We start from the raw sequence: 144,179 nt of genomic DNA, 5'->3' as shown, positions 1-144,179 counted from the left end.
ACTTGTATGTGGGAACGTGTTGTTTTATTAGTTTATGTTGTATGGCAAGTTGTTGATGTTTTATTTTTGCTACATTGTCATGTCTTCTGGGGTACTCTGTATTTGCTAGTATTGTACATCCGCTTGTGATGTGATCTACTGTTTCTATTTGTTGTTTGCAAAGTCTGCATTTATCTGTTGTGGTATTGGGATCTTTAATAATATGCTTGATGTAATATCTGGTGTTTATTATTTGATCCTGTATTGCAATCATGAATCCTTCCGTCTCACTGTATATATTGCCTTTTCTTAGCCATGTGTTGGATGCGTCTTGATCTATGTGTGGCTGTGTTAGATAATGCGGGTGCTTGCCATGTAGTGTTTTCTTTTTCCAATTTTCTTTCTTCGTATCTGTTGATGTTATGTGATCTGAAGGGTTGTAGAGGTGGTTATGAAATTTTAGTAGTGTAGCCGATGTATTTAAATGAGTGATTGCTTTGTGTATTTTGCTAGTTTCTGCTCGTTCTATAAAGAATTTTCTTAAATTGTCTACCTGTCCATAATGTAGGTTTTTTATGTCGGTAAATCCCCTTCCTCCTTCCTTTCTGCTTAATGTGAATCTTTCTGTTGCTGAATGTGTGTGATGTATTCTATATTTGTGGCATTGTGATCGTGTAAGTGTATTGAGTACTTGTAGGTCTGTGTTACTCCATTTCACTACTCCAAATGAGTAGGTCAATATTGGTATAGCATCAGTATTTATAGCTTTTGTCTTGTTTCTTGCTGTCAATTCTGTTTTCAGTATTTTTGTTAGTCTTTGTCTATATTTTTCTTTTAGTTCCTCTTTAATATTTGTATTATCTGTTCCTATTTTTTGTCTGTATCCTAGATATTTATAGGCATCTGTTTTTTCCATCGCTTCTATGCAGTCGCTGTGGTTATCCAATATGTAATCTTCTTGTTTAGTGTGTTTTCTCTTGACTATGCTATTTTTCTTACATTTGTCTGTTACAAAAGCCATATTTATATCATTGCTGAATACTTCTGTTATCTTTAGTAATTGGTTGAGTTGTGTATTTGTTGCTGCCAGTAGTTTTACATCATCCATGTATGAGCAAATGTGTGATTTTGTGTTGGTATGTTGCAGTAATATTGTATCCATAATTTGTATTATTTAGCATGTTGGATAATGGGTTCAGAGCAAGGCAGAACCAGAAAGGACTTAATGAGTCTCCTTGGTATATTCCACGCTTAATCTGTATTGGCTGTGATGTGATATTATTTGGATTTGTTTGGATATTAAGTGTGGTTTTCCAATTTTTCATTACTATGTTTAGGAACTGTATCAATTTAGGATCTACTTTGTATATTTCCAATATTTTTAGTAACCATGAGTGGGGTACACTATCACAAGCTTTTCGGTAATCAATGTATGCGTAGTGTAGCGACCTTTGTTTAGTTTTAGCTTGATATGTCACCTCTGCATCTATTATCAGTTGCGCTTTACATCCTCGTGCTCCTTTGCAACAGCCTTTTTGTTGTTCATTTATAATTTTGTTCTGTGTTGTATGTGTCATTAATTTCTGTGTAATGACTGAAGTTAATATTTTGTATATTGTTGGTAGGCATGTTATGGGGCGATATTTAGCTGGGTTTGCTGTGTCTGCTTGATCGTTAGGTTTCAGATAAGTTATTCCTATTGTTATTATTATTATTATTATTTCCGTTGTATAATAAGCAATAGCAGAGTAAAAATATCCCGCCCGCCCGGTTGGCCGTGCGGTCTAACGCACGGCTTTCCGGGCGGGAAGGAGCGCCTGGTCCCCGGCACGAATCCGCCCGGCGGATTTGTGTCAAGGTCCGGTGAACCGGCCAGTCTGTGGATGGTTTTTAGGCGGTTTTCCATCTGCCTCAGCGAATGTGGGCTGGTTTCCCTTATTCCGCCTCAGTTACACTATGTCGGCGATTGCTGCGCAAACGAGTTCTGCACATACGCGTACACCACCAATACTCTACCACACAAACATAGGGGTTACACTCGTATTCTGTGAGACGTTCCCTGGAGGGTCCACCGGGGGCCGAACCGCACAATAACCCTGGGTTCGGTGTGGGGCGGCGGAGGGGTGAAGTGGACTGCGGTAGCCGTCGTGCGGTTGTGGACCATTGCGGCTGCGTCGGGGACGGAGCCTCTCCATCGTTTCTAGGTCCCCGGTTAACATACAAAACAGTATAGGGGCTTCCGCTGTCATTGTGTGTATATGTTGCTTCTGGGGACTGAGAATTGCAGTAACAGAAGGGGACGGCCGTGTGACGTCACAGTCAGGAGAAATGTAATGGCGTATTACATACAATGAAGGTGCGCTCCTGTCCACATTATTCTTGCTGTGGGATATTTTAATACTGCTATCACTTCGACGCTTCTGATTTCAACTCATATTTAGGAACGGAAAGTTTAGAGAGCTGAAATATGTGTGCTGTTAGCTCTACGTACTGTTCATTAAACTTGCAAGTGACCCCCTTTGCCAAATTTTATTTTATTGATTTGTTAAAGAGCTTGCTTATTACTCCGACTTCAAATTAAATTCCTTTTTGCTTGTCATCGTGTGAAATGTGTTTGTATCTTTCGTTTGTCTGTCAAGTACGATTGGATGGTTGAGACACAAGAACGCTGATTACACAATGTTGATATCCTAGATACAAAACGTGTACCAACCAGACAAGATATCAGCTTCTTTGTCCAAATATAGGCGTAAATCGAGAGGAGAAATGAAAATAACGTTTCCAGAAGCGTACTGGTAGCTGTATGGAGCCACTTCAATTGTTTAATCCTTCACCGTACCGTCTTCGTCAGCTCTCAGACGTGAAGGAACGTTAATAGGCATGGAGAGTCACGTGCAGTTTACAGCATGTGCTCCCACAAGGGCAAAACGTGTCTTCATAATTATAAATTCGGAAGAATCATTCGTAGTAACAGCTCTCCAGAAGCTGTGGCAGCGCTGTCAGGAAGACATGTGTTGGTTTCCGACTTTGCCGCGCGGAAGGTGCTCGAGATAACAATAGGTGTGCCAGAGTGAAGTGTGTAGCAATTTGCCCTAATTGCTGGCTGAGTGCTTGCCGTGTGAGGCGTGGCTCTGCTCTCCTGAAGTACGAACGAGTGCAGAGCGGCGCGGCCGTCTCGGATTGCGGCCGTGCGAATAACTTTGCACGCATTAACGAGGCTCCTCACACTCACACGGCACATCTGCATTGGTAATGCTGCACGGCGCGGCGCGGCTTACCTGGCCGGCGTGCGGCGTGTGACGGATGCACCTCCCCTCCCCCACCTCCCCCCCCCGCCCATTCCGTCGGTAATCGGGTACCCCTAACGAGCGCCCTAATTGCAGCGAAGCCCCTAAGCGCTCCGCGGCGCCGAGTTAGGGGGGCGGTGTCTGACGCGATGTGGCTCGCAAGGCGCCGTAGGATCGCTGCGAGAGGTTTGTGCCGTATTCCTAGCGATACAGTGGTTGTTTCTCCTCAACTCGAAACATATAAAAATTGCACCAATATTCGGATGGATTTTTCACAAACTATCAGACCACGACACGAGTCATCATATTCGTCATGTAATTCTTCAGTTTCCCCCGTCGTACTATATGACGAAATAGTTCACGTATGAACGGCTGAATATCAGTGTCCAACGGGTTCGATGTTCCGGCAAGGGACCACCTTGCCATCATGTGCGTTAATGACTTGACCGTCTGGGGGCTGGTGCGGCACTTATCTCTTCTTCCCCCACCTCCTCCCCCACACAGCCGATCTGTCTGCCGTCCACGCCCAGCTTCTCTTCCCCAATCCTGCCGCCGACACACTGCTCAATCCTTGGTTCGCACCCACGTACGAGTGCTGCCGACACCTGCACTGTACTTCCGCCTATATCCGAAGTCAGTTCGTTGTTTGGTATCGTCTTCCTCTTCTTAATCAGACTAATTACAAGTCACCACGCCTTACCCCTATCACGATTGATCAGCGGTTCCCTTAGTCGTATCTTAATAGATTCTTTAAGGAAATAGTTCCAGAAGTTATACGTTGTAACGCCCCAAGGACAGAAAACCCCAATTAAGAAACTTTGTGGAAACTTAAAGTAGGGAAATGAGTCATCTTGACACTGACGGCAACTATTGACAATATAATCTACACTGATAATATTTTGATAACACCTATATTATTCAAATACTGAGAATAGCATACAAAAAGGGGAGATAAAGGGACAGGATTATCATAGATTCTTTATCAAACATCTATAGAATAAATTCAAAATCATATGAATGAAGGTTAAATCCAAGAAAGTAATTCAGTCAAAGATAACATTTACCATGGAAGAGAGTTGTAGCCGCATCGAAAAGGAAGTTCAATGTGACTACAATGCAACTCGGATATGGAAATGTTCAGTTAGTTAGTTAGTTGCTCTTGAGTCGCTTTAAAGTACTTTTGCGATAGTTGCCTGGACGCAAACGCTATTAGATTGTTTCAGTTTTGGAAGTTTGATAATTCGTGAGGTAGAGACTGAAGTATTGCTCAGCCATTCGACTGATGAAAGTTAATCTTTACCACTCTCAACGCGACGGTATAATAAGACGAGTGTTAGACTTCAATTGAGTGATATTGGTTTATCGGACTTAGCCTTGGTACTGATGAACAGTTACAAACCTTGAGAGCAATGGATCAACGACAAAAAAACAATTCGTAGTCTCGAGTAGGACACAATAAAACGAAGACACGAAGAAAGACAAGTACGCTGATTAGTCAAAAGTTGTAGTCAGCCTCACGATTACTGAACTAAAGTTAATATTGAATGACATAGCAGTGTGCGTGTGTTGTAGGGACAAACAATTAATTACAGAAAGAACAACAAAATCTGTATCAAAAGGTTAATCTCACTTGTCGCCTAACTCATTAAACGGACAATACAATGCGTATTAATGCACGTTGAAAGGTCTCTGTTGGATTCCTTTCATGTTAATTTCTTAAATCTGTTGTCATTTACGGCATAAATTCCTCTTCTAAATTTACTGTGGTGTTTCTGACTATCTGGGAGGAGACTGAGCAGTGAAACGTGTTACTTTTACACATAAACAAGAACGATCTGTCACACTACTACACTTTAAAACACAGTTTATATGTAATACATGTCACACAGTCTCATACGGAACCCACATCCGCTTTCTTTTATATACTGTATATGATAAGATACTGTCATCCACCTTCCCTTCTCTGTGAAAGAATGCATGAGCAAATGTATTTCTAGTTGCATGCTTGATGGTAGCAGACAAGCCTGTCTGCTAGAGAACAGTAGGACCAACGTCGGAACAGGTAGCTACGCTTTCTAGAAGCAAAGAGGTTTCTATTCTTACAAGGGAACCTCCCCATCGCACCCCCCTCAGATTTAGTTATAAGTTGGCACAGTGGATAGGCCTTGAAAAACTGAACACAGATCAATCGAGAAAACAGGAAGAAGTTGTGTGGAACTATGAAAAAAAGCAAAATATACAAACTGAGTAGTCCATGTGCAACATAAGCAACATCAAGGATAATTTTAGCGCAGGAGCGCCGTGATGCCGTGGTTAGTGTGAGCACCTGCGGAACGAGAGGTCCTTGGTTCTAGTCTTCCCTCAAGTGAAAATTTTAATTCTTTATTTTCGTAAAGTTATGATCTGTCCGTTCGTTCATTGACGTCTCTGTTCACTGTAATAAGTTTAGTGTCTGTGTTTTTGCGACCGCACCGCAAAACCGTGCGATTAGTAGACGAAAGGACGTGCCTCTCCAATGGGGACCGAAAACATTTGATCGCAAGGTCAGAGGTCAACCGATTCCTCCACAGGAAAACCCGTCTGATATATTCTATACGACACTGGTGACGGCATGTGCTTCACATGACAGGAATATTTTGTCGACCCACCTAACTTGTACACTTGGCGAATGGGTAAAAAGATTCTTCTACCTTGCCCGATTTAGGTTTTCTTGTGGATGTGATAATCACTCCCAAAAAGTGATGAAAACATAAGAGTTTGTCACATAAACTGCAACAAATGAATGCAACAGTTTCACAGTCGCAGTTTTCCCTGTGCTGTGTCAAAACATATGTTTTTAACGTTTTCAAATTTTTCCGTGTGTAGACCGTCAAATCCTGCATATCTGCAAGGAAATCTGAACATGTCCTGGAATTTTGGAGAGCGAAGGTGATTATGTGTGAGTGACTGAACTTTGATAATTATCTGAAAACAAAAAATTAAACTTTTCACTCGAGGGTAGACTTGTACTAAGTACCTCTCGTTCCGCAGGTGCTCACGCTAACCACGGGACCACGGCGCTCCTAAGCTCACACTATCCTTGATGTTGCCTATCTTGCCATGGACTACTCAGTTTGTATATTTTGATTTTTTTTTTCATAGTTCCACACAACTTCTTCCTGTTTTGTCGATTGATCTGTGTTCAGTTTTTCGAGGCCCATCCACTGTGCCAACTTATAACTAAATCTGAGGTGGGGTGCGATGGGGAGGTTTCCTTGTTTGTATGGTCCTGTCCGTCCCTTGTCATGTTGGTATAGGAAGCTGCCTCTCTGGTCACTTCCGTTTGTATCTGTTAAGCACGCTCGGTAGGAGCCAGGGCGGTCGGTCCGCGGCGAGCGTCTGAAGTGGTAAGATCTCCGGCTAAGCGCGTGTCTGCTAAGTCCGTAGGACAATGGATTTCTTAAGTTCAGCCTAACTGAAAATTTAATCATCTTTATTTCAGGTTGATCTCTAAAATATCTAATGTTATCTTAAATTGCAACGCAGTGTATTTCGAGTGTGAAGTTCAGAATATCTTCCAGTAGTTGCTTTGTCACTACTTTGTGAGTAAAGTGGAACCACGTGTTGATCAGTAACTCTAACTAAGATCATCAATCTTAAATGCGAATGTTCGTGAGATTATAATGTCTCGTCTTGACAATATTTTTCAATATAGCAACTTTTCTTTATGTTCAACCCACGTGGGGTGTACTTTGTGAGATCAGTACCACGTGCTTATACAATTGTTTGACCCATCAGGTCAATAGTAAGACGATGGTAACCAGTTCGAGGTTTTTCTTTTGTAAATTGCTTTTCGATCTAATATATTTTAATCATCAAAATTATTGTGGAGTTACACTCTTTGTGTAAACCAAGTTGACCACGTGAAGCATGTAGTGTAATCATCAAAGTAGCCCTTAGCTATTCTTTTCGGGAAGATTTCACAGAGAGTTAGTACGAATTTAGTATACCAGTGTGTGGTAATTTCATGACGGACAGGATTGCGCTACGAACGTAACTTCTTTGGGTGAAAATTGAATCGGTTGGTTGTGGTTAATTTCCTCTTGCATATGTTTCAACGTTCTTCGTGTGTTATTTTATGAATGCAGTGTTTTATTCAGTCTCCCAATCTTGGCTCCATATTTGATGTGTTCCGTAAGATTACAAACTCACATTTTCACAATCCTAAATAAGCCACCAGTGAAATTTCAATGATCAATGTTAAAATAAATTTCCAAACATAAACTGATTTATTTCTATTTATTTAAATTCTCTTTATATATATATATATATATATATATATATATATATATATATATATATATATATATATATATATATATATATGACCGGTTATCGTATGACTATTAAAAGATTATAATTAATGTTAGTCTGGTTGGGAATTTGGTAAGCTTGATTGGATACCTGATGAAACAGTTGCTCAATAATGCAAAGTTAACTTCCCCAGACAGCTCACAGCTTTTAAACCGCTTTTATTGTCTATCAGCACCGCTTTCAGAGCAAATTAAAGTAACAACATCACAACGTTGATTGAATATTTACACACTTTAAGTGACTAAGTGAATACATGAATAATGGGCAGCAAAGAGTGATTAGTTACAATGTGTATTAATGCAAGTTGATCGAATCTTTAAACATTTTAAATGACAGTGAATACATGAATAATGGACAGTGAAGAGTGATTAGTTTAAATCAATATTACGGCGTATTAAAAAGAAAAACATTTACTCCAACATAAGTTATCTCTGGAGTTACGTCGGACCGTTGTTAATAACTGGACGTAGCAACGGCATAGCAACGGAATAGTAGACAGAAAATTTTCATCCTCGGTATGTATGATGTGAAAAATGACCGTAAGGATGAAATCAAGAATCAAGATTTTATTTCATCACGGAAATAACCGGGCGTAAAAATAAAAATAAACGATTGCAGTTTACCAGTTCGCACAAACTGAGAAGACTGTTGCGGACAGATAACAGAATATTTCTAAACCACGCGAGGAGTTGTGTTTTTACGAGAGTCACAGGTACTGTTCCACGTCACACCGACAGCGAGGAACATCGTTACGAGTCGCGTCTCCTCCCGGCGAGTGAAGAAGGAGGGAAGGGACGTCACAACGTCTGTTGTAATTGTCCTGAATAAAAATAAATAATATGTTGACTTAAATATTGCGAACTCTACTGAACTGAACTGGTTTCCTATCTTTAACTTCATGTGTGTCTGAACGCTGTAAGTGGAGTAACTACGACACACTATCTGATGAAATGAGTCGCCACACTATCTAAATCTGCATACCTATATTTGAATAAACTGAGGAGCTACTTAATTGAGAAGTAGCGGCTCCGATCTCGGAAACTGACTTACGGCAGGGAGAGCAGCGGTGTGCTGACCACATGCCCCTCCATATCCGCATCCAGTGACGCCTGTGGGCTGAGGATGACACGGCGGCCGGTCGGTACCGTTAGACCTTCATGGCCTGTCCGGGAGGAGTTTAGGTTTTTTTTTTGTTCTACGTAATATCGTTATCCCAATACTCAGCTATCCAGAATGCCTTTTACTTCTAGTAGCCCGTTTAGAACGTTCCAATGGAAAGCTAGTCTCAAAGATCATGATAAATGTGTTAAGCAAAGCATTATATTTGTCATGTATGTTATTGGCGTTATAAACATCCTGACACTCTTGTTCCTTAATGAGGCTTAAAAAAACACTGTTGCCGTTGGATTAGCTTTCCTACATAGTTTGTAATTATATTATTTGTTTGAGTACAGAAGCCTTTTAGTGTTAAAATTTGTGCATCATGGTCTGAAGGGCCAGTCATCCTTTTACTAGCAACATGCCCATTTAGTAATGAAGAACGAAAAAAATATTGTCTATGGCTGTGTTACTGTTCCCCTGAACCCTGGTTGGAAAAAACACAATCTGCATCAGATATTATGAATTTAGGAGATCTACCCAAAATTCTTTTTCTTGCACAATCATCTACAAAATTAATATTGAAGTCACCACAAATAACTAATTTCTGGTACTTCCTATGAAGTGAACCAAGAACCCTCTCTTGCTCGAGCAGAAATGCTCTGAGGTCAGAGTAAGGGAACGTACAAACAACAACAATTATAAGTTTAGTTTCACTAAATTCAACTGCCCTACACAACATTTGAAGGAGGCCTCTGAATTGTCAAATTATTTAACTGGTGCTCCGATACACCTATTATGCCAGAGTTAACATCTATAAACAGTTCACAAATTTTATCTCTAATACCTCTTATATTTTGATGAACTATACTAATTCGTTCTCTACCTAGATATCTGACCTCCTCTGAAGGTGACTCCTTTGTTAGAGAGACTTCCTTTAAGCAGGTATACCTGTCAGTTGACTTCAGTCTAAAACAGATGCAGCTCTAACAACAACTACCACAGGCATTTTTTCATGAGTGATCGCGCCACCAGCCACTACACTATTACCTATAAGCTTTGCCAGCTCCCCATCTCATACCTAATGATATACAGGCCATGCCAAGTGAAACCTTATTTATTGATGGACTCAACTGTCACCACTGCAATGTGAGCTATGCCCTTCGCCATCAGTGCCTTCCCCAGCCCCATGTTAACACGCCTAACAGCAACATTAATATGAGGTCGATCATGACGCTGAAACAGTTGCACGAAGTGCACATTAGTGCCACCAGTTTGAGTAGCTATCTTTACCAGTCACCACCTGCATCATATTCCCCGTCCCTATCAAGAATATTCCTTGTCCACCCACAATCACTACCTGATCCTCTTTCGTAAAATTCCTACATAACTCCCCCATGCTGTCAGTCACCTGAGCCAACACTGCACTGGGCTTCACAATGCCGCTGAACAGGTACTCACACCACAACACTTCCTGCAACTGCTGGCCCACACTTCTGCCAAGCGAACTACCTAGCAGCAGAATCTTCTTTTTCCTATTAGAATTCGAAACTGACTTAGGCTTCCTAATTGCTGAGGACTGCTGGATGTTTCCTACACCTACAGCTACAAGAGGCTCCTTTCCATTCAGCTCTGACAGTTGGTCAGATCTATTGGTTATACGCAAAGTAAAACTGTCTGAATATCTCCTCCTAGCTGTCTTCTTACCAACTGCCAGTTCCCATTCCCAGCACCTCCTTAGCCTATCTAGTTCCTCCTTTGCATCTTGTGACTGCACCTAAAGGGCAGAGATCTTACGCTTCTGCTCCTCTATCAACTTATTTCTGCTACAGATTCTGCATTCCCAGTAAAGGAATGCCCATTGGCTGCCCCACTGCTTCCACCCCCCACCCCCCCCCACCAATGAAAATACTTTGAACAAATCCCATTCCTTAACCCACTACTTACAAAGCTATGACAAAGCCCAAAAGCCCACACTTCTCACTCATGGTAATATTTTAACAGTTACTGGAAAACCTAGCCTCTACGTTACCTAAGTTCAATTACAGCAGTAGAACTATTTGAAGAACTAACAATAGTGGCGTCGAAATTCTCTCTCTACTAAGAAAGCAACAACTTTTATTAATACGACTAAACCACAACTAATACCAATACCACCAGAACTTCACACAATTTCTGAGCTAAAACAAAAAATTCAAGCGGCTACTGCAAAACTCAACGAAATTGGAACAGTGAATCAGAATTTTTCTGAAATATTTGACCAGAAACAATAAGAAACGTCAGCAGTAAACTACTGCACAAAGTTTACTAAACGACGTCAACGCATAGACAACCCTAAAAAAACACAGTGGGCGAACGTTTCCAAAAGTTTATTAAACCGTTATTTCGCTAAGTGATCGTCCACAGCTTGTGGACTTGCGGTAGCGTTCTCGCTTACCACGCGCGGGCTACCGGGTTCGGTTCCCGTCGGGATCATGGATTTTTCCTGCCTCGAGATGACTGGGTGTTGTGTCGTCTTCATCATCATCATTCATACCCATTACGGTCCGAGGAAGGCAATGGCAAACCACCTCCAGTAAGACCTTACATAGTATAGCGGTGCGGGTCTCCCGCATCGTCGGCTACGCTCCTCGGAGTATGGGACTTCATCATCATCATCTTCAGACTGATGTTTCAGTTGAGAGAAATTGCATGGTATAAGTGCTTCCGTCGTTTTGAGTACAAGACATGAATGCATTATTAAAGGAAGAAATTTCGCCACAATGCTGACAGCGTGAAGAAGATTAACATATTGTTCTTGAACACTTACAAGATTGAGGAAACCTTTCGCCGAAATCATACCCCGTTTAATTTTCAGGACAACGAGCAATAACAACTACAGCAGCAACCAGCTTTTTACCATTTCTAATATGTTCGTGGTTCCTTGCCCTGCAATTAATTTTAATCAGTCCTATGTCTGGTACTCACCTTTAGAATTGGGACCCTGCCTTTATTACGACAGTTGTTGTTGTTGTTGTTGTTGTGGTCTTCAGTCCTGAGACTGGTTTGATGCAGCTCTCCATGCTACTCTATCCTGTGCAAGCTTCTTCATCTCCCAATACTTGCTGCAACCTACACCCTTATGAATGTGCTTAGTGTATTCATCTCTTGGTCCCCCTCTACGATTTTTACTCTTCACGCTGCCCTCCAATGCTAAATTTGTGATCCTTTGATGCCTCAGAACATGCCCTACCAACCGGTCCCTTCTTCTTGTCAAGTTGTGCCACAAACTCCTTTTCTCCCCAATTCTATTCAATACCTCCTCATTAGTTACGTGATCTACCCATCTAATCTTCAGCATTCTTCTATAGCACCACATTTCGAAAGCTTCTATTCTCTTCTTGTCCAAACTATTTATCGTCCATGTTTCACTTCCATACATGGCTACACTCCATACAAATACTTTCAGAAACGACTTCCTGACACTTAAATCTATACTCGATGTTAACAAATTTTTCTTCTTCAGAAACGCTTTCCTTGCCATTGCCAGTCTACATTTTATATCCTCTCTACTTCGACCATCATCAGTTATTTTGGTCCCCAAATAGCAAAACTCATTTACTACTTTAAGTGTCTCATTTCCTAATCTAATTCCCTCAGCATCATCCGACTTAATTCGACTACATTCATTATCCACGTTTTGCTTTTGTTGGTGTTATCTTATATCCTCCTTTCAAGACACTGTCCATTCCGTTCAACTTCTCTTCCAAGTCCTTTGCTGTCTCTGACAGAATTACAATGTCAACAGCGAAGCTCAAAGTTTTTATTTCTTCTCCATGGATTTTAATACCTACTCCGAACTTTTCTTTTGTTTCCTTTACTGCTTGCTCAATATACAGATTGAATAACATCAGGGATAGACTTCAACCCTGTCTCACTCCCTTCCCAACCACTGCTGCCCTTTCATACCCCTCGACTCTTATAACTGCCATCTGCTTTCTGTACAAATTGTAAATAGCCTTTCGCTCCCTGTATTTTACCCCTGCCACCTTCAGAATTTGAAAGAGAGTATTCCAGTCAACATTGTCAAAAGCTTTCTCTACGTCTACAAATGCTAGAAACGTAGGTTTGCCTTTCCTTAATCTTTCTTCTAAGATAAGGCGTAAGGTCAGTATTGCCTCACGTGTTTCAACATTTCTACGGAATCCAAACTGATCTTCCCCGAGGTCGGCTTCTACCAGTTTTTCCATTCGTCTTACGACAGTTAACTAATAATATTTCAGATGCAGGCAGGACAAGATTCCATTAGAGGCCTGGTCGTGATGACTCTGCCAAGTTGCCAACCTGATAGTGATAATGATGATGATGATGAAGCTTCGAGCAGCTATAATTGGAGGAGTAACGTATCTGGTACTGTCTCTTTTAGCAACGGCATCCGCAGCCTCGATCACACTGCCAGCTTCGTACTCTGGTGGTGATAATTGGCTGCGATGGAGCCGGGAGCAGGTAGGCACCCTGCGCGTGCGGTGACGCAGCGTCCAGCCCGCTACGGCCGAGCCGGGGCGGCGGTCGATGTCGGCTGTGCTCGGGCTGTTTACGAGCGCGGCGGCCCCGACTGAGGCGGAGCCGGCGGACCGTGAGATTGCCCTCGCCAGCTCCGGCGCCGAGCAGGGCCGCGCCGCCCTTCCGTTCACGTTCGTCTCCGCGCTTCCGCCGGCCGTTAGCAGCCGGGAAGCTGAGCTGCTCTCCAGGCACGGCAAACGCTGCTCGCCCGAGCGGAAGGAAAAGTACACCGGCCACCAGCCGCTCACACTTTGCGCCCACTAAGACTGCTTTGGACACTACAACGTATCGTAAATCAAAGATGACAAAACTAGTAGAGTGCCAGAATAGTGGGAAACTGCAGAGGGACTTGATGGCGCAGTTTAAAAAGGGCAACAGAGCTCCTCAACTTTTGTAACTAGACATTCTGTCATACAACCGCCACAATGCTGCTGGAATATTTCGTTGATCTGAAACTATTTTCGACAGTGTCATCTTCCGGCCAACCTGCCTATAATGCATACTAAGAGGTACAATTTTACGAATAAACAATCACGGAAAAAAAGTAATTGGACCACCAAGGAGTAGTGCGACATAAACGAAAGTTATGTTATCTACTCAAATTTCGCGACAGTCGCATGAGAGTAGCGCTAGAAATGCCAATATGAACAAACAAATCAAGTTTGCTTTAAATACTCGTTGTAACGATCGTGAGCGTTAAATACAGGGTGTTTCAAAAAGGTGCTGGCCAAAGTTTCAGGAAACGTTCCTCACACACAAAGAAAGAAAATATGTTATTTGGACATGTCCGGAAACGCTTACTTTCCATGTTAGAGCTCATTTTATTACTTCCCTTCAAATCACATTAATCATGGAATGGAAACACACAGCAACAGAACGTACCAGCGTGACTTCAAACATTTTGTTACAGGAAATGTTCAAAATGTCCTCCGTTAGCGAGGATACATGCATCCACCCGCCGTCGCATGGAATCCCTGATGCGCTGATGCAGCCCTGGAGAATGGCGTATTGTATCACAGCCGTCCACAATACGAGCACGGAGAGTCTCTACATTTGGTATCGGGGTTGCGTAGACAAGAGCTTTCAAATGCCCCCATAAATGAAAGTCAAGAAGGTTGAGGTCAGGAAAGCGTGGAAGCCATGGAATTGGTCCGCCTCTACCAATCCATCGGTCACCGAATCTGTTGTTGAGAAGCGTACGAACACTTCGACTGAAATGTGCAGGAGCTTAATGCTAGTACTGTAGAGCAATGAGTCGTATGTCAACACAAGCACCTAAGTCAACATTACCTTCTTTCAATTGCGCCAACTGGCGGTGAATCGTGGAAGTACAGCACATACTGACGAAACTAAAATGAGCTCTAACATGGAAATTAAGCGTTTCAAAAAAATGGTTCAAATGGCTCTCAGCACTATGGGACTTAACATTTGTGGTCATCAGTCCCCTAGATCTTAGAACTACTTAAACCTAACTAACCTAAGGACATCACACACATCCATGCCCGAGGCAGGATTCGAACCTGCGACCGTAGCGGTCACGCGGTTCCGGACTGAAGCGCCTAGAACCGCACGGCCACACCGGCCGGCAATTACGCGTTTCCAGACACATGTCCACATAACATCTTTTCTTTATTTGTGTGTGAGGAATGTTTCCTGAAAGTTTGGCCGTACCTTATTGTAACACCCTGTATACAGGATGGTCCATTGATCGTGACCGGGCCATATATTTCACGAAATAAGCGTCAAACGAAAAAACTACAAAGAACGAAACTTGTCTAGCTTGAAGGGGGAAACCAGATGGCGCTATGGTTGGCCCTCTAGATGGCGCTGTCATAGGTCAAACGGATATCAACTGCGGTTTTTTAAATAGGAACCCCCATTTTTTATTACGTATTCGTGTAGAACGTAAAGAAATATGAATGTTTTAGTTGGACCACTTTTTTCGCTTTGTGACAGATGGCGCTGTAATAGTTACAAACGTATAAGTACGTGGTATAACGTAACATTTCGCCAGTGCGGACGGTATTTGGATCGTGATACATTACCCGTGTTAAAATGGACGTTTACCAATTGCAGAAAAGGTCAATATCGTGTTGATGTATGGCTATTGTGATCAAAATGCCCAACGGGCGTGTGCTATGTATGCTGCTCGGTATCCTGGACGACATCATCCAAGTGTCCGGACCGTTCGCCGGATAGTTACGTTATTTAACGGAAGAGGAAGTGTTCAGCCACATTTGAAACGTCAACCAAGACCTGCAACAAATTATGATGCCCAATTAGCTGGTTTATCTTCTGCCGCGGCAAATCCGCACATCAGTAGCAGACAAATTGCGCGAGAAACGGAAATCTCAAAAACGTCGGTGTTACGAGTGCTACATCAACATCAATTGCAACCGTGCCATATTACTGTGCACCAGGAATTGCATGGCGAAGACTTTGAACGTCGTGTACAGTTATGCCACTGTGCACAAGAGAAATTACGGGACGATGACAGATTTTTTGCACGCGTTCTGTTTAACGACGAAGAGTCATTCACCAACAGCGATAACGTAAAGCGGCATAATAGGCAGTATTGGGCACCGGAAAATCCACGATGGCTGCGACAAGTGGAACATCAGCGACCATGGCGGGTTAATGTGTGGTGCGGTATTATGGGAGGAAGGATAATTGGCCCCCATTTTATCGATGGCAATCTAAATGGTGCAATGTATGCTGATTTCCTACGTAATGTTCTACCGATGTTACTACAAGATGTTTCACTGCATGACAGAATGGCGATGTACTTCCAACATGATGGAAGTCCGGCACATAGCTCGCGTGCGGTTGAAGCGGTATTGAATAACGTATTTCATGACAGGTGGATTGGTCGTCGAAGCACCATAGCATGGCCGGCACGTTCACCGGATCTGACGTTCCCGGATTTCTTTCTGTGGGGAAAGTTGAAGGATATTTGCTATCGTGATCCACCGACAACGCCTGACAACATGCGTCAGTGCATTGTCAATGCATGTGCGAACGTTACCGAAGGTGAACTACTCGCTGTTGAGAGGAATGTCGTTACACGTATTGCATTGAGTTGACGGACATCATTTTGAGCATTTATTGCATTAATGTGGTATTTACAGGTTATCACTCTGTAACAGCATGCGTTCTCAGAAATGATAATTTCACCAAGGTACATGTATCACATTGGAACAACCGAAATAAAATGTTCAAACGTACCTACGTTCTGCATTTTAATTTAAAAACCTACCTGTTACCAACTGTTCGTCTAAAATTGTGAGCCATATGTTTGTGACTATTACAGCGCCATCTATCACAAAGCGCAAATGTGGTACAACTAAAACATTCATATTTCTTTACGTACTACACGAATATGTAATAAAAAATGGGGGTTCCTATTTTTAAAAAAAGCAGTTGATATCCGTTTGACCTATGGCAGCGCCATCTAGCGGGCCAACCATAGCGCCATCTGTTTTCCCCCTTCAAGCTAGACAATTTTCGTTCTTTGTGGTGTTTTCGTTTGACGCTTATTTCGTGAGATATTTGGCCCGGTCACTATCAATGGACCACCCTGTATACGAGGCTGGACGCTGTGAGTTGATGTTAGCCGGTTATGGCCTTAAGGCGTCAAATACGCCATTATCAGCATCTCACTGAGACTGAACGAGGTCTCGCAACAATTCTACGAGAAACGGCTTGTTCCTTCCGCGATACTGCAGAAAGGCTTGGCACGAATAGTGCCACTGTGCACAACTGCCGGCAGCGGTGTTCACGAGAATGTGCGGTCGCAAGAAGACCGAGTTCCGAATAGCCACGTGGCACTACGGAGAGGGAGGTCCATAGTGTTCGGCATTTGGCTCTGGTGCAACATACTGCGTCTGTAGCAGTAATCTGACGAGCAATTGCAAACACAGTAACACAACAAACTGTTACAAATCGTTTACTTCACGGACAGCTCCGAGCCAGACGCCCTGCAGTGTGCATTCTAATGACCCCATGCGGCTTCAGGGGTGTATAGCGATAACTCATTGGAGGGAGGAGTGGAGGTCTGTTGTACACTCCTGGAAATGGAAAAAAGAACACATTGACACCGGTGTGTCAGACCCACTATACTTGCTCCGGACACTGCGAGAGGGCTGTACAAGCAATGATCACACGCACGGCACAGCGGACACACCAGGAACCGCGGTGTTGGCCGTCGAATGGCGCTAGCTGCGCAGCATTTGTGCACCGCCGCCGTCAGTGTCAGCCAGTTTGCCGTGGCATACGGAGCTCCATCGCAGTCTTTAACACTGGTAGCATGCCGCGACAGCGTGGACGTGAACCGTATGTGCAGTTGACGGACTTTGAGCGAGGGCGTATAGTGGGCATGCGGGAGGCCGGGTGGACGTACCGCCGAATTGCTCAACACGTGGGGCGTGAGGTCTCCACAGCACATCGATGTTGTCGCCAGTGGTCGGCGGAAGGTGCACGTGCCCGTCGACCTGGGACCGGACCGCAGCGACGCACGGATGCACGCCAAGACCGTAGGATCCTACGCAGTGCCGTAGGGGACCGCACCGCCACTTCCCAGCAAATTAGGGACACTGTTGCTCCTGGGGTATCGGCGAGGACCATTCGCAACCGTCTCCATGAAGCTGGGCTACGGTCCCGCACACCGTTAGGCCGTCTTCCGCTCACGCCCCAACATCGTGCAGCCCGCCTCCAGTGGTGTCGCGACAGGCGTGAATGGAGGGACGAATGGAGACGTGTCGTCTTCAGCGATGAGAGTCGCTTCTGCCTTGGTGCCAATGATGGTCGTATGCGTGTTTGGCGCCGTGCAGGTGAGCGCCAAAATCAGGACTGCATACGACCGAGGCACACAGGGCCAACACCCGGCATCATGGTGTGGGGAGCGATCTCCTACACTGGCCGTACACCACTGGTGATCGTCGAGGGGACACTGAATAGTGCACGGTACATCCGAACCGTCATCGAACCCATCGTTCTACCATTCCTAGACCGGCAAGAGAACTTGCTGTTCCAACAGGACAATGCACGTCCGCATGTATCCCGTGCCGCCCAACGTGCTCTAGAAGGTGTAAGTCAACTACCCTGGCCAGCAAGATCTCCGGATCTGTCCCCCATTGAGCATGTTTGGGACTGGATGAAGCGTCGTCTCACGCGGTCTGCACGTCCAGCACGAACGCTGGTCCAACTGAGGCGCCAGGTGGAAATGGCATGGCAAGCCGTTCCACAGGACTACATCCAGCATCTCTACGATCGTCTCCATGGGAGAATAGCAGCGTGCATTGCTGCGAAAGGTGGATATACACTGTACTAGTGCCGACATTGTGCATGCTCTGTTGCCTGTGTCTATGTGCCTGTGGTTCTGTCAGTGTGATCATGTGATGTATCTGACCCCAGGAATGTGTCAATAAAGTTTCCCCTTCCTGGGACAATGAATTCACGGTGTTCTTATTTCAATTTCCAGGAGTGTATTTTCTGATGAAAGCTGGTTCCGTCTCTCTGCCAGTGGTGGCCACTTGTTGATTAGAAGGGGCCCAGTTGAGAGCTCGAAACCAGGCTGTCTACGTGCTAGACATACTGGACCTACACCTGGAGCTATCGTCGGGGTGAAATTTCGTATGACAGCAGGAGCATTCTCGTAGTTATTTCATGCACCCTGACTGCCAATCTGTGTGTCAGCCTGTTGATTTGACCTGTTGTGTTGCCATTCATGAACAGCATTCCAGGGGCGCTTTCCAGCAGTATAAAGCTTGCCCACATACTGCCGTTATAGCCCAAAATACTCTACAGAGGTAGACATGGCCGGCCGCTGTGGCCGAGCAGTTCTAGGCGCTTCAGTCAGGAACCGCGCTGCTGCTACGGTCGCAGGTTCGAATGCTGCCTCGGGCATGGACGTGTGCGATGTCCTTAGGTTAGTTAGGTTTAAGAAGTTCTAAGCGTAGGGGACTGATGACCTCAGATGTTAAGTCCCATAGTGCTTAGAGCCATTTGAACTATTTAGGTAGACATGTTGCCTTGGCCTGTTTGATCACCAGGACTGTCTCCAGTCGATGGGACATTATCGTCAATGGGACATTATCGTAAGACAACTCTGGCATCATTCACAAACAGCAGTAACCGTCCCTGTATTGACCGAGCAACTGCAACAGGGATGGAACTCCATCCCACAAACGGATATCCGGTACCTGTACGAGGCTATCCATCACGTCTGGATGCTTATATTCAACAATCTGGCAGTTACACATGGCGTATCTCGCGCTTACACTATGCTGTGATCTCGCTCTGTTCATCACTTAAGTATGCTACCAACACAAATGAATCTTATTATTATTAAGAGATTTCTTTTTAATAGCAGTTACATGGGACTTAATATAACAATACTACATGTGCGCGAGGCTACTTTTACCTTATACTACAACGCTCAGGCACCGCCATCGCTCCAAACGACCGGCCCAGCCAACACGATACACCAGCTACACAGTTCCTACTGCTGCCGACACTGCTCTCTGGCCTGCGGTTCTATTCTAGCTTACATATAGCAGGCAGCGCGTGAGCAATCCATCGAAATTACATCTGCTCAAGAGCGCTAGCAACAAATTCCTTAATCATGGACCTCTTACAAGTGTTCCAGTACTTTATTAAATGTGTGCATTAATAAAGAAATGCAACGTTTCCAAAAACTCTGGGTTTAGCGTGGAGTTTAAATACGTCAGATTCTGCACTGGTAATATCTCTTGAACCTCTTCCAGATAAAACAACGTTCCATGTGACAAATTTAAAGCTGTTTCACCCATAAATGAAGCTGGAAAACGGAAATCTTCCCCCACAATCTCATAAACCGTACCATTTATAATTATTCCACTATCCCGCAGTTGCAACCTCCTTATTTTATCTGCTCTCTGATTGGTATAACAAGTGACCGTCACCGATATCAGCGTAAATACCGAATATAACCAATGCCTCCCTACCTTCTGGAAGTAGGAATGTGTCGTTAACACCTCTTTCTCACAACCTGAGCCATTCGTAATCCCCAGGATCAATCCGACTTCGCATGTACTGTTGTTGTGGTCTTCAGTCCTGAGACTGGTTTGATGCAGCTCTCCATGCTACTCTATCCTGTGCAAGCTTCTTCATCTCCCAGTACCTACTGCAACCTACATCCTTCTGAATCTGCTTAGTGTATTCATCTCTTGGTCTCCCCCTACGATTTTTACCCTCCACGCTGCCCTCCAATACCAAATGGGTGATCCCTTGATGCCTCAGAACATGTCCTACCAACCGATCCCTTCTTCTGGTCAAGTTGTGCCACAAACTTCTCTTCTCCCCAATCCTATTCAATACTTCCTCATTAGTTATGTGATCTACCCATCTAATCTTCAGCATTCTTCTGTAGCACCACATTTCGAAAGCTTCTATTATCTTCTTGTCCAAACTATTTACCGACCATGTTTCACTTCCATACATGGCTACACTCCATACAAATACTTTCAGAAATGACTTCCTGACACTTAAATCTATACTCGATGTTAACAAATTTCTCTTCTTCAGAAACGCTTTCCTTGCCATTGCCAGTCTACATTTTATATCCTCTCTACTTCGACCATCATCAGTTATTTTGCTCTCCAAATAGCAAAACTCATTTACTACTTTAAGTGTCTCATTTCCTAATCTAATTCCCTCAGCATCACCCGACTTAATTAGACTACATTCCATTATCCTCGTTTTGCTTTTGTTGATGTTCATCTTATATCCTCCCTTCAAGATACCATCCATTCCGTTCAACTGCTCTTCCAAGTCCTTTGCTGTCTCTGACAGAATTACAATGTCATCGGCGAACCTCAAAGTTTTTATTTCTTCTCCATGGATTTTAATACCTACTCCGAATTTTTCTTTTGTTTCCTTTACTGCTTGCTGAATATACAGATTGAATAACATTGGGGAGAGGCTAAAACCCTGTCTTACTCCCTTCCCAATCGCTGCTTCCCTTTCATGTCCCTCGACTCTTATAATTGCCATCTGGTTTCTGTACAAATTGTAAATAGCCTTTCGCTCCCTGTATTTTACCCCTGCCACCTTTAGAATTTGAAAGAGAGTATTCCAGTCAACATTGTCAAAAGCTTTCTCTAAGTCTACAAATGCTAGAAACGTAGGTTTGCCTTTCCTTAATCTTTCTTCCAAGATAAGTCGTAAGGTCAGTATTGCCTCACGTGTTTCAGTATTTCTACGGAATCCAAACTGATCTTCCCCGAGGTCGGCTTCTACTAGTTTTTCCATTCGTCTGTAAAGAATTCGTACTATGATCCGTAAAAACTCTTCGATTAGAGCAACAGGGCTGTAGCTACAAGCAGTGAGTCCTAACACTTCGCGAGACTACAGCATGACTTTGCACTGCCGTCCACGACGGGGCGCGCGCTTTTAACTACTCAGGGCGCGCAGGAGTTCACAGAATGCTGGTGAGCCTGCAGTGACGTGGCATGGCGTCATTGGTCGGTAGTCGGTAGGTTGCTATTTTCCGTATGTACGTCAGCTGGTGTTGCTGGGGTTATCCCGGAAGCGGCACAGGGGTGGTCGCACCTGTGCTGTTACGCGGCGGTGGTGCCGCTGCCTATGGGCCCTGAGTTGAACGCCGTCCGATTCCCTGCTGCGAAACACTGTGCGCCATGGTGCGGTCATTGATGATACTGCACAAACGAATTTGCTTAAGCGATGGATGAATATTTCGTTATGTTCCCTAACGAATTGTTACTGACAATTGTAATGCATCGCGACCAGTGCAATTCCTCAAGCAGAAGGGAGAGAGTTAAACATCTGAACTGAAACCGTCGTAGAACGAAAACGGTTAATTTCCTGACGTGGATTCCTATTCAAAATATTGTGTATTCACTCCCCTATACAAGTCCTAGAAGTTTGTAACGCCCTGTATAGAGAGTCAGAATACGTACTTACAAGGGAACCTCCCCATCACACCCCCCCTGAGATTTAGTTATATGTTGGCACAGTGGATAGGCCTTAAAAAACTGAACACAGATCAATGGAGAAAACAGGAAGAAGTTGTGTGGAATTATGAAAAAATAAGCAAAATATACAAACTGAGTAGTGCATGCGCAAGATAGGCAACATCAAGGATTGGGTGAGCTAAGGAGCGCCGTGGTCACGTGGTTACGTGAGCAGCTGCAGAACGAGAGGTCCTTAGTTCAAGTCTTCCCTCGTGTGAAAAGTTTAATTTTTTATTTTCAGACAATTATTATCTGTCCGTCCGTCCGTCCGATGCGAGGTAACTGCGCCGTAGTAAGGGGACGCTTCACCTAAACAAACATCGAAACACACGACGTCAGTCGACTACAGCGCACGGAAGAGAGAGTATTCCTACTAACGAGGCTCCCTGGCTGGCAATTGACTGTTCGCTACTTTGGGCGAGAGTGCGTTAAATAAGTGATATGCAATATGAATCAGGCAAATATAGCTCACGACTTCAATAACAATCGCTCGGTTTTGCGGTGCGGTCGCAAAACACAGACACTAAACTTATTACAGTGAACAGAGACGTCAATGAACGAACGAACAGATCATAACTTCGCGAAAATAAAAAAAGTAAAGTTTTCACTAGAGGGAAGACTTCAACCAAGGACCTCTCGTTCCCCAACTGCTCACGCTAACCACGGGACCACGGCGCTGCTGAGCTCAGACTCTCCTTGATGTTGCCTATCATGCACATGGACTACTCAGTTTATATATTTTGCTTATTTTTTTCATAGTTCCACACAACTTCTTCCTGTTTTCTCTATTGATCTGTGTTCAGTTTTTCAAGGCCTATACATGTGCCACCTTATAATTAAATCTCAGGGGGGGGGGGGCGATAGGGAGGTTCCCTTGTTAGCAGTGCTTGGAAGTGGACACTTAGTTGATAAAGAATGAGCACAGAGAAAAATTTCTCATAGTTTGCCAGTTGATGTGTCTTGGCACTGCAAGTGCAGTAAGCGTAAACGATGGGCACACGTGGCGCCACTTCTCCAAGTGTCAGTTCAGTGACTTAGCCTAACAAATCTGAAACCCCCATCGCTGATTCTTCGCGTAGAGTCTCACGAACAATGTGGCGTACAAAGATATAATATTGCAAATACATTTAGTAGAGCGTGTGGATACGGTCTGCAGAGAGTGTTACGAATACAGTTTGTAGTGAAGCAGTAAGAAATTAAAACGCCTTATCTGATGCTGGCCGGCCAGAGTGGCCGAGCGGTTCTAGGCGCTACAATCTGGAACTGCGCGACCGCTACGGTCGCAGGTTCGAATCCTGCCTCCGGCATGGATGTGTGTGACGTCCTTACGTTAGTTAGGTATAAGTAGTTCTAAGTTCTAGGGGACTGATGACCTCAGAGGTTAAGTCCCATAGTGCTCAGAGCCATTTATCTGATGCCGGAGTTTTAACGCGTGAACAAAGAGAATGTAAGTGACGAGCATTTATCCTTTCATTACTTGGTGGAGGCTGTCAACGAGTTGATTTTGTGGCAAAACTGTAAGTGCTCTTAATCTCGAGTACAGCATGAATATAGTCTGGATTATTTGCCCGCCCTAAGTTACGGTGCTTCCAGACATCCACAGTTTCTAATTTTAATACTTGTCTTATTGTGTTAAACCTTTCACATAATACTATGCCTGTTAATAAGTATATTATGACAGCAGTTTAATTTTTAAATACCGTCAGTAATGATATGAATACTGAGAATCAAATTTTTGTTGCCCTCCCGAAGCCATCAGATAGACAATCTTTAGCTGGGACTATGTTTTAGACGTTTACTAATACAGATTCATGCCGTCCTCTGTGCATAAAAGTGGGAGCCTCGTCGCCAATTTCACGCGCGTCAGTCTCAGTCTATGACAACGATTTTGGAAGCGCTCATCGAATATGTTACAATAACACAGTCTGTTCTGATATAATGTATATCAAAATTGTGTGTAATATTAGCAACAAAAAAGGTCACTGATGACTACTCATTATAATGCTACTATGTTGTTGTTGTTGTTGTGGTCATCAGTCCAGAGACTGTTTTGATGCAGCTCTCCATGCTACTCTATCCTGTGCAAGCTTCTTCATCTCCCAGTACCTACTGCAACCTACATCCTTCTGAATCTGCTTAGTGTATTCATCTCTTGGTCTCCCTCTACGATTTTTACCCTCCACTCTGCCCTCCAATGCTAAATTTGTGATCCCTTGATGCCTCAGAACATGTCCTACCAACCGGTCCCTTCTTCTTGTCAAGTTGTGCCACAAACTCCTCCCCACTCCACATACAACCTACATGAACTACAAATTGGGCATGGAGTCCTACTTCAGTTGTGTTCTGGGCTACGCGATATCTTATAATCCGGTTAAATTGTGACTGAATGTTAGTTTCAGTAGTAATTTATGCGTACCACCAAGTTTCTAGTATACTGCGCTTGTGTTTACAGGACCACCTACGCAGACGGCGCTAAATAGATACAGGGCTCGGACAGAAATATTGGACACCGCGAGAAAAGCACACTTGAGCATAAATGGACATGCTAGCCAAGTCTGCAGGTTGTGCTATTTTATTTGACCATGAAGGACACCTGTGCAATGACCTCAATATGTTGCAAGCGTCAGTGGTGGTCGTAGTTGTGAGTGCATTATATCGGAACTACGTGAAATCGAATGAGAGATCATTGTTGGTGCTCGTGTGGTGGGTCCTTCCATAAACAAGATGAACCTCAACGAAGATTTGCACCACACGCAAGGAAAGCGGAAACATCATCCGCTAATTCACAACGTGGATGAAAGTGTGTGTGCCGGCCGGTGTGACCGTGCGGTTCTAGGCACTTCAGTCTGGAACCGCGTGACCGCTACGGTCGCAGGTTCGAATCCTGCCTCGGGCATGGATGTGTGTGATGTCCTTAGGGCAGTTAGGTTTAAGTAGTTCTAAGTTCTAGGGGACCGATGACCACAGATGTTAAGTCCCATAGTGCTCCGAGCCATTTGAACCATTTTTTTGAAAGTGTGTGTATTGAACGGTAGTGACGGACGGTCATCGAAGATGACTGTGACGACAAATAAGACGATGACAGCTGAAAAAGTTACCACAGAACTGAGTGTCGCACTCGCTACCCTGTCAGCATCAAAGCTACACGAAGGGAGGTCCACAAACGGAATTGCAGGGCGTACTAGAATTCCAAACCCACAGATCAATCAAGCAATTGTCCATAACGGGAAAACGTGGTGCCTGGACTAAGGAGCAATGGAAGAAAGTCATTCGAATGAGTCTTATTTCACACTATTTACAATTTTTGACCAAGCTTACGTCCAAAGAGTGAAACATGGCGAGGATTGAGTGATGACTTCGGCAGCCTGTCGTGAAATTCTATGTACCCCACGATTACTCGGAGAAATGGTGTTACTGACAACGATTATGTGACCATTGTGGCTGATCAGATCCATCCCATGGAACAGCGTTTGTTCTCCAGGGGCGATGCTGCATTCCAAAGCGACAGGGCTCCTGTTCACACAGCTCGCATAGTCGAGGACTGGTTTTGTGACCACGAGGGTGAATTCTGGCATCTCCCCTGGCCATCACAGTCACCACATCTCAGTATTTTTGGAGCTTTTGTGGACTACTGTGTATGGATAGTGCACGATCGTTATTCATCTCAATCGTCATTTCCTGAACTTTCCACTATTATGCAGGGAGAATAGTATAAGATTTCCTAGAAAGCCATAAATGACCTGTTTTATTCCTTCCGAGACTACTGGAAACTGTTCTGAATGTCAATGGTTTTCGTGCACGTGTCAGGCATGTTGGTGTGTTGTGTTTTTGTTGATTCCACATTCCTTACAACCCCTATATCCAACATTTTTTAAAATTTCGGAGATGTGGTATACACCTGCTGCCCTAGTATTAGTCTTAGTCGAAGGAAAGGGAAATTAGGTCAGATTTCAGTGAAAGCGCGGTTGGGCGACGAAATCTGGGGCCACTGACTGAGTGTGGTAACAGTCTACAGCCAGTGGGCCAGGCGAGATAAACATGGCACTCACGGGCGCGGAGCTGCGATGGCAGTATTGCACGCACAATTTCTTTGAAGTGGAGCAACAACGAGGCAGAAAACTGCAGCGTTGCTTTAAGTTATTGCGATGTATGAAGTGGGGCACTAGGCCAGAGCCAAGAATGGCGACTTCTAAGTAGCTGACGTGTGGAAATTTATCCCTGCCATAGTTTCTGACACTACGTCAGAAGCGAGGGAAAAACTGATATAAATAGATAATTTTAGCTTGGGACAGATCAGTTGACCGTTGGGACGGACCTGTGGTAGTCTTCGCTTATAGGGACCAGTCTGGCACCAATGTTAGTATTCTGCATAAACTTGTATTCTGTTTTCTATGTACTTGTTCGGGCTGTATTCCACATCCAGGGACACAACATTGGGGTGGGACGGAACAGCAGCCTGGAACTGGGAGATCGCACTGTCTGCCTGAAAGAGGGCAGTGACAGTGGTCTGCTGCAGGTACAGGAGTGCCTTGGTTACACTCCAGTTGACAGGCCACATACGCTTCCCACCTGGCACACCGGGGTCCGGGCTAGGCGTACGCCAGAGACGAGGGTAGATATTGCCATCCGGCAAGTACCGCTAGTGGCAAGTTGCAGCACAGCATCAAGGGGGGCGCGGGTTCGAGTCCGGTCCACTCCTGGGAGCAGCGGTGGCCTGAGGGCCACGGGTCACCAGTACACCCACCTTCGTCCCATGGTCGGAAAGAGCAGGCCAAACGGGACAGAGGGCGGCGAGGACCAGGGACTGTAGCAGTCTCTGGAATTGCGGGCAGCAGCGCGGCGCAAGTCGCAACGCATCGGCGGGCGGTGACCGGGAGAGTGCGGCCGATTTACAGTGGGGCGGCTTTGATGACAGCAGTGGCGTCGTCATACCAGGAGTGTGCTGAGCGGCTGGACTGGCGGGACAGCACGCGGCCGACACGCCAACACTACGCTTTACCCACCGAGTACTGCAAATTATCTCTGCACTGCCCCTTGATGCTCTTGAACTTGCTCGGCCTCCTGACAAAATACGGCGTGGTGGGTCCGGGCTTCAGCTCTTCCATTTTTAGTCTTGGGTTTGACACACCGACCCCACAACAGTGGTGTCAGATGTGGCGCCAGTTACAACGCCGGTACGGGATTTCCACTCCCACATCTTATGTCGAGCAAGTAGCGTGGAGGTGTGCCTGTGTGCCTGTGTAGAGGCGTAGTTGAGGGGTTTGGTTACGTTCGTCACGGGTGGTCGTGCACTTCATGTTATGTCTTGTCATTTGGGAGGTGCCAGCATAGGGAGGAAAGCAGGACTGTTCACCTGCACACGAGCACAATGTGGATGGGTGAGTGACTATTGATTTATTGTTTATGTGTCATTCTTTCGTGTTTTGAAGGGTTAAGTATGAATTAGGATAGACTTTGTAAAGGTGTAAGGCCAGAGGAGCCTGTAGATTTATCTGGATTCAGGGGAAATGGGGGATATGATAACATAGCGCTTAAGTGATGTAATTTTTGTAACCTGAGAGATCATGGATTACCGTGTACAAAGTAGGTGCCAAAGAGTTGTTTTATTTGTAAGAGAATTGATCATTTCAGAATGTAGATGGGCGATGATTTGCCGTTAGAACTAAGTTTAAGGAGAAGCAGAGTGAAATTAATGGTAACAGTGGAGCTATAAGCAAGAATGGTTGAAACAAGGTCAGCAGCAGAGGCTGCGGCAATGACTACAGTGGAAGCTGTAGCCGCTCTAACGGAGCTAATTCGCGTGTAATCAGAGGCGAGGATAACGGATAAGTAAAAATATGAAGAATTGCCGCACGGGTTTAGCCGAGCGGTCTAAGGCGCTGCAGTCATGGACTGTGCGGCTGGTCCCGGCGGAGGTTCGAGTACTCCCTCGGGCATGGGTGTGTTAGGTTAATTTAGGTTAAGTAGTGTGTAAGCTTGGGGACTGATGACCTTAGCAGTTAAGTCCCATAAGATTTCACACACATTTGAACTTTTTTTTTTTTTTTTGAAGAATTAGCAGGGAGATTTGAGGCATTGCAAGTAGGGGAAGAGATGTCGGGTAAAAGTAAATTACAGGTCATGGAGTGTCATAGACCGTTTGACCCAGCAATTGTGGCATTGATTAACTCATTTCTGGGTAAAGCAACGGAGGATGTGACGGTATTCCTTAATGACATTATCACAATGGCTGAGGCCAATGGGTGGTCAGATGTAATGTTGAGAGTGGCGAAGTTCCGCTTGATAGGGGATGCCAAGTAGTACATATTTTACCATGGAACGTTGAAAAATGTGGGGACGTTTTCAGAGATTGATGTTGGGTTACGCCACAGGTACCAAAAACAGAATAGTACAAGGTTTTTTCGTAAAAAATTAAATGCGTTAGTAATGAGGAGAAATGAGACAGTGGAGGTTTTCTCAGACAGGATTCGAAAACTGAATGTACAAACGTTCAAATTGTCACAGAATGGGGAGACTAGAGTGCTGTTACAAGAGGCGCATAACAGGGCGTTAGATGTGTTTTTGCGGGGAGTACCGCTGGAGATGTCAAGTCGGGTGAGAATGCAGAATCCCAGTGATCTTTCGGCGGTTCTAAGGACTGCTACGTACTTAGAGGAGGTAGATTATACAACGAAGTAAAGGGTGGAGCATAAAGTTCTGGCAACGGAAATTAAGTGTTTTGGTTCTGGCCAGGTAGGGCTTATTAGGAAGAAATGTCAGCGTAAGTTGCGGTGTTACTCATGTGGGAAAATGGGTCACCGGGCAGTGAACTGCAGGAGTAAAAGTAGAGGGGAACCTCGGCGGCAGCAGCCGTTAAACGAGAACGGGATTGCTTCAACCGTCGGAGGGCGGTCCCAGTGAAATCAGGTAATGCGCTTGTAGGTGCACAGACGGAATGCTGCTTATTAGGCTTCGTGAACGGAAGGGAACAGAGGTTTCTGGTTGACACGGGGGCACATGTGTCTATTATTAGTCTAGATCCGGTTAGCAGGAGAAGGCTTGAGCCACCACGTCATAGGTTACATGGGGTGGGAGATAATAAAGTGGAGTTATTGGGTACGACAGTACTTCAATTCGTGATCGCAGGAACTAAGTTTAGTGAGCAGGTAGAGGTGTCGCCATGTGTAGGTGAGGGGTATTCGGTGATTCTCGGACTGGACTTCCTTGACAAGCATCATGCGAGGATATATTTTTGGCAACAAACAATGGAACTCGGTGGAACAATGTTTCGCATGGGGGAAACAGTTGCAAATGGACAAATGTTGCAAGGTGCACTTAACATGAAGGTGACGCCAGCTAAACTGCGAACGGATTCATTAAAGGTTGATGAGCAGGATAATATAACCGCAGGTACAGGGAAGGTAGTTTGGGTTTCAATAGATACGGACTTACCAAAGGAGACGTTGTAGACAGTGGAGCCACTCTCGAGTAATGAGGAGTTGGATAATGCTCACTGTTTTGTGAGGAGGAGTTTAGCTTACGCAAATTATATGGAAGGAGGTTGTAAGTAGGCTGTTTATGTTTTCTTATTGGCAACGTTACGTAGCGCTCTGTATGAAAATCACTGGCTGTGCTGTGTGCAGTCTGTGGCTAGTTTGCATTGTTGTCTGCCATTGTAGTGTTGGGCAGCTGGATGTTAACAGCGCGTTGCGTTGCGCAGTTGGAGGTGAGCCGCTAGCAGTGGTGGATGTGGGGAGAGAAATGGCGGAGTTTTGATGTTTGTAAGAATGGATGTTATGAACTGCTATATATATTATGACTATTAAGGTAAATACAATGTTTGTTCTCTATTAAAATCTTTCATTTGCTAACTATGCCTACTAGTAGTTAGTGCCTTCCGTAGTTTGAATCTTTTATTTAGCTGGCAGTAGTGGCGCTCGCTGTATTGCTGTAGCTTGAGTAACGAAGATTTTTGTGAGGTAAGTGATTTGTGAAAGGTATAGATTAATGTTAGTCAGGGCCATTCTTTTGCAGGGATTTTTGAAAGTCAGATTGCGTTGCGCTAAAAAAAATATTGTGTGTCCGTTTAAGCACAGTCATGTATAATTTTTCAATGGGGACGTTTCAAGGTTACAGGATTCCTGTATGTACAGATAGCTTCGGCAGAGAGGATTTTAGCTTGTCGGAAAGGTTGTTACTGGCCACGTTTGGAGTTTTTGATGAGGATGACCTCGATAGGGGGGATTTAGAAGTGAGCCATAAGCAAAACGTCGATGCAGCGCAATTAAGGAGAAAATTACAGCACTTGCAGGGGGGGCGACAGAGTTGCGTTGGAGGAACTGTTATTGACATTTAGCGATTTATTCGGAGCGGAGGGGAAGTTACCGGCAACACCGATTACGAAGCGTCACATTCCATCTGAGGATAATACACCAGTGTTTAGAAAATCATATAGGATAGCACGTCATATGCAACCGCTACTAGAGGAGTTTATAGAACAACAACTACGGGATGGAATCATAGAGCGTATCGATAGTCCATATTCAAGCAATGTAGTTCTCGTACCTAAGAAGTCGGTGGATGGTACAAGGAAATATAGGTTTTGTTGTGATTATAGGTTTCTGAATGTGGAAACCATTTCGGACGCATATCTGATTCAGAATATCACGGACACATCGGACAATCTGGGACAATAACTATTTTACAACGATGGATTTACAGAGTCGATACCATCAGTTGGAAGTAGCGCCAGAGGATAGGGCAAAGACAGTTTTTACTGTTCCCGGGGGACACTACCAGTATAAACGTGTGCGGTTCGGGTTGAAGAATGCATGGACAACTTTTCAGCGGTTATTAGATGGGATTTTAAGGGGATTGAAACCAAAGACATGTATGGTTTACCTAGATGACATTATAGTATTTTCGAAGAATATGCCACAACATGTATCGCGTTTAAGAGAAGTCTTTAAAAGATTGTGGTTGGCACGGTTAACATTGAGTTTAGAAAAATGTGATTTTGTGCAGACGAAGGTCAAATATTTAGGCCATGTAATCAGTGAACAAGAGGTTCAAACTGTTCCTCGGTCAACAGAGGCAGTTCAAAACTTTCCGCCAGTACGTGCAACGAAGCAATTACAATCGTATATTGGGCTATGTTCATATTATCATAAATTTGTTAAAGATTTTGCTAAAATAGCCGAGCCGTTAAAACAGCTTTTAAAGAAAGGGGTTAAATTTCAATGGATGGAGGAATGTCAGGAAGCTTTCGATAAATTAAAGATGAGATTAGTTTCTGGTCCGATATTGGTGTTTCTGAATTCTGAAGAAGACTTCATCTTATCATGTGACGCTTCAAATGGCGCAGTAGGATGTGTTTTGGGGAAAATGGTGAATGGACAGGAGCATCTGGTGGTGTATGCTTCTAGACAGTTGAATAGGGGAGAGCGGAATTATTCCACAACGGAAACGGAGATGTTGGCTGTAATATATGGAGCAACGTATTTTCGTTGTTACGTTAATGGTAGGAAGTTTAAGGTCATGACGGATCATGCAGCATTGAGATGGTTACTGGGACTCAGGATCCTTCTAGTCACTTAACACAGTGGGCCTTAAAATTAAGTTAATTTGACTTTGAAGTAATTCATAAGTCAGGGAAGAAACACAGGAATGCAGATGTATGAAATCGCAAATTAGATGCATAAGAAGTAATGGGTAAGAGTGTTGCGGAATGGCAAAGGGCACAAGCAGAGGATGAGGAGTGCCAGGGTTTTAGAACTCAATCACATTTCATTGTGGAGAGAAATTTGTTGTGTAGAGTTACCAGTTGCGGACCACAGGTAGTGGTACCAAGGAGTTTGAGAGAGGAAGTCTTAAAGCAGGCCCAGGATCATATGCTTTCGGGGCATGGTGGTCGTCAAGTAACGGAAAGACGAGCAGTAGAACGATTTTGGTGGTGCACTCGGAGAAGGGATGTGGAACAATATGTAGCAAATTGTGTGCCATGTGCGCAGCGAGCAAATGTGGCTCGTGCAAGAATTCCATTGCAATGGTTACCAGAGTCTTCGAAACAATTCGAGTTTATCGGGCTAGACATTTGCGGGCCGTTCAACGAAACACTTACAGGGAATCGTTACGTTTTAACTGTAATTGATCAATTTTCGCGATTTCTAGCCATGTTCACAGGAAAGTATGGTAGCACAGTCTTTAGTCAATAACTGGTTATTGAAGTTCAGGGTGCCTGATACCACGATTACGGATCAGGGAACGAACTTCATGTCCGAATTAATGTCACAGTTATGTTGTCTATTGAGAATTAAAAAATTATGGACTAGTCCATTTCATCTGCAGGCGAATGGAAGAAGGAGCGATTACATAGGACAATTTCGAAAATGCTTAGTTATTATGTGAATGGACGTTTATCTTCCATGTGTGGTATCGAGTTCTAACAGTAAAATACTTTCGGGTGTCATGTAACTCCAGACCATTCAGTAAGTGGTCTGGAGACCGCATGACAAGTGCACACTTTTATGGGCGTGGGCAGGATCTATACAAAATTAATTAGGAATCAAGCTCTCAACACCCTACACCTGTTATCTCTCACAATTCTGCATGAAGGTGGGATGGGTAGTGTTGAGAAGAGCTTGAAACGATTGAACTAAACCGAGTAATGCGTAGATATTTTATCATCCAGATTTAAAACAAAAGTTTCATCTCATGACGGATAGCTCAGTTTTTGGGATGGGGTCAGAATCATTTCAAATGATCGAATATTAAGGGTCATATCATCTGAAAGACCATGATTTCTGCTAGTAGAATGCTTAACATGTAGGAGCAGAAATGTTCAGTGATGGAACTAAAAGCTTTGACAGTATTGTGAGAATTTCATTCCTGACACTTGACAGCTTGGAAGGAAATCTGACATGTTGACTGGACACAAATCATTGGAATTCTTGTTAGTGACAAACCAGCACATGGTGCTCATGGTGCTGTGAGTGTTTACCATTAGGAGGAGACGACAAAAACATGGTTCAAATGGCTCTGAGCGCTATGGGACTTAACATCTATGGTCATCAGTCCCCTAGAAGTTAGAACTACTGAAACCTAACTAACCTAAGGACGTCACACACATCCATACCCGAGGCAGAATTCGAACCTGCGACCGTAGCGGTCGCGCGGTTCCATACTGAAGCGCCTAGAACAGCTCGGCCACTCCGGCCGGCTGTGGCATTTAAGTAGGCATGAGAGGATCCAGTAGAACGGCGAGTTTGTATTCTGGAAGAATCAATAAGAAAAGTGATCTGCATCCTCACAGCTCGTTGTGGACAGAAAAAGTGGTAAGGCCACTTGGAGTGCAGTTGTTTGGTTTTCTCAACATGGCCTCACACGACTTACGTTCCTTAAAAACCGACGAGCCATGTCAGAAGGCAAAAGTAAGGAACGTGGCAAACTGACCTACAATGCACGTCATCTTACAACTGCCACACAGCAACGGCCATGCTTATGTGTTGGTTGTTATGGAAATGTTTTCGAGATATATTAGGTTAACATAAGAGCAAAACTTTTAAAATAGAAGTATCTAGTAAAATGGGATCATGCAAGGAGAATCCTGTTTGATAATGCTTTTCAATATTTGTCAGAGATGAGGTTTGACACATTAAAATAGTGTGAAATTAAATAAATTTATGGTATAAAACATAATCTTTTTTTTTCCAACCCTGCAGAGCGAATGAGAGGGAAGCTGGTCAGCTGATGCGTACTTACGAGCATCCGCAACAAGAGAAGATGACTTCTAGGATTGCTGACTAAGAAGAAGTAAAGAACGATGTGTCACTAAGTCCATACAACATGTGCTATGCGATATTGTATTCACAAGGCAACTGCCAGACCTCCACATGGGTTTGCACAGACTTCCTACAGAGCAGAAGAAAACGACTAGCCGCTATCAGGAAAAAGGCAAGCTAAGAGTGAGTGGAAGGAAGGAAGAAAGGAAGGAAGGAAGGAAGGAAAAGAGGCAAAAGCGAGACGGATTAGTTATAAAAAGTATGGCAAGATAATTGAATTGGGTCAAAGGAGCCAGTCTGGAGTGTTAGCTGCCGAACGTGACCACTGCTGACCAGGTAAAGATATGAGGGATGCTGCCTGGCAGACAGGTCTGATGGAGTCAAGTTCTTTCTCTACCAGTGGAATGTTGCTGGCTGAGACAGACTCCCTTGCTGCCAGCAGTTGGTGGTGGGAGTTAACGACCAGATGGCAGTGGTCGATCCCGCTAGACCTACCAGGGACTACGTCAGACAGATGAATGAAACCACATGACACACCACTAGGTGTGTACATTCTGCAAACAGACAAAGGCAGTGGGATTCTACTGTGTGTTGGGAACAGAGACGCCACCGCTCTCCTTGAGAATGTAAGTGGAGAACAGCAGTCCCACGAACAAGGAGCCAGAGCAGTGGGGTGAACAGTCTTGAGAAAGAGGACAAAAACAGTGCCCTGAACCCTTGTCTAATGTAGCTCTCCTGCAATAGTGTACAGAGCAATTTTAATAACAGAACAGTCAGTGTAAAGCTGAATTAAAGAAAAAAAGTGTTTTTTTTCTATTTACACCCAGATTAGAGACTTCGTTTATATGTAAAAAATAATTCCAGTATATCATTATTTAAGTTGTAGGTATGTTGTAGTCCTCATCGAAAAACCTAAGCAGACTGAAGTTCTGTTATTATAAATAGAAATACAAAACCGGATAACTGTAATGTGTACCTTGATGTTATGTGAAATTATGGTTTTCGCATATTGTAATTGCTTATAGATATTAAGATGTTAAGTAAAGTATTAATAGTGCGTTCAGAGTTAAAAAAAGACAAAATGAGAGTAGTTATAAAGTAGGTTTACAGACGTAATAAGTCAGTCAGCGCTTCTGATTCATGATGAAAACAATTATTATAATCTAAATCGATATTAATATACAGAAGCAGCTCTCTATCTCATGCCATAATAGACAGAACAGCTAAACATGAAAAAGCGTTTCTGAAAGACTGGCGATCAGAAGTTAAGGCAACTAAAGAAATTGCATTGTATGCTTCCAACTCAAACGAAGTTGTATTTTATATGTATTTTTATGTGAATATATTCTAACAAAGAAAAGTAAGGCAAAGCTTATTAGGCTGCCAATAGTTACACTGAAAGTCAGTATGTTGTAAGAACAAACGCTGTTATTGCATTTTAATTTTATGCCAAGATCTGATCTCAGGATCAGAAGTTAGCATTTGTCCCTTCCCATCCCATTCTAAATCAACAAGCAGATAAAAGGCAAACAAAACGTAAACTTTTACCATAGGACTCCGTAAACTTTGAACATAAAAATCCGACTTCGAGAATGTGTTGCAAAATCGGACTGCGAGAAAGTAACTTGAAAGTGTGTATCTCGTTCCCTGTCTCTTTAAAGATTCGTAATGTTACGAATACTGTCTAACTTAAACACTGTCAATCATTAAACTTTTACTCTGCTAAAATGGTCCAGGAGAAACTCAATGTTCCCTTTTTTTATTATTTAATTTTGGTTTACCCGTTGCGCAATGGAAACACCCCTCTCGTTTTGCAACCGCGTCGCATTTGCTGAGCGACAACTCACTACCGAGATGCGCCTGGTGCAATGGGCTCTCTTTCGAGAAAAGACAAACCATACTTGGTTCGTGATAAATCTGAAAAAGTAAAAATGATAACTCATATTTTGGCATGGACTTTTTATGTGGACAATGATTTGGTATAAGTTATGACATCAAATGAAACATGGACAGAGAGACGGGTTGGGAGGTGATGGGCAGAGAGAGGGGAAGAAGGAGAACATGAACAAAGAGAGGAGGTGAGTGAGGTGAACGGCGACAGGGGGGAGAGGAAGATTAGGACGTATATCCAATTCTCATACTGATGTAGCATGTAGATACATGCATAGGTAAGAAAATCGACGGCTTCTTCCGTGATTCTAATACAACTGCCAACAAGATCAGTATAAAATAACTATTTATGGATAGGTTCACCTTTATTTTTGAATTGCATACGACATCCCGTTTACAATCACAAATCGGATTTAAAACTACAGTGTAAGATTTATTTCGAGCTCTGAGGGCCCGCCTTCCAGTCCTTTCCACTTAATGTCAACTTTATGACTGCCTTTAATGCATGGCATGGCAAATGTGATCAATGTGAAGTACTATGGGTAAAGTAATGTTTGATGCACACGAAGAAGACAGTACAAAAATTTTAATATTAGAGTTAAGCTCCCGAAGCTGAGCCTTCAGAACCCGAAACTCTTCGTGCATTTTAATTAAAAAGAAAAACACTATTTGTGACTGAAAGCAGTTGCTTTTCCCTCAATATTTTGCATATGGAGCTCAACACGAACCACGAAGGAAAAAAGACATTTTTGTTTTATCGTTAATTAAAACTAATTTGCCTTAGGTTATCCATATATGTATTTTCATAAAGTTTTTGATCAGTTCCACAAGTTTTGAAATAGCTAATTGTGTTACGACAATAGCGCCTTAACACAACTATTCCAGTGTATTATACCTGCTCAGTTAACATTGTGGTGAGACAGTGTGACGCGGCTAGAGTGGCTACAGGGTGTAGATGCCTCCAGTGCATTACGTACGCGCAAATACAGGAACAAGGAACGTTCATTCAGACAGATTAACAATCAAATACCATACGTGCAAGTCACGCTGTTTTCCCCTCAAAGCTCGAATCGTTTTGCGGTGTTTAATGACGAACAATGGATCGACGCAAAGAAAAAAGAAAAAAAAAAGAGTTCGCATTAAGAATTACGAGGGCTCCACAGAACTTTTCATCTCGTTGTGGACGCGTAATGAACGTGTGCGGCCGCGGGCAGGGATTCCTTAACGCGCTTACGGGACGCGTCATTTCCATACTGCAAACCGCGCGGCGCGCTCGTCGCTTGTTTAAAGCGTTACTCCTTTGTCCCGGCGCGGCCGCCTCACAGAGGCAGTGGAGTGACAATTTTCCGCGCCGGCTTGGCTTGGCTGGCACAATTATGTGACAGGCGGCGGCAGAGGGGCTTCAAGGTCCTCGCGCTCATTTCCAGCCCTCATTCTTGTCACGGGCTGTCTCTCTGAGCCTTCAACAGCCCGAGGTGTGTTATTTCAAGGTTCTGTCTCCAGAGAACAATGTCTAATCCTGAGACGCATATTCAACGATTTTAATTTTCTCTCCCCCTCGGACGCGACTTCGTCTCTGACGAGCGCATCGTGCAGAGAGAAGAAAGGCGCGGAATCTGGGATTTTTGTGTTTTGCCGGAATAATGTAATACAGATGTCTGTGTCAGCACTCTTTTTTAAAGCTAGGGAATTTCTTTTCTGGTTTTTGAGGTAGCAGTCACTTAAAACAGATTTACTGCTTTAGTCCACTTTCACTACTTCCGTCTTGCGGAAATATTTAATTAGCTATTTCGTTACAACTGGAAGATACGAAAAAACGTACGCAGTATATCGCTCTTTGATTTATGGCAATATCGTGATGCATCTGCCTTTTATGTAAGTTACATGTAACACAAAGATTATTTGAAAATAAAAATTAGATACTATTCATGGAGAGTAGATGATTGATTATGTTTCTCCCTTTTTTATATATTTTACGACAACTGTATGTGTATAGCACATTTATATTTTTTACGAAATTAGTTATACGAAATTATAATATTTTACGAAACCATCACATCTGCATTTCCCAATTGCTAAAAATTTAATTTGCAAAAAATTGGCAATAAAGTACGTCGTATTGCTCCAGTGAATTACCCTATAAAATCGGCACAGCTAATCAGGCGTATTTTCTCTGGTCCAAACAAATATTGCTTATCTCGTCTACCACACGATGGCCAGTGTCGACGGAAAGCGTCGGTTTGTTTCGTGTTACAAACAAAATGATTTTTAAAGCGGAATTTTATGTGCCCATTCGATAGAGCAGTCCCAGGTTAGTCTAGTCCAATACTCGTTTCGTCGACATGTATTAACAGCGACACTAAAACTCGAAGAATAACCTTTGAAGTTTCTTGCCACCCTCCTCATCCCCCACCCCAGCTTTACCGCACATCTACATTCATTTGCTTTTTCCTGCCTTAACGTTTAATCAAACATACACAGATATCCCTACCGTCATTTAATCCTGCCCCCCATTCAAATTCCCTACATATATCCACCTCTTCAGCATTCATTTACTTCTCCCCCCACCACACATCCCCTCGGTTTTTAACTCCTGTTGTTAACTTTCGTATTTTTGTTATGAATGGCACTTATTATATTATTATTCTCATTAATTGTCTTTCAATTTTATTTCGTTTTGTTCCTTTTAGACTTTAGTTCCTCATCCAACTTAATCTGGGTTCACTTACAGTTGTTGACGATTTGTTGTTTACATGTTTATTGCAAAGATGATGGTAAACAGTGCCACACCAAAGATAATAATATATAGTTTGAAGATATTTAATATTAATAGTCACATATCTTTGACATTTAGTCATTTTAATATTCAGTTGTTCTATTTGTCACATTCTTTGATTTCACTATCCTTACCACTCAAGGACATCATTTTTATATACCAAAGTAAACCTGTTTTTACTAAATATGACGTGCTCCCACTAGTATTTACTGATCGTTTTACGAGATGGTGATTTTACCTCTGACATTTCGTGGGGAGCCAATATTTCTCTTAATTTAGAGCCCATTTTGTTCTTGATGTCCTGCAATATATGTCAATGCCAAACTGTAAGTACATATTTCGTAAATATCCACTAATTTACATTCATTGTTGAATGAATTTTACGTGGTATTATTGTATGCAATTTTTGCTTCTAGCAGTCACTTGAAAATGGCATAAAAGGCCGTAACCTGTTGTGGCATTCGCTGTGTTATTCAGTGGTTTGGTATTTAACTAATTTGTAAATGCAAATGATAATCTCATTTTATTACATTGAGTAATTACTAAATAATTTTTCTCCCGGCTAAAGATTTGATCAAGTTGTTAAAGAACTCCAAGTTAACGTCATGTTAAAGTGTTGTCTGTAAGTTGCGTAAGTGTCACTAAATCACAGTTCATACAACGGATTCTATGCAACCATGGATTATGATGGAAACAGTTATCTTCAGCAAAATGATCATTAAAACCACCTAATATCAGCCGCGCACAACACTGACGTATGTTACCTGAAATAATATTCTTCGCAACTCGTGCGTAATTAATTTCGGCTCCATACATCAACTAGATAAGTTTGTTATAACGATTGTGCTATGAGCACTGTTTTTAAAGAACCAATCTGTTTCGAATCATTTTCATTAAAATTAGTTCGGAACCACCGGTGCACATTTATTTTTGCACATTTGTATTAACTTCGGCATTTATATCTGCTGAATTGCGTAATTCAAATTTGAATTTTCCGCTGAGATAATTGTTAAGATGGCGGCAGACAATTGATAGAGACTTTCTATTGTTAGAGCAAATAAGTATTTTAAATGCTTATTAAACTTTACAGAAACTCTACTTTCGTATTGTGCACTATTTAGACTTCATCAAGCAAACATTTGATTTGTTTCTAAGGAAAACACAGACAAAAACACGATATGAACCGCTATCATCAATGGCTGCGCTCGTTGCAGCGGAAAGAAATACTTAACACAGATAACGCTTACTGAGAGAGGAATTAAAGTTACAAATAATTATTCACTCATGTTTATAATAATAATAAACTCTATTTTCAAGTAATAATTAACAAATAATTACAATTTCTTAACAGTCCTCAGTTCGATATGCGTCCGCAATCTACAAAAGCCAATCAACAAAAGGTAAAAACAAAGGAAGACAAACGCAGATCGTAAAAGGAATTTACAATTATCATTGTCTTTGTATAATACACATCGATATGTCCAATTATATCATAGAATATTATATAAATAATTAATATTTATAAGTTTTCACTGTCTTTTCATACGTCGAATAGATAATGTTTATAACTATTAGAGGCATAATTTCCTCTCGTCGCACTGTAGCCAAAAATTTATCACGTAGATGTTACAAAATTTTTGCTTCTAGCAATCACTTGAAAATGGCATAAAAGGCCGTAACCTGTCTTGTAATTAATTAAACAATACAGCCAAATGGCGGTGTTTTCGTTTAAAATGCTTCTCATACTACCCTGTTTCATCATTGCTCATTATCACCACCAAGTACTAACCTCTCGGCGTGATCATCACTGTTGAGACACTTGGTAACTATGAGAACACTAGATATGTATCTGAATTCTCACTCTGCTTTCTCCCAGATTCACCATTGTTCATTACCACCACCAGAGTACGATTCTTCCACCGTAAACATCAGTGGCGTTGTAAGATGCCAGTAATGAGAACACCGGAAGTGTGAACTCTTCTTGGCATTCCGCCACGCAGGACTAAATGAGACGACTCGGTAAACAATAGACTACACCAAAAATAAAATAAAATCCAATAATCGACGCTTGAATTGGAAACATTAAAGTCTATACTTAACCTTCGAACAGTTCATTACAATATCCAGGAAACCTACACCTAAAATCTTACACTTTCCGCCGAAGAACATGTATACCACTTGGAAGACAGTATGTGCAATCTTAAATGTCGCATAGACTTCGCTGGCGCTATCTGTACGCAATACTGGTAACCACTTTTGAAGAAAAAATTTATTTGTAAACACAGATAAAATGTTTTGTTTAATGTTATCGTAAATGTAAATGTTGTGCGACTAAGGCCTCCCGTCGGGTAGACCGTTCGCCGGGTGAAAGTCTTTCGATTTGACGCCACTTCGGCGATTTGCGCATCGATGGGGATGAAATGATGTTGATTAGGACAAGACAACACCCAGTCCCTGAGCGGAGAAAAATCTCCGACCGAACCGGGAATCGAACCTTTTTTGTAACCATATATATTTATTTAAATATATTAACAACGACGCATTAAAAACATTTTATTCTATTAACCTATTATATTGATAGTGTTGGTTAATATTACTGTCATTTTATAGGTTTTCGCTTTGCTCTTATTGTTATTCCTTGAACCCTTTTAAGTGGCCATTTGTCGTCTTTTTTGGGTACAACATTGCAGGACAGGCATAATAATTTATATTTAGCATCGACACATTGATTTTGAGTTCATGTTTCTGTATGTCATGCACTTTCGACGCCACAGGCACATTGTGCATTCTGCTTTGATCTCTTCCTCTAGTTTGCACTGTTAGGTGGCACAGTATGAGGGAAACCTCAAGCATGATAGATGGAGCAGAAGTGGAAGAAACATTTTTACATATACTACAGATTATACATAAATTGAAGAAGAGAGAAATTTATGTCATATTATATAAGAGAACCAGAGAGGAAAGTGTGAGGAAACAATATAAACTTTATAGGGCACATTGTAAAGGAAATCATTTAAGAAAAAATTATGAGTAGTTGGCACTTTACACTAAGTAAAGCTTGTATCCTAGAACCCGGGCCCTGAGGATTGACATTCTGTCGCGCTGTCCGCTCAACTACCGGGAGCGGACAAAGTTAGTGCAAAGCACTTAAGTGCATCTCTGGGAGAACTGTGCTCAATGATTCTGTCAGTCCGCTTTATTGTAGGGTGGGATTTAGGGCTGGGACTCGTGCAGATGTGAGGCCCAATTTAACGAGTATTTTACTAACCATCAAAAATTTCAATTAACAGAACAGAAAACAGTTGCAAAAATAATATTTCTCTGTAGTCCGAAAGGACTTAAGGAGGGCTAAACTAACCAAGTGTACTCATGTTCAGACTAAAACAGAACACCTTCAACGAACAGAGACAGGGCGATCACATTCACAGGATACTTACACTGGTATGTTCTGCAGGAATGGTTAGCGTTTGAACTGCTGTGTCGGCCCGCGGATTCAAGGTCAACATCGATATTACGGCGCAACGCCACCCACCGATAAAATGTGCGTGCGACTCTCGTTGTAGCTATAAACCGAAGGTAATGGATCCGTGTGACTTAAACAAACGTGCAGGATGCCTCGCAGACGCATGCGCGAACCGTAACGTCAAATCAGTGAGTTTGACATAGGGTGCATTATCGCCATGAGAGACTGCGATGCATCCATCCCGGAAATAGCTTCTCGTATGAGACAAAGTGTTTCGGCAGTGTAACGGATGTGTGCAGCATGGTTCACGGAAGGATGTAGAACAGGACCAGATGGGTCAGGTGTGACCACCCAGACCGTCCCCCGAGAAGATGGACACCTCATTCGAATCGCATTGCAGGACAGATCTGCGTTCTCCTTGGCTCTGGCCCAACAGTGGAACAATGTAACGCATCGTACACTGTCAGAGGTGACAGTCCATCGTCGTTCATTATGGCATGCGTTACGTGTGCGTCTTCCACTTTTCTGCCTATCTTTGACGAATGTGCAGAAACAGGCTAGACGGCAAAATCGTAAGGAACGACGTCACTAGGGACAGGATTGGCTTCAGACAGTGTTTTCGGACGAATCCACATTCTGTTTGTTTGAAAATGATGGCCGCATTTTGGTTCGCCGCAGGCCGCAGGCGCTAACTCAAAGCATTATGGGGTGGCGTGCTATCGGGTACAGCCACGAATCACATCTGGTGCGTGTCCAGTTGCGCTGTGACCAGTGTCACCTACGTTAATGACACCACACGACCCGTAGCCATGCCCTTTCCACCCAACATTCCAGACGGCATTTTTGAGGAAGACAATGCATGACCACATGTTGCTACACGAACACGTAGTTATCATAGGATATCAGCCTTTTGCCCTGGCCCGCCATATCACCACACTTATCGAAAATGTGTGGGATAATTGTGATACGACGAGCGCAGCGATGTGAACCAGTGCCAGCCAATAAGAATGAATTTTGGAACCAGGTGAATGCAGCATGGATGGTTATATCACAGGACGCCATTCGCGTCTTACACTCGTCGATGCCATCACGCATGTAACATGTTACCAGGGCCCATGGCGGACACTGTGTCTACTAGGCAACAGGACACATGCTGAAACGAGGTGACTGAAATGCTAATTATTTCTGCATTACATTCTAAGGCGCAGTACATATCCTGTGAATATGAACGTCTTATCGCTAGTCATTCAAGACCTTCTGTTTTTTCTAAGCGTGAGTACTTTCTCAGAATTGTTTGCGCAAATTAAGGCCTATGTTTGATACCAGTAGACTTCTCTTGGCCGGAAATGCCATTTTTACCACTTCTCGTCTGCTTTGATGGCCTCCTTGCCCGTCTGTCATGGGTTATTTTGTTGCCTAGATAGCAGAATTCCTTAGTTTCATCTACCTCGTGACCATCAGTCCTGATGCTAAATTTGTTGTTGTTCTCATTACTGCTATTCCTCATTACTTTTGTCTTCCTTCGACTTACTCTCAATCCATATTCTGTACTCATTAGAATGTTCATTCCATTCAGCAGATGCTGTAATGCCACTTCACTTTCACTCAGGATAGCAATTCCTTTCACCTCCAATTGTAATTCCACTCCTGAACGTTTCTTTGAGTTCCGTCATTGCTTCTTCGTTGTACAGATTGAACAGTAGGGGCGAAAGACTACATCCCTGTCATACATCCTTTTCAATCCGAGCACTTCGTTCTTGGTCTTCCCTTCCTTCTTGCCTTTTGTACATATCGTAAATTACCCGTCTTTCCCTATAGCTTACTCCTATTTTCCTCAGAATCTCGGACATCGTGTACCATTTGACATTGTCAGATGCTTTCTCCCGGTCGACAAATCTTATGAAAGCGTCTCGATTTTTCTTTAGTCTTGCTTATATTGTCAACGACAACGTCAGGACTGCCGCTATGGTGTCATTACCTTTCATAAAGCCAAACTGATCGTGATCTAACACATTCTCACTTTTCTTTTCCATTCTTCTGTGTATAATTCTTGTCAGCAGCTTGGCTGCATGAGTTCTTAAGCTCAACTCTGTGAAAAATGAATTGACGAATTAACAATGCTTCCTTTAATTGCTGAAATGTGTCCGGTATACTGTGGACCATACAAAAGGAACATTGTACCAGCGCAGCTGGTTGAGCGATGCGGCAATCTGCGCAAAATTACGAATAAATTTGGTATAATATGTGAGGTTCCCCAGGGCTGACTGGAGATCCTTAATATTACGGGGCGCCGGCAAATCTGTAATAGCAGACAAGTGTGATGTAGTAGAACTAAAAGCCTGTCCGTTAGTTATATGACCTAAGTGTCCATTTCTTCCTGGAACAAGGAATGTTTTCGTTTGTTGCGCTCTAGAACAACCGCAGAAAGATTTTTTTGTAGAAAATAGTTTAAATCTGCTAAATATTTAGCAGGTGTGCGACCGTGACTACAGTATCATCGAAAGAGCTTGTACAAGAAGGGACTGTAGCTGCTACCTGTTCCAGGAACCGTTGAAAAATTACATGAGCTGGAGCACTTCTAAACGATTGTCTTTGAAGCTGGAATAAACCTAGGTGATTGTTTATCGCATAGCATTGCTTAGAGTGCTCGTCCAGTGGTAACTGTAAATATGCCTCATAAACATGCCTCACGAAATCATCTCTGAAAAGTATCTGTCCATTAATTTCTCTGGACGTGGAAGAGGTAAAGAATCCATGATAGTTTGTCAGTTTACTATTGCTTTAAAATCACCACACGGATGTAACCCACCTGAAGGCTTCTTTAAAATAATCAACGGCGATGCCCATTGGCTTGCGGAAATGGTACGACTGGCTTGCGGAAATGGTACGAATAACACCACTGTCTTCCCATCTTTGCAGCGCCTGAGCAACTTTCTCACGTATTGAATAAGGGACAGGTCGTGTACGAAAAAGGCGCTGCTGCGCGTTGTCTTTCACTGTCATGTGCGCTTCAAAGTCTTTAGCCCCTGCTAAACTTGATTCAGACTGTTCATTACACTTACCTCACAAGTCAGAAACATTAGTATGAGACGCTGACACACTGATATGTCACACATTGCCTTGTATCCACAGTTGAACAAATCAAGTAAATCTAACCCAAAAATGTTTGCCCTGTTTCTAGAACTGAGTACATGAAATTAAATGCAGTTTGTCACTCCACGGAAAGTTGAACTACTCACGCCAAGGATTGGAATTCCTGTCCTTTATTAGGCAGGTAAAATAGAAGTGGGATGTTAAAGTGGTGAGCTAAAGTTATTAATGGAATAAACAGAAGCCTCACTGTCCAGTTGTAAGTTAATTATCGTTTGTTCCAGTCATAACCAAATAAAAAGTCTGTTCTCCTGCCTGCTTATTGCAGCAAAAGATTTCTTAAAATGTAGACTTTCACGGCCGGAAATATCATGTCCATTATAATTATCCGGGCTGTTATGCCGTGGTCGGTTGATGAATTCTGTGGTGATTCCCAACGTTTCGTTGACGACGCTGTTAAAACCACATGTGGGCCGTTCGGACTCTTATATAAAGAATTCGACACGTTTCATCAGCAGATTGAATGGCATAGTGGTCCAGCCGGACGACATATTGGTCAGCTTCGATGTGGTATCGCTGTTTACCATGGCTCCACTTAATGATGTATTGGAACAGCTGGATCGAATTTTTCCTGCCGATATTTTAGAACTGTTTAAGTGTTGTTTGACGACCACATACTTCAAGTGGAATGAACAGTTTTATGAGCAAACGGATGGCGTGGCTATGGGAAGCCCCCTAAGTCCCGTAATTGCAAACTTCTTTATGGAGAAATTCGAAGAACAGGCCTTAGGTGCTGCCAGCAAGAAACCAAATGTATGGTTCCGACACGTGGATGACACGTTTGTGCTGTGGAGACATGGTAGGGAGGAACTAAGCCGGTTCCACGAACATCTGAACAGTATAAACTCGAGAATTCAGTTTACAATGGAGAAGGAGGTAGACGGCAAATTACATTTCCTCGATGTGCTTGTTTTTAGAAACGAAAATGGTAGTTTGGGCCACTCAGCGTACCGCAAACCCACGCACACGGACCGTTATTTGCACCGGGATTCGAACCACCACCCACAACAGAAGCGGGGTGTTATCAAGACGTTAGCGGACAGGGCTAGAAATATTTGTGAACCTGAGTTGTTCGACGCTGAGATGGAACACTCCACAATGCACTAATGAAGAACAGATATTCGTCCGCCGAAATAAAAAGTGCGTTGAGGCAGCCACGCAGAATTCATACTGACGTACAGGCTACTGCAAAATCTAAGGTTTTCCTGCCGTTTGTTAAAAATGTAACGGAAAGAATAGGGAGGATCTTGACGAAGCGGAATATTACCGTAATTTACAAGCCCACCAGGAAGATACAGGAATACCTTAAGCCTGCCAAGGACGCTCGCAAACCATTGGAAAAATCTGGAGTGTATAGGATCCCATTCAGCTGTGGTGATGTTTATGTGGGTACCACTAAAAGAACTGTTTCTAAACGTTTGGAAGAGCGCAAGGGAAATTGTAGAAGAGGAGAAACGGAACGATCAGCTGTTGCGGAGCATGCTTTCCAGCCAGGGAACCACAATATTCGTTTCGAGGAGACGCAAGTACTAGCGGCCACGAGCGGATATTACGAAAGGCTCTACAGGGAGGCAATCGAAATCGCTAAACACCCAAATAATTTCAACCGAAAGGAGGAGGGCGTCAAATTAAACGGTATATGGATGCCGGTGTTAAAGAAGATGTGTACCACCCGTCCACTACTGGGTGATGGCAACGGCGATCGACGGCGACGGACAGCGGCCAATTGCACTGACGTTTTCAAAACACGTGACGTCACGCCGCGGCGCGGGGGCGCGCGGACACGGAATTTAGCGGCAGTCAGTAGCGAGGCAGTGTGTGTGTTGGACCTTCCATCGAGCTACGGACCCCCTTGAAGATTTCTCCCACAGTCGGAGACGAAACGTTGGGAATCACCACAGTATTCGTCAACCTACCACGGCATAACAGCCCGGATAATTATAATGGACACATAAGATTTCTTCATTGTTAAAGGTCAAGGAGTGGTTTGCGCTGTTGTTAATGGCTTCGCCATAACCGTACACCGTGGCCACGACCCGTTTACACACAGGGAAGGCTATTTGCTGTATCTGGGTTGCCATCTAAACACTCTGTTTGAATGTGCTGTCCATAATGGTAGGTGGATAGCATTTTGCATGGCAAAAACGGCAAGCTTTCCTATCACGATTCGAAAAGCACTGAGGGCTAGACCCTTTCACAGCATTCTGTGGCACGCGTCGTATACCGTGAGACTGGAAGTTTTTTATTGTATGCTGTCTGTTTATCTGAGCCCTGTTTGTAAGCACTGTAACACAATCATTTACACTGAGTGTTTTTTTGCACTAAGTCTAACAGAAATACATTGAGCCTCAAAAACAACCTCTGCTGAGTACACAGTAGTTTGAGATTCCACAATAGACAGAACTGTTTTTAAATCAGCTTCTGATAGTTTTAGAACTGCAGTGCGAGTTAGTTCATCTGTTACTTTACATTCTGTGTCATTGAATCATGTAACATGACGTCACTACAGCTGATATCACAAGAACACTTAAACTCACAATACCACTTAAACTCACAACGCCTTCTGAGTTTGGGGATACACTGTTTCAGTGTTTGCGCAAGCTGCTGTTTGAGATGAAAAATTTAAACCTTCCTGCTGGATCGTAGACCTGACTATCGAAATGGTCTTTGAGTAGTCTAACAAGTTCGTCGTACTTGACTGATTTGGGACTAGTGTCTGACACTGTTTAACACACAGAGGGTGAACATCAGCGTCTACTGTCGATGGAAAGAAAGCATTATGCTCCAAACCTGTTATGTTGCCTGCAGAAAAATAGGCCTCCAATTGCTACCGATATTCGGACCATTCTTCTTCCTGACAATGGTATGGGCGAAATTTAGGTGCATCAAACTGAGGCGGTGCTGCTTGGCGAGATAGTACTGACGTCAGTTGCTGAACATTCGTCAGCATTCTTTCAATCTGCTGCGCCTGAAAATGAGCAGTTTCGGTTAGACAGATTTCCTGTGCTGGCTCAGACACTATGAAGCACTTGATGTGATACACAAAATTCAAGAACAGGAAGCTGGAAAGTCCAGGAAGTGAAACAATGTGCACACTCATACCAATAACCGTGCAACAGGCAAGGCAAGACTAGTTTAGACTCAGTGTCATACCCATTTGTTGTACCATAAAAAAATACCCTCACCGGCACATCTGTGGGCTCTTTGGTTTTCTCCGGGAGGAGATTGAGAGGAATTATAACATATAAAATATTAGTTCATTTGCTTACAAGACAGATATGAAAATGTAGGTAACTTAGTACAATTCATTTGCACAGGAATGTTCCGAGTGTTTACCACAACTGCCCGGAATATTAAAGTAGCACTTGATAGAGACAAATTTGCAGGACTCTTGACTTGAAGAATGACTGACGTGATGTTCTCATAACGTTCTGCCTAAGGCATTTAATATACTGGTGGCCTATCTAAGACGAAGCTGTGGTCCTGACTGATGACTGTGAATTGGGCCGACTAATGCTCTGCTCAGCCGGATGTAGACAAGCCACTGCGATGGCGCGCAGAAGAACTAGGAGGCATGGCTACGCTGGTGTTTTTTATTCGTCGGTTCAGCGACTCTACTCTTCTGTGGTTTCGGTGCGAGGTTCCGACCTTACTTTAGTACTCCACTCTTTGATTACACTGCAGCTTAATCCTTTGTTCCGTTTCGATACCGCGTTTCGTCCATTCCCGCAATTTTTGGCTATGAGCACTGCTATCACGGTTTTGATTTTTTAACTGTTGCAGGTTCTTGGCTATTTGTTTGACATCAGTGCTTTACGTTGAGGTATATGAGTCGATACTGCATTTCCTTAGTTTGACCGATTTTTGCTTGGTATCTCGTCTTGCCTTTTTGTATTGGTATCAGTTTTTTAAGCTGAGGTGTGTAGTTCCAGTTATGTTTCCAATACTGCGTTCCGTTAGTTTTCACATTCTTGGCTACATTTATTGAAATCGACTTAGGCTTTCTGTTCCGCTATAATATTTTAGTTTTTTGCATTGGCATCGGCATTTTTATTTGAGCTACAAGGCCAAGTATTTTTACGGTATCTATTGGTTGGCTCAAATTGTGTGTTTTTTTGCTTCTTGGAAATAAACAATTATACGTGCAATGTCATTGGTCACCATTTTCAAATTATATTTGTGCTGCATTTTAGGACTTGTCAAAGTTTACGGATGTTGTCGAGCGCTCTGGTTTGTCCCGCATCCTGTAGCTCTGTTAGATTTAACCCCAGCTTGATCATTATTTGTTTCAAGTCAAATAGATAAGAGTATGCACATTTTTTAATATTCAAATGAACATAAAATGCATAGAAATCGCTATTGTCTTTCGACAAGTGTCTCAACTCTGACGGTTCCAGTTCGCAGCCCGACTCGTCACTATTTTTACAATATCACCAAGATCAGTGTCCTGCTGGATTGTACCTCCTGAAGACCAAAAAAATTTTTACGAAACACCATATATGACAGTTGTTATTACTTTCAAGCACACAACCCTTAAAAACTCCTCCATAGCTATTTAATAATCATTCTTCCGTTGTGCTTCCCTTGCTATACTTCTCGTCCACATTAATTTCACATCTTATATTCATTAATATTCCACGTACGTCGTTGCTCAAAATGCTGACTGACTTCCTTCACTAGACTCCAGCGACCTACTAAGTACATAAAAACGCACCTGAGCTCGAATCCAGAAACCCAGTACGGGCAGCACTACTGGGTACAAAGCCAGTCGCACTACTCACGAACTTGGCTGCGTTGTACATGGTACGTCTACAACGTAAAAGGGTTAGAAGTGCAAGAGAGCTATTTTCAAAATAGAATGAGGAAAAACATAGACTATGTCAATATGGTGAATAGAGAAAAAGCTTCACGGTGATATTCTAGCATTTCCACACTATGATGAAGTGAAATAATTAGCACCCGATTATCACGACGACACATTTCTACTAGTAAAATGTACGCTACTTTACAGGGGGTGGAGAAAATATAAAAACCCCACAAGCACAACACTTTAGTATGCCTATTACGATGTAGGAAAACCGTTGGCATTCAGAACAGCCTCCAGTTGCCTCGAAATAGATAAATACAAGTGATGAATGAAACTTCCTGGCAGATTAAAACTGTGTGCCCGACCGAGACTCGAACTCGGGACCTTTGCCTTTCGCGGGCGTGAGTCGTGCTTCGGTAGCTCAGTTGGTAGAGCACTTGCCCGCGAAAGGCAAAGGTCCCGAGTTCGAGTCTCGGTCGGGCACACAGTTTTAATCTGCCAGGAAGTTTCATATCAGCGCACACTCCGCTGCAGAGTGAAAATCTCATTCTGGAAACATCCCCCAGGCTGTGACTAAGCCATGTCTCCGCAATATCCTTTCTTTCAGGAGTGCTGGTTCTGCATGGTTCGCAGGAGAGCTTCTGTAAAGTTTGGGAGGTAGGAGACGAGGTACTGGCAGAAGTAAAGCTGTGAGTACCGGGCGTGAGTCGTGCTTCGGTAGCTCAGTTGGTAGAGCACTTGCCCGCGAAAGGCAAAGGTCCCGAGTTCGAGTCTCGGTCGTGCACACAGTTTTAATCTGCCAGGAAGTTTCATATCAGCGCACACTCCGCTGCAGAGTGAAAATCTCATTCTGGAGACAAGTGATGAATGTTTTTCAAGATGATCTTATACCACGCTTCCTGCAAAATAGTTTCAAGTTCAGACAACGATGATGGAGGTGGACAGCGCTCATATACTCAATTCTCCAAAGTAGACCAGGAAGGTTCAATAATGCGACAATTCATCGAATGGTGTGAGCTGTGCAACTTCCCATTGTTTTCCATTTCGTCGAGCGAATGTAACTGCCAAGTTTGGAGCTGTTATATTAGCGTACTGTGAATGGAACCTGCATTCATGTTTTTCCGTACTTAGTGTTCCCTTAAACGTAACAAGGGAACTACATCCTAAACAAGAATCTTAATACACATATCTTAGCACCACCTCATCCCTACTTCACTGGTGGCACTACACATGTTGACAGATAACGTTATCCAACTCTCGGCAAACCCAAACCGTTCCATCGGATTGCCAAAGGGTACATGGTGATTCATCAGTCAAAAACGCAAGTTTCCAGTTATCCACTGTCCGGTGACTCTTTACTCCAGCTCAAGCATCGCTTAGCTTTGATTGCAGGAGTGTGTGGCTTATGAGGAGCTGCTCTATCACTGTGTCCCATTCCTTTTAGCCCTCTACGTACAGTCGTTATGCTAATTGGATTTTTTGGTAGCACTCTGGGACTAACGAGTGACTCCTTCCACTTATTTCATGCGATTTTTTGCAGCCATCCTCCGCAGTACTCGACAGTCCCTGTCCGTCAATACATGAGGTCTGCCTGATCTTGGTTTGGTTGTGGTTACTTCTTTGCGTTCCTCAAGAGAATTTTATAAATATGTACTTCACCACCGTGTGCTGCATTCTTTACTTTGCACCCAAGTGAGACTTTAATACACTGTCACACGGACTCACATTATACTGTTCAAAACATAGGAAACCCAAAATGTTGCATATGGTTATGAAAATATCTATGTTGAAAGATAACAAATAAGCTTTGCACGTAACTATCGCAGTTATGGAAGCCAATATTTTCAACAACACACATCACAGAAGCAAGGAAATTTGTTGGAGAACCTTGAGTATTAACTGCCTATCACCAAGTTTCAGTTCCTATAGTGAAAAACCATTTAATTACTAGGACACAAAAAAATTTAGTACAAGCTTATGAGACAGAAGAACGACGCAAAAATTTTATACGGCCACAATAAGAATAATTTATGTGACTAAAAATTTAACAATATAGCTTATATTTTCTGACAGTCAGTTTACTGATTTACAATTTACTTGGTATCACAGGATGCTCAACAAAGAAATGAATACTTACTAAAACAATGACGTCAAAATTCACATTCAGTTCTCCAAAAGAACACATACACACTTTATTAAAAAAGAGAGCCAAGACAGGTACAATTTTGCGACAAGAATTTCTTTCTTTCCTTTTTTTGCCCACGTTAGTGTTGATCAAGAGGAAGCGCAACCTGCGACCTCGAAATCCGACGGCAACAACAAGGTAGTCAGCATTACTCAGATGTAAATACTTCTCGGATAATTGAGAAAATTCTGCGCATGGCGCTAGTAACTGCTAATATTACCAGGCAAGAAAAAGGATCTATAAGTTCAACAAATAATTAAATCATTAATGATCTTTAATCGCTTGGTCATGAAACAGAACACAATATGGCTAAGAGCGTAATAGCACACCCATATACCAACAAAGTGGCAGCAACCGATCCCATCAGTAATAATAACAAAAAACAGTAGGGCCTTATTCCTGAACAAATAGCAAAATATCAACAAGGCGATATGAGGATTCACCCGCCAACCGCAATTCAGTTGCAAAACAATGCCCGATGGCTGAAATGGCTCTGAGCACTATCGTAATTAACATCTGAGGTCATCAGTCCCCTAGAACAGAACTACTTAAACCTAACTAAGGACATGGCCCGAGGCAGGATTCGAAGCTGCGACCTTAGCAGTCGCGCGGTTCCGGACTGAAGCGCGTAGGACCGCTCGGCCACCGCGGCCGGCTGCCCGATGGCGTATCAAGGGTCCGCCACGTGGGACGGAAAATCAACAAGATTTGAATGGATGCATACGGTTGGCAAAGGGACTTAGATTAGACCTGAATTTCTCCTGGTGTATACAATTTTCAAACAACTTACGGGAATTCGGCCAGGTAATATGGCTGTCACTGTAAATATTACCTGGCTGAATTCCCGTAAGTTGTTTGAGAACTTCGATTACATTAGCAAACGGTACCTTATGTACTAAGCAATTGGCACGAATCCTTCTCTCCCAGAATTAATAAGTTAACTAGCAAGCATCAAAGCTATTCACAGCAATACATGAGGTAACTTACACGAAAGTGCACAAAGCTATCATGCGAAGAAGGTAAAAACACAATACGTCTTAGTTACAGAAAATCAGATATTTACTGGTGGTACAATAAGCAATTGGTACAAACACGTACAGGACTCTTGAACTCGCACTCAACGTAGTCACGACCGGAGCTCAAGCAAACAGTTCTAATAGCCGTGATGGCGGGTAAGGCACATAACGAGACGGCGACTCACTCACTGGGGATGGCAGTAGAAAGGAACATTTTGCGAACCTGACGCTGTCCCCAAATTCGCTCAACAGAAGTATAAGGTACCTCACCGTAGTTCTAAGACGCGACGCTTCCATGTTAACCAAGGCGTCTCAACCATGGACTTCCGAAGTAGGAATAACTTCGGCCGTCTGGTGTCCTCCGGAACCGCCAGGACGAAAACTTATTCTCGGACACGTGACCCCAGGCGGAATACTAAAGTTCAGTAGTCCTATAGAGAAATCGCTAGGCTCAAACCACAACACGCCGTGCCTGAAGAGCTATTCCTCCTCCGGTGCCTGCCTCCGTCCGCTGCACTTCTCACGCTACCATTTATTTATCTCAAAACGGTTCTCCCTGCGCTAGAGACGTAGATGGCATGCGGACGACGTAGTGAGACCTATCGACAGCTTCCCTCTCGATAGTGTCACGTGGTCGACGAGAGCCTGGTCTTGTTACCGTACCTTCTTGTGACCAACACTGCCAGCAATCATGAATCATGTGCAGTGGCTACATTCCAGCCAAGTCTTTCTGCAGTACCGCAGAAGAAACATCCAGCTTCTCATAGCCCTATTACACGATATTGTTCAAACTCAGTGGAGTGCCGACAAAGGCCTTAAAAGCGTTCTTGACTGACATCATCTCACCATGTCCAATCCCAAAGGGAATTAACGATCACGACCGTGACAGCATGTATTTAAACAAACTTGATTTGCATCCTCATAGTGGCGCGATATTTGAATAGAGGTCATCTTCTTGAAGTAGAAGCACGCCTACTAAGTTTCGTTTACGTCACACATCTGCTCCTTAGTGGTGAGACTTTCTTTCCTCAGTGTAGATACCATTTCGTCAGTGTAGATTCCATGCCCAGAGCGTCTGGTGAAACACGGTCTTCCGCCATGGTGTGAGGTTTCTTGCTCTCTGCTATCTGTAGGCAGCTTTGTGAGATGAAATCTGAGCCTTTTGTAGCAATCGTAGTTTGTTTAGTGAAAATATGTTTTGTTCTGGCGTTTCTCTCAATTTTTTGGAAAAGAACTCTCGTGAGTTTGTTTTGCAAACAACTGTGGTATTCCCCCTAAAATCGAACAGAACTGCAGAAGCTCTCCAACTGTATTGGAATAACACCTCAGCAGCAAACCAAATGGGGGAGTATTGGGGCAAATCAGATTCTGAGCCACTCTGCATTGTTGCCACATGTATCCAAGATGGCGATACCGTAATCCAAGATGGCGGCATGTAGACTTGGCAACAGTGCATGACATCATCCAAGATGGTGGCCATGACATCATTTAAGATGGCGGATTTTGATGGGAAGATAGCTCAATTCAGCAACCACCACTAACCTAATCCCCCTCCCCTTCCCTCCCAAGGGGACGTTACAACGTACTATGGTCGTTCTCCAGTTCCAAGAGTAGAACACGAAAAACTGAAACTAATGTAACTTTCGTACAATTTCCTATATTTTCGTCATTTCATGTCTTTAAAATTTCATGATAGACTTCAAAAATCAAGTTCTGTATTTAGATTTAAAAGTTTTTCCTTGGTAGCACATACGCAAATCACGGAAGTCAAACAACAATTAAAAATGTTCTGCATTCGACAAACCAGACCTTCGCACTCACTGCTACAGAATGAAAACAATTGAGTTTTACTTGCCGGTCGCTAGATATCACTATTAGCGCACGTATTTCCTTGCTCAGAAAACAAATGAATTAAATAATCATTTTTATGAAACCACAATGAAGCCACTATTGTGAAGCTGTAACGCCCCTGAGAGCCACGACGTACAATTTGTAAATCCATGTATTAACAGTAACAAAATTTTCAGTAGCATTACACGTACTGCGAAACAGCATCCGGTCTATTTCCGTGTGAACAGACACGTATCTGAACGCCGTGAATACTTTCCGTTTTGCTTCTCAGTCACTGAACCTTTGTCCTTGATGTTTCTCGGTGAGCACATGGAGTGTGTTGGAAATTATTCCGTGTGTGATGGCGCCAGTATCTATTGCAACTATGCTGGTTTCTTTCGTTAGTCATTGTGAGAAATTACGATTGTAACTTGGTCAAATAAGTGACGTAGGTTTTGTGATTAGTTGAAGATCGCGAGTTTCCAAAACATTCATAATTTTTGATCGATTACCCATTTTGGGTGCGGAAAGCTCTTGTCTCTTGTATTCCTTTCCACGCTGCTTTCACTTTTACTTTATCTCGTTTTTCACAAGCACTGACACGGATTTAATTAATTATCATTTTTATGTATTTTAAATATTTATGAGCCTGCAGCCCAGGGCCACATATGTCAAGACCCATGATGTAAGTAGGGCTACCATTATACTTGGTAAATTTTATTTCACCATGTTAACGAAGTTTGATTGTGAAGAGTTCATTCAAGCTGCAATTTCCCAGATTTCTCCTCCAGAGTCCCCAAGCTGCAATCACACATTACCCTGTGCATATTTTAAACAGAAACATAAATACCTTTCCTGCTTGGCGTCCATAGCGCCGTTAGTAATCACTGCGTATCCCTTTCTCATTGACGACGTGGATTCCTGCCAACGACAACCAACAGAACTAATTCATGTTAGACGAATCACAATTACAGGCACGAATGCCTGCCCGCCGTTGTGAGCTACCGCACGAGAAGAATCGCGAGGCGTCACCCTCTCAGCGAAACTAAACAGGCAGAAGAAAAGAGGACGTTCGGAGCAGCCCGACACTCTTCCCCGTTTATTGGACACTAAAAATTTTTAAGAGACAGTAACGCGAAGCTGCAACGAAGCCAAATATTCGAGAGGCGGGGGAGAAATTCTACGGATTCCGGGCAATGATCGCGTTTTTACGAGAGGCGGGATTTAATTTTGTACCGCGCGCCACGACGACGGTCGACGTAATAAGGCAGGTCCGCGCCGTGTAAATATAAAAAGCGAAAACGGAAACAGAGCGCCGAAACCGACGGCGGAATAAAAAGAACGAAAAAAAAGAGGAAAGGGGAAAGGGGTGGGGCACAAGGCGCAGGCCGCTGGCACCACGTTACAGGAGGCGTTACAGCCCTGTTAAGCAGCGCCAGGCTGTGATTGGCCCGTTCAAAAGCCTCTCACTTTTTTGTTACTTTCTCCCTTATTACGTGCTTCTGTGATGGTCACAGTATTTTTCTAGGAGCAGCGACCGGGTGCTCTGGAATTTCCTTGCAGAAGAAGACTCTTTTATCCCAGCGCCAGTGCAGTGCCTTGCTAAGTCGTGGTCTTCGTGTAAATTCAACTTACATACCTACCTGGAAGAAGTGTGAGGGAAGTAGAGTCTACAGGAAGAGATTGTGAAAGAGACTGGTATGTAATAAATCCATCCAGATAGGGAGCAGAAATTTTATATTTGGTGTTTTAGAATGTGTTCGCGCAAGGGGATTGCACCGATGTCTGACCACTGCAGAGACTCACAATTGAGTGATATCGATATTACCATCGTTGGTATTGAAAAACAAGTAAGACAACTTTAAGCAAAGAATGTACCATGTCCTGTCGGAATTCGAGTTAGATTTTACACTGAAGACGCCACACAATCAATTCCTTTCCTATCTCATATTTATCGCTAGAATCGCTTGCGCAACAAATAGTCCCGTGCGATTGAAATAGAGAGCAGTCGCTCTTTCTTTATAAGATTACAGACGAATATCGCTGGTGCCCATCTGGGGCAGGATCCCAGAGCATATTACTCTGAAGAGCCAAAGAAACCGATACACCTGCGTAATATCGTGTCCGGGAGCACGCAGAAGTGACGTAACACGACGTGGCATAGACTCGACTAATGTCTAAAGTAGTACTGGAGGGAACTGCACTATGAATTGTGCAGAGCTGTCCACAAATCCGTAAGAGTACAAGGGGGTACAGCACACTGCAAAGTCATTCCAGATATATTCAATAATGTTCATGTCTGGGAAGTTTGGTACCCAGCGGAAATGTTTGAACGCGGAAGAGTGCTCCTGGAGCCACTCTGTAGCAATTTTGGACGTTTGTGGTGTCACATTGTCCTGCTGGAATTGTCCAAGTCCTTCGGAATGCACAATGGACATGAATGGATGCACGTGATCAGACAGGATGCTTACGTACGTGTCACCTGTCACAATCGTATCTAGGCGTATCAGAGGTCACACTCCAACTGCAGACGCCCCACACCATTACAGAGCCACCACCAGCTTGAACATTCCCCTGCTGACATGCAGTGTCCATGGATTCACGAGTTGTTCCCATACCTGTGAACGTCCATCCGACCACGCAACGTGTTTCTGGTCATCAACACTCCAATGTCGGTGTTGACGGGTCCAGGCGATGGGTAAAGCTTCGTGTCGTACAACCGTCAAGGGTACACGATTGGGTCTTCGGCTCCGAAAGCCCATATCGATGATGTTTCGTTGAATGGTTCGCACTCTCACATTTGTTAATGTCCCAGCATTGAAATCAGCAGCAATTTGTGGAAGGGTCGCACTTCCGTCACGTTGAACGACCCCTTCACCCGTCGTTGGTCCCATTCTTGCAGGATCTTTTTCCAGCCGCAGCGCCGGCCGGAGTGGCCAGCGGTTCTAGGCGCTTCAGTCTGTAACCGCGCGACCGCTACGGACGCAGGTTCGAATCCTGCCTAGGGCATGGATGTATGTGATGTCCTTAGGTTAGTTAGGTTTAAGTAGTTCTAAGTTCTAGGGGACTGATGACCACAGATGTTAAGTCCCATAGTGCTCAGAGCCATTTGAGCCATCCAGCCGCAGCGATGCCGGAGATTTGATGTTTTACCGGATTCCTGATACTCACAGTACACTCGTGAAATGGTCGTGCGGGAAAATCCCCACTTCATCGCTACCTCGGAGATGCTGTATTCCATCGCTCGTGTGCTGACTATAACACCACGTTCAAACTCGCTTAAATTTTGATAACCTACTTTTAGCAGCAGTAACCGATCTAACACTTGTCTTATATGGGCGTTGTCGACCGTAGCGTCTTATTCTGCCTGTTTACATATCTCTGTATTTGAAAACGCATGAATATCTATACCAGCTTCTGTGGCGCTTCAGTGTATAAGCTCAAACATCACGAAGTTATCCCAAAGAAATAGCGACTATTCGTGTGAAACACATGCTCCCCTGTTGATACATGACATATACGGATTCCCATATGCGCTCAATATTTACTGCGCAACAATGTTGCTCGAAAGTACGAGGCCAAGAATGGCAAAATGTTATTGTGTAATCTTTGTGCCCGGGACACTTTAGTTAGAATTCTGCCTTCGTAGCGAACACGTCGACCCTCGACGATATAGGACTCGTATGTATTGCGACTGAGGTGCTTGTCTTGCAAGACACAAGCAAAAATTATGCAGAGCGGACGAGATATGTCTGAAAAGCTGTCAGAAAAATTTCATTCACTGCATCATAGATTAGCAAAACCACAATAATAACTAATTACAAATTAAACAAATGAATTGTGTAATTTATCGTCTACAAGTGCTGTTTTCTATGTATTTCCATGCTGTGACAAGTGTTGCAAAAACAAATAAAACACTTTTTATAGATTATTGCAAAAAAAGGGACATATAATTATGTGTACTGTACAGCTAACGTGATTTTATTTGCCAATTCTGCAAACTGCTACGAGGAAAATAAACATTTCTGCTTACTGTTCGGTCACAATGACCTACAGCTTCCTCTCCTGTTTCGGACAGCCACGTATCTGCCGTTACGTAACCGGCCAGGAATTTAATTTCTCAGAGTACTACACTAATGCGCGAAAAAAACTGGTATAGGCATGCATATTCAAGTGGAGAGATACGTAAACAGGCAGAATACGGCGCTGCGGTCGGCAACTCCTACACAAGACAACAAGTGTCTGGCGCAGTTGTTAGATCAGTTACTGCTGCTACAGTGGCAGGTTTTCAATATCTAAGTGAGTTTCAACGTGGTGCTATAGTCGGCGCACAAGCAATGGGACACAGCCTCTCCGAGGTAGCGATGAAGTGGGGATTTTCTCTTACGATTATGAAACGTCCCCTTAGAAAAATGTATGAATTACTGTGCTGATAAACCTGTTACGTTATTTGATTTCCAAACAGCTGAGCAAAACTGAACGTACTCAGACATTTCTCTCGTTACTTATTCTGATCATCACTAAACTGACACACAATATTTTTAGCGCAACGCAATCTGAGTTTCAACAATCCCTACAAAAGAATGACACTGACTAACAATAACCTATACCTTTCATGAATCACTTACCTCACAAAAATCTTCGTTACTCGAACTACTGCAATATAGCGAGCGCCAATACTGCCAGCTAAATAAAAGATTCTAACTACTGAAGGCACTAACTACTGATAGGTATAGCTAGTAAATGAACGATTTCGATAGAGAACAAACAATGTATTTACCTTAATAGTGTTCAAAAGTCATAATATATATATCAGTTCATGACATCCAGTCTTATAAAGTTACTCTCTCTGATGAACACACGTCCAGAACATCCGCTCTCAAAACTCCCCCATCTCTCTCCCCACATCCACCAGTGCTGGCGGCTCACCTCCAACTGCGCAACGCTGCGCGCTGTTCGCATCCAACTGCCAAACACTACAATAGCAAAATTTCCAACAATGCAAAGCAGCCACAGACTGCACACAGCACAGTCAGTGATTTTCATACATAACGCTACGTGGCGTTACCGACATAAAGACCTAAACAGCCTACTTACACGACCAGTTCACGAGTGCACCGTGAATGTCAGGAATCTGGTAAAACATCAAATCTCCGACATCGCTGCTTCCGGAAAAAGATCCAGCAACATCTGGACCAAAGACGACTGAAGAGAATCGTTCAACGTGACAGAGGTGCACCCATTCTGCAAATTTCAGTGCTGAGCCATCAAAAAATGTCAACGTGCGAACAATTCAACTGAACATCATCGAATGGGCTTACGTACCCGAAGGCCCACTCGTGTACCCTTGATGACTGCACTATATAAAGCTTTACACCTCGTCTCGGCCCATCAGCATCGACATTGAAGCGTTGATGCCTGGAAACATGTTGCCTGGTCTCGTTTAAAATTGTATCGAGCGAACGGACGTGTACGGGTATGGAGATAATCTCATGAATCAATGGACCTTGCATGTCATCAGGGAACAGTTTAAGCTGGTGGAGGCTCTGTAATGGTGTGAGGCGTGTGCAGTTGGAGTGATATGGGACCCCTGATACGTGTAGGTACGACTCTGGCAAGTGACACGTACGGAAACATCCTGTATGATCACATGCATGTATTCATGCCCATTGTGTACTCCGACGGACTTGGTCAATTCCAGCAGAACAATGCGACCCCCCACACGTCCAGAATTGCTACAGAGTGACTCCGGGAACACACTTCTGAGTTTAAACACTTTCGCTGGTTACCATATCTGGAATGCCTTGCAACGTGTTGTTTAAAAGAGATCTCCACCCCTTCGTACGTATTTATGGACAGCCCAGCAGGATTCATGGTGTCAGTTCCCTCCAGCACTAATCAGACTATGTCGAGTGCACGCCACGTCGTGTTACCGCACTTCTGCGTGCTCGCGAGGGCCGTACACTATATTACGCATGTGTACTAATTTCTTTGACTCTTCAGTGTAGATGGTGCTTTAATATACATCCTCCAGGACACACTGCCACAAATTCGTTCGGAGCGAACTGAATAATTTCTCTCGGTCTCGTCAGGAGCATAATATTCTTACGCTATGCAATATATTCCGCAATATAATGAACCAGCGTCAAAATTTTGAAAGCTCTGCAGTGTCCGTCAGTATATTGCGCAAACCGTCAATAGTGCTCTCTGGCGTTCAACATTATTGCACAATACTCACTACTGCTCAGGAAATATGGTGCGCATGAGAGCCCCTTAAGAAACGGTAGCTGTGGGTAGGTAGGTGGATTGCGTCGATTTCTGTAAGGCTTGAGACCAGGGGTGTCCATCCTCTGAGCTTACCTGGGCCACATTGGAACAAAAATGTTCAAATGTGTGCGAAGTCCTACGGGACCAAACTGCTGAGGTCATCGGTCCCTAGACTTACACACTACTTACACTAACTTGTGCAAAGGACAACACTCAAGCCCATGGCCGAGGGTGGACTCGAACCTCCGGCGGGAGGGGCCGCGCAATCAGTGACATGGCGCCTCTAACCGCGCGACCATTCCGCGCGGCCACATTGGAACAAGAGAGTATTTTTGGACCACATGTAATATACTAAGGCAATCAATAACAGCTGTGAGAAGAAAAGAAAGAAAAGTCAAACATTCGTAATATATAACTAACACATGTAAGTAATTCAGAATTTTTTAAATTTATGGTTGTTTATTCTAAAAAAGCAAGATGAAATTAATGTGACACTTAATACGTAATATTTCATTAACAATTTGATATATATGTAATTACAGTTACACGTAATTACCGTGAATAGCAGACCTATAAGGCGTCATTGAAATTATGGATAACGTCTGACCTTCAGTTAAAGCCTCTCATCTTCAGTCACAGTATCAAACATGCTGGTAATACTGCAGCACTATCTACTGTTAGTCGGTTGACGGTAGTTCCAAGACACCTACCGACAAATACCGACCGGAGACAGGGACCAAGTTGTTTCGAAGAGACAGTACAGTACATGCACACTATAAGGGTCATCGTAATTGCCGTCTGCTTCACGTCTGCTGTGCAGCGAGCTACCTTAATTTAAGTATTAACTGTATTTTTCTTACTTTTCACTTCTTCTTCCGTGTATATTTGCTTTTAGGAAGCTTTAATTGTCGGGTGCTATTAATAGTGTTCCATAGATTTCGTGTTTGTTTTGAATACAGTCAGAGAGAGTCCCTTTAGTCAACCATAGTGCCAGTAGTGCTAGTGTTTGTTTTCAATACAGTCCAGAGACAGGTAGTGCTATTTTCATTGTTTTCTACAAGAAGTGGCTAGCAACCACAGTTTAGTGAATAAACAGCCGCCTTTAGTGAATTAGCAGTCTAGTTAAAGGTTGATTAACTCTCTTCAGTAAATTGATTCCTTAGGACGGATAGGATGTGTGACTGCTGTGTACGGACGCAGGAGGAGCTGGCCACTGTTCGCGAACAGCTGAGCGTGTTGATGGCCGCGGTCAGCCGTCTTCAGGCTGCTGCCTCGGAGTGTAGCGGCAGTGGGGAGTCTGGTGCGTCGCAAGGTACACCCCAGGTGTTACATGCTTCACCCACTGTCCCTGCTGTCGAGACCTTCGCGGGTACTGGGCGCGGTTGGGCCACCCTCTCCCCAAGGGGAGTGGCGGGTTCAGCGGCGTTCGCGGCGCACGAGGCGGAGGGTCAATGTGGAGGCTGGCCGTGTGGCATCGCCCGCTCTGCCTGTGAGTGGGCATGTGGCTGCTCCTTCAGCAAGGTCCGAGCAGGCACACGGGGGTAGGGGTTTATTAGTTATTGGGAGCTCCAACGTTAGGCGGGTGATGGAGCCCCTTAGGGAAATAGCGGGAAGGTCGGGGAAGAAGGCCAGTGTTCACTTTGTCTGCTTGCCGGGGGGACTCATCCGAGATGTGGAGGAGGCCCTACCGGCAGCGATAGAGAGCACTGGGTGCACCCGACTGCAAATTGTTGCTCATGTCGGCACCAATGACTCCTGCCGTCTGGGTTCAGAGGTCATCCTCAGTTCGTACAGGCGGTTGGCGGAATTGGTGAAGGCGGAAAGCCTCGCTCGCGGGGTGAAATCAGAGCTAACTATTTGTAGTATCGTTCCCAGAACCGATCGCGGTCCTCTGGTTTGGAGCCGAGTGGAAGGCTTAAACCAGAGGCTCAGACGATTCTGGGGAGATCTTGGGTGCAAATTTCTCGACCTCCGCTATCGGGTGGAGAAATGTAGGGTCCCCCTGAATAGGTCAGGACTGCACTACACGCCGGAAGCGGCTACAAGGGTAGCGGAGTACGTGTGGAGTGCACATGGGGGTTTTTTAGGTTAGAGAATCCCCTCCCTAGGCCCGACAAGACGCCTCCTGAGACGCGGCAAGGTAGGAGTAGGCAAAATGCAACAGGGAATAACAATATTAATGTGCTAATAGTAAACTGCAGGAGCGTCTACAGAAAGGTCCCAGAACTGCTCTCATTAATAAACGGTCACAACGCCCATATAGTACTAGGGACAGAAAGTTGGCTGAAACCAGACGTAAACAGTAATGAAATCCTAAACTCAGATTGGAATGTATACCGCAGAGACAGGCTGGACAGTGAAGGGGGAGGCGTGTTTATAGCGATAAGAAGTGCAATAGTATCGAAGGAAATTGACGGAGATCCGAAATGTGAAATGATTTGAGTGAAGGTCACGGTTAAAGCAGGCTCAGACATGGTAATTGGATGTCTCTATAGGCCCCCTGGCTCAGCAGCTGTTGTGGCTGAGCACCTGAAGGATAATTTGGAAAATATTTCGAGTAGATTTCCCCACCATGTTATAGTTCTGGGTGGAGATTTTAATTTGCCGGATATAGACTGGGAGACTCAGACATTCATAACGGGTGGCAGGGACAAAGAATCCAGTGAAATTTTTTTAAGTGCTTTATCTGAAAACTACCTTGAGCAGTTAAACAGAGAACCGACTCGTGGCGATAACATATTAGACCTTCTGGTGACAAACAGACCCGAACTGTTTGAAAAAGTTAACGCAGAACAGGGAATCAGCGATCATAAAGCGGTTACGGCATCGATGATTTCAGCCGTAAATAGGAATATTAAAAAGGGTAGGAAGATTTTTCTGTTTAGAAAAAGTGACAAAAAGCAGATTTCAGAGAACCTGTTGGCCCAACACAAAAGTTTTGTCTCAAGTACAGATAGTGTTGAGGATCAGTGGACAAAGTTCAAAACCGTCGTACATAATGTGTTAGATGACTATGTGCCAAGCAAGATCGTAAGAGATGGAAAAGAGCCACCGTGGTACAACAACCGAGTTAGAAAACTGCTGCGGAAGCAAAGGGAACTTCACAGCAAACATAAACATAGCCAAAGCCTTGCAGACAAACAAAAATTACGCGAAGCGAAATGTAGTGTGAGGAGGGCTATGCGAGAGGCGTTCAATGAATTCGAAAGTAAAGTTCTATGTACTGACTTGGCAGAAAATCCTAAGAAATTTTGGTCTTATGTCAAAGCGGTAGGTGGATCAAAACAAAATGTCCAGACACTCTGTGACCAAAATGGTACTGAAACATAGGATGACAGACTAAAGGCCGAAATACTAAATGTCTTTTTCCAAAGTTGTTTCACAGAGGAAGATTGCACTGTAGTTCCTTCTCTAGATTGTCGCACAGATGACAAAATGGTAGATATCGAAATAGACGACAGAGGGATAGAGAAACAATTAAAATCGCTCAAAAGAGGAAAGGCCTCTGGACCTGATGGGATACCAATTCAATTTTACACAGACTACGCGAAGGAACTTGCCCCCCTCATTGCAGCGGTGTACCGTAGGTCTCTAGAAGAGCGTAGCGTTCCAAAGGATTGGAAAAGGGCACAGGTCATCCCCGTTTTCAAGAAGGGACGTCGAACAGACGTGCAGAACTATAGACCTATATCTCTAACGTCGATCAGTTGTAGAATTTTGGAACACGTATTGTGTTCGAGTATAATGACTTTTCTGGAGACTAGAAATCTACTCTGTAGGAATCAGCATGGGTTTCGAAAAAGACGGTCATGTGAAACCCAGCTCGCGCTATTCGTCCACGAGACTCAGAGGGCCATAGACACGGGTTCACAGGTAGATGCCGTGTTTCTTGACTTCCGCAAGGCGTTCGATACAGTTCCCCACAGTCGTTTAATGAACAAAGTAAGAGCATATGGACTATCAGACCAATTGTGTGATTGGATTGAGGAATTCCTAGATAACAGGACGCAGCATGTCATTCTCAATGGAGAGAAGTCCTCCGAAGTAAGAGTGATTTCAGGTGTGCCGCAGGGGAGTGTCATAGGACCGTTGCTATTCACAATATACATAAATGACCTGGTGGATGACATCGGAAGTTCACTGAGGCTTTTTGCAGATGATGCTGTGGTGTATCGAGAGGTTGTAACAATGGAAAATTGTACTGAAATGCAGGAGGATCTGCAGCGAATTGACGCATGGTGCAGGGAATAGCAATTGAATCTCAATGTAGACAAGTGTAATGTGCTGCGAATACACAGAAAGATAGATCCTTTATCATTTAGCTACAAAATAGCAGGTCAGCAACTGGAAGCAGTTAATACCATAAATTATCTGGGAGTACGCATTAGGAGTGATTTAAAATGGAATGATCATATAATGTTGATCGTCGGTAAAGCAGATGCCAGACTGAGATTCATTGGAAGAATCCTAAGGAAATGCAATCCGAAAACAAAGGAAGTAGGTTACAGTACGCTTGTTCGCCCACTGCTTGAATACCGCTCAGCAGTGTGGGATCCGTACCAGATAGGGTTGATAGAAGATATAGAGAAGATCCAACGGAGAGCAGCGCGCTTCGTTACAGGATCATTTAGTAATCGCGAAAGCGTTACGGAGATGATAGATAAACTCCAATGGAAGACTGCAGGAGAGACGCTCAGTAGCTCGGTACGGGCTTTTGTCAAAGTTTCGAGAACATACCTTCACCGAAGAGTCAAGCAGTATATTGCTCCCTCCTACGTATATCTCGCGAAGAGACGATGAGGATAAAATCAGAGAGATTAGAGCCCACACAGAGGCATACCGACAATCCTTCTTTCCACGAACAATACGAGACTGGAATAGAAGGAAGAACCGATAGAGGTACTCAAGGTACCCTCCGCCACACACCGTCAGGTGGCTTGCGGAGTATGGATGTAGATGTAGATGTAGATATAAGAAGCTTTCTCTGCTGTGGGTGGGGTGTGAGGGGAATGAGCGTGATGACCGCCGCTGTGGAACGACGATGGTCAAGGGAAGCAGCTTCCGGTATCACGTGCAGTACCAACACTTTTTGATGTGAACAGATCATCTTCTATGGCAGAAAGAGCCCACGCAATTGAAAAGATTCCGTGAAAGCTCTTTACAGAGACGTTAATGCTAAAATGTGGTTCTTATTTGTAAAAAAGCGTATAATATCAAACTAAACACGTTATAATAGAAGTACGGTACTATCAGACAGCAAACGTTGGCAGTAATAGCAATCCATATGAAGATTTCTAAGTTCTACCGACTTATAGTGATCATAACTAGTGTTAAAAGGTATTTTATCACAATGCTACAGAAATAACTCAGCATTTCCTTATATTTCCATAAATTAATTTGCTTACAGTTCTCTAAACCTCTAGCTTCTCATTTGCAACTGAATTAATTGTTAGATAACAGATCAGCGCCACTGACGGACTGGCCGGTTGAAAGATCGTTCTGCGGGTTTATGTATAACACGAGCGGCAGTGTTAAGAACGGTATGGACTAATGAGAGAACAGAATCGTGTGACGGGAGTTTCAAATCGAAAGTATTCAATTTATCATAATTCCACATAAACGGATTTTTATGGAATTCTTTGCTTTTTACCGATCTTGTGATACATGCTTATTTCTTGGGCCGCATTGATACTTGCCCTGGGTCGCGGGCCGCGAATTGGACATCCCTGCATCGTAGGCTACTAACCAAGATACAGAAATATGGAGTAACTTAGGAAATAGTTGTCTGGCTCGAGGAATATTTGACTAAATGAACCGAGCACGTCATACTGTACGAACTGTTCCACAAACACGGAAGTAACATCGGGTACGCCGTAAGAAAGGTAACAGAGCCTGCAACGTTTTCAATATACATAAACGATTTATCAGCTAGGAACAGCAGGATTATAAATATGTTCTGCATGTTGTTGTGTACAGCGCCGTGCGGGATTAGCCGAGCGGTCTTAGGCGCTTCAGTCATGGCCTATGCGGCTGATCCCGGCAGAGGTGCGAGTCCTCCCTCGGGCATGGGTGTGTGTGTTTGTCCTGTAGCACCCCACCCGTCACTTAGCTGGTTTTGGCGTGTGTTCACCCCAACTAATTGACTAACAGATCAACAGAGAGTGCAAAACTGCCGCAATATCGGATAACGCAAATAAGTAATATGGCCCTGTGGCTCCTGATTGAACTGCGGTGGCAGTGTTGACATTAATTTATTCAGGAATTGATCACTTTTAATTAAAAAGGGATGGACATTGATGTTATATTCAGCTATTGAACACCAGATGCGAATGTTGAACATAAAATTAATTAAGAAAGTGACTTGGGATTTCAACTACTTGATTGAAAACAGATGCAGTCGATTAGCAAAAATTTATTTTAACTCCTGACTTTCAATCATTACATTACAAGACTCTCCTATCAGGCAGTGGTAATAAATTGCGTCTGCGTGGAGTAAAGCGCGATAACTCAAAAGTAATTCCTATCAACTGACCCAGGCGTAATGCGAAGTGCGAGAAGAATTCTACAATACACGGCCCATGAAACCCTCGTGGAAACTTTGCCGACGTGATCCAACAAATTAATCAGTTGCCGGAGCGAGCACAATATCACCGAATACAGCGTGGCGGAGCGTCGTCGTTGTGTGGACGTCGGCCGACCTCGTGGTGCTGCAAGGCTGCGCTCGTCTATTCACTCCTAGCTATCTTGCTCAGCACATAGCTGACCCAAAACTTTCTATCTCCAAGCTCAATCGTTCCATTTGCTAAGTCCTAAACTGCAGAGATGCTCACTCTTTCTCAGGCAAGCTGAGTAAAGAACGCCACGTCCGCACTCTAGGCAAGCTGGGAACGGAAGACCACTACGGAGAGTTCTCACAGTCCGCTCTTCGCCTCGGTTTCCCCTCCAACAAAATCACTTACGCCAATTGCAGTGCAAGTCGCGTTAATTATGCGTCGCTTCCCAGAACCGACCAATGCCTGCTCTGGGAAGTGAACAAATTCCCACAAAATTTCCCTTCCTCTCAACTTCTGTTATTTAGCTCCTAGCAGGCCACCCATCAAGGTTAGCGTGTACACAACACCAAGTTTTCCGGAATTCTGACTCCCAGGAGAGTACTTCAAATTCCTTGGTCCTATGTACCCATCGGAGGCCGGCGTATTTCATTCTGTTGCTCTTCACCTGATTTGCTTCAGACTCTGTGGATTGTGAATTAAGCGTGAAGTTGCTATAGTCACGAACACGCATATTTTGACCTCTGTTGACCGCTCCACCGTAGCTTTCCGCGGCTTTCTTGTATGTTTCACCGAAAACGGGACGACGGACATTTATCAACAGGCGTAGAAGTTCTCCGTCTGTTTGCCGGTACACCAGCATGGAGTCGGGGTCAACCACCCACTCACTGTCACTCATCTTAAAGCGGCTGGAGTCCGTGCCCCCTTACCAGTTTCTCAGAGCTTGAGCCGCCCTAAGCTGCCTATTGTTGCTTCCCTTAGCCGTGGCCACGGTCAACTCTAAATGGTTCCCTGGGGTAAACTAGCATCCAGTAAATAGACTCGTTTCCACAAAGTTTCCATGTCATGTGAATTACTTTAAAACCACCACCCAACATTATTATTCCAATACGTCCATACTATACCCTCTACAAGATGCATTGTGCCTTGTCAGTCATTTTGTTCAGCCCTACTGTTCGCTCAACGTGAGTTAGGTGATCTTTAATGACTTCATGTAAAGGGCATAGTTCTTGCCATCTTACAGTCCTTAGGATAATTTAGGTTAAGTAGTGTGTAAGCTTAGGGACTGATGACCGTAGCAGTTAAGTCCCATAAGATTTCACACACATTTGAACTTTTTTTGTTGTGTACAGCAAAATATCGTCATTGGATAGCCGCATGGAACAGCAGAAAGACTTGCTGTAATGAATGCAGCTCTCTTTGCAATATTAGTGGTGAACATCTTCATCAAGTCACGTGGTAACCTACAAGATTAGGGGTGACTAAAAAGCGATAAAAATAGGCCGCTCACGCAAAACAGGTACTAGGCAAGGCGAGTGGAAGACTTAGATTTGCTGGAAGGGTTCTAGAAAGGCGTGGTTCATCTGCAGAGAAAATCGCACACAAGACGCTAGTGTAATCAACCCCAGAACAGTCCTCTTTAGCTTGGAGTCCTTATCAGGCAGGCGCGACAACAGACATCGGAAAATTGAAGGGCGTGTTCCCGGAATCGTAGAAGATAGTTATGTCCCTGAAATGTAACAGAAAAGCTCGGGGAACCTAAAAAGGGAGTCGTTGGAAGAAAGACTAAGTAGCGCTCTCGAAACCCTTGTAGGTAGTGGGGGAGGGGCGTGGTAATTACGACAGTAAATAATCCCTTGCACTCCCGTCACTTAGTATGAATACTTTTCTTCTCGCAGCGTATACTCAACGCGTGTAGCATAGAGCGCGTACTACAGAGAATTGATCTGGCAATGATACAGTTGTTCTTGCTGCGGTAGGGCAGCGATGTTATTGGGTGCGGGGGGGGAGTGGGAGAGGGAGGGGGGTAGAGCCAGTGGTTCTACGTCACACACCCTGTTTGGGAAATTCTAGGAAGACTGTGCTACTATTATGCTGGCGCCGTCGTGCATCTCACGCAGGGATCAGGATCAAATGATAAAGAGACACGAGCAGAGGTGTAGAGGCAGCTATATCTGCCTTTCTCAATAAGCGGATGTTGTAGTAAAGGAAAATAGTAGTGTTGGTCTTACGTACCCTCCTCCATGCAGCGTCTACAACAACGTAGTGAGAGTTCAAAGTCTAGTTGATTATGTTGGTTATTCCAAACAACTTTTATTAAAAAAAAAAACACACAATAATTCTTAGGTGTAGTCCCTTAAATAAAAGCAAATTAATCTAAATTTATTTCCTAAAAATAAATGGTTCAAATGGCTCTGAGCACTATGGGACTTAACATCCATGGTCATCAGTCCCCTAGAACTTAGAACTACTTAAACCTAACTAACCTAAGGACATCACACAACATCCAGTCATCACGAGGCAGAGAAAATCACTGACCCCGCCGGGAATCGAACCCGGGAACCCGGGCGTCCTAAAAATAAATTTCACTGCCCAGGAACAATGGCCACATAATTCTCCAGTGCAGTGCCTTGAAGAAAGAACATTCTTTTGACATCAGCTACATTACGTATGAATGTACTGTCTATTTGTGACATGAAATTTGTGCTAGTGTAGACTCGAACCCGGATTTTCCACTTTTCGCGAGCGGGCACTTTATGAGCTTCAGCTATCCGTGCACGTTTCCAGTAACGATCCAATCCTCCATATGGCGCAATCTACAGGCCCTTAATGCTGAGACATTGCGTGATTCCCGCGAGAGGAAGATGAGACCACAATGAAACAACGTGGTACCTTCGTTTTGCCCGTCTAGGCATCTAATACTTACTTAACTTACAATGTCTGTTTCTTCAGACATAAGTCTAAATAATTTAGTATAAGTTTATTTACAAGATAAAATTAAAATTAAGTGCCCAGGTAAAGCTGCCACTATATCAAGAATAGCAAAAACAGTAACAAAAGGGGTTATCCCCCGACGGTAAAAAATTTTAACAGCTCTAATTTAAATGATTATACACTCCTGGAAATGGAAAAAAGAACACATTGACACCGGTGTGTCAGACCCACCATACTTGCTCCGGACACTGCGAGAGGGCTGTACAAGCAATGATCACACGCACGGCACAGCGGACACACCAGGAAACGCGGTGTTGGCCGTCGAATGGCGCTAGCTGCGCAGCATTTGTGCACCGCCGCCGTCAGTGTCAGCCAGTTTGCCGTGGCATACGGAGCTCCATCGCAGTCTTTAACACTGGTAGCATGCCGCGACAGCGTGGACGTGAACCGTATGTGCAGTTGACGGACTTTGAGCGAGGGCGTATAGTGGGCATGCAGGAGGCCGGGTGGACGTACCGCCGAATTGCTCAACACGTGGGGCGTGAGGTCTCCACAGTACATCGATGTTGTCGCCAGTGGTCGGCAGAAGGTGCACGTGCCCGTCGACCTGGGACCGGACCGCAGCGACGCACGGATGCACGCCAAGACCGTAGGATCCTACGCAGTGCCGTAGGGGACCGCACCGCCACTTCCCAGCAAATTAGGGACACTGTTGCTTCTGGGGTATCGGCGAGGACCATTCGCAACCGTCTCCATGAAGCTGGGCTACGGTCCCGCACACCGTTAGGCCGTCTTCCGCTCACGCCCCAACATCGTGCAGCCCGCCTCCAGTGGTGTCGCGACAGGCGTGAATGGAGGGACGAATGGAGACGTGTCGTCTTCAGCGATGAGAGTCGCTTCTGCCTTGGTGCCAATGATGGTCGTATGCGTGTTTGGCGCCGTGCAGGTGAGCGCCACAATCAGGACTGCATACGACCGAGGCACACAGGGCCAACACCCGGCATCATGGTGCGGGGAGCGATCTCCTACACTGGCCGTACACCACTGGTGATCGTCGAGGGGACACTGAATAGTGCACGGTACATCCAAACCGTCATCGAACCCATCGTTCTACCATTCCTAGACCGGCAAGGGAACTTGCTGTTCCAACAGGACAATGCACGTCCGCATGTATCCCGTGCCACCCAACGTGCTCTAGAAGGTGTAAGTCAACTACCCTGGCCAACAAGATCTCCGGATCTGTCCTCCATTGAGCATGTTTGGGACTGGATGAAGCGTCGTCTCACGCGGTCTGCAGGTCCAGCACGAACGCTGGTCCAACTGAGGCGCCAGGTGGAAATGGCATGGCAAGCCGTTCCACAGGACTACATCCAGCATCTCTACGATCGTCTCCATGGGAGAATAGCAGCCTGCATTGCTGCGAAAGGTGGATATACACTGTACTAGTGCCGACATTGTGCATGCTCTGTTGCCTGTGTCTATGTGCCTGTGGTTCTGTCAGTGTGATCATGTGATGCATCTGACCCCAAGAATGTGTCAATAAAGTTTCTCCTTCCTGGGACAATGAATTCACGGTGTTCTTATTTCAATTTCCAGGAGAGTAGTTACAAATACGGAGGTTGCCTTCAGCACTTCGTTGACAAGAGAAGGTAGTCTTCTCCAGATTTATTTTGGGCTGTTGACAGTTGCCTCGGGACCCGTGTTGACATGCTGTGCAAAAGAACCCCCCACAGCCGGTAGGAATTCCAAGTGTCAGCGGAGCTGAAACGGTTGCACTGAGTCAGGAGCGATTACGACCGGTCACCTATGCAATGCTGACCATATCGATTCGGCGCCAAAAGTCTTTCTGCCTGCAAGTGCTTTAGCACTCGACAGCGTGTGGTGGTCGCGCGCCTTCTGACGTTCAGGCGGTGCTGGAAGCGGCCGCTGCGAAATTCAGAGTTGCGCAGCTGGCAGCGCAGACGTAGATATAGCTGTCGATGAACCTACACGGTACTGAAAAATTAAGTGTTGTACAACAAAGCAGAGCTCAATGGAGCGTTTCCACTTATGTAATTAAGTGTGCATAGAACGCCACTTCCAGAATAAAACTAACCAATTATCAATTATTAAATTTGTGACTTACACTAACGAGCCAAATCATTATGACCACCTGCTTTTAATAGCTTGTTGGTCCATTTTTGGAACGCAATGCAGCGCCGATTCTGCGTACCACCGATTCTACAATTTGTTGGTATGTTTGTGGAGGTATGTGGCATCAGACATCTACGCACAAGTCAAGTAATTGCCGTAGATGGCCGCTTATTTGTGTACGTTGTGATAGCGCCTGATAGCGACCCAGAACGTTTCCATCGGATTCACAACAGGCGAATTTGGTAGCCAAGACATCAAGGTGATTTCACTATCATGCTCTTCAAACCACTGTAACACGATTCTGGCTTTGAGACATGGACAGTTATACGGCTGAAAGATGACATCGCCATCAGGGAAGGTATCAAGCATGAAGGGATACAGGTATTGTATTCTAATGAATGTTAACCGGGGGCCTAGAAACGATGGAGAGGCTTCGTTCCCACCGCAGCCGCAGTGCTCCACAACCCTACGACGACTACCGTAGTCCACTTCACCCTGCCGCCGCCCCCACCAAACCACTCTTTCAGCGTTATTGCGCTCTTTGGTCCCGGTGGACCCCCCCCCCCCCCCCCCCCAGGGAACTTCTCACACCAGACGAGTGTAACCCCTATGTTTCTGTGGTAGAGTAATGGTGGTGTACGCGTACGTGGAGAACTTGTTTGCGCAGCAATCACCGACGGCTGAGGCGGAATAACGGGAACCAGCCCGCATCCGCCGAACCAGATGGAAAACCGCCTAAAAACCATCCACAGACTGGCTGGCTCACCGGACCTAGAAGCAAGTCCGCCGGGCAGATTCGAGCCGGGGACCAGGCGCTCCTTCCCAATCCAGAACGTCATGCGTTAGACAGCACGGCTAACCGGGCGGGCTGGGATACAGGTGGTCTGCAGCTGAAATCATGTCTTAGATTGCTACCACAGGTCCCATGCAAGCGAAGGAGAATGGTTCCCATAGCACAATACTTCTCCCAACAGCCTGTGACCGTGGCACGGTGTATGTTCGGAGCAACCGCTGGCCTCGATTACGGCTTTTATGGAAACGACCATCGACCTATTGTAGCAAGAACATGATTCATCCTAAGAGTCGATACGTTTCCATCGATCCACGGTAGAATCCCGGCAGTCCCGTGCCCACTGTAGTCGTAATTGTTGGAATCATTAGTTAACAGGGGGTCACGTAAGGGTCGTCTGCTGCGGCGTTCCATGTTCAACAATGCCCCATGAACGGTGTGTGCCTAAACACTTGTGCGTTGCTCAGCATTCTGCTCTTTCGGCACGAACCCCACATATCACCGTCTATCTTATTTTACAGAGCAGACAAGCCTCCGAACCCCGCTCACTGAGAAGGGTCCTGGACGTCTAACCACTTAACGCCTAATGGTAGTTTCACTCTTCTTCTACCACTTTCCGTAGATGCTCATGACAGTACCGCGTGAGCCGGCCCCTGTGGCCGAGCGGTTCTAGGCGCTTCAGTCTGGAACCACGCCGCTGCTACGGTCGCAGGTTCGAATTCTGTCTCGGGAATGGATGTGTGTGATGTCCTTAGGTTAGTTGGGTTTAAGTAATTCTAAGTCTACGGGACTGATGACCTCAGATGTTAAGTCCCATAGTGCTTAGAGCCATTTGAACCATTTAGTACCGCGTGAACATTCGACCAGCTTCACCGTTTTCGAGATACTCGTTCATAGGCTCCGTGTAACAATAATCTGCCCTTTGTCAGAGTCGCTTGTCTCAATATACACTCCTGGAAATTGAAATAAGAACACCGTGAATTCATTGTCCCAGGAAGGGGAAACTTTATTGACACATTCCTGGGGTCAGATACATCACATGATCACAGTGACAGAACCACAGGCACATAGACACAGGCAACAGAGCATGCACAATGTCGGCACTAGTACAGTGTATATCCATCTTTCGCAGCAATGCAGGCTGCTATTCTCCCATGGAGACGATCGTAGAGATGCTGGATGTAGTCCTGTGGAACGGTTTGCCATGCCATTTCCACCTGGCGCCTCAGTTGGACCAGCGTTCGTGCTGGACGTGCAGACCGCGTGAGACGACGCTTCATCCAGTCCCAAACATGCTCAATGGGGGACAGATCCGGAGATCTTGCTGGCCAGGGTAGTTGACTTACACCTTCTAGAGCACGTTGGGTGGCACGGGATACATGCGGACGTGCACTGTCCTGTTGGAACAGCAAGTTCCCTTGCCGGTCTAGGAATGGTAGAACGATGGGTTCGATGACGGTTTGGATGTACCGTGCACTATTCAGTGTGCCCTCGACGATCACCAGTGGTGTACGGCCAGTGTAGGAGATCGCTCCCCACACCATGATGCCGGGTGTTGGCCCTGTGTGCCTCGGTCGTATGCAGTCCTGATTGTGGCGCTCACCTGCACGGCGCCAAACACGCATACGACCATCAATGGCACCAAGGCAGAAGCGACTCTCTTCGCTGAAGACGACACGTCTCCATTCGTCCCTCCATTCACGCCTGTCGCGACACCACTGGAGGCGGGCTGCACGATGTTGGGGCGTGAGCGGAAGACGGCCTAACGGTGTGCGGGACCGTAGCCCAGCTTCATGGAGATGGTTGCGAATGGTCCTCGCCGATACCCCAGGAGCAACAGTGTCCCTAATTTGATGGGAAGTGGCGGTGCGGTCCCCTACGGCACTGCGTAGGATCCTACGGTCTTGGCGAGCATCCGTGCGTCGCTGCGGTCCGGTCCCAGGTCGACGGGCATGTGCACCTTCCGCCGACCACTGGCGACAACATCGATGTACTGTGGAGACCTCACGCCCCACGTGTTGAGCAATTCGGCGGTACGTCCACCCGGCCTCCCGCATGCCCACTATACGCCCTCGCTCAAAGTCCGTCAACTGCACATACGGTTCACGTCCACGCTGTCGCGGCATGCTACCAGTGTTAAAGACTGCGATGGAGCTCCGTATGCCACGGCAAACTGGCTGACACTGACGGCGGCGGTGCACAAATGCTGCGCAGCCAGCGCCATTCGACGGCCAACACCGCGGTTCCTGGTGTGTCCGCTGTGCCGTGCGTGTGATAATTGCTTGTACAGCCCTCTCGCAGTGTCCGGAGCAAGTATGGTGGGTCTGACACACCGGTGTCAATGTGTTCTTTTTTCCATTTCCGGGAGTGTATTTCCCCATTTGCAGCTTATATCTTTGGAAGTGTCATTCTCTATCCGTCTCCGTTCCGCTCACACGCTTCCCTTGCGGCGTCACGTGCCCGTAACGCCATGAGGCGGCACCCAACGTTGCGGTGATCAGTGCTCATAATGTTTTGGTTGTTCAGTGTACCAAAGCTAAAAACGGGGCAGCGAGCAAATGACTTCACAACAAATCATGTCCACGGGTGAGTAACAATTATTGTGTCTTACTTTCATATGTAGTTGACGTGTTCGACCCCTGCCAAGGTATTCCCCTTGAAAGAGAAGCAGTGACTATTTTCTCTACTCGAAATCAGAGGCCAGACGCGCGGCGTGTTGACTACATCCTCTCTGATATTGCTCTTCATAAGACGCAGGCAGAGAAAGCAGCAAAGGCAGTTCTGGCGTCCAGAGCAGTACTATTACCAACAGCATATATGTCGGTTTGGTACCATGTAGATACATTACATTAAAATGTACTGTACACCACAGATTTGGTACACTACAAAATAAAAATAACTGAGATTATTGTGCATTATCTTTGAGAAGGCCGTCTCATGTTCAGTCCTTTTGGATACAATTGGAGGCTTGCAATCAAAGAGGGTTGTTCCTGCATATTCCTAAACGTGAGCCTCCAAGGCATTAACAATGATTGCTACAAAAGAGCACATTCGAAGTGCTACGTAATTGCGGTACGTGTGGGATAGTGAAGCAGTGGTGTTGATCCTTATGGAGAAAGAGCAGATACGAACCTCACTACACGCTGAGAGGCGTTGTTCTGTTGACGTATGGTGCGGGCAGCAGACTGAAGGAAAAAAAGGAAAAAAGGGACGGTTGGAGTTTAACGTTCCATTGACGGGAGTTCATTAGAGCACAGACTTCGGAGGACGAGAAAGGGAGCCGGCCGGACCTTTTCAAAAGAACCATATCGGCGTTCACTTTAAACGACTTAGGGAAATTACAAGAAACCTATATCAGGACACCCGAAGGAGGTTATGAGCTGCCGAGCTCCCTAATATGAATCCAGTATCTCAGTCATTATTTCATCTTGCTTGTTAGTTAAAAACGAAAAAAAATTATTGTGCTATGATTTAACGGCACACGGCTCAGATGAAATTCGGCTCCACTCGGCAGCTGAAGTCAGGGCTGATCAAATGGTTCAAATGGCTCTGAGGACTATGGGACATAACATCTGAGGTCATCAGTCCCCTAGACTTAGAACTACTTAGCCCTAACTAAGCTATGGACATCACACACATCCATGCCCGAGGCAGGATTCAAACCTGCGACCATAGCAGCAGCGCATTCCGGACTGAAGCGCCTTGAACCGCTCGGTCACAACGGCCGGCTAGGGCTGATCACATGTTCCCTCTGTGACGCAGAGCGCTGGAAACATTAGGCAGCGAGCACAGCGCCTCCACCAGGCGAGGAGAAACCACGAGTGGCAGCCGACCGGAGTCTGGCGTGTGACAGAGAAGTGGCCACAACTTGGAGCCAGCGCAGGAGACCGAAGGCAGCAGTTGCAGGACAATACTTTGAAAGTGATGTCGGTACACGGAGGGGCCGCTGTCTAGTGTGTCTTCGTCCCGGAGTGGCTGGTTTGTGGAGTCCGTTGGCGACTAACGGCGGGAAGACGAATCGCGACCAGCAAGCTGAAAACAGAAGCGAGTAGCCCCCTATGCAAGGAGTCCAGCAAGGCGGGAGTTACCGTGTTTTACGGACTGTAAGATTCTACGAACTATAAGACAGTTTTTAAGCAATTTGTTTGAACAAAATTTTTACCATTTTCATTATTATGTTACAAAGCCAGTCTAACTATTTGTTTCTAAAATAGAACCTACCTTTAAAATCCTTGAAAACCGTCATCTGGACTTTCTTCTTCTTCTCTCTCTCCGTTGTCATCGTTTTCCTCTTCATACACAACAAGATGGACTTCACTGCCATCGAGAGCGTTACTTATGCCGCACTTCTTGAAAGATTTAACAATAATGTCTTCTCTCACTCTAGACCACGATTATTTTATCCGTTGACACACTTGTTTGATTGTAGGTCATGTCAGGTTTCATCCGTCATCCATTTGCTTCATTCCTCTCTCATACACACTTTAAATGGTTAATTTATCGAGTCATCAAAAGGTTGCAATTGTAAATTACGTCCTCCGTGTCTCAGTTTCTCTTTCACAGAATTTTTCAAATGACTACTAAACTGATCTAGCACAAGAAGAGAAGTCTTCTTCAATAAAGCACCTTTCCTTCTGTCCCACACTCTGTTAATACATAATTTAATACCCTCCTCGTCCGTCCAACCCTTTTCATGTATATGAACAATACCTGGCTGTATTTCGGAAGGTTTTGGCATTGTTTTGCCTTAAAAATGATCATTGGATTAAATTTAGTACTGTCAGCACAACATGAGAGGAGAACATTGTAGTGCATTTTTTCATGTCCACTTGTTTTAATAGCTACTGTTTTAGCACCTTTCATGGCAACAGTTCTGTTACTCGGCACATCAAATTTCGGAGGAGTCTTGTCTATATTCTCTATTTGGCTTAGTTCCCCAATGGTTTCGATGTTGAAAGTGATGCAAAGATAATATTTTCTCTTCATACTCTTGGGGTATTTTCTGATATATTTCGGTTTTGGTTCGCATACTCAATCCATGACGGTTCATAAACCTGTAGCACCAATTAACTCCACTATAAAAGTCCTCTAAGTTCCATTGTGGCGCTAGCTTATGAGCGTGTGTTTGCATCATTTTTGTATTAATTCCAATGTCATTTTTACGTTGTCCTTCAATCCATTTCAAAGTCGCCTTCTAGTTTTGGCCATTTTGCATCGGTCCTCCTTTTGCACATTTAGTCTTCCACTTTTTTTCAGTTCTTTACCAGACCGCCAATTGCGAATGCTTTTTACTGTTGGTAGAGGGCCGAAATGCCGCTAAGCTCCTCTGTTGCCATATTCTTCTGCATATGCTATTACTTTCAGTGTTTAGACCGCATGATATGAATATCTTATATTTCTTCTATTATGAAACTAATTACTATCAAAAATATTGTATTTTTATCGATGACACAAATCACTTTCAATTCATATTCACTGGCACCGTAGACACCACACCAATTTTTCCCTGCTCCGATTTTGATAATATAAAACTGTACGTTGCCACAAGCTACGCTCAAGTTACCTGTGAAATATGATTAGTAGTTTTGGAAATTAGCGTGTTCAAGCAGACAGACAGATACCACGAGTTTGGATAAAACATTAAATCACGCTGTCTTTTCTACGTGTTCCGATTTTGAAGAAATAAACCCTGTACATTGTCCCAAGCTACATCGAGTTGATGCAAATGCGTCTAGTAGTCTTGGAGCTTAGCGCGTTCAAACAGACAAACATATAGACACGACGGTTTTACACTTCTGTTATTAGTACAGAAATAGATAAATACATTTCACTTTTAATCATTCTATAGTGTTTCATGCGTTCTAGAGTCTTAATCGACCTCGTTACACCGATGAACACAATAGTATCTCTGGTCACATAGCATATATCTACGAAGGCGGAAATGCCATGCAGTTAATCTTAATCTGCTATGATTTTACTCGCTGACTCTAACTGCTGAAGAAAGAAATTATTAACTTCAATTGTCCTTCATCTACTAGTACGAGACGACGTGAACTGTTCTTGTGAGTACACCAGTATTCTATAGCTCGATATTAATAGTAATAAAATGTGATCCGGAATTGGACAGATAAAGAGGGTAGATAAATTAAAATATTTGGGAGAAATTATCCAAGAAAATGGCTTAGAAAAATTCGCTATAGAAGAAAGAGTACATAAAATGAAGAGAGCTTATGGAATAACTACGAATGTCTACAACAGAAGATGTCTGTTTAAAAAATTGCAGATAGAGCACTACAACACAGTAGTAAAAACAGAATGTCTTTATGCAAGTGAATGTTTAGTACTGAGCTACAAATTACAGAAACTTGAAGTCCTAGAAAGAAAAATCATTCGAAAAATTACTTGGACCACCAAAAAATACAGAGGTTTGGAAATTAAGAAGCAATGAAGAAGTTTATCGCAACATAGAAAACATAAATGAAACACTACGAAAGAGGCGACTGCTATTTTTTGGACACTTATACAGAATGAACAGCAACAGGTTAACCAAACAGATTTTTAAATATCTTTGGGACAAGAAGTCGACAATAGCCTGGATTCAAGAAGTTAGGAAAGATTTGGAAACAAACAACGTAAGTGAAAAAGATGCAACAGAAAAAGAGAGTTTCAAGAGTAATGTGTTAAAAATGGAAGGATTCCAAGGCAGGAGGGAGAAGAAGACAGGGTCAAAATGTTCAGAGGAGAGAAAAAGGATACATAATGGAAAGATGAAAGAATACTGGAGGAAAAAGCAAGAACAAGACAGAAGGAAGCATTGAAATTGGTGACCCAAACGAAGAAAGAAAGAAGAAAATATGAGATTCAAAGGTGGGTATCATTACCTCAACTTCTGACATGTTATTTAATATTCTTGGCCATTACTATTAATATGAGTGTGTTGCAGGTGACCTAGGAAGAATCACATTCTAATTTGCTATTCTATTTTAAACCGTTGGGAACTGTAGCGATTTATTTGATCCATTCGCGTTTACCAAAGACAGAATTTCATCCTTGTGTCGGTAACGTATTCAGACAACTGGAACTCATAAAAGGACAGCTGTATTAAGAAATGTTTATTTCAGAAATCTGTACGTAGATATATAGTATGTATGGTGGCCTTATATAGACAAAACTGATAATTCAGTTGCAAAATATTTAAACTGGTAGTGCAAAAAGGAGTTACGTGGTGCAAGCAGATCATGTTTTACACACAATAGTGCACATAAGTACATACGGCCGTGCATTAACACACGTAAAACAGTACCAAATATGAAAGTTCTTCCGCGCAAAATCTCATTAACATTCACGCAAAGCTGGAGTTCAATAATCATCAATGCTATCGCGACAAACATCTAACAAGTTCGTCGCAGAATTTGAAATAAGAAATGTACAAAATTATTAACCTTCGCAGCTGCCTAAATGTGTTTCAATAACATTAAAGATCGCAGTGATGCGAAAGAAAGAATAGCTGAAAGCCGTATTAAAATCTCTAAAACCCGACAGAATTCAGGGCTCACTCCCATGATAGTCTTCTAACACGCGAAATATTATTAAGTTTCCAAGTCGCGACCACTAGAAATTTAGTCACCCGAACGCTATCTTAGGCCACGTGGCGTTCCGGCTTCCTAAATATCACGGCACCCCCGGCTCTGTACGCATCTTTAAGCATTCGGTCACGTGGCCATTACTCGACTCAAAGCATGTCTCTACAAATAACTGTCAATCAAATTTTAAAAATTTGTTTCACATACATTCCGATACTAGAAAATAAACACTCACGGTCAGTTTGCGACCTCGTATAAAACACTTGCACATTATTTTAGAAAATGTGAACAAATTTACGACCATCTCGCCACATCCTCCGCCTCAACACATACTCAAATATTGAACACGTAATTCATTATATGAAGTGAGAGCAGTGATTAGATCGCTATGGTTGGTTCAAGAATAGATTTATGGGGGAATATCGGCTTAGTAATATGATAGAGAGAGAAGAATGAACAACTGAATTCTGCAACAAATATCAGCTAATAATAGCGAATACGGTTCAGAAATCACAAGAAGAAACTATTATTTTCGATTTTATGTTGAGTGTGGACCATGAATAGACTGGCAAGGGTAAGAGCTTAACACGACCCATGGTCAAACCATATGGTTGTTTATAGAGATCCACCAGAAATAGCTCACTAGAATTATTAATCATGAATTACCTTCGAAAACATAACTTTGATTAATAATGTAATTCAATTTTTGGCTAAAAGGGCAGCCAGGATCGCCAATACAGTTAACAAAAGACCTAATCAGTGGAATATATTGAACAAAAGCGAAGATCGTAAATAAGATCATTTACTACAAAAGATATGCTGACGACATTGTTATTCTTTTGAAAGGGGCCACTAATGACTGACACAAGCACTGATGTGGTTGTACATAATACAAATTCCTGCCACTCTGTTATGTACAAGCATGCTTTCTTGCATTCTTTCCAGATAGATTAATCGGACTACCATTGTGAAATGACAGCATTAATGTTAAACTAAAGACGTTGTGGAACATAGATGTACAAAATGGTTATGAACCACTTTCAGTTGAGAGGTTGTATAAGAAGATAACTGAAGTTTAGTGAAAAAAAAAGACTGCAAGGCATGAATTTACACTACAGAAAATAAATGATGGAGAGAAAACTAGGTATGCTCTTTTCCCTTATTTTGGAATTGTTTCAGAGAAAATTATCTGCTTCTAGGCTAGCCACAACTGTGACATTAAATTAGAACATAATATTGAGAAAGAATCCATATATTTTCAATCAGGTGTTTATACGAGGGTTGACTGAAAAGTAATGCCTCCACCTTTGTAACTCGTCAACAATTGGCAGCATTGGTATGCGGTAGGTACTGGCTTGTTCCGTAGCCTCTTCTCTACAGCTCTAGTTGGCGGGAAGCCTTAGCATTGAAAGGTTGTGTTGTTACAGTTTAAAGTACGGAATACTGCGCAGACGGTCGGTCAGTGCGATATAAGCAATCAGCAATCATTGAATTCTTGAGAGCAGAAGGTGTCACCGCAAAGGAGATTCATCAGAGAATGAAAGCAGTTTATGGTGATTGTGTTGTGTGAGTACTGTGCGTCGTTGGGTGAGTAAGTTTAAAGATGTTGAGGCGGGAACATCTGACCTGCGTGACAAACAAAGAGTTGGACGTCCTATGACTGCAACCACCGAGTTTCACAAGCAGAATGTCGACATACTGATTCAGGACGATCGTCGTATCACTCAGAGAGAAATTGCAGGCACAAGCGGCATTTCACAAGAACGTGTGGGTCACATTATTGCTTTGCTTGGCTATTGGAAGAGTTGTACACGATGGGTACCCCGGATGCTGACTCCTTAAATGAAAGCGCGCAGACTTAAAATTTGCCAGGCGCTCTTCTCGCGTTTGGAGAATGAACATGACGCCTTTCTCCATTCAATTGTGACGGGAGGCAAAACGTAAGTGCACCATTACGACCCGGAGGCGAAACGTCGGTCTATGTAATATCGACACAAAGACTCGCCCCAGAAAAAGAAATTGAAGACGCAGCCCTCAGCTGGAAAAATCATGGCCACAGTGTTCTGAGATGCAGACAGTGTTATCCATGTTGATTTCCTTGATCGTGGAACAACAATAAATTCAGAGCGTTACATCACAACGCTGCGAACTCTGAAACGACAGCTAACAAGGGTCCGAAAGGAAAAGCCAAATGTTTCCCTGCAGCATGACAATATCAAATCACACACTCCTCGTGCCACCACAGCAGAACTTCAGAGACTGAATGTCAGCACCGTACGCATCCTCCGTACAGTCCAGATTTAGCACCATCTGACTTGCATCTGTTCCCGATAATGAAAGACGATCTGCGGGGACATCATTATGCTTCTGACGAAGACGTTGAAAGAACTGTGAGACGCCGGTTGCGGAAACAAACTGTTTACTTCTTCCGTGACGGCTTCAGAAAACTTGTTAATCGTTGGCAGAAATGTATCCAATTGACTGATGATTATGTGGGAAAGTGAGTATCAGTAATTGAAGATCACATTCTAAGGATTATTTCTGCGTTTGATTTATTAAAATACTCCCATCCACACCCAGTTAACGAAGGTGGAGGCATTACTTTTCATTCAACCCTCGTAAAAAATAATCCGTACAGTGTCACAGAAAAACTGGGGTCAAAGGGCACTCCTACCAATGTTAATGCATCAGGTTTAGGTACTCTTAAAAATTCACAAACTTTCAATAATATGAAATACCAAATAAAGCCAGTAAGGGAACGAATATGAATTTACTTGTAGAAACAGAAACGTTCTCCATTGTGTTGTAAATTCCCAGATAACACCTTGAATGTTGTTATGGTCTTTAGCCCAAAGACTGCTTTGGTGCATCTCTCCACGCTGGCATATTATGGGCAAGCGCCTCTTCATCTCAGAAGAACTACTGCAGCCTACATCCATTTGAATCTGCTTATTGTATTCAAGCCTTGTTCTCTTTCTACAATTTTAACCCCACACTTCGTTGCAGTACCAAACTATTTCTTGATGCTACAGAGTGTATCAGCTGATCTCTCCTTTTTGTATACTTATGCGGCAAATTTCCTTTCAACCCATTTAATTCAGTACCTCGTCATTTATTATTTGATTCACTCATGGGATCTTCAGCATTCTACCACAGAACCACATTATGGAAGCTCTTATTCCCTTCTTGTCTGAATTGCTTATAGCCTACTTCTGTGCAAGGCTACATTCCAAACAAATACCATCAGAAAACATTTAATAACACTGAAACTGATATTCAGTGTTCAGAAATTCCTCTTTTTCAGTAATGTTTTTCTTGATATGGCCAATGACAATTTTATATCCTCTTCACTCCGACCATCATCATTTATTTTACTCCCCAAGTAGCGACGCTGGTCTACCACTTTAGTTTCTCGTTTCTTAATCTAATCCTTAAGCAGCACCTGATTTAATTCTGTTACTCTCAAATACCTTGTTTTACTTTTGTCGGGCTTCATCCTATTTCCCTTCACACTTTCCGTTCAATTCAGATGCTCGCCTAAAGCCTTTTCCGTTTCTGACAGAATAACAATATCATTCTCAAAGCACGAAGTTTTTAGAATGAGATTTTCACTCTGCAGCGGAGTGTGCGCTGATATGAAACTTCCTGGCAGATTAAAACTGTGAGCCCGACCGAGACTCGAACTCGGGACCTTTGCCTTTCGCGGCCAAGTGCTCACCATCTGAGCTACCGAAGCACGACTCACGTCCGGTACTCACCGCTTCACTTGTGCCAGTACCTCGTCTCCTACCTTCCTAACTTTACAGAAGCTCTCCTGCGGTTCGCAGGAGAGCTTCTGTAAAGTTAGGAAGGTAGGAGACGAGGTACTGGCACAAGTGAAGCGGTGAGTACCGGACGTGAGTCGTGCTTCGGTAGCTCAGATGGTGAGCACTTGCCCGCGAAAGGCAAAGGTCCCGAGTTCGAGTCTCGGTCTGGCACACAGTTTTAATCTGCCAGGAAGTTTCATGAAGTTTTTATTTGTTCCCCGTGAACCTTCATTCCCTTTCCACAACACCCTGTCTCACTCCCTAATCAACAACTGCTTCCTTTTGAAGTTTCTTTAGTGTTGTAACCGCCGTCTGGTTTCTGGGTGAGTCGTAAATAACCTTCTCCTCCCTATATTTTATCCCCGCCGCCTTCGGAAAAACATTGTCAAAAGTTATCTCTGAATCTACAAATGCTATAAATATAGGTTTGCCTTTCTTCAAGTTATCTTCTAGAATAAGTCGTAGAGCCAGCATTGCCTAGCGTATTCCTACATTACTCCAGAACCCAAACTGGTCTTCCCGGAGATCAGCTTCTATCAGTTCCATTCTTCTGTAACTAATTCGTGTCAGTATTCTGCAACCATGACTTAGTAAACCGATGCCTCGGTAGTATTCATACCAGCCAGCATCTGAACTTCTTTGGAATTGGTTTTATCACATTCTTCCTGAAGTCCGAGGGTATTTCGCGACTATCACAAATCTTGTACCCCAGGTGGAATAATTTTGTTATGACTGTCTCGCCCAAGCATCTCAATAGGTCGGACGGTCTTTTGTCTATTCTAAAGCCCTTGTTCCTACTTAGGTCTATCATTAATCTGTCAGATTATTTCCGCAGTACCATTTGTACCTCCTCTCCTTTAACTACGGCCTCTTCTCTTTCTGTAACAGTGTCCTCAAGTTTGTTTCACTTAGGTAGGAGACGAGGTACTGGCAGAAGTAAAGCGGTAAGTACCGGACGTGAGTCGTGCTTCGGTAGCTCAGATGGTGAGCACTTGCCTGCAAAAGGCAAAGGTCCCGAGTTCGAGTCTCGGTCGGGCTTTATATATTTCTTCCACATTTGAATTTTGAGTTGTTTATTTAGTATTAGCTTACCATTTGAGCTCTTCTCGTTTCTCGAAAGGACTCGTATTTTCATATGGGCAGCATCTATCTTTCCCCTAGTTACGCATGCTGCTACAGCCCGGTATTCGTCATCTAGCCATTCCTCCTTTTTGTAAGTTCCCACCTTTCCGTAATTTCCAGTTTCAGTTTGCAGATCAAAACCAATAACATTCCGTATCTTCTCCTGAAAATGTCTCAGCGTTTAAAATCCGTTTCGAAATCTCTGTCCGACCATTATGCAGTTTAATGTCCGCCTGCTTAGCCGAGTGTTAATGTGTTTCTCTACCAGAAGGAGACCCAGATTAGATTCCCAGGCGGATTAGAGATTTCCTCTGCTAGTGGACTGGGAGTTTTATTGTGCTCATCATCTTATCATCACCGACACGCAAGTCCCAATTTTCCGTCACCTGAAGTAAGACTTGCAACCCGGCGGCCGAACTTCCTCGGATGGGACTTCCCGGTCATCAACGCCACACAATCATTTCATTTCATTTCATGTAATCAGCCTGAAATCTTCCACATATACACCCTTCTTTCAAGAGCCTTAAACCAAGTCCTAGCGATGATTAAATTATGCTCTGTGCAACATTCCGCAAGACGGTTTCCTCTGCCATTCCATTCAGCCAGTCAATGCTCCCCTTCTATTTTTCCTTTCTTTCCTTTCCCTACTACCGAATTCCAATCACCCATCTCAATTAAATTTTCGTCTCCTTTAACTATCTGAATAATTTCCTTTATTCCTCTTACATTCTTTTAATCTCCTCATCGACAGCAGAACTAGTTGCCATATAAGCTTTTACATACAGGGTGTTTCAAAAATGACCGGTATATTTGAAACGGCAATAAAAACTAAACGAGCAGCGATAGAAATACACCGTTTGTTGAAATATGCTTGGGACAACAGTACATTTTCAGGCGGACAAACTTTCGAAATTACAGTAGTTACAATTTTCAACAACAGATGGCGCTGCAAGTGATGTGAAAGATATAGAAGACAACGCAGTCTGTGGGTGCGCCATTCTGTACGTCGTCTTTCTGCTGTAAGCGTGTGCTGTTCACAACGTGCAAGTGTGCTGTGGACAAAATGGTTTATTCCTTAGAACAGAGGATTTTTCCGGTGTTGGAATTCAACCGCCTAGAACACAGTGTTGTTGCAACAAGACGAAGTTTTCAACGGAGGTTTAATGTAACCAAAGGACCGAAAAGCGATACAATAAAGGATCTGTTTGAAAAATTTCAACGGACTGGGAACGTGACGGATGAACGTGCTGGAAAGGTAGGGCGACCGCGTACGGCAACCACAGAGGGCAACGCGCAGCTGGTGATCCAACAGCGGCCTCGGGTTTCCGTTCGCCGTGTTGCAGCTGCGGTCCAAATGACGCCAACGTCCACGTATCGTCTCATGCGCCAGAGTTTACACCTCTATCCATACAAAATTCAAACGCGGCAACCCCTCAGCGCCGCTACCATTGCTGCACGAGAGACATTCGCTAACGATATAGTGCACAGGATTGATGACGGCGATATGCATGTGGGCAGCATTTGGTTTACTGACGAAGCTTATTTTTACCTGGACGGCTTCGTCAATAAACAGAACTGGCGCATATGGGGAACCGAAAAACCCCATGTTGCAGTCCCATCGTCCCTGCATCCTCAAAAAGTAATGGTCTGGGCCGCCATTTCTTCCAAAGGGATCATTGGCCCATTTTTCAGATCCGAAACGATTACTGCATCACGCTATCTGGACATTCTTCGTGAATTTGTGGCGGTACAAACTGCCTTAGATGACACTGCGAACACCTCGTGGTTTATGCAAGATGTTGCTCGGCCACATCGCACGGCCGACGTCTTTAATTTCCTGAATGAATATTTCGATGATCGTGTGATTGCTTTGGGCTATCCGAAACATACAGGAGGCGGCGTGGATTGGCCTCCCTATTCGCCAGACATGAACCCCTGTGACTTCTTTCTGTGGGGACACTTGAAAGACCAGGTGTACCGCCAGAATCCAGAAACAATTGAACAGCTGAAGCAGTACATCTCATCTGCATGTGAAGCCATTCCGCCAGACACGTTGTCAAAGGTTTCGGGTAATTTCATTCAGAGACTACGCCATATAATTGCTACGCATGGTGGATATGTGGAAAATATCGTACTGTAGAGTTTTCCAGACCGCAGCGCCATCTGTTGTTGAAAATTGTAACTACTGTAATTTCGAAAGTTTGTCTGCCTGAAAATGTACTGTTGTCCCAAGCATATTGCAACAAACGGTGTATTTCTATCGCTGCTCTTTTAGTTTGTATTGCCGTTTCAAATATACCGGTCATTTTTGAAACACCCTGTACAAACTAGTACTTCTGTGGTGTGTGATGGCTTCATTTCTATTGTAATAAGATGACTGGAGCGGGTGATGTGGTCGCGGTTGTAGGGCGTGGGTGGGTAGAAGAAGGTGGCTGTTTTTAGCAATCTTCCTCTTTATTGTTGGTTCTTCCAATACGTTTTCCGGTAGCTCAGCCCCACTGCTCGTGTCATGGTGGAGACTGCTGATGTGCGCAGCCTGGGGAACGCGACGCTGTGCTCGGTCAGTGGCTGTGCAGGCAGCACGAGGCCCAGCCTAGCTCGCCTCCTGCAGATGCTGCGACTCGTGACGACGCCGGGAGTCGGCGGTGCAGCAGCGGGCAACGCCCTGCGCCGGCCGGTCCTCGGGGACAGCGTCACTGATGACGACGTAACAGCGACCGAACCGAAGCCGACGCCCACCTCTGATGCCCTTAAATAGTACAGACCGCTGCTGAATCCGCCGGTTACGCGGCGCCGTGTTTATTAGAATGTTCTCGAAGAGTTGGCTAACGCAACCGCGCCACACGCGGCCCGCGCCTGCGTCATTCTGCTAATGCTGCGTTCTGATGGCTGCCGCACACGTACACACATACCGACGCTCGTTGCAAAACTGTGTCACCTGCATAACGCGCCGGCCAGTCTTCGTCCGCCGTCTGCCGTGAGGCTGGCTCATAGCGCACTGAAACACGCTAAATCACAATTTCGCACCATCCCTAAAAATAACCCCTTGTCCTCTACACTATCTTGGCTAAAATAATGCGTTCAATATTCTGTTCATAAGACCTTCCACACATTCCTGTTTTCTTAACCTACATCTGCACCTACATAGTACTCTGCAAATAACATTTAAGTGCCTGGCAGGTGGTACATCGAATCACCCTAAAAATAATTCTCAATTATTCTACTCTCGAATAGCGTGCGGAAGAAAACGAACACCTCTATGTTTCAGTGCGAGCTCTGATTTACCTTAATTCATCATCACCAATTCTCATGTTAAGTTCCTCACTGTTCTCATTTCTGCTGCGTGTCATTACTTTCGTCTTTCTTCGACCTACTCTCATATACCTGTATTCTGTACACATCAGACTGTTCACTCCATTCAGCAGATCCAGTGTGTATTGTATACAAGGCATAATCGTTTTAGACTGTTCATTACAAATTTTACCTACTTTTTGACAGAATATTTCTGATAATTTGGTTGCTTTTGAACTTGGTGCAAAATTCAGATTATTCAGATACTTTTGATCATGGCGTCACAGTGTTGGCAATATCTTTTGGTATTTTTGATGCTGTGTGAGCACGTATGAGACGAAATTTTTGCTGACGGGACAGAATGTCTGCTGCCTAAACTATTGTATCAGGTTGTTTTTGATACAGCATCTCGCCTCACTGCATGCTTGATGATGTCATAGAAAGGAGTCGTGGCTTTAAGTCTAAAGGATACAGAACTGAGCTGCACAAGTGACGTCACGAATGTAAACAAAGTGGGCTGGATAGTCATTGCTATACCACGCACCCTGTAGACGTTATTTCTGCAAGGACAAAATGTCTTTGTCATGTGTTATATACTTTGCGTAATAACCTGTAAACATTTAGCATGTGTGGTGAAGGCAATGTTCTGCATTTACATAGCCTGAGCAGCAGGAAATCTCTGAGAAAATATATCAGCTCCAGCCTACCTTGTTTACTGAAAATCTTTCACAAAACAAGAAATTCTAATGTGGGATGCATGTGCTGTGTAATCCTGAATCATGTGTGACACAAATGCCAGAAAAACGCTACCGTATAAATACATGGGGTGGAAACTCATAATTCCACAAAAAGTTCTCATATAATAAATTCACGAAGTCGAAATGTAGTAGATATACAGTATAATTTACTGGTAGCTTATTCATGCAACTTCGCTGTGGTGGCGCTGAATAAACATCGAGTCGATCTCATTTTCCTTCGGAACAACATCTCGAAATCACGAAAGAAATAATATTAGAGAACCTTCATAGTGAGTCAAGAAAGCTGCTTGTAAGTCACTTGAATTTACAGACGCCAAGCACAGAGATGGATTCAGATCACCTCGTGTTCTGAACCAATTGAAAATTTACTGCTGAGTCAAAACGCAACACCCAGAAGGACAAAGTGACTTTATTGACAGGTACTCCATCATTGCAGGAGTACATGACAACAAATTCAGACAAAATGAAACACGCAAGTCACGGTAAAGGGTGTCGAAACAGTAGCATCATTACACAGTATATCTCCCTCTGACGGCAGTGCTGGCGTGATCCCCGCATACAAGGTACCGAATATTATCCTGCGATAGAGTGTTCCAAGCTTCTTGGGCCTTTTGCTGCATCTCGGCAACGCTTCTTGCCGGCTTTGAAGAACGAGTGAGTTCCCACTTTATCATCTCCCACACATGCTGAATTGCCGAGATATTTTATAAAGTTGCTGCCCAGGGGAATTTTACACTACGAAGAGCATGTTACGTAGCAGCCTCCTGCGTATGGACGAGCATTCTCCTGTTGAAAAAGCACACCACCTTCCAGTCGAAGAAACGGCAGCAGAACGGGGATAACAGCTTGGGAAATGTAGCGGGCACTGGTTACTTCATCCTGCAAAAACACCAAATGTAATCGCTAGTTGTAACTTGAGGCACCCACACCGTGGAGCATGGTGTGAGATCTGTGTGTCGTGGATGAATAAACTGTGGAATAGGTAGCTCACCAGGTCTACGCCATACACCTGTACGTACATTACTCGCCTACAGACAGAAACTATTCTCAGCACTGAAGACAACAGCGCGCCATTCCACTCTCCAGTCAACTCTTTCGCGACAGCCCACGTCGTGGTTTCAGTGGCAGCCTGGCTAAAGGTACACATGATCTCAATTCTAGTGCTGGCAGGCCGTTCCCAATTATCTCTGATGACACTGAAAGTGTAACATGTACACGGAGTTCGTCCCTGGATGACGTTCGATCGAGCACTGCTACTAGTAAATTGACTCGATCTTGTCGTGCAGCTTTACTACGCGCGCGTGCAGAACCCGGTTTACGAGTGTCATGCCAAACACAAAGCCGAAATTGAGTGGCTGAAGCAAGAAATTAGATACTTTCATACAAAACTGCAGGAACTCAATGTTTAACTGTTCAAAATTCACCTGGAACTAGGAAATCACATCAAAATCTCTGGAATATTTAATTTAAGAAATTTAATGTCATGTGACTAGGGCGTCCCGTCGGGTAGACCGTTCACCGGGCTCAAGTCTTTCGATTTGACACCACTTCGGCGGCTTGCGCGTCGATGGGGATGAAATGATGTTGATTAGGACAAGACAACACCCAGTCCCTGAGCGGAGAAAATCTCCGACCCAGCCGGGGATCGAACCCGGGCCGTTAGGTATGACATTCCGTCGCGCTGACCACTCAGCTACTAGGGGCGGACGAATACTTAATATCATGAATAAAGTCAAACAAAACACAGAAACACAAAGAGAATCAAAATGGAATAAACAAAAACAAAAGCTAAACACTCTTTTTTAAAAAAATGAAGTGTTTACACATAAAAATAGAAAGCACGCAAACCACACATTCTACAAACGCTTGGTCAACCTTACTGACATACAACTAACTAGGAAACAATTTTTCTAAGAAAAGGCCCAAACTACAACACACACATTACACACAAGACAGTGGAGAACCTTATCACAGAAAGTGAGTACATCAAACAACAACGAGAAACAAACAGTAATCCTAACTTCAATGCAGGTCTGACAAGAGAATATGTCGCAGAAGAAATAACATGCATAATAAAGGAAAACAAAAACAACATATTGACAGGAACAAAAACTGAAGAAGAAAAAACTTCCAGAAAAATAAAGTACAAACTTAAAAACAATGAGGCACTCATGATGACATCAGACAAGAGCAGCACCATGATAATAAAACAGGATGAATAGAAAGAAAAAAAAACTTAAAATTTCTGGAAAACAACAACATAACGAGGCTAACCAGTGATCCAACACAAAGATACCAGAAGAACACACTAACACTTAAAAAAAAATCTCACACACATCCACAAATCAGAAAGCGAAATGGCTGAAACAAAAGAACCCCCAATCACCTACACTGAACAGCCTACTAAAGCTCCACAAGGACGGCATTCCGATATGCCCCATTGTCAATTTTGGAAGTGCACCAACATACCACTTAGCCACAGAAATGCACACGTACATACAGAAACATTACATATACACAAATAACAGAAACATAGACAACACTGAAGAGCTGATACAACATCAAAGACATCAACAAACTCACAACAACCACGCTCACATCATTTGACATCACATCCATGTACATCAATATCCCCACCACAGAAACCATCAGCATCATCAAACAACAATTAGAAGAACAAGCCAAAATTCCCAATCAGCACTTAAAAGAAGTAGCTAGCATTCTAAAACTAAACACAGAGCAAAAATATTTCTCATTTGACAATCTGTTCTACTCAGAGTAAGACGGGCTTCCAATGGGGTCACCAGTCAGTGGACTCCTAGCCAACATTTTTCTCAATCACATTGAAAATAAAATATTTGAAACATTAGTAAGATCCAAACAATACTGGATAATATATTGGTATTTTAATGTAGATGACATCATATGCCTTCTAGATGAAAAACCAAGTTGCATCCAACAATTCCACAGTGATATAAACAAAGTACACCCAAAAATAAAATTCACCATAGAATTCACAGAACACGACAAAAGGTTAAGCTTCCTTGCACTCACAATATACAGACACAACAACCAACACCAATTCTCCATATTCAGGAAAGTGACCACCACCAGCACAGCCATTCACAAACATTCTAATCGTGCGATTACGCACAAACTAGCCAGCTTCCAATATATGCTACACAGACTCACCAAAACCCCACTCACTGAAAACAACTACAAGAATGAATTACAGACAATCAGACAAATAGCTGTAGAGAATGGATATGACACAAACACTATAGATAAACTGAACCACAAAACTACAATAATATTAAAAAGGACATCCAACACACAAAAACAAAAGCCTCCTCATCAAACACACAGAACACACATATGAGCACACATGAACAAGAAACACCCGCAACGACAAACAAGTGGTTCACTCTCATCTACACCAACAAAGCAGCCCAGAGAATAGGCAACGTACTCAAAAAACAAGGACTAAATATAGACTTCAGGACAGATAACTCAATACAGAGAAAACTAAGGACAACCAACACAACCACAGACAAACACAACACATCTCAGTATTTACCAACTAACGTGCCAGGACTGCTAATCAGTTCATATAGGACAGACAGCCAAAAACTTTAATACCAGATACACAGAACACAGAAGAGCATTAAAAAGTAGCAGCTGTTATTCCACATTTGGTGAACACTAAATGGACAAGAAACATATGCCAACAAACATCAATACTGAGTTGAAAATTCTCAAATGCAGCAACAACCCCCCAAAAAACTAATAATTAAAGAAAAATTTATCAGACACAAAAAGCCATAGTGGAAGGAAAGCAAGTGATAAATGAATACACAGCTCTCTGCAATAATACTCTGTCCTCTGCCCTCAAAGAATTATTAGACAATACCAACATATAGAGTTCTCACCTCACCCCCCCCTCACACACACACACACATACACACACGCACACACAAGAACAAAAAAAATCCTCAAAGCTACTGTCACGCACTCACTCTTTCTGTCTGTCTGTCTCTCTCTCTCTCTCTCTCTCTCTCTCTCTCACACACACACACGCACACACACACATACATACATACATACATACAAAATGCACAGACACATATGAAAGATTCAGAACAACCGCCAGGAACACCTTCAACTGTTCCACTGTCCACCACGTTTGTTCTTACAGCTGGCAAACAATGAAACAGTGACAGTGACAGTTCAATATATAGTGTTTCACAGTGATGAAGATGAGGAAAAAGAAAACAGTGAAACATAATGTAAATTGACACACACACACACACACACACACACACACACACACACACACAGAATGAATTAACTTCAGGCAAAGGCATAACAATTTTCAAATCGTAATTTTGGCTTAAATAATTTGTCTACTTTAAGGTGTAAGTGGTTGCAGATGACAAACTGAAGAACCACACAGTCACTGTAGAAACATAATACATCTTGAAAACCACACCGTGTGGTAAAAAGGTATGAATTCATAATTTTATGTGTTTTTTTTCAGATATCTGTAATTACGATTTAAAAACTAATATTTACATGTTTACAAGCACTAGAGAACATTCTTTATCTTTAACAGCCATAAAATAAAAGCCTGTTGAACATGCTGCAACTGCAATGAAACATGTCTGGGTTAAAAAACAAAACTGTGTTTTGCTAAAGGCGGACTCTTTCCAAAAACATAAATGTTCCACGGACCTCTGCTGAAAGCAGCAGTCGTCGATGTACCATCCAGATTCCCATAGGCCCCCATTGCGACCCCGTTCAAATGGCTGAAGCCGTTCAACAAGAGTATGTCGGTGGGGCATGTTTATATGCTAGACTGAATGTTGCAAACACTGTCGCCTCTAAATTCAGCATTGGGACCGCCTGCAGAGTCTAAACAGATGGTGCAGGGAGAAGCCTCCTGAGCGTCATCTGATGACCTTGACAGATGGATCATGAACACTATATAACGTTCTTTTAAAATTTTTTGAAATGTTTAAATGAAAACCGGAACGGGGAATGTATGCAAAACTGGAATTATCGTGTAGTGTGTTGTAACTGCAAGTGATGCACTTACTCTGTGTTATTGTTAGCAAAACATTATACGAATTGATTGGGCAATACAACTCCCAACATCAATAAAGAAGTACAGTCACTGCAAAATACATTCAGTCCCTTAGCTACTGAATTCTCTGGCCCTGTTCAAAACTGACAACTTTGGTCGTTGTGCGGATAAGAAATAAGTTAAACTGACTTACTTCTAAAGCAGAAACGGTGGGTCGCGTTACATTCTGCTCTCTCATGAAGAAGAATGAAATATACAGGCTCGCGGTGTGCAATGCCGGCACTAATACTTTTACATATACATGAAATTCTTTTGACTGATAAATGAAAACGTTTAAGAAAAAGTCAATTTCTATAAAAAAACATATGACCTGTACAGGGAGGCGGTAGTGATTTGAGGAATTACTGACACTGACTCTTTCAATAGTGAAGTTGTATCCAAAGTTAAGTTTGACTTTTCAAAACACCTGACAAGTGAAGTTACATTACTCAGAAAAATTACATCCTTTTTACTAAATGGACACCTTTCTTTGCTGGCGTAGTCACAAACAATGAGATTTGTACCGCAAGTAACATCACTAAAAAGCACAGAGGCAAATCTTCAGATTACGTATACCTGTGTTCAGAAATCTTAGAAACATTAGAAAAGGGAAATATCTAACTAGCCTAGACATCAAATCTGTTTACGCACCTTCTGGGGTTACTCAAGATAGAACTGACTGTTACCATTTATCAGCCAACTCATTTACACTAACACGCTGGCAAAAAGAAAGTAATAAAAATTAACACATTTACCTTAACTGCGAGAAATCTTCTGCTTCCACATTTATACTACCAATAACACATGTACTCGTAAAACTTCTTTGTAATATCACGCCGGTAATACTTTCTTGTCGCAATTAAATTTACATTTCATTATAAAAACACTCATCATTTATATCTGCCTATTTTACGTGCGGTGTAACACAGAATATTGGTGTGACGACATTCCTACATTATAAGAGTTGGTGGCCTTACAGAGCACGCCACAAAAACTGCCTACTGCATCCTCTTTCGCTCACAGGCTGATACACACTGACTGCTGTGCGCCAAGCTCTCTCTTGCTCCCACACTACAATCTCAGACCAGATGCAGTATATTTGGCTCTGTGGTGGTGCAAAGTCAGCGATCTGCTGTGTAAAGACCATCAGAAACATAGGTCGTTTACAATACAATAGTTAAATTTTAGTTTACAATAGTACCATTACAATGCTCGGGTGCCATATATAAGTGTATGCCAGTAGACTCCTTGCAAGTACAACCCCTCAGGATGAAGATATTGTACCCTGGTGATACTGAACACAACCCTAAAGCGTGTTGCCCGGGTACTGTAGTCGAAATGAACCGACCGTTGATTAGAAACTGTTATGCTCAGCTGCTTGGAGACCATTTACAGTCGTTCACAGACTTCATGTTGCGAAAGAAAGATGGAATTTTTATGGATGAGAATGCGCCATGTCACCGTGCCACAACTGCTCGCAATCGATTTGGAGAAGTTTCTGGACATTTCGAGCTAATGATTTGGCCACTGAGATCGCTCAACATGAATCTCATCGAACACACATGGAACATAAGTCAGAGGTCAGTTTGCGCACAAATCCCGCACCGGCAACACTTTCGCTGTTAGGACGTCTATGGCTCAATATTTCTGCAGGGGCGTCCAACGACTTGTTGAGTTAATGCCTTGTTGAGCTGCTGCATTACATCGGGAAAAGAAGGTCCCACAGGACGTTAGGGGGAATCCATGACTTTTGACTTCTCGATGTGTTTCTACAAGTTGTAAGTAGGCTGTTTATGTTTTCTTTATGTAAGTAGGCTGTTTATGTTTTCTTATTGGCAACGTTACGTAGCGCTCTATATGAAAATCACTGGCTGTGCTGTGTGCAGTCTGTGGCTAGTTTGCATTGTTGTCTGCCATTGTAGTGTTGGGCAGCGGCAGCTGGATGTGAACAGCGCGTAGCGTTGCGCAGTTGGAGGTGAGCCGCCAGCAGTGGTGGATGTGGGGAGAGAGATGGCGGAGTTTTGTAATTTGTCATGAACTGCTATATATATTATACTATTAAGGTAAATACATTGTTTGTTCTCTATTAATATCTTTCATTTGCTAACTATCCCTATCAGTAGTTAGTGCCTTCCGTAGTTTGAATCTTTTATTTAGCTGGCAGTAGTGGCGCTCGCTGTATTGCAGTAGTTCGAGTAATGAAGATTTTTGTGAGGTAAGTGATTTCTGAAAGGTATAGTTTAATGCTACTCAGGGCCATTCTTTTGCAGGGATCTTTGATAGTCAGATTGCGTTGCGCTAAAAACATTGTGTGTCAGTTTAAGCACAGTCTTGTATAAATTGTTCTAAGGGGACGTTCCAAAGTGCATAACAGTGTCCTTTCGATGTCTGCACTTGGCTTGTCGCGGGCGCCCAGTGAGCCTTCACGACAGCTTTCACTGGTTGGCCCGGCGGCAGTGGACGCTAACGATCGGATGCCACCGCGAAACCGCGTGGACGGACGTTCTGTCGCACGCTGCCCAGTATTTCCTGCGTAAGCGAACTGGAGGTCGGCGCCTGTTATTAAAAAATTCCAGCAGCGACCAATGAGTGATATTTGGGCGAGAGCGCTTCACCGACTATATGGATGTGGCTGTGGAGCTGCCGCATACAAAGCGGCGGACGCGCAGTGGTCAAGAAACAGAGAGCCCAGTTTCAGAGCTCGCATGGCCCCAAAGCCAATGATGGCGGTACAGCACAGTCAGTCTACAAGGCGGAGGATGTGTGATATTTCTGTGTTTGTGGGAGGGGGACTTACTTAATATATTGACACAGTATCACTTGAACAATATCCTGTTCTGCTCCTCATATGAAAAAGACATACGTCTGTTGTGCTTCAGATACCGGTTCCAATGTTGGTTGGTTGGTTGGTTGGTTTTGGGGAAGGAGACCAGACAGCGTGGTCATCGGTCTCATCGGATTAGAGAAGGATTGGGAAGGAAGTCGGCCGTGCCCTTTCAGAGGAACCATCCCGGCATTTGCCTGAAGTGATTTAGGGAAATCACGGAAAACCTAAATCAGGATGGCCGGACGCGGGATTGAACCGTCGTCCTCCCGAATGCGAGTCCAGTGTCTAACCACTGCGCCACCCCGCTCGGTAGGGTTCCAATGTCATTTGCATAAAAACTGGATAATTTTTCTAGTTCTGGGAGTCAAAGTTGAGCAGAATTGTTTGATGATAACGGTTTCGTTAGTGACTGTTCTGTTATTTCCTTTCGTGCGTAACCGCTTTTCCGGCTGTGTATCAAATTTTAACTGATTCACGTGATTCGTTTTTAACCTATGACCCATTAACAGAGAATAACAATGAATCCTTGAAAATAGCCACAGAGGCGAAATTGTGTCAAAAAGGAGGTGAGAGACCGGAGTGACGAAAAAGTCATCATTTAAGCAATCTGCACTACGATGTAAAGACAGGTTGTAGTTTAACCTTGTTACCAATAATTTCGAAAAGTTCTTGAACGATTTACTTCAGATTTTTACACGATACTCTACTAACGTTCGGGCGGACGTAGAATACACATTTCGTAATTTATATGTTGTGTGAATATATATATATATACTATACAAAGAGGAAAGGCGTTTAGCAAAAATCTCGGATTGTTCTTTAATTTTTTTCCACGATACTCTAATAAAAGATTGGGACGGATACATAATTGTAATATCTATTGGACATAAATATGTAGTAATACACGAAGAGGAAGCGTTGTTACTAAATTTCTCGAATTGATATATATGGTACATAAATAAACAGTAATACATGAAGGGGTTTTTACTTATATGTAAGAACATTTAAAGTATTCGACAAATTGTTTCTTCCACATTTATTCTTTCTTGTTATATAAAATTTTAAACAAAAATTGTATACACAGCAGTGTACTGTTTTGGTTTTTTTAGTCACAGTAAGTTTTAAGAGAGAAGAGTAATATCATATTTATGGTTTACCGACTTGTGGTTAAAATACTACTATGGAATCTGGATGATTCGAAACTTTGGAGTCCTCGCCGTTCAGAAATACTGTCATTCAAGATACGTTCCTTACATATCCAGCTGCTGGGCATGTCACTCCTGTACCCCTTATATTAACGATCCGAACCGATTTACCCATTCATTTTGAGGGACTTTATTTCCCAAACGAGGTTTCACTTGCAGTAAGATTAAACAAGGCTCAAGATCAGAGGGACAGGGGAAGAGGACATGGAGAGAGAAAGGGATGAAGAGCATATGGAGACAGATTGCGGAGGGTGGGAGGTGAATAGTAGGAAGGGAACATGGATAAAGAGAGGGCGGAAGAGCAGGAGATGGACAAAGAGAGGGGGAGAAGGAGTTAGGATATGTACAGCGTGCCCCATTTATCTTGACCACCCTAAATAACTGTTTGTCCAGGTGCAAATTACAAAATGTTTCAAGCAAATGTTCTTTAGCCGTCAGGGGGACATCAATTAGCACGGTTGCCTTCGTTGTAGCTTTGTTTTTTACAAAGATATTAACCGCAGTATGACTTTAATAAATGACACCCTGTATTTGTTATTCGGTAATTCAGTTCCTCTCCTAAAGACCTATTCAAAAATGTATCACAGTGTGCCATTCACTGAAACACAACGTTATTAATTACATAACATAACATTGACTTTGAGCCCGGTATCAAAAACTCGTCCACTTGATGGAGTTGTCAGAAAACGAATGAAAACCAAGTAAAAACATAACACCAAATTGACTTTGACTCTCCTGTACCATTGCCCAGGAGTAGAACATTCAAAGGTACTCAAAGTGGTGACCTTGGACAGCGACACACTGGTGCACTCGTTGAATGAAAGAATTATTTACTGCTTCCAGTGTTGCCTCCTGAAGAGAATTACTAGCAAGAACGATACGTTCCTGCATGTCCTCTGGAGTTGTTGGAGTGTCGCAACAGACGTCTTTAATGCATCCCCAAAGGAAAGGGTCCAGAGGATTTAAATCAGGAGACCTAGCAAGTAACTGTTCCTTCTCGACCAATCCGTCTGGCAAGATATCTTCGCCTCAGAACATGACGTGTACGCAAGGAATTGCGTGCTGGACATCCACGGTGTTAATACCACAGAAGCATTCTGGTTCTTAGCAGCACTTCATCCAAATATTTATCAAGACATATGGGTGGAAAGAATACATTGAAAGCCTCTATGAGGGTGAAGATTTGTCTGATGTGATGGAAGAAGAAACAGGAGTCGATTTAGAAGAGATAGGGGATCCAGTATTAGAATCGGAATTTAAAAGAGCTTTGGAGGACTTACGGTCAAATAAGGCAGAAGGGATAGATAACATTCCATCAGAATTTCTAAAATCATTGGGGGAAGTGGCAACAAAACGACTATTCACGTTGGTGTGTAGAATATATGAGTCTGGCGATATACCATCTGACTTTCGGTTAAGCATCATCCACACAATTCCGAAGACGGCAAGAGCTGACAAGTGCGAGAATTATCGCACAATCAGCTTAACAGCTCATGCATCGAAGCTGCTTACAATAATAATATACAGAAGAATGGAAAAGAAAATTGAGAATGCGCTAGGTGACGATCAGTTTGGCTTTAGGAAAAGTAATGGGAAGAGAGGCAATTCTGACGTTACGGCTAATAATGGAAGCAAGGCTAAAGAAAAATCAAGACACTTTCATAGGATTTGTCGACCTGGAAAAAGCGTTCGACAATATAAAATGGTACAAGCTGTTCGAGATTCTGAAAAAAGTAGGGGTAAGCTATAGGGAGAGACGGGTCATATACAATATGTACAACAACCAAGAGGGAATAATAAGAGTGGACGATCAAGAACGAAGTGCTTGTATTAAGAAGGGTGTAAGACAAGGCTGTAGCCTTTCGCCCCTACTCTTCAATCTGTACATCGAGGAAGCAATGATGGAAATAAAAGAAAGGTTCAGGAGTGGAATTCAAATACAAGGTGAAAGGATATCAATGATACGATTCGCTGAGACATTGCTATCCTGAGTGAAAGTGAAGAAGAATTAAATGATCTGCTGAACGGAATGAATAATCTAATGAGTACACAGTATGGTTTGAGAGTAAATCGGAGAAAGATGAAGGTAATGAGAAGTAGTAGAAATGAGAACAGCGAGAAACTTAACATCAGGATTGATGGTCACGAAGTCAATCAAGTTAAGGAATTCTGCTACCTAGGCAGTAAAATAACCAATGACGGACGGAGCAAGGAGGACATCAAAAGCAGACTCGCTATGGCAAAAAAGGCATTTATGGCCAAGAGAAGTCTATTAATATCAAATACCGGTCTTAATTTGAGGAAGAAATTTCTGAGGATGTACGTCTGGAGTACAGCATTGTATGGTAGTGAAACATGGACTGTGGGAAAACCGGAACAGAAGAGAATCGAAGCATTTGAGATGTGGTGCTATAGACGAATGTTGAAAATTGGGTGGACTGATAAGGTAAGGAATGAGGAGGTTCTACGCAGAATCGGAGAGGAAAGGAATATGTGGAAAACACTGATAATGAGAAGGGACAGGATGATAGGACATCTGCTAAGACATGAGGGAATGACTTCCATGGTACTAGAGGGAGCTGTAGAGGGCAAAAACTGTAGAGGAAGACAGATATTGGAATACGTCAAGCAAATAATTGAGGACGTAGGTTGCAAAAAAAAAAAAAAAAAAAAAAAAGGGCCACCCTCTATACAATTTCAATAGATATTTATCAATTGTGAATCACTGCCGGGATCGCTATTTACACACAAAATCTTTTAGCTGCAAATTTTGAAATGCAAATCTAGCACTTCGATGCGAAGCTGGAGCACTGTGCAGGTCAGATGAAATCTTAACCATCGACAGAACCGAGAAATATGTGGATCCTAGTGCAGTACTATAAATTTTGTTTCATGTAATTTTCTTCATGTAACTGAATATCGTTAAAAGAAATTATTATATGATGGTAATTTTTTTGCGACTTCCGATCGGCCACGAAATTAAAACCACAGCGAAAATCCTCTGAAGTGTGTAGAGCAGTGTATCTAGTATGCCCGTCTATCACCTCATGTTGCACTTTTCAGTCCTGAGCGCGCAGTGAACATTTAAAGATACAAAGAAAATGGTGTATCTCACCATGTGTAAAGTCGTGCTCAGAGGTTTCGCCTGATTTCACGCAACCTACGTAACGTAAACGTCTCGTGTTTTCTTCTTCATGACAATTCTCAGTCGCATACCGTAGATGCAACGAAGACGCTCCTACAGTGTTTTAAATGGGAAGTGTTTCATCACCTGCCATACAGCCCGGATTTGACTCCCTCTGATTTTAATCTCTTCGCTCACATGAATAACTAGCTAAAAGAATAGCATTTGGACACAGACAAAGAGCTGCAGATTAGCGTAGGGAATTAGCGTAAATTATAGGTGACTGCCTTACGAGGCTATTGAAACATTGATACCACGCTACGTCAAATGTCTAAGTCGCAGCTGTGACTATGTAGCGGGAAGATGAACTGAATGCTGAAAATAATTTTTTTTTTTTTACTTTCACTATGGTTTTCATTTCGCGAGGTTGAATAAAATACAGCCTTCGTATTTCAGGAAATGTCCGCCTCGGTAGCTGAGTGGTCAGCGCGACGCAATGTCATGCCCACGGGCCTGGGGTTCGATTCCCGGCTGGGTCGGAGATTTTCTCTGCTCAGGGACTGGGTGTTGTGTTGTCCTCCTCATCATCATCTCATTCCCATCGACACACAAGTCGCCGAAATGGCGTCAACTGCACCATACGACCGGGCTACCCGACGGGAGACCCTAGCCACATGACATTTCATTTCATTTCGTGAAATGGAAGTTATTTGGATGTTTTGCGTGAAAGAACCCCTGCAGAAAATATCATACATGTACACAGTGTTCGTTTTATCTTCAGACAGCTAAATATTTCGAAAACGACTCTTCGTGAGAAGAAAAGGTCCTAGGTGAAAAGTTAATATTGGTAACGGTAACATTTGTCTGTGCTGCAACTGGACACTTCCTAACCACCCATCAAGTTTGTATTTTCAAATGGGAGCCACCCACACTCTTATTACATATTCGTACTCCACGTCAAAGAATACGTACGGTTTACTCACACCTTTGTTTTCCATTCGTGGTAGCTGGTGCTATAATCGACAAATATCAAGTGTACCTGTTTTTGCTATGAAGAGCCCATGCATTTGATTCTACATATCATTTTAAGATGTAAACGTGTACCTATGTGTTCTAATAGTCGATATTTATGTTCGAAATTCACTTCAACGTTGCAAATTTTATTGTACAGTACTATGTGGTTAACCGTTTCAATGTCTAGGAACAATAATATTGATGTAATAGATTTCTGTTCCCAAGAGGTTTCTTGATTTCGGTGAATCCCCTTGTCTCTCACCATTGAAGTGCTTGACGTGTTCTCACCATGATTGTAATTCACAATAAATGTTCGAATTGACGACCTTCCATTTCGATACATTTATTAATTTGTGCATGGAATGCATGTACACAACTTAAAAGAATATCTTGTGGAATGTTTGCGAAATCATTTCTGATACGTTCTATCATGTTACGTCGAATTCTGCATACACGTCGTCGTTCAGATAACCCCAATGAAAATAATCCGATGACATAAGGTCGGGTGATCTGGCAGGCCATGTAACCGTACCACATCTACCAATCAAGCAACCATTGAAACCATTGTTAAATGCTACTTTGGCTCTTGTGGAGTAACGTGCCAGCAACCATCATGTTGCAGTCACGTGTTCTGTCACACTACGATCGGCAATGTTTCCAGTAATGGATAGAATGGATGGCAATAAATTAGATATATTTCCCTCTTCAATATGCCTTGTACAACCAAGTGGCCGATTATTTTGTCGCCTGAGATACCGCAGCAAACATTAACAGACCAAGGATACTGACGAGCAACCTCACGTATCCATCGCAGGTGTTCGACACGCCACTAATGAATGTTATGCCGATTAACTTCGCCATGGTTCGGAAATGTTGACAAAAAAAAATGCAGGTCTCTTTGTATATGCATGAGTTTCCAATTGCAGAACCACATCCGGTTTTGAAAATCGTGCCCATGAAGTTCTTGATGCATGGAGATGTGGAAGAGATCGCTTTTGTGAAGGTGTGGGATCGCCCAAACACTTCGTGTGAGCAATTACAGACTACCGATACGTCTCGGGTACTTGCATGTCGATTACGAGTCACTGCAGCTTGTAGTGCAATTCCATTTTTTATGTTCCCCGTTACAGTTACTCTACATGTTCGTATTTTAGGCGTCATACTTCCCTTAGTAGTAAACCGTTGTGAAACACGATGAATCGTCTGTGCGAGAACAGGTGCTAGAGAGGAGCGGTGCCGAGACGTTCATTATTCGTGTATAAAGTACCCGGCGCTGCAGTGTGGCATGCCACATGGTGGGGCGCTGAGCGATGATTTTTTGCACGATATCCGTAGCAGGTGTGCCTCTAATTTTCACGTCATGGACATTTTATGATAGGTGCGGTTTGTACTCCTCTAGAAGCCGCGCCGCGGCCAGCGTGAGGGTTCGGCAGTTGTATGGAAACAAACACTGAAGTCAGTCACCGTGATGGCAGGACATAAAACAAGAATTTTTAGAACAACCTAAGCGGAATGACTACTTCACTAACTTGACCGCGGCTGTGGACCCAGTCCTAATGAAAAAAAACTCCACTGAAGTTAGTCAGTCCGTTGCGCACGCAAATTCAAGCGTCCCGCCAGATACAATTGGTGCTGTTGCTTTCACAGCGTGGACAATAGCGCACGAGATTGCTCAGCTTTTTCGCCTCGGTTCGATCCTTAACATCATCCCATGTATCACTCTCTTGTTCAGTTTTAGGAAACCAAACACTGGTGGCTACTTGTATTTGTTCACTCACTCAACTGGCTATGTTCTTGTGGTCTTCAGTCCTGAGACTGGTTTTATGCAGCTCTCCATGCTACTCTATCCTGTGCAATCTTCTTCATCTCCCAGTACCTACTGCAGCCTACATCCTTCTGAATCTGCTTGGTGTATTCATCTCTTGGTCTCCCTCTTCGATTTTTACCCTCCACGCTGCCCGCCAATACTAAACTGGTGATCCCTCGATGTCTCAGAACATGTCCTACCAACTGGTCCCTTCTTCTAGTCCAGTTGTGCCACAAGCTCCTCTTCTCCCCAATTCTATTCAATACCTCCTCATTAGTTATGTGATCTACCCATCTAATCTTCAGCATTCTTCTGTAGCACCACATTTAGAAAGCTTCTATTCTCTTCTTGTCCAAACTATTTATCGTCCACGTTTCACTTTCATACATGGCTACACTCCATACAAGTATTTTCAGAAACGACTTCCTGACATTTAAATCTATACTCGATGTTAACAAATTTTTCTTCTTCAGAAACGCTTTCCTTGCCATTGCCAGTTTACATTTTATATCCTCTCTACTTGGACCATCATCAGTTATTTTGCTCCCCAAATAGCAAAACTCATTTACTACTTTAAGTGTCTCATTTCCTAATCTAATTCCCCCGCATCACCCGACTTCATTCGACTACATTCCATTATCCTCGTTTTGCTTTTGTTGATGTTCATCTTATACCCTCCTTTCAAGACACTGTCCATTCCGTTCAACTGCTCTTCTAAGTCCTTTGCTGTCTCTGACAGAAGTACAATGTCATCGGCGAACCTCAAAGTTTTTATTTCTTCTCCATGGATTTTAATACCTACTTCGAACTTTTCTTTTGTTTCCTTTACTGCTTGCTCAATATACAGATTGAATAACATCAGGGATAGACTTCAACCCTGTCTCACTCTCTTCCCAACCACTGATTCCCTTTATGTCCCTCGACTTTTACAACTGCCATCTGCTTTCTGTACAAATTGTAAATAGCCTTTCGCTCCCTGTATTTTACCCCTGCCACCTTTAGAATTTGAAAGAGAGTATTCCAGTCAACATTGTCAAAAACTTTCTCTAAGTCTACAAATGCTAAAAACGTAGGTTTGCCTTTTCTTAATCTTTCTTCTAAGATAAGTCGTAGGGTCAGTACTGCCTCGCGTGTTCCAACATTTCTACGGAATCCAAACTGATCTTCCCCGAGGTCGGCTTCTACTAGTTTTTCCATTCGTCTGTAAAGAATTCGTGTTAGTATTTTGCAGCTGTGGCTTATTAAACTGATAGTTCGGTAATTTTCACATCTGTCAACACCTGCTTTCTTTGGGATTGGAATTATTATATTCTTCTTGAAGTCTGAGGGTATTTCGCCTCTTTCATACATCTTGCTCACCAGATGGTAGAGTTTTGTCAGAACTGGCTCTCCCAAGGCCGTCAGTAGTTCCGGGGGCCTTGTTTCGACTCAGGTCTTTCAGTGCTCTGTCAAACTCTTCACGCAGTATCGTAGAGTAGTGGATTGCGGTGTGAGACTTGTTCGAAGTATTTTCACTGGGGGGAATGCAGTGGGGAAGCCAGTGGGCATTCTGGTGAGATCCTCTCTTGGAACTGCAGGTTATGTAGCAAGAGTAAGTTGATAGAGGAGCAGGAGCGTAAGATCTGTGCCCTTCAGGTGCAGTTGAATAACGCACAGGAGGAGCTAGATAGGATGAGGAGGGAGAAGGGGGTTGGGGAATGGGAGCTGGCTGTTGGCAAGAGATCTGCTAGGAGAAGGAGATTTTCAGATAGTTTTACTATTGGTGTTTGTAATAGATTTGACCAACTGTCAGAGCCTAGTGGAGAGGAATCTCTAGTAGCTGCAGATGTAGGAAGTATGCAGCAGACCTCAGCAGTTACGGTGGCTAGGACAGTTGCAAAGTCTAAGAGAAAGAAGAAGGTTCTGCTGTTAGGTAGTTCTCATGGTAGAGGTGTAGGCCAGCAGTTGCAGGAAGTTTTGGGGAGTGAGTACTAGGTCACCAGCATTGTGGAGCCTAATGCAGGATTGGCTCCGGTGACTTTTAACATAGGGGGGTTATGTAGGGATTTTACAAAAGAGGATCAGGTAGTGATTGTGGGTGGGGCTGGTAACAGTATTGATAGGGATGGGAAGTATGACATAGATGGTGACCTGGAAAAGATAGCCACTCAGACTGGCAACACGAATGTGCATTTCGTGGAACTGTTTCAGCGTCACGATCGGCCTCATCTTAATACAGCCGTCAGGCGTAATAACATGAGACTTGGGGGTGCGCTAATGACAGAAGGCATGAGTCACATTTCAGTGGTGTCGGTGGAGTCTATCAGCAGGACGGGTTTCACTAGACATGGCCTGCACCTCAACAGATATGGAAAGGGGAGGTTGGCAAAGCTTATAGGTGACAGCATAGGTGGGGGTGGTGGGATCACTCATGGGAAAATTCCGGTAGTTGTGGGTGTTAGAGCTGTACCTTTTTTAGATTGAAGTCAGCTGACAGGTATTCCTGCTTAAGGGAAGTCTCTCTAACAAAGAAACCACTTTCGACAAAGCTTAGGTATCCGATTAATGAGGGAATTAGTATATTTCATCAAAACATACAAGACATTAGAGATAAAGTTAGTGAATTACTTATAGATGTTGACTCTGAAATTATTGGTATATCTGAACACTTCTTAAATAAGGAGATAATTCAGAGGCTTCCTTTACCAGGATACAGGTTGGCTGGCAGCTTTTCTAGGAGCTCTTTGCGGTGTGGGGGAGTAGCCATGTATGTGAAAAACGGTATCCCATTTGAGTCAATTGATGTTTCAAAGTACTGCACTGAAAAGGTGTTTGAATGTTGTGCAGGTGTGGTTAAATTTAGTGGAGCTAAACTTCTTACTGTTGTTATTTATAGATCCCCAGACTCCGATTTCACAACGTTTTTGCTAAAGCTAGAGGAGGTTCTTGGTTCACTTTTTTAGGAAATACAAAAAGTTAGTTATATGTGGTGACTTCAATATAAATTGTATAAGTGATTGTGCAAGGAAAAGGATGCTGGTAGACCTCCTTAATTCATATAATCTTATGCAAACCGTATTCTTTCCAACGAGAGTGCAAGGGAACAGTAGAACAACCATAGACAATATTTTTGTTCATTCGTCATTACTAGAAGGGCATTCTGTTACAGAATGGTGAATGGCCTTTCAGATCATGATGCACAAATTTTAAGTCTAAAAGATTTTTGTGCTGCAACGCAGGTTGAATATAGTTACCAACGTTTTAGGAAAGCTGATCCAGTTGCTGTAGAGACTTTTGTAAACCTTATCAAGTAACAAGTGTGGCAAGATGTTTATAGCGCTGATACAGTAGACGATAAATATAATGCTTTCCTCAAGACTTTTCTCGTGCTCTTTGGAAGTTGCTTTCCGTTAGAACGTTCAAAACAGGGTAATAGCACAAACAGGCAGCCTGGGTGGCTGACTAAAGGTATAAGAATATCTTGTAGAACAAAGTGGCAATTATATCAAAACTTAGAAACAGTCACAATCTAAATGCAGTAGCCCATAACAAACAGTATTGTAAGGTGCTTAAAAAAGTTATTAGGAAAGCAAAAAGTATGTGGTATGCAGATAGAATAGCTAAGTCTCAGGATAAAATTAAAACCATATGGTCAGTAGTAAAGGAAGTGGCTGGTCTGCAGAGACAGGTCGAGGATATAGAATCAGTGCTTAGTGGGAATGTCCGTGTTACTGATAAGTCGCATATATGTACAGTATTTAATAATCACTTTCTGAATTTTGCAGGTGAACTAAATAGAAACCTAGTCCCAACAGGGAATCATATAGCGTTCGTAGAAAAAAGTGTTCCGAGACTGTTACCTGAAATGCTCCTCCATGATACTGACAAGAGGGAGATTGAGTTAATAATTAAATCGCTAAAGACCAAGAACTCTCATGGATATGACGGGGTATCTAGCAGAATACTGAAGTATTGTTCCATGTATGTTAGCCCAGTACTTAGCCATATCTGTAACTTTGCCTTTAGGAGTGGTCGGTTTCCTGACCGATTAAAGTACTCGGTAGTGAAGCCACTTTATAAAAAGGGAGACAGGGATAATGTTGACAATTATAGACCTATTTCAATGCCATCGGTATTTGCTAAAGTTATCGAGAGGGTTGTATATACAAGGTTACTGCAGCATTTAAATTCACATAATTTGCTGTCAAATGTACAGTTTGGTTTTAGAAATGGCTTAACAACTGAAAATGCTATAGTCTCTTTTCTCTGTGAGTTTTTGGACGGATTAAATAAAACGTTGCGAACGTTAGGTGTTTTCTTTGATTTAACGAAGGCTTTCGACTGTGTTGACCACAAAATATTACTGCAGAAGTTGGAACATTATGGAGTAAGGGGAGTAGCTTACAATTGGTTCGCCTCTTACTTTGAGAACAGAAAGCAGAAGGTAATTCTCCGCAATATTGAGAGTGGTAATGATGTTCAGTCCCAATGCGGCACTGTTAAGTGGGGCGTTCCCCAAGGATCGGTGCTGGGGCCACTGCTGTTTCTTATTTATATAAATGATATGCCTTCTAGTATTACAGGTGATTCAAAAATATTTCTGTTTGCTGATGACACCAGCTTGGTAGTGAAGGATCTTGCGTGTAATATTGAAACATTATCAAATAATGTAGTTCATGAAATAAGTTCGTGGCTTGTGGAAAATAATTTGATGCTAAATCACAGTAAGACTCAGTTTTTACAGTTTCTAACTCACAATTCAACGAGAACATATTTTAATCAGACACAATGGGCATGTTATAAGCGAGACGGAACAGTTCAAGTTCCTAGGCGTACGGATAGATAGTAAGCTGTTGTGGAAAGCCCATGTTCAGGATCTTGTTCAGAAACTAAATGCCGCTTTATTTACCATTAGAACAGTATCTGAAATAAGTGACATTTCAACACGAAAAGTAGTCTACTTCGCATATTTTCATACGCTTATGTCATATGGTATTATTTTTTGGGGTAATTCTGCTGATTCAAAAAGGGTACTTTGGCTCAAAAACGGGCTGTTCGAGCTATGTGTGGTGTAAGTTCTAGAACCTCTTGTCGACCCCTATTCAATAGTCTGGGAATTCTGACATTGCCCTCACAGTACATATTTTCCTTAATGTCGTTTGCTGTTAGCAATATTAGCTTATTCCCAAGAGTTAGCAGCTTTCTCTCAATTAATACTAGGCAGAAATCAAATCTGCATGTGGAATGCACTTCCTTGACTGTTGTGCAGAAAGGAGTGCAGTATTCTGCTGCATCCATTTTCAATAAGCTACCACAAGAACTCAAAAATCTTAGCAGTAACCCAAACGCTGTTAAGTCTAAACTGAAGAGTTTCCTCATGGCTCACTCCTTCTATTCTGTCGAGGAGCTCCTGGAAGAGCTAAAAAATTAAGCAAATTCCAGTGTTACATTCTTGATTTTCTTTATTTAAACTAATGACGTGTCGCCTGAATATGTTTCTTATATTTCATTTTATCTGTTTCTACAATCGTGTTATAATTTCATGTATTGACTCGTTCCATGACCATGGAGACTTCTCCTTAATGTGGTCCCACGGAACAATAAATAAATAAATAAATAAATAAATAAATCTCCCATTTCATCTTCATCTACATCCTCTTCCATTTCCATAATATTGTCCTCAAGTACATCGCCCTTGTATAGAACCTCTATATACTCCTTCCACCTTTCTGCTTTCCCTTCTTTGCTTAGAACTGGGTTTCCATCTGAGCTCTTGATGTTCATACAAGTGGTTCTCTTATCTCCAAAGGTCTCTTTAATTTTCCTGTAGGCAGTATCTATCTTACCCCTAGTGAGATAAGCCTCTACATCCTTACATTTGTCCTCTAGCCATCCCTGCTTAGCCATTTTGCACTTCCTGTCGATCTCATTTTTGAGACGTTTGTATTCCTTTTTGCCTGCTTCATTTACTGCATTTTTATATTTTCTCCTTTCATCAATTAAATTCAATATTTCTTCTGTTGCCCAGGGATTTCTACTAGCCCTCGTCTTTTTACCTACTTGATCCTCTGCTGCCTTCACTACTTCATCCGCCAAAGCTACCCATTCTTCTTCTACTATATTTCTTTCCCCCATTCCTGTCAATTGTTCCCTTATGCTCTCCCTGAAACTCTGTACAACCTCTCGTTCTTTCAGTTTATCCAGGTCCCATCTCCTTAAATTCCCACCTTTTTGCAGTTTCTTCAGTTTTAATCTACAGGTCATAACCAATAGATTGTGGTCAGAGTCCTGGAAATGTCTTACAATTTAAAACCTGGTTCCTAAATCTCTGTCTTACCATTACATAATCTATCTGATACCTTTTAGTATCTCCAGGGTTCTTCCATGTATACAACCTTCTTTCATGATTCTTGAACCAAGTGTTAGGTATGATTAAGTTATGGTCTGCGCAAAATTCCACCAGGCGGCTTCCTCTTTCATTTCTTAGCCCCAATCCATATTCACCTACTATGCTTCCTTCTCTCCCTTTTACTACTCTCGAATTCCAGTCGCCCATGACTATTAAATTTTTGTCTCCCTTCACTACCTGAATAATTTCTTTTATCTCATCATACATTTCATTAATTTCTTCGTCATCTGCAGAGCTAGTTGGCATATAAACATGTACTACTGTAGCAGGCGTGGGCTTCGTGTCTATCTTGGTCACAATAATGCGTTCAATATGCTGTTTGTAGCAGCTTACCCGTACTCCTATTTTTTATTCATTATTAAACCTACTCCTGCATTACCCCTATTTGATTTTGTATTTATATCCCTGTATTCACCTGACCAAAAGTCTTGTTCCTCCTGCCACCGAACTTCACTAATTCCCACTATATCTAACTTTAACCTATCCATTTCCCTTTTTAAATTTTCTAACCTACCTGCCCGATTAAGGGATCTGACATTCCACGCTCCGATCCGTAGAACGCCAGTTTTCTTTCTCCTGATAACGACATCCTCTTGAGTAGTCCCCGCCCGGAGATCCGAATGGGGGACTATTTTACCTCCGGAATATTTTACCCAAGAGGACGCCATCATCATTTAATCATACAGTAAAGCTGCATGCCCTCGGGAAAAATTACGGCTGTAGTTTCTCCTTGCTTTCAGCCGTTCGCAGTACCAGAACAGCAAGGCCAGTGTTACAACGCCAGGTCAGTCAATCGTCTAGACAGTTGCCCCTGCAACTACTGAAATGGCTGCTGCCCCTCTTCAGGAACCACACGTTTGTCTTTCCGCTCAACAGATACCCCTCCGTTATGGTTGCACCTACGGTACGGCTATGTGTATCGTTGAGGCACGCAAGCCTCCCCACCAACGGCAAGGTCCATCGTTCATGGGGGGGGGGGGGGGAGGCGGGGGGCTAACTTCAATTAATTAACTCGGAAACGGTGCAACGTATCCACTTTTTTATCTTAACCATTATTTCTCAGCACAACCTACCCTGAAACACCCTTAAAAACTTTCCAGACTGTGTGTACCACCCTATATATTCTCTGAATTCCTGCGTAGTATTGTAGCGGGACCGTTAGTACAACTTTAATAATATCTCTAATTATTTTTCGTTTTTTGACATGCACAACCAGCGAGTTACGCTGGTTGTTTCAGCATGGGTTGATATCTGCTACCTCAGAATTTCTGATACTGATCTCTAAACGTAATCTCTTCATGTGCTCTAAAAGAGTGGACTAATCTTTTCCCACGCCAAAGAAACCGGTATAGGCACGGATATTCGAATACAGACATACGTAAACAGGCAGGATACCGCTCTGCTGTCTCCAACGCCTAAGTAAGACAAAACATGTCTGGTGCAGTTGTTAGATCCTTTACTGCTGCTACAGTGGCAAGTTTTCAAGATTTAAGTGAGTTTGAACGTGGTGTTATAGTAGGCGATCGGACACAGCATCTCCGAGGTAGCGATGAAGAGGGGATTTTCCCGCACGACCATTTAACGAGTATACCGTGAATATCAGGAAACCGATAAAACATCAAATCTCAGACATCGCTGCGGCCGGAAAAGGATCCGGCAAAAACAGGACCAACGACGACTGAAGAGAATCGTTCGACGTTACGGAAGTGCAACCCTTCCGCAAATTGCAGCAGATTTCAATGCTGGGCCATCAACAAGTGCCAGCGTGCGTGCCGTTCAACGAAACATCATCGATATGGACTTTCGGAGCCGAAGGCCCACTCGTGTACACTTGATGACAGCACGACACAAAGCTTTACGCCTCGCCTGGGCCCGTTAACACCGACATTGGACTGTTGATGACTAGAAACATGTTGCCTGGTCGTACGAGTCTCGTTTCAAATTGTATAGAGCGGATGGACGTGTACGGGTATGGAGACGAGTCTCATGAATCCATGGACCCTGCATGTCAGCAGGGGATTGTTCAAGCTGGTGGAGGCTCTGTAATGGCGTGATGCGTGTGCGTTTGGAGTGATATGGGACCCCTGATACGTCTAGATACGACTCTGACAAGTGAGACGTACGTAAGCATCCTGTCTGATCACCTGCATCCATTCATGTCCATTGTGCATTTCGACGGACTTCGGCAATTCCAGCAGGGCAACGCGACACCGCACACGTGCAGAATTGCTACAGAGGGGCTCCAGCAACACTTTTCTGAGTTTAAACACTTCCGCAGGCCTTCAGACTCCCCAGCCGTGAGCATTATTGAGCATATCTAGAATGCCTTACAATGTGATTTTCAGAAGAGACCTCCACCCTCTCGTACTCCTACGGATTTATGGACAGCCCTGCAGGATTGATGGAATCAGTCACTTCCATCACTACTGCAGACATTAGTCCAGGCCATGTCGTGTTGCGACACTTCTGGGGCCCTACATGATATTAGGCAGGTGCACCAGTTTCTTTGGCTCTTAGAGATTTGCAATTCCTTCATGATTTATTGTTGCAATATTGTATATAAAGTAGATGAAATGATTACATTTACAGATCAGTGGTTTTAGAGATTCTGATGCACCAGATATCAACCAATGCTGAAACATCCAGAGTAGCTCGCTAGGTATGCATGTCAAAAACGAACGAGATATTATTAAAGTGGTACTAAGTGTCTTACTACAATGCTAAAATTCATTGCTAGGTCTAGGCATCTGGAATTTTCATTATTTGTGCTTTGTTGATCTAAATCACAGTAGGAATGCTGAGTAGGACTAAAGACTGGACTAATATTTATGTTATTTTCTATGGAAATATTTTCAGATTTCGTGTAGGCAGGAGAGTGTTTTTCAGCATGCAACTACAGTTTAGATGTTCATCCAAGACTATACCTAGGTCGTTTACACAGCATTTCGAAATGTTAACTGGATGACACTAAGAAATATCGGAGGAGATGCTTTACAGAAATTTCCGCTGTTCAGTTTTCTGTGTGATGTGAGGATGTCTTGTGACTTCTTATGGTTTAGTGTAAGACCCACGTTCTGTGCTCATTACGAAACTGCACAATGATCTTCACTCACCTTATACGGCAGCAGCAACGTTCTTGGTGCTGGCACTGACGTACAAATGGATGTCCTCAGCATATCTGGTAGATAAACAATGAAGTACAGACGGTATTTCATTGACATACAGCGACAAAAGCAATGGACCAACGACTGAACCTTGTGGAACTCCAGTGAACACATGTTTTCATAATGATTTTCTTGACCCACAATCGACTTAATGACTGTCTTTCAGTTACTTACGGAACTATCGTGTTGTAATGCTAGAGGAATTCAGCTGTTTTATTTTTATAACTAATATATCGAGAGGTTATAATTAAACACTGAAGGTCCTCTGGGTGCTGCCTGTGTACGTCACAACCACTGAAACATAACAGGTACCTTAATAAATCAGTGTGTTCGTGGAGTATACTGAAAAAATAATGGTTCCACTTTCTGCCAGCAGGTGAAAATATGGCGCTGTAAGCAGTCAGAATGTGAAATGTTTCCAGTTTGACGTTAGTATGCTATTTGTCACTTGGCGACGCGTGTTGATTTCTTTTGTGAAGTGAATGTTGGTGCAACGCAGGGGTGTCCAACACTCGGCCTGCGTGCTGCATGCGGCCCAAAACGAGGGTCAATGCGATCTAAGAAGTGAGTATCTGTCCCACGATCGGTGAAAAAAAACCTATAATATTCAGTTTATGTAAATTTGTAATAAATAGAATATTCTCATTTTACAGCTCCCGCCATGTGATATCATTCTCTCATTCGTCTATCCTTCTTTTTTCTCAGCGTTCGTTGTTAATGTTACGTATATTATGCGCTGCCTAAAAAAACGCATCTTCCAGTGTGGCCCAGGTAAGCTAAAAGGTTCGATATTCATTGTGTAAAGAGTTAGGACGGTTGAAGTTTTCTGTACGAAACGCAAATCGATTGAGAAGAAAAATTGTGGAACCGTTTTAACAGAACGGCAGCAACAGCAGCTCTGTATTGCGGGAATACAGATGACAAAAATAGCAGCGAAGAGGCCCCATGTCAATAAATGGGCTGAAGAATAATATCAAGAAATTTGAAGAAACAAATGAATTAGGTGGTGCAGCAGGGAGAGGAAGACGGCCCATTCCCATGGTAGTTGCTGTTGAAGTTAGCTATAATCGACTGTGCAGTACATGCTTCAAATTCTGTACGTATTGCTCGAGCTGTGTCACGGGAATTATCTCTCTCCTGATCAACAGTTCAAAAGATTTTGCGGCGCATTTTACACTGGTATCCCTACAAGATTCAAAATGTGCGCCAAATGAAGCACCAACATAAGCTACAACGCCGTGACTTCGCCTTTCGTGTTTTGGCAAGCGTGGAAGTGGATGATATTTGGCCTGGGCATATTCTTTGGACGGATGAGGCACATTTCACTGGCACGATGCCGTGAATGGACAGAACTGTAGAATATGGGTTCTACTCTGCCAGACGTTGAACAGGAACATCCACTGCGCTCAGCTTATGTGACTGTGAGGTTTCACAAGCTCTTTCATTTCGATCTATTTTTCTTGGAGGAGATGACACCTTTCGGGCCTGTTAGTTGTATACTGACTCTTGGATATTATAAAGACCTCCTTGTGCAACACGTGATTCCAGCTTTGCAAGAACGCAACATGAAAGATGAGACGACACCACATTCGCTTGTCAGGTGAAAGATTTGCTTCGAAAAACCTTCAGTAATGACTGCATCATCTCTAGGCAGTTTCAAGATCTATGGCCTTCCTGATCTCCTGACCTAAATCCATTTGACTTCCGATTGTGAAGGTATATTAAAGACCTTGACTATCACGGACGTATCCGGACTCTTCCTAATCTAAAGGATAGCATACGATAACAGTGGCTCTAATTACACCGGATGTGGTGCGAGAAACTGTCGCTCACGCCGTGCTATAGATATAGCATGTTGCTGAGGCGGGAGACCGTATTGAACACTTGTTGTAATTTGTGGCCATATCCAAATAAATGTGCCAGAAACACCATTATCATGTTCTTGATAGTTTCTCCCCTTTTCCTGCCACCACACCACACTCTGCATGCTTATTGAGCCATATTTTCATCTGGTAATAGAAATTGGAACTATTATTTTTTCAAGATACTCCACGAGCGCAGTGATTAGTAAACAAATCTAAGATGTTTCAGCGTCCTGCGAAGTATAAAGCCCGCACTGCAGCACTCAGAACACCGCCAGTTTAATTATAATAACCCGTTATTAAAGTCAACAATATAAAAAGTCTTGCTGAAATCAAGCAGTCTTAAAATGATCACTTCTTGTCTGTTTGTGACATGTTTGATTTCACGAGGCACTTTGATGAATGCATTTACTGTGCTATGTTTCTTGATATTTATAACTACATGAGTGCAGATGTCAACAAAAATTGTTTGAAATAGATTAGATGAACAGGGATTACATGGCAGAGCAGCTCTGAAGGCTCCTCCTCTAAATCGCGTGTCGCATGGGCACATATCTGCTCCATGTGGGCTAGGCAGGGTGGAACACAAGGTTTTTTTTTTGATGAAACTGATATCAGTCTCTACCCTGATAATACTGATGTTCGTGTGTGCAGGCAACGGGGACAACGTTTACATCCTCTCTGTGTCGTACACTACCACCGTTATTAAGACCATTGAGTCATATCTTGGGATAGAAAGGTGTATGACCGCAGGACACTGCTTGCACCGATACATGGGAGGATGACTAGTGTGAAACATCAGGATGACATCCTAGCACACATTGTGGCTTCATTTCATGAACATACTGAAGGCGAATTCACGCTGATAAACGATAATGCACGAATCCATCATCGCAACCTTGTGAACATCTTAGTGGAGCATAGAATCAGTAGGATGGAATGGCTTTCATATTCACGAGCTCTCAGCTACACTGAGGATGCACTGGCAATGTCAAATCGAGCGGTTTGCAATAGTCATGTCCCACAAGAGACGTCACAGCTCATTATAGGAGTCGCTTTGGAGGAATGAGACAATATCCCACAGGCTTAGCTGGACAGTTTGATAAGGAGCGTGACTAATTCAAAAATGTCTCCAAATACGAGGGGGGCCCACTAGTACGTAGACAATCTTTTGTGCAAGATAACAATGAGAAAAAACTGTAGTGTTTGCTGTGGAATCTTTAATAGGTTTTTTGTGTTTATCGGATGGAAATGTGTATATTTTCTTTATTTTTCGTTTTCTTATAACTGTACCTGACACAAAAAAAATCAGTATTGTTTCCTGTCACGTCAAGTATTGACAATAAAGCAATATGCAACATTTATTTTGACTACTGTAGATTATAGTGTATTACATTATTGTATTAAGGATCTAGGTCATTTAATAAACTGACGGCTGTTTCCTTGTTTGTTTTTTCTCCGGTTTGTTGCTGTTGTTGTTGTTGTTGTTGTGGTCTTCAGTCCTGAGACTGGTTTGATGCAGCTCTCCATGCTACTCTATCCTGTGCAAGCTTCTTCATCTCCCAGTACCTACTGCAACCTACATCCTTCTGAATCTGCTTAGTGTATTGATCTCTTGGTCTCCCTCTACGATTTTTACCCTCCACGCTGCCCTCCAATGCTAAATTTGTGATCCCTCGATGCCTCAGAACATGTCCTACCAACCGATCCCTTCTTCTAGTCAAGTTGTGCCACAAACTTCTCTTCTCCCCAATCCTATTCAATACCTCCTCATTAGTTACGTGATCTACCCACCTTATCTTCAGCATTCTTCTGTAGCACCACATTTCGAAAGCTTCTATTCTCTTCTTGTCCAAACTATTTATCGTCCATGTCTCACTTCCATACATGGCTACACTCCATACAAATACTTTCAGAAACGACTTCCTGACACCTAAATCTATATTCGATGTTAACAAATTTCTCTTCTTGAGAAACGCTTTCCTTGCCATTGCCAGTCTACATTTTATATCCTCTCTACTTCGACCATCATCGGTTATTTTACTCCCTAAATAGCGAAACTCCTTTACTACTTTAAGTGTCTCATTTCCTAATCTAATTCCCTCAGCATCACCCGACTTAATTTGACTACATTCCATTATCCTCGTTTTGCTTTTGTTGATATTCATCTTATATCCTCCTTTCAAGACACTGTCCATTCCGTTCAACTGCTCTTCCAAGTCCTTTGCTGTCTCTGACAGAATTACAATGTCATCGGCGAACCTCAAAGTTTTTACTTCTTCTCCATGAATTTTAATACCTACTCCGAATTTTTCTTTTGTTTCCTTTACTGCTTGCTCAATATACAGATTGAATAACATCGGGGAGAGGCTACAACCCTGTCTCACTCCTTTCCCAACCACTGCTTCCCTTTCATGCCCCTCGACTCTTATAACTGCCATCTGGTTTCTGTACAAATTGTAAATAGCCTTTCGCTCCCTGTATTTTACCCCTGCCACCTTCAGAATTTGAAAGAGAGTATTCCAGTCAACATTGTCAAAAGCTTTCTCTAAGTCTACAAATGCTAGAAACGTAGGTTTGCCTTTTCTTAATCTTTCTTCCAAGATAAGTCGTAAGGTCAGTATTGCCTCACGTGTTCCAACATTTCTACGGAATCCAAACTGATCTTCCCCGAGGTCGGCTTCTACCAGTTTTTCCATTCGTCTGTAAAGAATTCGCGTTAGTATTTTGCAGCTGTGACTTATTAAACTGATAGTTCGGTAACTTTCACATCTGTCAATACCTGCTTTTTTGGGATTGGAATTATTGTTACTATACTGTTCAATAAATTTGATCTACTTTTTGTTAAGAGTTTACACCCACACGAAACCCCAGCCACTTTCCACAATCAGTAGTGTATGTACCAAGAGAGAGACTGACGATGATTGTGATAATCAGTATAATAGCATCGACTACGTTTTTAATCAAACCTGTGGTCACTTCATCATTACCTCCAGAATCTGACTGCTTTCCGTTCAGTGTGTGTGAAACCATGATATAAGGAAAAACGCTCCTGTCGTGAAGTTGCTTGCTTATGGTTGTTAATTTCTCACATCCTGAGAGCTGACTGTATTAAGTCACTTAATTCGTCTGCAAAGGCCTGAGAAACAGTATCAGATTTTACCTTTCCTATGACGAAGTGCGAGAATTATCGCACAATCAGCTTAACAGCTCATGCATCGAAGCTGCTTACAAGAATAATCTACAGAAGAATGGAAAAGAAAATTGAGAATGCGCTAGGTGACGATCAGTTTGGCTTTAGGAAAAGTAAAGGGACGAGAGAGGCAATTCTGACGTTACGGCTAATAATGGAAGCAAGGCTAAAGAAAAATCAAGACACTTTCATAGGATTTGTCGACCTGGAAAAAGCGTTCGACAATATAAAATGGTGCAAGTTGTTCGAGATTCTGAAAAAAGTAGGGGTAAGCTGTAGGGAGAGGCGGGTCATATACAATATGTACAACAACCAAGAGGGAATAATAAGAGTGGACGATCAAGAACGAAGTGCTCGTATTAAGAAGGGTGTGAGACAAGGCTGTAGCCTTTCGCCCCTACTCTTCAATCTGTACATCGAGGAAGCAATGATGGAAATAAAAGAAAGGTTCAGGAGTGGAATTAAAATACAAGGTGAAAGGATATCAATGATACGATTCGCTGATGACATTGAAAGTGAAGAAGAATTAAATGATCTGCTGAACGGAATGAACAGTCTAATGAGTACACAGTATGGTTTGCGAGTAAATCGGAGAAAGACGAAGGTAAAGAGAAGTAGTAGAAATGAGAACAGTGAGAAACTTAACATCAGGATTGATGGTCACGAAGTCAATGAAGTTAAGGAATTCTGCTACCTAGGCAGTAAAATAACCAATGACGGACGGAGCAAAGAGGACATCAAAAGCAGACTCGCTATGGCAAAAAAGGCATTTCTGGCCAAGAGAAGTCTACTAATATCAAAAACCGGCCTTAATTTGAGGAAGAAATTTCTGAGGATGTACGTCTGGAGTACAGCATTGTATGGTAGTGAAACATGGACTGTGGGAAAACCGGAACAGAAGAGAATCGAAGCATTTGAGATGTGGTGCTATAAACGAATGTTGAAAATTAGGTGGACTGATAAGGTAAGGAATGAGGAGGTTCTACGCAGAATCGGAGAGGAAAGGAATATATGGAAAACACTGATAAGGAGAAGGGACAGGATGTTAGGACATCTGCTAAGACATGAGGGAATGACTTCCATGGTACTACAGGGAGCTGTAGAGGGCAAAAACTGTAGAGGAAGACAGAGATTGGAATACGTCAAGCAAATAATTAAGGACGTAGGTTGCAAGTGCTACTGTGAGATGAAGAGGTTAGCACAGGAAAGGAATTCGTGGCGGGCCGCATCAAACCAGTCAGTAGACTGATGACCAAAAAAATGAAGTTCCGCAGTTTTTCCTGCAGTACTGTAGGAGCTGACACGCTACGTACAACAGAGCAGGTATGCCTGATTTTGGCGTTATGCACTTTTTGCTTCATTTTGTTCTGCAGCTTTCTGTATGTTTTATATGTTTCCGGAGCTGGATTTTCCTTGAATCTTGTATGTGAAGATTCTCGTTTTTTTAATTATCTGGCGTAGTTCTGTAGTCAGTCATGAAGTAAGTGCTGTCCATGATTTAACAGAACGTCTAGGGGCGTGTTTTTCATACAGTGCGATCAGTCTACTATTTCATCCCCTGACAATATAGTCAATGCTTATTTCCTTCCATGGAATAGGTGGACAGACCACTTGTAGAGTATCACGGTTAACCTGATTTAAGTTTATTTAGATTACGAGAGGAGATTTTTCTGGTGGTCTGCCTAGAGTGCATTAAGAATGTCACATCATGGACAAAATGGACTTGGACAGAAGTCTGACTGGCGTGAATTAATCTATCTGTGGTCTTCATTACTATCGTAAGGGTGTGGTTGAGTGGATCCAGAGGTAAAATATTCTTGTGGTTACAGTGGAATAATCTCCTTAAATTTTTTGCAAAACGAGATTTTAAATTCAGGTCGAACTTTATGTTTCCCATAACGATTATATGCTCGTATTGTGACGTTTGTAAGGACAAGGCTGATTGGAAGGATGATAAACTAGAACTCCTCTTCTCTCTCTCATCATTTGCATCCAGTGTACTTAGTATCTTCGATGTCGTTCATGGACGAATTACGTCCCCATAAGATTCTGTCACTGAAAGCCTGGCATCTACTTTTCCTATTCGTAGTTGCTGATGTGTCCTTTAGATATATGAGACATAGCCATACAGGCATACAGAGAGGGCGCCACACGGCAAGGACTGTAGGAGGAAACGAAATGAAACTTCATAGTTTGAGAGGGCATGTGTTCCTATTTCAGCGATTAGAAAATTGAGACAAAGTTGCTACAAACTTGGCAAAATGAGCCCGCTTATCAGTATGACGTTGCACCCCCTATGACATGATGTATGCACTGATTCGGTTGGGAAGCGGTGTCATAAAGTCGTTATATCGTCTCCTAAGGCGAGCTGGCGCACATCTGCTGTAAGCGCTCCTTCATAACTCGTATAAAGGTACTGGGACGGAACTGATGTCGAACTGGTCCCAGATATGTTCTGTCGGGGAGAGGTACTGAGATCTCGCTGGCCACAGGAGTATCTCATCACATAGTTTATAGTGACACGTGTCATTAGCGGATGAGCACTGTCCTCTTGGAAGATAACGTGACGATACTGTCGCATGAAGGTTAACACATGAGGACACGGGATGTCCGTGACGTACCTTTGTGCCGTCAGAGTTCCCTCAGTCACTACAAGCCGCGTCCTGAAGACATAACAGAAGGCTCCGTTTACCATCACGCTAGGAGTAACATCGCTGTGCCTCTCCGAAACACCGGAAGAATGTGACCTCTACCGAGGGTTCCGCCATTCTCAACGATGATAGCTATACGGGGTAGCAGAGAAACGCGACTCATTGCTCAACACAAATCAAAGTCATTCATCAGCAGTCCACACTTCCCGATTACGGAACTACGACAAACGCAACTATTTGTGTTGTGGCATTAACGGCAGCCTATGCATTCCTTAGACCAGTGGTTCCCAGTATTTCCGAGACTACTGCCCCTGAGTACAATCAGATATTGACTAGTACCGCCCCCCCCCCCCCCCCCCGCTACCATCAACAACATTAGCGCCTAACTAAACTTTAGTATGAAAGAGAATTTTCTTTGAAAGCTTTTATTTTTAAATGATGGAAGATAACATATATAGTGTTTGTAGGTGTCTTATTAATCGCCAAAATAATGAGTCAATGAGACAATTGGCACCACTTAATTCTAAAAAAATTTTGTTTGTATGTATAGGAAGATGAAGTAATTCTGTGTGCATCACGAGTACTGTTTACAACTCTTTCTCAGTAAAGAGATCTAATTATCCACATTGATGGTAGATACTTATTACAAAACGTGTTTACTCTGCACCACTTGTCTCCCTAGTGACATTTGCTTCACCCACACCCTGGAACCCCATTTTAAAATCAACCAAGTCAAGGGGTGTACACTATACCTACGACTTGTGTCCATTAGATTCCTGGACACCTTACCCCTGAATGGTAGAAACTGGAAGACGTTAGGCTGGCAATACTTTGCGTCTGAGCACTGCCCCAGAGCAGAGTAGTAGTCATTACATAATTATAGATGCGTTGTTATCTCAATTGGATCGTTTATTGTAGCGAAGTGAATAATGAAGCATTTCTGGTCCGTGTGATATTTCAGCATAAATGTATCAATATTACTGTCACAGATGGATAACACGAAGTATATGTGCAATAGATGGACTATATGAGGAACAAGGAAGATATTGTTCATACACGTATTTGTTTCACTAGTTACAACCTCAACCAGATTGTATCTCGCGTTAATGCTAGCATTTGAAATAAAAAATGTAGTTCTTGGTAACTTTTGTATTCAGTATGACGGTTTTATGAAATAGTGATGATAGTAAAAATGATATTTGAAAACCCGTTTCGAGACCCAAACATTACTCAGCCGTTTTTTTACCCCTTAGAAAATTTCATTTTACCCCTCAGAGGTTAATCACCTCCAGGTTAATGCTAGCATTTGAAATAAAAAATGGAGTTATAGGTAACTTTTGTATTCAGTATTACGGTTTTATGAAATAGTGATGATAGTAAAAATAATCTTTTAAAAATCGGTTTCGAGATCCAAACATTACTCAACTCTTTTTTTTTTACTCCTTAGAAAATTTCATTTTACCCCTCAGAGGGTAATCACCCCCAGGTTGCGAACCACTAACTTCGATATGGCAAATGGAGTGGTGTGACACACAGTGTTTCAGGGAGTCCACTGCTTGTTCTAGAATGGCGGGTGGAGATGTGAAATTGTAAGGTGTCAGGCAAATCCAACACCTTCCATGAAAACCCTGACATGATAAGCAAATCCAGTAGTATGTCACATAGCTCCGAATAAATCGTGACATTAAATTAACCAAAGTAATACGAGCAACGAGTGAGCAAATGGAATACCACAGACTAACACAAGAATGCCTAAATGCATGTCATACCTTCCCACCGTGAGACAGACCCAGTTCCAAGAGGAGAAACGAGAACAGAAGCCGAGAGCAGAACCGTGTTAAGCTAGAAGGCCCTACGATAAGGGACGGACACCCACGTCGCCATCTAACCACCAGGACCACCCCCCAGCCCATGTTAAATGCTAGAGCCCTCCAAAAGAATAGCATAGATCTTATGATAACACTAAAAGGGCCACACAAGCTGCAAATTTTAGCGTGAGGCTTTTACGCGTCTCTGTTACGTTGCAAACCTAAAAAACATTGCCCCACCACGAAAAGTAACCGCTAGGACCACCCCCCAGCCCATGTTAAAAGCTAGAGCCCTCCAGAAGAATAGTATAGGTCTTATGATAACACTAAAAGGGCCACACAAGCTGCAAATTTTAGCTTGAGGCTTTTACGCGTCTCTGTTACGTTGCAAACTTCAAAAACATTGCCCCACCACGAAAAGTATAACGTTTCTCATTGGATAGACAGAAATTTTGTAGGCGGAGCTTAAGGTTAACATTGAGAAAACACAGCCAGATAGTTTTTTTTTAAACCAACTTCGGTAAATTGTAGTAAGGAGAAGTTAGAAAGGAATGGCTTCGGAGACGGCGAGCTGGATGGAGCTGCGCCGGCCGCTGCCCCCTGACGAACACCGATAAGGTAATGAACGCACGCGATGCCGCATTTTTGAGCGCATAAGGCTTCACTCAGAACTGCAGAAGTCTCATCTGTTACATCCCCTTTTTACGGAATACTAGGGTCGATCGTCAATTGAAGCTCATGGTATTCACATTTGCTACGTAAGTTAAAATCTGAAACGTGATGATTTTTCTGTTATATAGTTATTGGTAAGCCGCATGAGCCACTGTAATTTACGACAAGTTAGATAAGTAATTAAAGATAATTGCGGGTCACTGTAGACCATTTTGATAGTTTTCTCTTTTGTGAAACTTAATTTAAACCTAGATTATAGATGTGATATGGCATAGGTCATCCTTCGATCCATTGTAGAACTTGGAAACCCATTCAGGGAATATTCGTTCACATTTTTGTTTAACGCAGTTGGTTTTTATCATCGTGTATTAAAACATTTCCTTTTATCAATAGTGCAATTTATAAACAATGTTTTGTGAGTAGAATAAAATTTCCAATGGTAAACTTAACTCCTTTTTCGACGTTATTTTACCAGCTAACTAAAAATATGAAAGCCTTGAGCCCCTTCCACTAAAATTAGTCAGTATCAAGATTCTTTTACAGGGAGTGCAGTGGAGCTGACGCTGAAATCATTAAGTATTTGGTTATATCATCGCTAGTCTCACTGAACTCTTCTGAACTCTACATGTCATGTGTGGTCTGGCGTCTCCTTACCAGCAACAGGTCGCAGGTTCAAACTAGTCAATTCCCTAAAAAACACGCTCAGAGCGTCGTTGCGCGAAAGTGGTAGGGAGACACGACATAGAACAACAGACTCCACGCAGAATGTCAGAAAATGGTTACGATGTGCTTGGTGCACAATTCGGCGATCCTCCGTTGTGGTGGCCAGATGTGATCGATTAGAACCTTGACGAAGAATATCCCTGCCCTCACGACCCCATGGAGTCCGACATCGGATCACTGATTGTAGACTGTGTGCCAAAAAAGAACAGCATAGAGACAGAAGTGATGACACTTTCTGCAGGACCTCACCATCATTTTGCAGGACAATGCTCAAGCACGTACAGTGCAAGCTGTTACTGATTTGTTTGACTGATGGGGTTGCTAAGTGCTATACCACCTACTGCATTCCCCTGGCTTCAGCCCTCGTAAGTTGAGCTCTGTTTCTAAACTGAAGGAAACACTTCACGGGATTCGCTTCAGAGCTGCTACAAATTCGTCAGGCAATAGACCGCGCCGTTCGAACTGTCAACACAGACGACACTGCTAAGAGTATCCTACGACTTCCACATCGCTGACAACGGGTTATGCACAATGCTAGTGGCTACTTTGAAGGTCAGTAAAACTTTGAAACACGTATATATTTTGTACGAGCTGTAAATGAATAGTTGCCACTATTAAAGTTCCAACCCTCGTATTAAATTGACATCTGAACATGTCTTGTGTGTGTTTCACTTTTTTTGTCAGGTAGTAGTTCTTGTCAGACGCCACAGACAGAGCACATAACACGCACTTTGATATGCCTCCACTATAAGTCACTCCAATAATTTGCAAGCGAACATCCATCTGCCATACGGTGGCGCCAATGGAAGCACGACTCCATTCAGTGTGTATCGACAGTTAGTTGGACAGTATCAACGCTGTGCCTCTAGAACTTATCCTCAGACGTCGCCCAGAAGAGCCCAACTGGATATTCTATTAATTATATTTGTCATCTTTCACTGGATTCAGAACTAGAACAGTGTTAAGAGACTGATCAGTGCAAGTGAACTTCCAGCAAACATTATCACGCACCATGTGAACATTCAAGTTAAGTAATGCATGCTACCATTAACAAAATTATTTTAAATGGATGTTAATCTTTGTTACCATAATTTTTGTCATAGTTCGCCTAAACCTATTTGGCCATGTGACGCGTCTGTACAGTTGCTGCATGCCAGCAATCTACCACAATCACAGTAACTACTTTCAGTGACGGGGGGTTTTCTTCATGGCCACATTCATGTTTGACGCCAATAGAATCTAGTGAATATAACAGTCGTATGTCGTCATTCCAATTTCGGTCCTCCAGATGGTTACTCTTAGGTATTTTATGGCACTTATCATTTCCAGCGATATATCGACAGCCGGCCTGGGTGGCCGAGCGGTTCTAGGCGCTACGGTCGCAGGTTCGAATCCTGCGTCGGGCATGGATGTGTGTGATGGCCTTAGGTTAGTTAGGTTTACGTTGTTCTAAGTTCTAGGGGACAGATGACCTCAAAAGTTAAGTCCCATAGTGCTCAGAGCCCTGTGAACCAATTTTGATATATCGACAACAGTGGGACACTGTACTCGAAAGGTAATGGATGTCTTCGACTATTTGTGCGTAATACGTTACATTTATTTACGTTCAGGGTGAACTATCAGTCCCTATACCAACCGTTGTGCCCCTTCCGGTCTTCTCGTCATCGAGGTCAGCTGGCCATTCGCCCAATGAGAAAATGTACGATTCTGTCCAGATGGATGTGCGCCTCTTTGGTCGACGAAATGTCATACGAGGGTGAGCTAAATGAAAACCTTAAATATTTTTTTAAATATTATTTATTGTGCAGAAGTGGTACAAGACTGTATCACTTTTCAACATAATCTCCCCCACGCTCAATGCAAGTCCTTACAAAGTGCTTACAAGCGCTTACAAAGTGCATAAATTCCTTTAGAAAAAAATTCTTTTGGTAGTCTGCGCAACCACTTATGCACCACGTGGCGTACCTCTTCATCGGAACGGAACTTCTTTCCTCCCATTGCGTCTTTGAGTGGTCCAAACATATGGAAATCACTTGGGGCAAGGTGAGTATGGTGGATGAGGAAGACACTCAAAATGCAGGTCTGTGTTTGTTGCAACTGTTATTCGGGCGGCATGGGGCCTTGCATAGCCATGTTGCAAAAGGAGACCTGCTGACAGCAATCCATGTCGCTTTGATTTGATTACAGGCCGCAGATGATTTTTTTTTTTTTGAAATCTGTGTCTGATGCACTGGTGACAGTGGTCCCTCTAAGCATGTAATGCTCCAAAATGACACCTTTTTCGTCCCAAAAGAGAATCAGCATAACCCTCCGTGCTGATGGTTCTGTTCGAAACTTCTTTTGTTTTGGTGATGAGGAATGGCGTCATTCCTTGCTCGCTCTTTTCGTTTCCGGTTGGTGGAAGTGAACCGAGGTTTCGTCCCCAGTAACGATTCTTGCAAGGAAGCCATCACCTTCTCGTTCAAAGGGCCGAAGAAGTTCTTCACAAGCATCAACACGTCGTTCTCTCATTTCAGGAGTCAGCTGCTGTGGCACCCATCTTGCACACACTTTGTGAAACTGGAGCACATCATGCACAATGTGGTGTGCTAACCCATGACTAATCTGTAAACATGCTGCAATGTCATTCACTGTCACTCGGCGGTTTTCCTTCACTATGGTTTCAACTTCTGCAATATTCTGTGGAGTCACAACTCGTTGTGCCTGACCTGGACGAGGCCCATCTTTCACTGAAGTCACACCTTCCTACTCCATCCGTAGACTTGCTGCTATAACAAACATGCATGGCCGTACTGAACCTTCACTCGTCGACGAATTTCAATACGTTTCACACCTTCACTACGCAAAAACCGAATAACAGAACGCTATTCTTCCCTGGTGCAAGTCGCAAGTGGGGCAGCCATCTTTATACTGATACTGCGACGGTACATGTGCATCTGCACTATGCTGCCACCTACAGGTCATTCTGCACGCTGTTTGTAGCACTCTTACCAACTTACAGAATAACGGCGAGAAATTTCGATTTGTTATTACAAATTTTAGGTTTTCATTTGACTCACCCTCGTAAATACGGGTGGCTGTTGTACAATACGATTAGTTACCTAAAGCTTTCTGAGCCGTGGCGGCTTGTCGGACTGTACCGATATCAATAGACTCTTTTCTTTTCTCTAAGATGTTGCCCAGCGAGGCAGCTCCTTCTGGCGTGGCCTGAAGGGCCAACTTGCTGGGCCCGCATATATCAAGATGGGAGTACCAGTGGAGAAACCAAGTGAAAAGGAGGCCTTTTATCGCCACCCACCTATCTCTGTGCTGGAGTAAAGTGGGAAGGAAATTGAAGGATCATGTTGGACTGTGTGTGGCTTGCGATGCCGAGAAACTTCAGGAACAGATTACTGAAAACCCGCTGAGCTGTCAGAGGTGTGTTTGCCTGAATTTCTGGATGCTCCGGTCCTGTTTATTGGTACTGAAGTCCGCGCATCCATGGAATTTGCAGGTTGAATTGTATGAGCAAGAATTTGTGGTGTTAAATAGGTTTGTTAAATATTTTAATTAGATCTTTGTATATTGCAGAAGGATGTAGGCAGCAGTACGTATTGGGACATGAAGAAGCTTGCACAGGATAGATTAGCATTGAGAGCTGCATCAAACCAGTCTCAAGACTGAAGACCACAACAACATTGCATGTTAATGGAATGTAAAGTGTCCGTGGAGCCTTTAATTTGGATTAATGTTGGTGTCCGCCTCTACGAGGAAGCTTGTTGTGAAGTTCGTTGGCAGTGTAGTATATATGTGTGTAAGGCCTACTGCCTGTCCATTATTAACACTCGTCTTCCTTGAGGCAAATAACTAGCAGCTGATATTGGTCGATTATCACAGATTGTCCGTCCCTGGTGTGAAAATGGACTTTTATAATTGTGTGGTTGATTCAGTGATATTAATTTATAATTTACATTCATAATTTTAATTCTATATCGTAATTTACGCATTGTATCAAATCATGTCCACGTTATTAAATCTTTATCTTTTAATGAACAAATTCGCATAAAATGATCATATCTTTTAAAAGCGATAGCACTCCAATTAAAATGTCTTTCAAATTCTTCGTTGTTATAAAAGTTGGTGTTAAGAACCGTGTTACCTATTTTTGATCTGAATATTTGGGATAAATATTGGGTTCAGTTTATAGTTGTCGTTTGACGGAACACTAACCGTCATTGTGGACTACGCTGCACTGTATCTTATTGATTTAAGCTAATGTGCTGCTTATTCTGCTTCAGGTCATGTATGTCGTGTGTTTATTTTTTTGAAGCAGTTTACATGAAAATTTTAGTTTGTTTTGCGGACACACTATCCGTTTTGAGATTGACCTGGACTGTGTACGTCCCCAGGAACCATAGAATTAAAGAAAGTTGGCTCGGGGTTGGCTCAATCATTTCTTCCGGCACAATTTAGTTTAACTATTTAATTCTGAAATTCTCTTAAGGCAAATGGAATTTTATTAAGACTGCTTGTGCTTAGGCGCTGGTGCTGTTTGCCGATCTTGTCAGCCTCACTCATAATCTGGCAACAGCGGCATGTTTATGCGATTCTGGGCACAACCCTTGGACAACGAAATCTCGCGCTGTCCGTCTTCTGCGGTGTTATTCCTTTCAAGCGCAGGCGTGGCCTTTAATGCTGCTATTTAAAGTTAAGTTGAAATTTTAGAGCAATTCTGAGTCATTGTATTTGTTAACTAAAACTAACTTTTTCTAACTTTAAAGAAGCAATAAGTAATTTGAACATTTTATTAGTGGTTGAAATCTCAACGCTCGTTGTAATTTCATGCAAATTTTAATTATCTGAATATTATTGTGCAACCCTGTAAGCCTTGCTATTATATCTGTTTTAAGAGGTTCCAAATTTTTTTATTGTCACCTTGTATTTTAGTACGAGAAATTTTTGGCAGTAGCCTATTATGTGTCCGGTTCAGTTTTATTAAACTTTTTATTCGTGTCTTCTGCTCATGAAGTTTTGGTAATTTTTGTGACTGTTCGAATTTGGCTTCAAGTTTGCATCATTAGTACTTTATCTTATGGTGTGGCAAACAGTGATTGCGTGCGAGCTGTAATTGACATTTTCTGCCTCATTCATTATTGTTCAGTATTAATTGATGTTTAATTAAATACTTAATCGGGTTTAATATGATTCAGTCTGTTGAAAATAAAATTGTACGTTGCACCAGTGAATGAACAGTGCACGTTTTCCTTCCTGGCCAAATTAAAAGGCCGCATTTTCATATTTGACTATCGGGCTTTGTTAAGTCCGTAGCAGGTATAAACGAGCGGTGGAGCAACAGGACCCTAAGAGGTAGGTGTGTCTGCCTGTATCTCTTCGATCTACACTGACGGAAAAAAATCGCAATATGAAGAGGGAGTTATGTCACATAAACGAAAGCTGATAGGCGTGTTTCCATTCATACATCTGAAATATGATGTCTAGGAAAAAAATCGTTACATCAAGAAGGAGCTGTGTGACACAAATGAAAATTGGTAGGGATGTTTCTACATCTGAAAGGTGACGTCCTTTCAGGTTTCGCGCCATTCGCCTAAGAGTGGCGATAGTAGTGCCATTACAAGGATGAAAATGTTTGCTTTAAATATACGCTGTACGGTCGTGTTAATTACCTATGAGACTGGACGTGATGAGTTGATGTTAGTCAAGAATGCCTTTAGGGCGAGAAGGACGCCATTATCAACACATTCACCGTGTTAGAACGAGGCCTCGTAATAGGGCTACGAGAAGCTGGATCTTCTTCTGCGATATGGCAGGTAGACTTGGCACGAATGTAGCCATTGCACGTGACTGCTGGCAGTGGTGGTAATGAGATTGTGGGGTCGCAAGAACACCGGCCTCCGGAAGACCATGTGGCACTACCGAGAGAGCATCATGTTCGGCGTGTGACTCTGGCACATCGCACTGCATCTGCAGTAGCATTCTGAGCAGCAGTTGGCACTGCAGTGACACAGCGAACTGTTACAAATAGGTTACTTCAAGGCAGCTGCGAGCCAGACGTTCTGTAGCGTGCATTGCAGTACCCTTAACCACCGCAATTTGCGACTTCAAGGGTTGTAAGGTGTCAGGCAAATCCAACACCTTCCATGAAAACCCTGACATGATAGCAAATCCAGTAGTATGTCACATAGCTCCGAATAAATCCTGACGTTAAATTAACCAAAGTAATACGATCAACGAGTGAGCAAATGGAATACCACAGACTAACACAAGAACGCCTAAATGCATGTCATACCTTCCCACCGTGAGACAGACGCAGTTCCGAGGGTTACGAGAACAGAAGCCGAGAGCAGAGTCGTGTAAGCTAGAGAGCCCTACGATAAGGGACACCCACATCGCCCGCCGACCGCCAAGACCACCCCCCAGCCCATGTTAAATGCTAGAGCCCTCCAGAAGAACAGTATAGATCTTACGATAACACTAAAAGGGCCACACCAGCCGTAAGTTTTAGCGTGAGACTTTTTCGCGTCTCTGTTACGTTGCAAACATTAAAAACATTGCTCCACCACGAAAAGTATAACGTTTCTCATTGGATAGACAGAATTTTTGTAGGCGGAGCTTAAGGTTAACACTGAGACCCTGATTGGTCAGTTGAAAACACAGCCAGATACCTTTTTCTTAAACCAACTTCGGTAAATGGTAGTAAAGAGAAGTTAGAAAGAGTTGCTTCCGAGACGGTGAGTTGTGTGAGGCCGCGCCGCCCGCTGCTCCCTGACGCTGCCTAACCACCGACAAGGTAATGAACGCACGCGATGCTGCATAAGACTGCATAAAGCTTCACTCAGAACTGCAGAAGTCTCATCTGTTACATCCCCTTTTTACTTAATACTAGTGTCGATCGTCAATTAAACTTCGTGGTATTCACATTTGCTACTAGAAGTTCAAATCTGATACGAGATGATTTTTAGGTCATATAATTATTGAGAAGCCACATCAGCCACTGTGATTTACGACAAGTTAAATATGTAATTAAAGATAATTGAGGGTCACTGTAGACCATTTTGATAGTTTTCTCTTTTATGAAACTTAACTTAAACCTAGATTATAGATGTGATATGGCGTAGGTCATCCTTCGATCGATTGTAGAACTTGGAAACCCATTCAGGGAATATTCGTTCACATTTTTGTTGAACACCGTTGGTTTTTATCTTCCTGTATTAAATTATCTCCTTTTATCAATAGTGTAATTTATAAACAATGTTTTGTGAGTAGAATAAAAATTCCAATGGTAAACTTAACTGCTTTTTCGACGTTATTTTACCAGCTAACTAAAAATAGGGAAGCCTTGAACCAACACTTGGGCGAAAATACAGAGCGTAGGACGTCGGAAGAAAACGCAATGGGACCCACCAATCTGGCAGAATTATTACAGCAAATGACGGAAACCATAACAAGGCAAAATAAAGAAATTGCGAACCAAATTCAAATTCAGAATGCAGAAACCTCGAAACAAATGCGTGGGACTAAAGAACAAAACAAAAAAAATCAGTTACACCTAAGTCATATTGAAGACGAGGCAAAAGAATCTTTAGAAGTTATAGGAAACGAAATAACAGGTCACAGTCAATTGAGAACAGACACTGACAAGGTACAAGTGGATGTACAAACATTGCGTAGTGACACTCAGGACGAGATCAAAACATTACGTAACAACACCCAGGAAGAAGTCTAGAAACTAGAGAAACATATAAACGTAATTACTAGACAAGCAGCAGGTGCAGCGCGTGCAATTGTTGAAAAGAGTGTGTTACACAAACGTATCACAAAAGCAGCGCTGAGAAGATATGATAATCGCATAGTCAAAATACAAGCGCAAACGAAGCAACAATTTCATAAATTGCGAACAGAGTTGTTGCAAACCATTGTAGAGCGTAGTGAACAGGATCGAACGAGCACTGAGTCTGCAACTATATCCGTATCTGTAACAGCACCAGAAAAACAAGCAATTAACGAAGATATTATGCATTGGTGATTCCAGTCACAGGAGGAAAGTAACATACGTGAAATCAGACAGTCTGCACAGCAACAAACGCGTTTCGAAATTCTTGATGAACAAACGGCACCACAAACACATGCTGAACCACAAATGTATATTTGAAGACAGTTTGGATCGTGCAATGAAGCGGCAAGGTTAGCCAGACAAGATACCGAACCAATACGTGACAACGGAAAGCCAGGTCGCGAAGAGTACAGTACAATGCATTCAGCTACACGTTCACAACCGATGGAAGAAAATTATTGCGTACCACTTCAACGATACCACGCAAGGGTAGGCGAAAGTTACAGTGGACAATATCCAATGGATCTACCACAAAAAATTGCTGTGAGCACTATGGGACTCAACTGCTGTGGTCATAAGTCCCCTAGAACTTAGAACTACTTAAACCTAACTAACCTAAGGACAGCACACAACACCCAGCCATCACGAGGCAGAGAAAATCCCTGACCCCGCCGGGAATCGAACCCGGGGACCCGGGCGTGGGAAGCGAGAACGCTACCGCACGACCACGAAATGCGAAATGCGGGCGATCTACCACAACAGGAAAGAACGACGGGAGAAATTATCAGAAACAAAAGTGGCGAAGAATCGAGAATTTCAAATGGAACCATGACGAAGTACGACAACGATTATTTCCTCACAGTCAGAAAATTTCAACACTTTCGAAAAGGCCGGCCGGAGTGGCCGTGCGGTTCTGGGCGCTACAGTCTGGAGCCGAGCGACCGCTACGGTCGCAGGTTCGAATGCTGCCTCGGGCATGGATGTGTGTGATGTCCTTAGGTTAGTTAAGTTTAATTAGTTCTAAGTTCTAGGCGACTGATGACCTCAGAAGTTAAGTCGCATTGTGCTCAGAGCCATTTGAACTATTTTTGAACTTTCGAGAAGGAAACTCACTACATCCACGAACTTTTATTGATCAATTCCGAGTAGGATTACTAGAATACTGGACGTTAGCACACAAATTAGACTTTATATGTGCACACATGTCAGGAACAGTCGCAGAAACCATGCAGAATGTTGCAGCGACATGCCGATCGTACAAAGATTACAGAGAGAAGTTTCTCTCACGATATTGGTCCAGCGAAGCACAGAACAGAGTGAAGTACGAATTATTACAGAACCCATATTTTGAAAATTCAGGAGAGAAGAGTCCCGTGAAATTTTTCGAAGTGTTGGCAAAGAAAAATCAATGCTTAAATGTACCATACAGTGACGGAGAGTTGATTAAAATGTGCGCGATGAAGTTACCATTGAAATACCAGCAATCATTGGTAGGTCGCGGAGGCAATGACGTCGAAGCATTTAAAGGAATTTCGGAAGATGACGCAAGAAAAAGACGAAGCGCACGTGAAAACGAAAGCAAAAAGTAGTGGAATCCACAAGACACAGTACGAAGAAACAATAAGTACGAACCACGTGATAACTTCGCACCAAGAAACGACAACAGATTTCAACAAAGAAACGGTTATGGATTTAGAAGAGAATATGGCAATAAAAATAATTCACGCAGGCGCGGCAACAACTATTACAGAGGGAATAATGACAACCGGAACGGGTATTGGAGAACCAATAGACCGACAAATTATCAACAAAGAAACCAATATCAACAAGCGGAACAAGGAAAGAGAATACAGATAGAAGAGGTGGAGGTAAGACCATCAAACCTCGAAAAACGTTCGAATTGTCAGCTAAGCGCCCAAGCCAAAGAGAATGACGCACCGACGCAGGATAATTGCAGCACCTTGAAAAGAGAAGTAAATACGTTATCACGGGAAGAGAAGGAGGAAGAAACAAAACCGCAGGGACCAGATGAATACTAAGACAGGAAAATAAGAATATCGTTTTGGGACGAAATTAATTGGGAGAATACTGACGAAGAAGATGAATTACCAGAGGCATGTAAAACGAATGTAGGAGGAAAGGACGAAGTAATGAGTATTGCAGAGCTATTTGAGATGGAAACCAGGGAAAGCGAATTCAATGAGGATAATGCGCAGTCGACAGAAGTTGAAAATAAGTTACTAGTGGGCACACAACCCAACGTATATAATGAAGGAAGTTATGAAGCGATAATTAGAGCATTTAGATGCGATTATCTGGAAATAGCGACGAAGAAGGAGAAGATAGACGAGGATGAGGAAAAAGTAGAGGATGTTGAAGAAAGCGTAAATGAAGGAAAAAATAGAGAAGAGGAAATAAAAGAGAGAGAAGTAGCAGTCGAAGCTCATCCTACAGAAAGTTCGAATTCACAGGGGAATGCCCTGAAAAGACTCATGGTACAGTGGAGGATTCGTTGATGCAAGAAGAACAAGAACAGAACCAACCGTTTCAAATTCAACCAATTGTGAAGGCCATGATAAAACATATCCTAGTCAATATTGTAATTGATAGCGGAAGTGAACTGACCACGATCTCAGAAAATTTATTCATGCCAATGAGGAATTGCCAGTTCTGAAAACACGCAAGATTAAAGTAAGAGGTCCTTTTAGAAACAATGCTGGGGAAGTTACGAGACAAACAAGGTTAACTCTTTCGTGCCAAGGTCAAAAGATCGAGGCCAACTTCGCGATTATACGCGAGGCAGACGCTCTGTAGCGTGCATTGCAGTACCCTTAACCACCGCCATTTGCTACTTCAAGGGTGTGAAGCGAGAGCTCATTGGAGGGCGGAATGGAGGTCTGTTGTTGTAAGTAGGCTGTTTAGATTTTTATATTGGCAACGTTACGTAGCGCTCTGTATGAAAATCACTGGCTGTGCTGTGTGCAGTCTGTGACTAGTTTGCATTGTTGTCTGCCATTGTAGTGTTAGGCAGCGGCAGCTGGATGTGAACAGCGCGTAGCGTTGCGCAGTTGGAGGTGAGCCGCCAGCAGTGGTGGATGTGGGGAGAGAGATGGCGAAGTTTTGTAATTTGTCATGAACTGCTACATATATTATGACTATTAAGGTAAATACATTGTTTGTTCTCTATTAAAATCTTTCATTTGATAACTATCCCTATCAGTAGTTAGTGCCTTCTGTAGTTTGAATCTTTTATTTAGCTGGCAGTAGTGGCGCTCGCTGTATTGCAGTAGTTCGAGTAATGAAGATTTTTGTGAGGTAAGTGATTTCTGAAAGGTATAGTTTAATGTTACTCAGGGCCATTCTTTTGCAGTGATCTTTGATAGTCAGATTGCGTTGCGCTAAAAACATTGTGTGTCAGGTTAAGCACAGTCTTGTATAAGTTGTTCAAAGGGGACGTTTCATTGTGTTTTATGATGAAAGCTGGTTCCGCCTCAGTGCCAGTGAAGGCCGTGTTTTGGTCAGGGGGAGGCGAGGTGAGGGCCTACAACCAGTCGGTCTGCGTGCTAGACACGCTGGACCTACATCAGAAGTTGTGGTCTGGGGTGCGATTTCGTATGGCAGCAGGAGCACTCCCGTGGCTATCCCATGTTCCCTGACTGCAAATTTATATGTCAATCTGGTGCGACCTGTTGTGCTTCTATTCATAAACAACATTCCAGGGTTGTCTTCTAACAGGATAACGCTCGCCCGCTCACCACTGTTGTAACCCAAGACGCTGAACAGAGTGTCGACATATTACATTGGCCTGTTCGATCACCAGATCTGTCTCCACTGGAGCACATATGGGACATCATCGGAGGACGACCCCAGCGTCATCCATAAACAGTGTTAACCGTCCCTGCACTGGCCGACAAGTGCATCAGGCTTGGAACTCCATCCCACAAACTGACATCCGGCACCTGCACAACACAATGCATGCACGTTTGCTTGCTTGCATTCAACATTCCGAGGGTTACACCAGTTATTAATTGTAACACCGAAAATGCAGGATGTATTGCACCTGCTACCGATATATAACTTTTTTCTGAATTTTATGTCGTCGTCATCGTGGTCTTCAGTCCTGAGACTGGTTTGATGCAGCTCTCCATGCTACTCTATCCTGTGCAAGCTTCTTCATCTCCCAGTACCTACTGCAACCTACATCCTTCTGAATCTGCTTAGTGTACTCATCTCTTGGTCTCCCCCTACGATTTTTACCCTCCACGCTGCCCTCCAATACTAAATTGGTGATCCCTTGATGCCTCAGAACATGTCCTACCAACCGATCCCTTCTTCTGGTCAAGTTGTGCCACAAACTTCTCTTCTCCCCCATCCTATTCAATATTTCCTCATTAGTTATGTGATCTACCCATCTAATCTTCAGCATTCTTCTGTAGCACCACATTTCGAAAGCTTCTATTCTCTTCTTGTCCAAACTATTTACCGTCCATGTTTCACTTCCATACATGGCTACACTCCATACAAATACTTTCAGAAATGACTTCCTGACATTTAAATCTATACTCGATGTTAACAAATTTCTCTTCTTCAGAAACGCTTTCCTTGCCATTGCCAGTCTACATTTTATATCCTCTCTACTTCGACCATCATCAGTTATTTTGCTCCCCAAATAGCAAAACTCCTTTACTACTTTAAGTGTCTCATTTCCTAATCTAATTCCCTCAGCATCACCCGACTTAATTCCACTACATTCCATTATCCTCGTTTTGCTTTTGTTGATGTTCATCTTATATCCTCCCTTCAAGATACCATCCATTCCGTTCAACTGCTCTTCCAAGTCCTTTGCTGTCTCTGACAGAATTACAATGTCATCGGCAAACCTCAAAGTTTTTATTTCTTCTCCATGGATTTTAATACCTACTCCGAAATTTTCTTTTGTTTCCTTTACTGCTTGCTCAATATACAGATTGAATAACATCGGCGAGAGGCTACAACCCTGTCTTTATGTAAATATTTGTAATTTAAATGCTTTCTTTTAATAAGTAAGGACATTGCTTCACTGTATGTGTATATTTAGGTAGAATTCTGTTGATGTTTCATTGTATTTCTCTATGTTTTACTGTGAAACTTATAAGCTCTGGGAAAAAGCCAAAGGAATTGTTATTTGCAACGACTATCAACGATAATAGCAGTGCTTGTGCTTTGTAAAGTCTTTGGGTAGGGAGTTGTTGCGCAGAGCGCGCGGAGAGAGAGTGAGACGGGTTCCAGCGCCTGTAGTGTGCGGAAGTGTGGTGTTAACGCTCTCGTAGTAGAGGGTACCAGTTTCGGCGGCATCATGTACGCGCGCGAGCCAGGTGTCTAGAGCAGGAGTACCGATAGTGACCGGGCGGAAGAGGCTGTTTTAATTACGCTCGCCCATTCCTATAATTAGCCGTGGCTTCACAATATGCTACCGCCTTCAACAACAGCCGCAGTTCCAGCAACACAGTTTCGTCGTATGCACAGCACTAAAGTGAGACTGTTCATTGGTAGAAAGTATTAATGGCTAACCCAGCAGCACAATTGAATGTGATTTGATTGATAAGATTTATTTAAATAAGAATCAGTTAAATCAGGGCGATTGTGTCCTCATTGTCCCCAGACATTGTTATCAAGCAGCATCCTCGTTCCTTTTTTTTCCTAATATGCTAACTGAGTGTCATAAGAAACAAATTGAATAGTTACAGCCAGTTTTTTAAGAATTTTAGCCTCAGTCCACTTTCAATTAACTGTTGTACAACAATGGCTTCAGTATATGACTAAAGTAAAGCAATTTAATTTTTTAAGTTTGAGAATCAATCACTGGAAAAAATCCAAATCTAAAGAAATGCACAAATTTATAGTGCAGAAGTTTTATTTCTTTTACATATAGCTTGGAGCACATGGCTGTTTGGTTTGGTACGTATTCTAATATTTAACTCTGTTCATGTCAGTAAAAACGGCTCAGTTGTTCAGACAATAATATGAAATCCAATTTGCAAAATAAGTAACGGCAAAGTAAAAAGTGCTTGCTATCTTTCTAAATTTCTTTGATGACGTTATGCTGAGGTCACTGAAAGTCATTGTTCACGTAACGAAGTTCAGTACTAACATACAGTTCAATTGCATATTTACAAATCATTACTCGATTGCCTTTTTCAAAATTTAATGCCAAACATAATGTAAGAGTGACTTCTCCGTTTTCTTTATCATTACATACTCACTTAAAATTTGTGTAAAAAAAAAGTTGCAACCTCTAGTTGCCACGTCAGTGTTTAATAATATATGTTTTTCTTTCACATCATCTTGTACAGGATTTTGGATGTAAATTGCCCTAGTGGGCTGGCGACCGTTAATTACTTCCTTTTCGTTCATTAGTGTAACTTTTGGATTCATGATCAGTGGTATCCCTTTGTGTCCAGTGTTGTTCGTGAGTGAAAGCACAAAATAACTTTCATTTTCCAAATTATAGCCCTGTTCGGTTTAATTACTTTTATTTTTGGTAGACTTTCCATCAGAAGGGTAGGTTGTACACTTTTCTCCTACTTATCGGTATCACTTCTTCGGGAAAGATAGCCTTACACAATTAGAAAAAAAACCATTAGGCATACACGCGATCCACGGTCATATTTTATATCGTAAGCAGGATAGGCCGATTAGTAGGAGGGAGGTTACATAATAAACCAACGTTTCACATTTGCAATGGCTTATCTCACGCTTACATTAACATGTCAATCATTCCAGTACGTTACCTAGACATGATCTTGCAATGTCAATCACTCCAGTACGTTACCTAGACAAAATGCCCCCGAAATGTCATTACTCTTCATTAATTATTTTTGTTGTTGCAATTTTTTTCCATCAGAGTAATTTGGGGCAAAGAAGTTCAGAGCACAATGACGACAGAAAACCTGCCTGTTGAAACTAGGTATGACGAGGCTCACTGAAGTTCAGGTGTGGCGCTGACGACCGTTGCCTGCGCGGGAGAAGAGCCTCACATTGCACGTTCCGCGGGAGGCGGTAATTCCGCAGTGCGTTAACGCACAGCACTGTCGTAGACCGGTTTCTTGCTTTCGCCCATCTAAGTGAGGTGCGTTTCACGCGCTTTCGGCAGCACGCCATTTCGGAATCGCGAGCAATTTCCATTAGGGAGCGTACGGCGGCCATATAACAGGGCCAGGCGTGCGGAATTTGAGGCGGTGCGGTAGTGGCGGCCGAGGGAAACAGTTGGCGGGGCTTTAGTGCCGTGTTGTCCCCGCTGTTAATGGCGGCGCATAAAGCCGTAGCGACCAGCCGGCGCAATTGTTAAGGAGCCGTAAAGGAGGGCCCGGCCGGCACTTCTGCGGCTGCCGCCGCCGTCTTCACATCCTGGGCGCGTCTGCGTAAGAACACGGCGCCACCATCGCTGCGTCGCCACACGTGTTACACTCGCGTTCATCCTTCTACATCGCTCGTTGCTTGCCTTGCTTCGTTTCTCTCCGTAACTTGTACAATTTTTTTCTGAGTCACCAGGTTGGTTTGATGCGGCCCGCCACTAATTTCGCTCCTGTGCAAAACTTTGTCTCAGAGTAGCGATGCAAGCTACGCCCTCAATTATTTGCCGAATGTATTCCAGCCCGTATCTTCCTCTACAGTTTTTACACTCTACAGCTTCCTAAAGTACCATTGAAGTTATTCTCTCATGCCTGAATAGATGTCTGTCCATCCGGTCTCTTCTCCTTGTCAGTGTTTCCCAATAATAATAATTCCTTTCTTCCTCGGCGATTCTGTGGAGAACCTCCTTTCTCCTGTCCACTCTTTTCACTGCATTTAACAGTGGAATTACCATTGCACTTCTAACGTTACCATACTTGCTTTTAATTTCACTGAACGTTTTTTCTGATTTTTCTCTATGCTGAGTCTGTCCTTCCTTTAATCATTTCTTTTTCGATTTCTTTATATTTCTCACGAAGCCATTTTGCGTTAGCTTCGTTGAACCTCCTGTTAACTTCATTCGTCTTGAATTACTGATTTTCCGAATTTCTCTGAACGCTTTTGTACTTCCTTCTTTCGTCGATCAAATGAAGTGTTTATTCTGTTACCCATGGTTTCTTCGCACTTACCTTCCTTGCACCTAAGTTTTTCTCTCCAGTATCTGTGATTGAGAGTTCATCACGTTTTTCAATTAGAGGCCACATGCCCTGTTGTTAACGTTGTCTGTCTTTGCCTCCAGTATCCTCATGCTTTTGATCATTCCTGATTCTTCTACCTTTTAGGGCCAGATTCCCATACCAAGAGAGTGTTTGAACCTCCGACCACTCCTCCACCCTCTCTGACAAAGCCGTTGGCAGAATGAGGATGACTTCTTATGCAGGAGGTCGTCGGCCACTCTTGCTGATCACGTTTATTCAAAATATAGGCGGTGGTGAGGTTCTAACCCAGGACCGAGTATGTTTTGATTAATTATCAGAGACACTACTTCCACTTTTCTTTTTTGTGAATGAATCCATCTCCAACACACCAGCAAATCCTTGCAAAGACTGACGATCGCCTTCGACTTCAGAGGCAATGAAAATCCCTCGTGGCAGCGACACATCAGTAGATCATCGATGTATGTCTCCTCCGAAATGTGAATGAATATATGTTGAAGAAAAAATTTGGAATGGTCTTGGAAACTGATATATGGCCGGGAGACCGGTGTGCTGACCACATGCACCTCCATATCCGTATCCAGTGACGCCTGTGGGCTTAGGATGACACGGCAGCAGGTCAGTACCATTGGGCCTTCATGGCCTGTTCGGGAGGAGTTTAGTTTTAGAAAAATTTGGAAGTTTGTGACAAGTTCCTATTTGACCAATCTGTTGACGTCATCAGTCCCTAGGCTTACACAGTACTTAATCTAACTTAAAGTAACTTACGCTGAGGACAAGACACACCCCATGCCCAAGAGAGGAATCGAACCTCCGATGGGAGGGAGCCTCGCAAACTGAGGCAAGGTGCATCAGAGTGTGCGGCTACACCGTGCGGCTACGTTGAGGGGACCAAAGCTTTAAAATGGAAGAAAGGACATAAGTCAGCTGCTCCTTACATGTATGATCCAACTGTGAGGGGGGGGGGGTTGTGGAAAACATTCTAGTGGAAGTTCGAGAAATATTGTTGGTACTTCATGTTCTTCACAAATGCACAATGTCAGTTGTTGCCAGAAATCGAGGGCTGATTTGTGACCACTATCAAACAGTAGTGGACTGCATCCCTGTTAATCCAAGTCACCGAGTAGGTCTTTGCACGTGGAAAATAGTCCACGTCCGTGAAGAGAAGCGTTTGTGAGGTGATGCTGTCCGGAATAGTGCGTATGACGAACGCCTTCATCTGGCGGACCAAATACCAATATTACTCGACTCGCCACACACAACTCTTGCACTCCGCAGGTGGTGCATAATGGTGATAGCGCCAGGTGGATCCCATTAACTGTCACATACCAGGTGGACTGAACATCTGACACAAGAGTAGGGACATGCACTGCCCACAACTCGGTGCTCCACTGCACGAGGGGAAGTTTTTCTTCAATCAGGATTGCAGTGAGGCATCAGTATCTTGGCTGTCAGTCGAAGTGGATCGAGAAGAGAGGTCCTGATGGCCGAGGGTTGTCCAGAAAGTAAGGTCAGATCGGTCACGAAATGGAAACCACAGTGAAAAACCAGAAATGTTTTATTTGCAACAGTTAGGTACACCTTCCACCTACTTCTCTATATAGTCGCAGCTCCAACTTCGAGTTTTGTCGTAGTGTTGTATCAACTTTCCAATATCCTCGTCACAGACAGCAGTTGCCTGTGCTTTCTGCCAGGTATCTGCACTGGTCTGTAGCTCATTGTGTGTGGAAAGTTTTGTCTTTACATCTAGCAGTTCTTGTGAGCAGAGATGAGACTCAGGCGGAACCAATTACGGACTGTATTGTGGGTGATCAAACACTTCTCGTGAGAAACGATGCAGGAGCATCTTCATTTCCTGTGCAGTGTACGGCCGAGAATTGGCATGAAGAAGGAACTGCTTGACAGTTGTATTATGTGGGCTGCATTACACAGGCGAAATCTCTAAACAGGCTCTCATAGTTGGCGGGAGACGCTATTCCCTATGCGTCTTTAGGTGCTCGCTGTTCACTCAAAGCTGAAAAGAGCGACGCGACACGATCGATGGGCATACTAGAGACACTGCCCAACACATCTGTGCAAAGCTTTACCAGATTTTCCTAGTGGTTTCCATTTCGCGACCGATCGGAACTTACTTTCTGGACAACCCTCGTAGCTATATTCAAGAAATAAATAGCTCGAGTAGAAAAAGGGCGCTGGGACCTCTGTCAGCAGCACTGGAGCAATGAGTGAGCTCGGGGTAAGAGCCCTCATCAGTAACCCG

Source organism: Schistocerca cancellata, chromosome 1 (assembly GCF_023864275.1).
Source record: "Schistocerca cancellata isolate TAMUIC-IGC-003103 chromosome 1, iqSchCanc2.1, whole genome shotgun sequence".
Taxonomy (NCBI): Eukaryota; Metazoa; Arthropoda; class Insecta; order Orthoptera; family Acrididae; genus Schistocerca; species Schistocerca cancellata.
The sequence above is the reverse complement of the archived record's forward strand: the minus strand, read 5'-3'. Positions refer to the sequence as shown.